At 34.8% G+C, this 123,617-nt stretch overlaps 7 protein-coding genes across 8 annotated transcripts; 3 read left to right on the forward strand and 4 right to left on the reverse strand.

Moving 5' to 3' along the window:
• Positions 1-3,028: 3,028 nt before the first annotated feature.
• Positions 3,029-12,164, forward strand: LOC117334581 (G kinase-anchoring protein 1-like). Its single transcript, XM_033894275.1, has 9 exons — positions 3,029-3,278; positions 5,809-5,964; positions 6,522-6,599; positions 7,359-7,506; positions 7,897-8,045; positions 8,579-8,680; positions 9,368-9,431; positions 9,909-10,057; positions 10,902-12,164. The coding sequence occupies exons 1-9, from the start codon at positions 3,111-3,113 to the stop codon at positions 10,923-10,925; spliced, it is 1,038 nt and encodes a 345-aa protein (XP_033750166.1). The 5' UTR covers positions 3,029-3,110; the 3' UTR covers positions 10,926-12,164.
• A 10,276-nt stretch (positions 12,165-22,440) lies between these two features.
• LOC117335100 lies at positions 22,441-24,233 on the forward strand. Its single transcript, XM_033895021.1, has 4 exons — positions 22,441-22,595; positions 22,821-23,540; positions 23,779-23,848; positions 24,078-24,233. Exons 1-4 carry the CDS (start codon positions 22,535-22,537, stop codon positions 24,079-24,081), a joined length of 855 nt encoding a protein of 284 aa, XP_033750912.1. The 5' UTR covers positions 22,441-22,534; the 3' UTR covers positions 24,082-24,233.
• Positions 24,234-28,808: 4,575 nt separating this feature from the next.
• On the reverse strand, positions 28,809-39,367 carry LOC117333983 (cysteine-rich, acidic integral membrane protein-like). Its single transcript, XM_033893404.1, has 8 exons — positions 39,355-39,367; positions 38,058-38,873; positions 37,284-37,937; positions 36,571-37,109; positions 34,696-34,705; positions 34,217-34,498; positions 32,294-32,362; positions 28,809-28,954 (listed from the first exon to the last, which is right to left on the reverse strand). Exons 1-8 carry the CDS (start codon positions 39,365-39,367, stop codon positions 28,809-28,811), a joined length of 2,529 nt encoding a protein of 842 aa, XP_033749295.1.
• Positions 39,368-66,597: 27,230 nt separating this feature from the next.
• Positions 66,598-71,096, reverse strand: LOC117333984 (very long-chain acyl-CoA synthetase-like). Its single transcript, XM_033893405.1, has 6 exons — positions 70,980-71,096; positions 70,031-70,222; positions 69,365-69,476; positions 67,927-68,122; positions 67,385-67,482; positions 66,598-66,908 (listed from the first exon to the last, which is right to left on the reverse strand). Exons 1-6 carry the CDS (start codon positions 71,094-71,096, stop codon positions 66,598-66,600), a joined length of 1,026 nt encoding a protein of 341 aa, XP_033749296.1.
• A 2,555-nt stretch (positions 71,097-73,651) lies between these two features.
• LOC117333986 (long-chain fatty acid transport protein 6-like) lies at positions 73,652-76,233 on the reverse strand. Its single transcript, XM_033893406.1, has 2 exons — positions 75,861-76,233; positions 73,652-73,794 (listed from the first exon to the last, which is right to left on the reverse strand). Exons 1-2 carry the CDS (start codon positions 76,228-76,230, stop codon positions 73,652-73,654), a joined length of 513 nt encoding a protein of 170 aa, XP_033749297.1. The 5' UTR covers positions 76,231-76,233.
• Positions 76,234-82,529: 6,296 nt separating this feature from the next.
• On the forward strand, positions 82,530-91,495 carry LOC117333987 (very long-chain acyl-CoA synthetase-like). The gene is made up of 9 exons (XM_033893407.1): positions 82,530-82,899; positions 84,191-84,301; positions 86,079-86,237; positions 86,921-87,045; positions 87,703-87,894; positions 88,544-88,655; positions 89,410-89,605; positions 90,585-90,682; positions 91,185-91,495. Exons 1-9 carry the CDS (start codon positions 82,530-82,532, stop codon positions 91,493-91,495), a joined length of 1,674 nt encoding a protein of 557 aa, XP_033749298.1.
• Positions 91,496-102,841: 11,346 nt separating this feature from the next.
• On the reverse strand, positions 102,842-114,460 carry LOC117334151 (very long-chain acyl-CoA synthetase-like). 2 transcript variants are annotated; one of them, XM_033893620.1, is made up of 11 exons: positions 113,002-114,460; positions 112,441-112,820; positions 110,911-111,021; positions 110,306-110,524; positions 108,102-108,260; positions 107,231-107,355; positions 106,789-106,980; positions 106,145-106,256; positions 105,507-105,702; positions 104,850-104,947; positions 102,842-104,538 (listed from the first exon to the last, which is right to left on the reverse strand). In XM_033893620.1, exons 2-11 carry the CDS (start codon positions 112,808-112,810, stop codon positions 104,228-104,230), a joined length of 1,893 nt encoding a protein of 630 aa, XP_033749511.1. In that variant the 5' UTR covers positions 112,811-112,820; positions 113,002-114,460; the 3' UTR covers positions 102,842-104,227. The 2 variants fall into 2 exon arrangements, with proteins under 2 accessions (XP_033749511.1, XP_033749512.1); XM_033893621.1 differs by having other exon boundaries at positions 112,441-114,460.
• Between the last annotated feature and the right edge of the window lie 9,157 nt (positions 114,461-123,617).

Here is a 123,617-nt window from a genome sequence, read left to right on the forward strand (position 1 = left end):
CAGAGACATATATACATGTATATATGTCTCTGTTACATGTAACAAACTTTCCTAAATACATTGCAGCGTTAATTAGTTATAACTAAGTTTTTCACTTATAACCTTCTGGCATACAGACTTATTACATTATTGTTTAGAAAGTGGGTCTAAAAAGTCATAAGTTCACTGGCTACCTTATGACTTTCAGTTTTAATAGTAGTAATTTAAAAGTAAATTCATCTCAAGTGCTCTGATGACTATTTGGTTTTAAACATAGTTCATGATTTTAAGCACAAAATATGTGTTGATTTTTGGTTGAATGAAGCACAACGAGTTTTTATGCTAAAACAATGGCACAAGGGTCATTTTTTCACATTTTTTTTTCAGAAATTGACAGTAAAATTAATTTGGTATTGAAAAATTGTCATCAAAACATATCATTTGATTAAAACAAATGTTCCAAGAGTCAAATGATTAACTAAAAGCTTATCTTACTCTTATTAAACTAGTAATTTTATCCACGTCGTTATATTCATCAACAAAAATCCTCTATGAACTACAAAATGAGTCACTATAAGTTAGCTACAATGTTAAAATCCAAATATATAACTTAAAATAAATATGAAAAATCTTCCTAAATCTTCCAAATTTTAAAATTAAATGAAACAAGTGTACTTGGGACCTTATGGAATTATGAATTAGACCATAATTTCCAATGCTACAAAGTTTCAGGTGCACTTTTAACTTTCCGGCTTTATTGTATCTAGCCTATATAGGCCTACTCTGCACTTATGACCGTATGTGATTGGGTCGTAATTATTTTTCTAATTAAGACAGAGTTCCAATAGTTTGACAGGATTAAGAGATGCCAATTTTTGACAAAAAAAAATGAAAAAAATGAATTTAGACAAAAAAAAGTGCACTTAGGACCTTCGGCTGTAACCCCTCGATTTATGTTATGGAGATTGATTCAAACATATTTTATTGTCAAAAAAGTACAAAGGGATTGGGCACAAGTTTTTGCAACTTATCAACGCCCTTTCCCAAAAAAAAAAAATACAAAATTACAATATTTGACAAAATAAAGACTAAAGGTCACCAATTCAATATTTTTGTAATATCTTTGTAACATTGCTCTCCGATTTGTCAAAAGGCATGAAGTACAGAACAACAAATATCATGCATTTTAAAATCTATAACTTGTTTTTATAAACTTGTGCACATTTCTGAATATGATTAAATTAGTGTCTACAGGCAGATGAACATTTCCACATAGGAGTAACTGTAAGTTTAGAGCTGCATCGATATCTACATTTCGAAGACTAAGAAAAAGTAATTTGCCTCTGTATATCATAATTTGGACACTCAAAGAAAAAATGAAAGGCATTTTGTTATGGAGATATAAAGACGGAGTATACGCTAATAAAATGCGAAATTTGTTATGTTAAGTTTTAAACCTGTACAGTAAAGCGTATATTTGAGTGACGAAAAACAGCACAATAAAAAAACACGTCAGAAAGACTTTGTAGTCTGAACCCTCAAAACCCAGTATATTCTCAAAACAGCTATTGTGATATTTTTTATAAATAAACAATTTAACAAAACTAATCCTCATAATAACAGGGTGCGTAAATATTTCACAAAAAAGCACACATTTCGAACTCGCAATCCCGATGGCTAAAATAAATTGTCGGGACACCTTAAGCACTCGCCCACCGCGCCCCCGGTACATCAGAGGCCTATAATACATGTAATACATCTTAAAGGTAGAGAATACATGACTAGAATTATTTATCCTCTATGTCGACAATTCTGTTCCACAAATAGTGCAATTCTAACATCAACAGATATAATTATCCTCCATGAATACGAAATTATGATTATGGATATTAGAACCAAAAGCACACAAAAAAAATGTTTATCGATATTTATTAATGGTGACGGAGAGGATGGGACTTTTCCCCCTTGCCATATATTTCCCACCCAAATAACCTAAAATACTAGCTACACACATGTATTGATGGCAATCCCATATACTCATTCACGCTCTTCTATACATCATGTCAGTATGTGAAAAGAGAATAAAATGAATTTGAATTTAACATTAAAATGACCATTAAACCAGAGACGTATAAACTGGGCGCTTGACGGAGGGAATCCTTGCGACATCAGGTAGACCAGGTAACTCACATTGGAAGAGCATCCGGCTAGTGTTCGGTTGTCCTGGGTTCGAACCCCGGTCTGGCCGTGCATCAATTTTCCCTCTCTTAAGCTTGTTACATAAAATCAAATCGGTCGCCGCATTTATTTTTATCGTGAGATTTGTAACTGAGTTGAGAACGAGGCTACAACAACACCTGCAAACATGCATGGTCGTTATTTACATAAAAATCGGTGAAGTTGACAACGTTCGGGGAATACAGAAAAAGCTAACCAGCAATCCAATAGACGTCCGACAAAATAGGAATTCTAGTCTATTCCTTAATTTTTATTCTCTTGTAAAGTTTCAACGAATCAATTCTTCTTAAGAAATCCTGGCCCTGGGTTTGGCCGATTCCAACCCCATTTACGTTTCTTTTTGACAGAATCAGTCTGCGTTTTGGCAGGCAAATGCTTTCGGCGTTCCGACATCGTTGTTGTTGACTGATAACCGCCCGTTATGAGATAAATTTGCATAGAAAGTTGGTCCGTCGGACCCAGTTATTATTTTTGAGAATTCCCCCTATTCTTTCATAAATATACATTTTCCTCCAGTTTTTGATTCGCAATAATTTGTTTGGTATATATTAAATCTGAAATCTGTAAAGAAAATAAAATGTAAACATTTATGCATATTTCTATGGGAGTATATTATGGGGTTTTAATGGATGACCAAGGATATGTGTAGTATTGATTCGAATAATATAGATAATTTTTTTTTAACAAAGACATACACGTGAGATTGTAAAACTTAAAAAAAGCATTTATTTGAAAAAATAGATTGTTGCTTTAATGCGTGTCAAATTGACGTGCAAGACCCTTTAAATGATAACTCAAAATTCTTCAGGTTATTATTTTCCGGAATCGGTTTTCCACTTCAAATTTAGTCTGAACTTTGCACATGGTTTGGGAAGAAATATAAAATTCAAAACATGACAGCTAATATAAAAGTGGCTCAATCAAGATTTGCGTTGTTAAAGGTAGAAGACGACGATGACGATGAGGGAGAAACAAAAACATCACAGGGAGGGAAAAACAACCAACAACAATCAAAGAACAAGAACAAGAAAAGAAAAAAGAAGACAACACAAGATGATGAGGTTGTTTGGCCTATGATTATAGTGATGATGCTACATGTACACCATGTGACTATATGATATTCTTTAATATGTTATGTATGTTTATTCTGATCCGTCATGTGTAAAGTACCCTTTTGTTTTTCATGTATGTATTAGATTGAGCAGACATTTCTAGCTTGAAATTTGTTACAATCTGCTGACTTTTGATATATACGTAGGAAGCTAGATTCAGCATGCATTGTAACGTTACCCTTTTGAATACTGTGTAACGTTGGATTCTGTTACATATTCTTCGATATTATACATTTTCAAGATTCAGCCTACCTTTTTAAATACACGTACAATGGAACGCTTTGGATTAAACTGTTAGATGTACATGTTCTCAGGTTTTGTACCTTCTGTACATGTACTTTATTTACTTGAATTACTGTACAGTATCGGTTTTATTTCTGCAAGTTCTGCATCAGTTATATTCTCCACATTTTCTTATAATAATGACTGACACTATTTCATTTGATGTTCATTAGCTATTGATTTGACACCAATTTTTGATTTTTTTCAAAATCCAGAATTGATTGTTTTATTTTAAAATGAGAGAGAATCATAAACAATATTTTTTAATCAAAATGTTAAAATTCCTTAAAATAGTTAGTCTGGAACATGTAGTTTTGAATTCATCAGGGGATTTGAAATTTGCTGTTTTCTAGTAACTTGATCATTAACCTGAACAAGACTGGCTCATGAAATTTCACCCAAACAAATGCAACATCATTTCCACCTCAAACAAACGCACCAAAACAACATATAACTACTAACTACACGACCACACACTGCAACAAGTCGACGCCAGCAAATACTTAGGACTCACATTACAGAAAAACCTCAAATGGGATACACACATCAATAATATCACTGCAAACGCCAACAGATCACTGGGCTTCCTAAAACGCAACCTGAAAATAAACTCACAACATATAAAAGAACATGCATACAAAGCCCTAGTGAGACCCAAACTAGAATACTGCTCTTCCATATGGGACCCGCACAACACAAACCAAATCAATCAAATAGAAAAAATTCAACGCAGAGCAGCACGATACGTACAAAACAGATACCACAACACAAGTTCAGTACAAGACATGATGGACAAACTCAACTGGCCTACACTTCAAACACGTAGACTCAAGACCAGACTCATACTTTTATACAAAATCATTCACCATCATGTCGCAATAGACCCACACGGCATCATGCACCCAGCTGACCCTAGGACAAGGCAAACACACCCCTACACATTCAGACACCTATCTGCCACCAATGACACATATAAATACTCCTTTTTCCCACACACAATAACACAATGGAACCTCCTCCCGGTGGCAGCAGTACAATGCACTACACTAGAGATCTTCAAGGCACATATACACAATGCAGCCCTTGATGATCTCAAACACACACCATAAACACACCACCAAATGCTTTTATCTTATAGTTTCCACTAAAAAAAATTTTAAAAAAAAACCTCTCACTGTACCCAAATCCCTGCACCTTTTCTTTTAAGAGCATTGGCAACGCCTCCCATTAGCCGTAATCGTCATTTTTTGACGGAGGCCGAATGACAAAAGAAGAACCTGGTTGAAAAATATCATGTGTTATATCCTGATCAATATGGATCACGAGTCACTACAGTTACTAATAGGACAAGATATACAAAAGTATATTATAACAATCTTAATATCATCAATTTACTATGTCATTATAAGCATCAACTGATGCATTAATCATTTGTGAACTGCTGCGGTGACCGAGTGGTTAAGGTGTACCAACACATTATCACTAGCCCTCCAGCTCTGGGTTGTGAGTTGAAAACCTAGGCAGTTGTGAATTGCCAGGTACTGACCATGGGTCAGTGGTTTTTCTCTGGGTACTCCGGCTTTCCTCCACCTCCCAAACCTGGTATGTCCTTAAACGACCCTGGCTGTTAATAAGACTTTAATCAAAACAAATTAAACCAAACAAAAGTGAACTGTTATTATAATATACATGCATAGTTACATCAAAAAGCCTACATATTATATCAAATGTCCAATATGACTATAGCTCAATTATTGCTACTGTTTGAGTCCTTTCGTGGATAATATTGCTATAGGCAACTTTATATATTGCATCAATTTGATTAATAAGTCTGTATATATATAATTAATCTAGAACAGTATATTATGCAAGTGTGAGTTATTTCCCTTGCTTTATAAATTTATGTATTTTTACAGTTATATCAAATTGTCTCGTATGTTTATGTTGTTGTTGTTCTAAGGTAAACAACATAAATACTTTATGACATCACATTAACTGCGGTGTTTGAAATTATTGTCATCACATTGGGTACTATATTCTACCAAACAATCAAATGTATTAACTGATAACAACTTTCTCGACCCTAATTGTTTCTAGAAATACACTGTTTATCTTTACAATTTTAACAACTTCAAAACGTTATTTTCAAATGTTCAGAAAGCACCTAAAACTTAGTCATTAATTTTTATTTCACCAGTTAAAGAACATGGCGTTTGGCCTGAGTGGATCTGGAAATAGCAGACCACAGTCGTCCCAGAGCACTACTAACAGTGTCAAAAGCAGCAAGGGAGGCAAGAAAAATAAGGAGATCAAACCAGAACAATGGGAGGAATGGAAAAAAGTGGATGACCAAGTAAGTAAAACAACTGGACAGCTGGAATAAGTTTTGAGGTGGACATCATGTCACAAATTACTTGATTTTTTTTTCTGTATGTGATAGTATACTATAGATAGACGTAAGGAGACTAGAGAACTGAAAGGTTGATATGTAATAATATATTCTGAATAGAGAACTTACAGGTTGATATATATTCTGAATTATACCTGAGGGCTGAGGCACTAAATATTTTTCAAGTGCTCCTAAGTCTTCAACATTAATGGAATAAACATGAAAGTCTGTGTGTTTATTTCTGACCTCAAGTACTGTCTGAAGAGTTTGACAGTTGTACTAGTGCCCGTTTGTCGAAAATGTTGTCAAGAACCTCTTTAATTGATTAGGAAGCTTCGTCTGCATGACACCTTTACTGTTTATGCAGGAAGCAATATTGTTTTTATCTATCATGTGACCCGATTTCAGCCAATCAAATTGCCAAAAATCAAGAAAAATACTTTACAAACTCTATATAGTATGGCACACTCTTTCCTAGATTAAAATCTCTGATGATTTTTTTCATTGTGTTTGTCATGTAGCTAACAGCAGGGTTTTATGAAAAAGATTTACAACAGGCCTTACTTCTCAGCAAGATGGAATTCGAACAAAATAAAACTGTGAGTAAAACATGAAACAGAATAATGAAACACTTTGTCGATAAAAGCTCTTTGATTCTATGGTGATGGTGCCTTAAAAACTTTAAAATCAAAAAGCTAGAAGTTCTTGAATTAATATGTGAAAATTAATATAAAGGTGCTACATCACTGACAGTGTGTTCACTGCTTCTCTCATAAAATGGCATCCCCAGTACACTGCTTCTCTCATAAAATGGCATCCCCAGTATAGAAATATATCTAATCAACACTGTCTTGACGGCAAGCACGGCAGCAAGTGAATATCTATAATAACAGCTCATCCTGATAACAATTACTTAAAAGACCTACATATAGAGGCAATGTACAAAAGCATTTCTTCGGGAAGTAATTAATTATCAGTCCAATATAAATTTAAAAGACAGGAGAATTTCAAACTTTTGGAAGGTGGTTATAGTGTTAAATATTTCAGTTTGGTTTTGTGTAAGATAATAAACATTCAATTCCTGTTTTCTATCAGTCATACATGTACTTACCTGTACTCATTGTAGGAGATTTAGCATCTTTAAGCATTTAAACACTTATCTGATCAGAAAATTCCCCGATAAGCTATACATGTGTATATGTCTAGGTCTGTTATCACATTACCTGGTAAACTCATTAATAATATTAAATTTGCAGTTTTATGATAATCTGATACAGAATATTCGATGCATATTGGGCGGGAGTTAAACAGCTTATAGTTCTGTATTTTTGTTAGAAGTTATTACTGTTCATACACAGCATAAAGGTGATTCCAAAGCAGTGGGTAAAAGTACTGATCAACCACCAGAAGGAAAGGATGGGAAGAAGAAATCAAAGAAAGACAAGCCCTTAACAATGAGTCTAGATGAGTTCAACTCTAGTAGCCAGGCAAAGACATTCGCTGATGGTACAGTACACAAATCATAATAGTCAGTATTAAATCAACATGAAACTCCCTAGTCCTATAGTCATAGGATTTTAATGGGACTCACAGAACTTCTGGAAAAACTTCAATTCAAAATTGTGGGACTCATTTTTTAGGCAATTGAAAGTAACACTAAAAGTAAACTTGTGAAAGTAAATTATAAAATCATTGAGTGTCAATAGTAATCTTGGTAGAAGGGAGACAACTCATACATTTTGTAATATTTGTTTTCTCCATTTTAGTATACGTACTGAAAGGTGATAATTTCTGATACTATTCACAAGAAAGAGGCTTCAATTATAATGCCTTGCTCGATAACAATGGCACTTTCTGTGTGAAATATAAACAGTATATATTTTTCTTCATATTCAGAATTAGAAGACCTTCCCAATTTATCTCCGGCCTGTCATAAAGTGGAAACACCGGATGCTGCACCATCAAATGTCAAGTTTTTTGACACAGTAGATGATGATGTTCATAGAATTTTACAGAAAGAAAAAATGCAAGAAGAATATCAAAAGGTTTGTTACTAGATTGAATATATCATAAACTTCATACCATTTATAGTTTTGATGTGCTGTTAAACAAAAAAAATTCTTTGAAACCTCTACTCAGCGAGTTTAAACTGCTAGCTGTTAAGGAGAAACAAATGAGGACATTCACTGTATTATTAAATTCAAATGGAGATTTATTAGGTCACCTGAGACAAAGTCTTAAGTGACTTAGTCTAACTGCCTTTTGTCCGTCGTCTGTTGTCCATCGTACTTGGTGTGCCCTGTAAACAATTTATATTTTTGACTTCTCCTCAAACTACTGAAATAAAGACAGTGAAAATGATATTACTAATTCAATATATTTTCTTTTATTTGGTATACCATGTTACATATTTAAATGTGTATGGATGACTTCATAAAGCTAATGAAGATATAGTATTTTTATAATTTAACATAGGGATAATTCCTTGTAATTTGTAGTTGAATACATGTACTGGTAATTTAGTACATGGATTTATTGTTTTTAACAAAATCATAATGTTGTTGTATGTTTTTTTCAGCAATATGCAGTAGAAAGTGTGATGTCCAACAAATACAAAAGTGAACTAAGTAAAAAAGATAAAGAAATAGAATTTTTGAGAGCAACAGCAGAAAAACTAGAGGTAAGTTATATTGGCCAAACTATTTTTCATTTTAGATATTGTTTATTGCCATAAATGTGAACAATAAGGAATAAGAATTGGACACAAGGTTTGCTAACACATTCTGAATGTCTGATTTGAAATTACAATTAGTCAGTCGTGATCATGAATAAACCCGAGTCAGAAAGTGTTTCCTGGTTTGATTAAAGGAAGTTGTGTACAGTCTACCCTTGTTATATCGCCACATTTCGTCCGTGTCAATTATGGCGGTATAACGAGGGTGGCGTTAGTATCGAATCATGGAAATTACAACAGTAAAAGATTCGAGTGGCGATAGGTCGAGGGTACATTGTATCTAGGACAGTTTAGAAAAGAAATAAGCCTCACATCCTATACAGCCTTTTTCTCCAGGTCCTCTTAGACTTACATGTAGATTGTTGCATTTTGTTGCATTATATTTGAGGAGGAGGGATGCTTGCAGTTTCTAATTAAAAATTCCAGTATTGATCAAATTTATTTAATATGCAATTTATAAGATTTTATTGTGTTCTCACTGCATGATAGATTCTGCATTCCAGGTACTTTACCGTAGAATATGGCTCAAAAACATATGTTTATACATTTATGAACAGCTTTATCTATTGATAGCAAGATGATGACAATTTTCACTCAGTTATATAATTCATTTTGTATATATCTGTGTTGTAGACTGAACTTAAGCAAGTAAAGAAGAGAAACAAGCAGTTATGTGTGATATTAGCTCAGGGAGAAAGTAAGTATAGACTACTGTTAATGTACTTTATATTCGATGAACTCAAAATTTAGTGCAAAACAAAATTAAAACAGGTTTGAAATGATGAAATGCAACAACAATGTAGAAAAACAACAATTATCACAATCACAATTGGGCAGAAATGCTTCCAATGCAAAAATTAATAAAAACAGATTACAACAAAAATACTATACCTCTTGTTAATGTCAGCTCATCTTTGACCATTTGTCATGTAATTCCTCTAGGGTCAGAAGAGTAGGCAAATATGATAAAAGGGTATAAAACAACTACTTCAGATCTTTAGTACAAGGCATAGAATTATGGATTTCTGAAGAAAAGGCTTCAAAATTTGGTTCAATAAAGGTCAGAAGCCAGAGGGTCAGTAGTGTTAACACTGATTGCATTATCAGAGTAGTGAATGACTAGAATTGACCGTCAGGTTTGTTTCTCTGATTTCACATTGTGTTGTGTCCACAGTGAAAGACAAGGCAGAGGTACTGATGCAGGTGAACCAGTTAGGAGAGGTAAGGGACGAGCTGACAGAACAGGTCACAAGTCTTACCGCCGAGCTGGAGAAGGAGAGGTCCAAGGTGCATGCACTCAAAGCTGATATTGAAAAACAAAAGGTTTGTACATCAAGTATGATATTGTCATATATTAATAGTCCAAGGATTTTTTTTTAAATTTTGCAAAACATTGCAATATCTTAGTTTCACAGACAATGGCAGAGTGATTCAGGTGTCTCTACAATGTGCCACAAGCTCTCCACCTCTGGGTCGCAAGTTCGAAACCCACATGGGACAGAGTACCTGGTACTGACTATTGGCTGGTGGTTTCTTTCTGGGTATGCCGTCTTTCCTCCACCTCTAAAACCTGGCACATCCTTATACCCTTGGCTGTTAATACATACTGTATGATGTTAAACCAGACATTAACAATCCACTTTCTAAAGTACAAAAGAACCACAATAAGATCGGTCATAATGACAAAAGGCAGAAGGGGTACTGTTCTACTGTAAAACACTAGCTCTCCTCCCAGATGACATATTTTGAGAAATATCTTAGATTTTGTCTCCACCCAGGAAATGTGGCATGTTTGGAATTCCTGTGTACTTCTCTACATATTTTACATGCAAAATGTTCCCCATACTGTTATAGAATATAGTAATGGCTACAAGTTGTATATGACAGTAGGAGTGATTCATGGGATTCGGACATCTGAGTTCTGGACTCGTGCTCTTCAAGGGACTCACTCATGGGGGTACCCACTGCAATATTTCTTAGTATTGACACTAGGTTTTGAAAACTGTGTTTAGTTATGGACACGCCTAGAAAAAAAAATCCTAAAAAAATTACTGAGTAGATGGTACCATTCTGTTAGTGTTATAACCCGGCCTGAACAATCTTAACGAAATAATGAATATTTCCACTCAGGATTGATCAAACATGCATATTCTTTCTTATTTTTCAGGGTGGAAAGCATACTGGTAAATGAAGTCTCCTTGCTAAGAGAAGCATTCTTGGGTGCTGAAGTTGGTAAATGTGCAGTGCCTGTTGTTCTTAAAAGTCTATCAACAACAAGAGGAAGTCTGAAGTGGATTCTGTTTCATGACAGCCCTGCATTGAAGGATACATTTAACGTCATAGTGCCTGTGTACTACATTGTATGATTGTGTCTGAACAAACCAGAAAACAAGTTACCACGGATAGAATGCTCTTGAAATAGTTCATGTGAAAGATATTTCCGTATATGAGTCTAAAATTTAGTTATAGTGTTTCAGTTCTTGTACTAGAAATTTCCACAGAATAGAGTTTTATGTGTACAACATTAGTCTGAATATATTATCAGAAAGGTGAGGTACTGAATGGAATCAAGACCTCTGAAACAGTCAATGTTTAGGTCATATCTGGGATTCCAAACTAAGGATATTATAGTTCAATAATTTTAATAAGGAACTGTTATTCATTAAAAGTTACTTCTAATGAAGAACCTTTGTATATTACAGTCTTTGAGAAGATGAAAGTGATCTTAGTTTATTCACGGTGCCAAGTTTTATAATAGAAGATAAAAGCATATTGATTCCAGACAACTCTCACCAAGATTGTTATAAACTGGTATTTGCTGGAACAGATGTTCATTGTGGGATCAATTTTATTTTGATATTTTTCAATATTGTACTGAATTTGTTTCCGTCTCTTAATTCTGGTTATAGTACAGTTTCTGTAACTTTGAATTTTCATATCAGTGATTCAGTTTTGGTAGCCATGATTTTAAATTGTTAAGTTTATAAGTTGGTTCGATAAACCACTGCATTTCCTAAAACTGATTTATCTTAACCCGTTAAAAGTGCTTGAACTATATATATTTTAGTTGTTTTTCTGGTCACAGAATCTGCCCAATAATTTGCAGACACTAAAGATTATTGGTAAGATATGAATGTCATACATTCCTGTTTTGCAGTAGCAATTGAAGAGTGAACAAAAGTGGAAACATAAATAGTATTACAGCAAATCGTCTATGTATAACTGCGACTTCCTCTCCTGTATCATACATTGTCAAGATCAGGCCTATAAGTCCTTTTCTTGAAACTTAAAAAATACATTAAACTACATTTCATTAACATTTCATTGGAGAAAAGGTTAGTGGATGATATCTTAAAGCCAAAAGGTTTTGTAGGTTTAAATCTTGTTTAAGGAAAAGTCATAAATAAAAAAATTATGTTTTTTGAATTCATAATGCCTGCTTTAATTTTTTTTTCATGAAAATATGATTTTCAGCTGGCCGGGACGAAGTCCAGGAGAGCTATTGTTATACCCAGCATTGGTGCCCATACAGTTTGGTTGAACTTTTTATTAAACAGTGTTTTGTCCTGCTAAATAAGGACACAGCTTAAGTGTTTGACATTTGTGTTCCTTGTCACAAGACCTTCCCAGTGGTACTATATTTGGGGACCTGCTGACCTTGACTGTGACCTTTGACCTACATTTAAAAAAAAAACTTAAATCATAGCCAAGGTATGTTAACCATATGAAATAGGGCTTTCATATTTGACGTGTGTTCCTTGTGACAAGACCTTTCTATTGGTACGACATTTGTGGACCTGTGGACCTTGACTCATTCCAGAATTTCAACCCACTCCACTAGCTATGTCGTCCTCTGATAGCTCTTGTTATAAGATTTTTACACAATTTGTTCAGAGTTGCCTATTTCTTCAACATGTCTGTGTCACTTGTATCAAATGTTAATCTAGCTCCCTAAATTGCTCTTTTGAAACTAGGATATGCTAAAATACACATAGACTCCTACATATGTTCTGGTTCCTGTGATAAACAAGCGAAATTCTATGGTTACATATTTTCTTTCTCGGCCACTTCATGGTCGCAGCATTAAGTACCAATGTTACCCTTGGCCGTTATTCTGACATGGTTTTGTTTCTGTTTATTTACTCTTTGATGGGATATGTACATACTGTCAAAACTATTTAATTTATCCACCAGTGTAATTTAAGCATCATAAAAATCTCTACAAAATGGCTGAAAATAGAAATCTTTCAACATGATATACCACTATATAATGTATATACACATTGTAATTGTTATTTGGTATTTGATAAAAGGCAGGTCAAGTTCTGATTTGGGTTTCCATAGTTTTAATGTAGCAATTCTAATCAAGATTTGGAGAGCCATGTCCAACTCCAACTCCAACTCCAGTAGGAGTTTTTGAAAATCACAAAAAAAAGTATATGTAAATTGTAGTATCTCTTATTTACAATACAAAGTTCCAGTCCTACTTTTGTGTCACTCTGTACTTGTTCAGAAAAGTCACGAGTACAGCTCTTCAAGCGAATACTACATCTTCTTGATTACCAATACGGACATTCCTGTTGATCTGACACAGCTAGTTAGAAGAACATTCGTCCTGTATCTAAAATATGAAAATAGGGATTTCATCTGGGAAGACAACCACATCCAATAACGATACTTACATTTATATATGGTATTTCTAAATTTATGTAATATCTGGGAATAAGAAACTATTAAGTTAATTGGAATTAAATCAATTTGGTCCACAATCCATAAGAAAATGACAGCGTAAAATGGAGAATAAAAACGTGATACGTCTGTATTTCTCGTTCCCGATGTCAAAACCACTACATGACGCTATTTAGCCGGAGTTTCCTCTGGCCCTGTCACCATGTCTGGTGTAGGGGCCCCATACACCAGACATGGTGACAGGGCCAGAGAAAACTCGGGCTAGACACCATTGTGGTTTTGCCTTCAGACAAGCTATACCCTAATACTCGTCTGCAAACACCATAACATTACATGGAGCTAAGCTTGCTTGATAACCAATACGCTATCTATGTATACTTTTTAGCCCACCATCATCAGATGGTGGGCTATTCAAATCGCCCTGCGTCCGTGGTCCGTCGTCCGTCCGTCCGTCCGTAAACAATTCTTGTTATCGCTAATCCTCAGAAAGTACTGAAGGGATCTTTCTCAAATTTCATATGTAGGTTCCCCTTGGTGCCTAGTTATGCATATTCCATTTTGGGACCGATCGGAAAACAACATGGCCGACAGGCAGCCATCTTGGATTTTGACCATTGAAGTTTGGTTATCGCTATTTCTGAGAAAGTACTGAAGGGATCTTTCTCAAATTTCATATGTAGGTTCCCCTTGGTGCGTAGTTATGCATATTGCATTTTGGGACCGATCGGAAAACAACATGGCCGACAGGCAGCCATCTTGGATTTTGACCATTGAAGTTTGGTATCGCTATTTCTGAGAAAGTACCAAAGGGATCTTTCTCAAATTTCATATGTAGGTTCCCCTTGGTGCCTAGTTATGCATATTGCATTTTGGGCCCGATTGGAAAACAACATGGCCGACAGGCAGCCATCTTGGATTTTGACCATTGAAGTTTGTTATCGCTATATCTGAGAAAGTACTGAAGGGATCTTTCTCAAATTTCATATGTAGGTTCCTCTTGGTGCCTTGTTATGCATATAGCATTTTTGGACCGATCGGAAAACAAGATGGCCGTCAGGCAGCCATCTTGGATTTTGACAATTGAAGTTTGTTATCGCTATTTCTGAGAAAGTACTGAAGGGATCGTTTTCAAATTTCATAAGTATGTTCCCCTTGGTGCCTAGTAATGCATATAGCATTTTGGGACTGATCGGAAAACAACATGGCCGAAAGGCAGCCATCTTGGATTTTGACCATTGAAGTTTGTTATCGCTATTTCTGAGAAAGTACTGAAGGGATCTTTCTCCAATTTCATATGTAGGTTCCCCTTGGTGCTTAGTTATGCATATTGCATTTTGAGACCAATCAGAAAACAACATGGCCGACAGGCAGCCATCTTGGATTTTGACAATTGAAGTTTGTTATCGATAATTCTCAGAAAGCACTGAAGGGATCTTCCTGAAATTTCATATGTATGTTCCCCTTGGTGCCTAGTTATGCATGTTGTATTTTGAGACTAATCAGGAAACAACATGGCCGACAGGCAGCCATCTTGGATTTCGAAAATTGAAACTGGTTATTGCTATTTCTAAGAAACTAATGAAGGGATCTTCCTGAAATTTCATATGTAGGTTCCCCCAGGTGCCTAGTTATGCATATTGTATTTTGAGACCAATCGGAAAACAACATGGCCGATAGCCAGCCATCTTGGATTTTGACAATTGAAGTTTGTTATCGCTATTTCTCAGAAAGTACTGAAGGAATCTTTCTCAAATTCCATATATAGGTTCCCCTTGGTGCCTTAATCTTAAATTTTATATATAGGTTTCCCTTGTTTGAAAAGTACTAGAGGTTTCTTCTGAATTTACACAGATTAGTAAGACTTAGAAGAAGAGAAAAGTAGAGAAAAGATCAATCTGACATGGAACCTATGAAGAACATTCAATGGTGGGCGCCAAGATCCCTCTGGGATCTCTTGTTTTAAGGAGGAAATACTAACCGGTCAATGATACGGATAATATACCTGTCATATTCATATTGGATTACTAAACTTCATAACATCTTTACAAAATTTCCTAACTTTTATTTAAAGTTCTCGCTGCCAATTAAAATAATATTTAAACAATCCAACACAAGTATATAACGAAGCTTTGATTATAATCCATAACCGATAAGACGAGGGTAAAATCAAAACATTAAGATTTGCATGGCGAACCTTGAAATGGTACAAGGGAGAATAAAACCAGGTGTTCCAGAAGGGCAAGTGCATTCTGCTTCATCTACGCCACGCGCCATGTAATCTTATCAGGGATGTAGTTGTATTCTGATACTCTATAATCAAGATGAGACAATTGTGGAATTGAAACACACCAAAAAAAAATTGGATTTCTACAAAAGAAACGGGTCAATTTGATGTGGTCCCTGACCTGATTCTCCCTTATATGGGTCTCTATGTTAATCACCTGATTCTCCCTATATGGGTCTCTATGTTAATGACCTGATTCTCCCTATATGGGTCTCCACGTTAATGACCTGATTCTCCCTATACGGGTCTCCATGTTAATGACCTGATTCTCCCTATACAGGTCTCCATGTTAATGACCTGATTCTCCCTATATGGGTCCCATGTTAATGACCTGATTCTCCCTATATGGGTCCTATGTTAATGACCTGATTCTCCCTATATGGGTCCCATGTTAATGACTTGATTCTCCCTATACAGGTCTCCAGGTTAATGACCTGATTCTCCCTATACAGGTCTCCATGTTAATGACCTGATTCTCCCTATATGGGTCTCCATGTTAATGACCTGATTCTCCCTATATGGGTCTCTATGTTAATGACCTGATTCTCCCGATACAGGTCTCCATGTTAATGACCTGATTCTCCCTATATGGGTCCCATGTTAATGACCTGATTCTCCCTATATGGGTCCCTTGTTAATGACTTGATTCTCCCTATACAGGTCTCCATGTTAATGACCTGATTCTCCCTATACAGGTCTCCATGTTAATGACCTGATTCTCCCTATATGGGTCTCCATGTTAATGACCTGATTCTCCCTATATGGGTCCTATGTTAATGACCTGATTCTCCCTATATGGGTCTCCATGTTAATGACCTGATTCTCCCTATATGGGTCTCCATGTTAATGACCTGATTCTCCCTATACAGGTCTCCATGTTAATGACCTGATTCTCCCTATAGGGTTTTCATGTTAATGACCTGATTCTCCCTATACAGGTCTCCATGTTAATGACCTGATTCTCCCTATATGGGTCTCCATGTTAATGACCTGATTCTCCCTATATGGGTCTCCATGTTAATGACCTGATTCTCCCTATATGGGTCTCCATGTTAATGACCTGATTCTCCCTATACAGGTCTCTATGTTAATGACCTGATTCTCCCTATATGGGTCCTATGTTAATGACCTGATTCTCCCTATATGGGTCCCATGTTAATGATCTGATTCTCCCTATACAGGTCTCCATGTTAATGACCTGATTCTCCCTATATGGGTCCCATGTTAATGACCTGATTCTCCCTATATGGGTCCTATGTTAATGACCTGATTCTCCCTATACAGGTCTCTATGTTAATGACCTAATTCTCCCTATATGGGTCTCTATGTTAATGACCTGATTCTCCCTATACAGGTCTCTATGTTAATGACCTGATTCTCCCTATATCGGTCTCCATGGTAATGACCTGATTCTCCCTATACAGGTCTCCATGTTAATGACCTGATTCTCCCTATACAGGTCTCCATGTTAATGACCTGATTCTCCCTATATGGGTCCTATGTTAATGACCTGATTCTCCCTATATGGGTCTCCATGTTAATGACCTGATTCTCCCTATATGGGTCTCCATGTTAATGACCTGATTCTCCCTATATGGGTCTCCATGTTAATGACCTGATTCTCCCTATATGGGTCTCTATGTTAATGACCTGATTCTCCCTATATGGGTCTCCATGTTAATGACCTGATTCTCCCTATATGGGTCTCCATGTTAATGACCTGATTCTCCCTATATGGGTCTCCATGTTAATGACCTGATTCTCCCTATATGGGTCTCTATGTTAATGACGTGATTCTCCTTATAAAGGTCTCCATGTTAATGACCTGATTCTCCCTATATGGGTCTCCATGTTAATGACCTGATTCTCCCTATACGGGTCTCTATGTTAATGACCTGATTCTCCCTATATAGGTCTCTATGTTAATGACATGATTGTCCCTATATGGGTCTCCATGTTAATGACCTGATTCTCCCTATATGGGTTTCTATGTTAATGACCTGATTCTCCCTATATGGGTCTCTATGTTAATGACCTGATTCTCCCTATATGGGTCTCTATGTTTATGACCTGATTCTCCCTATATAGGTCTCTATGTTAATGACATGATTCTCCCTATATGGGTCTCCATGTTAATGACCTGATTCTTCCTATATGGGTCTCTATGTTAATGACCTGATTCTCCCTATATGGGTCTCCGTGTTAATGACCTGATTCTCCCTATATGGGTCTCCATGTTAATGACCTGATTCTCCCTATATGGGTCTCCATGTTAATGACCTGATTCTCCCTATATGGGTCTCTATGTTAATGACGTGATTCTCCCTATATGGGTCTCTATGTCAATCGAGACTTCCGGTTGTCCACGTGTTTATCGATTAAGAGTTTCCTCAGTACTCTCCGTTTTGATATGACATCTATGTAATTCCCATACATTGAACATTAACTTTGAAACATTAATATTTTAGGTTAAACATAAAGCGATAACTAAGTTGTCCTAATTAAGATCCATTTTAAAGTCGAATGTCAATTATATACCCATCTCCGCTACTATGGTATCAATTTCAAAAAGAGCATAAACTGCTTAAAAGCATTTGTTATCGATCTTTGTGTATGGATGATTAAAATTGTTTCTAAGCACCGATGGTGAAAATTCCATTTCCTACTCTTCTGTCCTCGATTCTGGACGATTTTTTGCGGAGTTTCTCCAGTTTGTTAGGCAAGCCGCCAGAAAATAACTTAATATGTTTTGTGAAATGTTTAATCATTCGAATAGTGGTGTATGTGTGCATTGCTCAGTTTGGGCGTGTAGCTGTAGTTAATGTACTACTTTAGCTGAGTATATTTACAGTGATCTGTCTGAAAGTCCCGACGTTTGCCGTCCTCTGAAGAGTGCCATCGACCCAGAATCTTAGTTATCAAATATTAAAAAAAAAAAAAAAAAAAAAAAGATTAAATGAGGGAATTAAGGCACCTTCCTAGACATATTGTAATATTTTCTCAGATTGCCCCCACTTTTTGTCTCGATCCCAACACTTTTGACCTTAGAATCACTGACGTATCCATGAAACTTACATGTTGGTTAAACATTTCCCCTGAAGTTGGTATTGATAGGTATCCTTTACGAGAAGGAGTGGACCCGTCATCAATAAATTATGTTGAAATGAATCGTTATACATCGACCACATGCACCGTATCTAAACACAGTAGGAACAAACAACTCATTGATAGTTCTGAAATATCATTTTAAAGATAACTTAGTAATATGGGCATGTTTTCGATTAATTACATTTGTGTAACCATTTTCGAGGTCAGGTAACAATTCATTTATATAGGATTCATCAAACAAATGATAAATTACTGCGAACGCTTTTAATTTCTATTGGTTCGATATTTTTATGTATATATCTAGTGTAATATCCCGATAAATATATGGACCTTACAAATTAAGATAATTGAGTAACATATCTTTTTTATAACTTCATTTCATTTGCCTCGAACATGTGGTAAATTTCTAACTGGTTTCGTTGTATAAATCCTTAGACTTGCTACTCAGAAGACACAGATGAATGGCACCATCAATAAGAATTTAGTGACAGATACCTTCTAGGACCCGTTAGTGATGTTAGAGACATCATACAGATGTTTCGTCCTTCTAGGACCCGTCAGTGATGTTAGAGACATCATACAGATGTTTCGTCCTTCTAGGACCCGTCAGTGATGTTAGAGACATCATACAGATGTTTCGTCCTTCTAGGACCCGTCAGTGATGTTAGGGACATCATACAGCCGATTTGCCCTTCTAGGACCCGTCAGTGATGTTAGGGACACCATACAGCTGTTTGTACTTCTAGGACTCGTCAGTAATATTAGGGACATCATTCAGCCGATTTGTCTTTCTAGGACTTGTCAGTAATATTAGGGACATCATTCAGCCGATTTGTCTTTCTAGGACTTGTCAGTAATATTAGGGACATCATTCAGCCGATTTGTCTTTCTAGGACTTGTCAGTGATACTAGTGACATCATTCAGCCGATTTGTCCTTCAATGAGTTGATTGTGATACTAGGGACATCATACAATTGATTTGTTTTTCTTTATCCTCCATTACAGGAGTGGTCCCTTAATCCAAGATAGACGTTTTGCAGCGCTAGTCATATGATACCATTGACAAATATGAAAATTAAGTTTTCAAACAAACTTCCTTATAACGATCAGGAATGTTGTCGAACAAAAACTAGACATAGCAGAGACCGGATTTGAGCATGCTAATTTTGAATTTTCTTCATCAAAATGAATCCCACATGTCTAGGTATACTATGGCAGATGTCGACCCAACATTAACCTTTTCTATATTTTTATCACATATGTATATCGGTATATAATATTCATTTTTTTAAAATCCGTTTTAAAATAAATTTTACAGGGTGTTGCCCAGCAACGTAATGCCTCTTTGATATAATGTTATACACAATAGTATGCTCTTCAAGATCAATCGACCTACATGATAAACATTTACAAACAGACTACGTGCAATGTATAGAAATACTCTTTTCTGAAATTACATCGTTTCAACATTACATATGTGTGTTTTTCCTTTCGGACTTACTTCCCTTTATTTTTATGCTCAAATGAATATATACCTAGTTATTATACATGTAACCCAATTACTCATAAAATGAAAGGATTAGAAAGACATGTGAAAAATAATATGCGAATTTCAAACATCAATTTGTAATATATATATAAAGTATTTTGTAAAAATATTGAAATGATACATGTATGTTTTAAAACATACACGTTATCATAAGTACTATTGTATGGTTAAATATACTATCCTGTATTGAGCGAACGTTTCACCATTCTGTACAAAATTATACATTGTATTATGCTGTTATAATTTTTGTTGACCTCTTGTCGCACATAATAGTGTGTCTGAGTGCTAATAAAGATCTCTCCATCGGCTTATATAGTCTGTACATATAATTATAAGTTTTTGATAATTAATGGCTACTCAGGAAGCTCATAGGCTACACTGGGAGCTCAATTTCTTTTCTCACCACCTCCCGTACAATCAACCTTCTAAGGTGTATTTGTTTTCTGTTGTAGATTTATGTTTGGAAATGTTTAATAAAACGGTCATATATATATTCAATTCAAATTTGGTGTTTGCTGTTTACCTTAAGTTGTACAAGTCTAACAAGCTTGCCATGGTACGAATAGGAATCATTTATAATATATAAATTATCGACATCATAGTGTACAACAAACGTTGCGATCGTTGAATTTCCTCCCTCAATCTCCAGTATTTTCACACAATCTGATTTGCATGTCACAGGTCGGTAATACTGTTATCTACCGTCCCTCTATGCCGATCCTACTCTACCAGTGTTTGAGTAACGTATAAAAAGATGTTATAGTTTTATTAACATGACCTTTGACATACATTTCCTATTAGCTGTGGATGTGTTTCCTTGTGTTGGACTTGTAATTACGCAGCCCTACTACCTGTAATTGTTTCTATATGTAAAACTGTTGACCACAAAACCATCCTCTCTGATCTGTGTCATATCACAATACCTGTAATGATTTATTTTTTTTTTTTTTTTTTCGCCGAGAGAATTTTTTAATTCATTTTCAATAATAGGTTTAATCAATAAAGTAATATCCAGGGCAATTTAGGATGGCAAACCAGTCTTTAGTATGACAGTGTTTGACGTCACTTTTCAGGTTACACTGTCTCTGTAAAAGTGATATATGGACTAGATAAGTATTGTATGGCACATGTACTTGTGTATCACACTGTTCGGTACCTAAGACTACAATGTACCTGACAGGTAGCGTCACATGTGTGTATATCAAAAATTACACGCCTGACAGTTACATTTGATCATAGAAAGAAATAGATATGTTTAGTCAGCTTTTTTTTGTTATTGTTTTGTTTTGTGTGTTTTTTTTAAATTTATTTTCTCATGTAATTTGTTGTTGTTTTTATTATCATTCTTTTTTAATAAATGAAATGTGATTTCGAGTTTAATGATAACTCCACCTATTACATATGCAATGATTTTGAGTAATCAAAAAAATTTGCTTTTTCACCGTAAGTATATACACTGTTTGTCACTAAAATGCATACTATGAAACCCGCGGCATAGACATATAACTTGAATCAATAAAAATAACAACACCGCCCTTAACAATAATTGGTGGTAACGCCGAAAATCCGTCTATTTCTTAGGAATGCAAGTATTTTTGCACTTAAAATTTAAAAGATGAAAAACAGCTCCAACTTCTGAGGGTAGTAATATCGTACGAGTAAATATAAAAAGCTGTTTATATTGCATAAAATATTCAACAGCCTATTATTGTTTTCAATCGATCAAAATTACTCTTTAATTAGAATGTAGCGTTTTTAAGAAATTTTGTACCATTATGTTATATATAAATGCAAATTTCTTGCAGACAAGCTTCATCAAACTTCTACATAATATACACTTTTACATCATTTGTCTATCAAAGTATACGATATGTGGTTTTTATGAGCCACTAGGTAATCCATTTATATGATATGACGTCAAAGACTGCCTGTCAGAGAGTAACAAGCGTTGGTTATGATAAAGGGCTGGGGTTTCCTTGGTGTTAAAAAGTAGTTCTCCTTTACGTCAGCGCGGTAGACAGGCGATAAAACATTATCAATCATGGTGATTCTAATTGTTGCATATAATTTCCTCGTGAGTATGTTACTATATATACTGGGGTTATCCTTGTTGTATTCGACATTCGCTAGGGACTGTAACACGTGAACACTAGTGGTACTCTAGAGAGCCATGGTTTATATCAAAGTGCTAGTATATCTAGCTGTGGTGATCACACTAACTGCATCACAACGTAAGTAATCATAACATTATTTCATAGTTTCAGATAAAAAAAATAATTTAACAGATCTTTAGTGGTTTATTTCTCTATCCTGGTATTGTTTTCCTATTTTAAATACAACATACTGTCATTCTTTAGTATAAATATACTTTATGAATCTTAAGCATTTTTCTGTGTAACACTACAAGTACAACCAAATATTAGATAATATACCGGTGTGTTTCTTTCTTTCTGTAGCATCGTACGGTCGCAGACGCTCTACCAAATATGTACCACCAAAACGTACTTATAATCCAGTAAAAGCAGTTGTGAAAAAGACTGTACACCCAAAGAAAACCAGCATACTACCTATTCATGGAGCCGGAGGTACATTACTTCCGGAAGTTCTGCCATCAGGAGGTGGTTTCTTCCCTAGCGACACTTTAGATCCTGTATTAGACAGAATTGGCGGAATCGATCGTCCACTAGGCCTCCTCGGGAATAGAGACGGACTGTTGCCCCGAAGAGGAAATATTGGTCGGAGCAACAGAGGGATGCTGCCTAATGACCGTTTAGGTCCCAGAGATGGTAACCTCTGGATTGACGAAACCCTAGATCGGAATACATTCCCGTCCTCTAGGGACATTGTCGGTCGTCAGGGTGGTGCCATTCCATGGGATGGCAGTCGGTCATCGTTCGATCCTATTGGACTCCAAGAGGCTATCCCGAGGATTAGCCGTCCATCGAGGTCACGACGGATTGGTGGTAGGTCAGCTGGTCTACCGGACTTCCTCGACGAGCGACCAGGTGCTCGGGGTAGAATTGCCAGAGACCGAAGCGACAGATTTGTAGATGGTTTTGTGGATCCTGAATTACCCGAAGGACCTCGGGGCCTGACAGACCTCAACCCCACTCAGACAAACATTCTCAGGAGAAGGTTAGGCCTACGGACTATGTCGGGTAGACGTTCAGACAGAGGTGAGGTTTTTTTATTTTATTTTTCTTCATTCTGTGAACTAAAGTGCGTTTTCTCCGGGTACTCTGGTTTCCTTCATAATAAGACATCTCTTGTGTTTCTATCAAAGCCAGTCAGAGTGATTAATATACTGTATGTCAAAATGTCCAATAGATTTATTTGAAATTATGTAGAGTATGTATGTAGATGTAAAATGAATGAAATCGATGGTATTTAATCTTGCTTCTTTCCTGGTTGTAGGGTTTCCGTCTGAAGGACGACGACTATCACGTAGACGTGATAGCGAATTTCTCCGACAACAGCAAGCTTGGTAAGTTACGTTGCAATGTTACTCATTTGTACCAAAAAAGTTAAATATCATTTAAGCATTAGATTCAATTATATATTTGATGTTTCCGAAGTGTTTTCTGTATGTTATTCTTGGTGACAGATTTCCCCCCTTTTCTTTCTGGTTTCAAGTACTAATTAGTCAGTATTACTAATTGACAATATTATGTCAACTCAGTATTTGTTTACTCATTTCGCCATTTCTATTCCAGGTAAACAATGATACCGGTGGTGTAATTATCGTCGACGCAAAGGATAGTGATCCGAAAATGAATTCCATAAATATTTGGTCTTTATTTAAGTGAATTATGTTATATTTATTATATCAATTTTATTTTTACAACATTAAATGTTTCTAATGTACTCAATGTTGTCATAGTTATATGTTTTTCAATGAAGGGTTAAAGTGATGTCATGCAATTTAAGAAAATGGATTATTCGATATCATAATATCACTACATTCAACAAAAATGGAAGCAATTTACCAAAGATATGAATGAATGTATCACATACCACTGATACTCTAAAACACTGTCTCCGTCAAGAATCATGATTTTTGTCGAGGATGTTTTCTATCAAAAACATCTATCGGTCTAGATATCATACATCGGTGGTCACCTTTGAATTATCTCTGTTAAACTCTCATTACTTGACCACGCTCTCGATCAATGCATTTCTTCTGATATGTTAACTTGTTATGCACAGAACGGGCTCTTCATTAGCAACATATTTCTGATAATTAAACTATCGATTCATGGATATATTCTATAAAAGCAAATTACCCGTTAAAGGGATATAAACTGAACGAGATGGTATACCACTGCTGTCTAAATCCTCATTCACGTAGCATTATCACGAAACTTGTGATAGTAAGAAATAAAAAGAAAAGAAAGAAAACTATATTAACATGTTCATCATACGCAAGAATCTCTAGTGTCAAGTGTTACCACCGCTGGAGGTGAATTTACTGAAGTTGTAAAAGGTATAGAAGTATCTAAATGTCAAGGATAAGGTAAATGATAGCTGATATATCATCATAATATATAAAAACTAAAAATGAAATGGTAATTCTTCAAATTATGTAAATTAATGATAGACTATTCATTCTATGGCGCCTCGGGAGACTTATAATCCGCAAACAGAGACATGTGCACAGTCATGGTATCTCAGCTGAAAATATAATATGTATAACTATGTCAGGGAGATTGATATGCCGTGAAATGATGATGGTTACCGATCTACTGTTATAGATGAGGTAACGACCAATTACTTAAATAGACCATTTAAAGGAGGAATAATATATTATATATAATTAGAGGTTAACTCGCGGATCTTAAGTTTAGCTGTAATATTTCTTGAAACTTGAAAAAGTCTTCCTAATAAACTGGATGGTCAAGATTTCAATGGTATTGGACTGCTCTCCAGAATACAATTTCTATTGAGAATGTGTGTCGATGGGTTGGCTCGAAGGTGTTAACTTTCTCTTTCTGGTCTGATTCTGGCTGATTAAGACTTGTATGGTAGTAGAGTAGCTTGGTCTGATTCGGGGAGATTAAGACTTGAATGGTAGTATAGTAGCTTGGTCTGATTCGAGGGGATTAAGACTTGTATGGTAGCAGAATAGCTTGGTCTGATTCGGGGTGATTAAGACTTGTATGGTAGTAGAGTAGTTAGGGTTTATTCGGGATGATTAATACTTGTATGGTAGTATAGTAGTTTGGTCTGATTCGGGGTCATTAAGACTTGTATGGTAGTAGAGTAGTTAGGGTTTATTCGGGGTGATTAAGACTTGTATGGTAGTAGAGTAGCTTGGTCTGATTCGGGGTCATTAAGACTTGTATGGTAGTATAGTAGTTAGGGTTTATTCGGGGTGATTGAGACTTGTATGGTAGTGGATTAGCTTGGTCTGATTCGGGGTGATTAAGACTTGTATGGTAGTAGAGTAGCTTGGTCTGATTCGGGGTCATTAAGACTTGTATGGTAGTAGAGCAGTTAGGTCTTATTCGGGATCATTAAGACTTGTATGGTAGTAGAGTAGTTTGGTATAATTCGGGTTGATTAAGACACTTGTATGGTAGTAGAGCAGTTAGGTCTTATTCGGGGTCATTAAGACTTCTATGGTAGTAGAGTATTAAGACTAATAGTCTTGTATGGTAGAAGAGTAGCTTGGTATGATTTGGGGTGATTAAGACTTGTATGGTAGTAGGGTAGTTTGGTCTGATTCGGGGTGATTAAGACTAATAGTCTTGTATGGTAGAAGAGTAGCTTGGTATGATTTGGGGTGATTAAGACTTGTATTGTAGAAGAGTAGCTAGGTCTGATTCGGGGTGATTAAGACTTGTATGGTAGTAGAATAGCTAGGTCTGATTCCGGGTCATTAAGACGTGTAGAGTAGTTTGGTCTGATTCGGGGTGATTAAGTCTTTTGTGGTAGTATAGTAGTTGGGGTTTATTCGGGGTGATTAAGACTTGTATGGTAGTAGATTAGCTTGGTCTGATTCGGGGTCATTAAGACTTGTATGATAGCAGAATAGCTAGGTCTGATTCGGGGTGATTAAGACTTGTGTGGTAGTATAGTAGTTAGGGTTTATTCGGGTTTATTAAGACTTGTGTGGTAGCAGACTAGCTAGGTCTGTGTTTTCTAGCTTACGCCCTACTATACATCAAAGACAGTCCTGATAGTGATCCATCTGTCTTTGGGTTATGCTACATGATGGGCGAATTTTCCGGTTACAATATCAAAAATGCTATGAAGCATTCCGCGCAGAAGTTGCTGTATAAAAAGCAGAGAATTGTGACCAATTGTTGTCTTTTTTTGTATCGTCTCCATCTCGCATATATTTTTCACATTACGACCAAATATAATGTGGCTGTGACGAATGTTTGACAAAACGACCCAACGGAACTATGTTATTACTTGGCACGGGGTCTGATACTTAAACTAGAGACTTTTGGGCATCATTGTCCAAGGCTCAAGTCGAGCACTTTGCAATGTATACGCGCACGTACTTGTTAATTCCTTTACGAAGTTCCGTTATAGAACTCGGGTTATATAATCTGGCAATGGGTTTCTGTCGTACCAGGCTATCTTGGATATTTGTCGTCATTGAAGCATGATCATTTTACTCAGCAACGTTGTGTGTTTAACGAGTAAATTTGTATCATATTGAATAGAACATTATTAATAGTTTCGTTGCATAACCACTCTATCATATGACTTTTAACGGAATTCTAAAGAATCAAACTCGATGGTGATCACGATATTACATTTTCATACTTAAATTTCTTTAGCTTTTAGGTGTAAAATATTTCACAAAAAAGTAAAATATTACACAAAAAATAAAATATGACATAAAAACTGTTTAGTATTGATACAAAGCTTCACATACCCGTACAACACTTAGAGATATCAAAAATAGTTGAACGAAGATAACTCGTGAATTTCTGTAAGAGTACATGTATTAAGATTTGCGACCAATTCACCCATTTTCTAAAACCTGGCACGTCCTTAAATGACCCTGGCTGTTAATAGGACGTTAAACAAAAACAAACAAACAATCACCCATTTTCCAAAATGTTTCTGTATTGGAAACGCCCACTGAGAGGCCGAAAGTCTGTAATAGTGGACGATACTAATGTATTAGAATAGTGATCGCCAATCCGAACCTAATTCTTGTTAAGATTGATATTAAATTGCTTTATTGTGACGCTATAACAGTATAGATGATAAAACGGACTCTCAAGTATCTTGGAACTAATTTCCTGAATTCGGTACGAAAAGGGTACCTATGACGTTATGTAATTAAAAAGACTAGCTACCGTTATAGAATACCAACAAATGCGTCACTGGGAAATGTATACAAAACAATTCTCTTCTCTTCCATTCTATTTTATTTTCTCGAATGTAAAATGAAGGAGAAATCACAATATTCTAATAATGATGTATTAAAATAATTTAATGGAATAAAATATACAAACAAAATATTCCTTATACTACACACTTCAAATCGCAATTCTGCCGTCCTGGTAGTAATCAGAAGCTCGAGCCAGTGCTGATGGCGGCAGGTGTTGGATTGTGATGGAGGCCCGTCATTTGCATTCACTGTGTTGGTGTTCTGACTAAATGCCATTCCTGTGGATCGTAAAAAAAATATGCATCTGTAGAATGATATATGAACAAAATCAATCGAAAAGACATTGTATCTATTTCATAATCGTTATAAATAGATGTTTATGCATGTTGATACGAATGAGATGCGAGTATATATCTGAATCTATTGTCTACTTTATTTATCTATTTGCTTCATTTTCATTGTTGTTTTCGTTGCTCTTGTCGTCATCGTCGTTTGGAAGCGTTGTGCTATACTATTTAGATATCGGCAGGACTAGGACGTTAATCTTCTCATCTTAAGCAGAGGAATGCGTATGCTGTGTTAAATGTTTCTTTACGTTAATTTTTTTATCCCGATACAGGTTAAAAATGTCGCAAGCAAGTACCTTCAGAATCATATAAATTTGTATATATATTGCATTTTCCAAACGACCTAAAATAGTTTCTGGTAAAACTAGGTAAAGAAATTGTTCAAAAAAATGTTTAAGAACTAATACTATCTACACAACTTTTAATATAGAAGTATATCAGTATTACATTACAAGCTTCAGACCTTTACTAAATGCTTTTTAAGGAATGATAACCCTGGACCTCCATGTAAATTTACACATTTACTAGATGTTAAGTGATGCTATGAAGTAGCAATTGTTTAAGGCTAAAAATAAGACAATGCATTGATGTCTTTTGATAGAAAAGTATTTTGATATTTCATAAAATTCTGAGCTTTATCTCACTTATATGGATAAGTTATACCTGTTCCTGGCCATTGTCCCATATTGTTTCCAAAATTCATTTGGTTCCATGGATTCCATTGGTTTCCTTGGCTCCATTGATTACCATTGTTCCCTTGGTTCCACGGGTTCCAGGAGTTCATAGAATTCATTGAATTCATCGAATTCCAAGGTCCTTGTTGCTGAAATCCGTTGTTCCACTGTTGCTGCCAAGGCCCTGCTAAAGAAACGCATCATGAAGATTGCTTCTCAAACAGGCGAGGACAAAATATCTTATCAATCAAATATCACGTGTTACATAAATTATCACGAGCTACATCAGAAATCACGTATTATATCAATTATCACGTGTCAAATCAAATATCACGTGTTATATGAAATAGCACGTGTGAAATGAAATATCACGTTTTACATCAAATATTACTTGTCCCATTATTTATAAAAAAAAAACCAACAACAGCAATTTAAGAACACTTGCATGTTTTGAAGCATAGGATGAATCGGTACTATAAAAGCAAGCATGATAATTCAATTATTTTACTGTTTTGATTAAAGCAAATATTAGCCGACATTAGCAGAAAAATATGTATTGTAATATCAAATAGAGACGGAATTTGTTTCTAAAAAAAGTATGATATAATGCTAGACTAATGTTTTATCTATAAGTTTAATGAAAATAAAGCAATATACCTTAAGACATGTTAAAACGGAATAAGGAAATCCAAAAGGAAATGATTCATTACACGAACAGTAACTACACATATATAACGATATAACTGATATTAGAAACTCGTAAATAAAAAAACTACATGTATATAAGATGACGTAGAATAGTGCATTTAATATGATAAAGAAACATCAATTTATCGAACTGTATCATTCAACATACATCAACTTAAATATTAAGAAATGTGTATATTTATTCGGTACAAACAAAGCAGAAATAGATTCATATATATATATTTAACGTTTGCTGCGGTGGTATTTCATTAACATACAAAAAGAAGAGTCAACAGACTTACTTTTAACATATTATGAACACAGGGACGAGAGCATGTCTTGTTCCGGATATATTGAAAAGCGATATATTCGTCAATATACGTAAGTCAAAGACAACATTTTATAATTACTTACCACCCTGGAAATTCTGGAAATTGTTCCATCCAGATGATTGCCATGGATTTCTATTTCCTCCTTTTCAAACAGAAATTTTACAAAATCATTCAAATAGCTGTTACTCATTTGATTTTTGATTGTGAAACAAGCAAAGTAGGACCTTAGTACAATACACTATAAGTAAAAAGTTGGAAATAAACATGATACAATGTGTTTTTAACATTAAAATATAACTATTAAAATACATAGTTAGAGACACGGATATAGACAGGAGACTGTTGAATACTGACCATTAAATCCCATAAAATTGTTCCAGCCACCATTATTATTTTGTGGAAATCCCCCCTGTCGAAAGTTTCCACCGAATTGTTGACCTTAAGGAGAAAACAAATAATAAGTTTTGTAAATATACATGGTATTGAATAAGAAATATCAAATATTCCAAAAAACAACAACAACCAATTACAGAGAACTAAAGTACCACTTTGTAACAGGTAGCTTCTCAAGTCTCCAACAATATTACATTTCACTATACCATTGTCTCGTATCAAATCAAAACTTGTTAGGACTCCTGTATTACTGCAGCTTTATTTGTAAGTTTCAGAGACGGATTCAGGGTCCTTATTGGTAAAGGAAAAGGTCGGGGTCCTTGTTAATAAAGGAGACGGTCAGGGTCCTTGTTCATAAAGGAGAAGGTCAGGGTTCTTGTTAGTAAAGGAGAAGGTCAGGGTCCTTGATGATAAAGGAGACGGTCAGGGTCCTTCTTGATAAAGGAGAAGGTCAGGGTCCTTGTTGATAAAGGAGACGGTCAGGGTCCTTGATGATAAAGGAGACGGTCAGGGTCCTTGTTGATAAAGGAGAAGGTCAGGGTCCTTGATGATGAAGAAGAAGGTCAGGGTCCTTGTTGATAAAGGAGAAGGTCAGGGTCCTTGTTGATAAAGAAGAAGGTCAGGGTCCTTGTTAATAAAGAAGAAGGTCAGGGTCCTTGTTAATAAAAAAGGTAAGGGTCCTTGTTAATAAAGGAGAAGGTCAGAGTCCTTGTTGATAAAGGAGAAGGTCAGGGTCCTTGTTAATAAAAAAGAAGGTCAGGGTCCTTGTTAATAAAGAAGAAGGTCAGGGTCCTTGTTAATAAAGAAGAAGGTCAGGGTCCTTGTTGATAAAGGAGAAGGTCAGGGTCTTTGTTAATAATAAAAAAAGGTCAGGGCCCTTGTTGATAGAGAAGAAGTCAGGGTCCTTGTTAATAAAGGAGAAGGTCGAGGGGTCCATGCTACTAAAGGAGGTCGGGGGTCCTTGTTCATAAAGGAGGAAGGTTGCTTCAGAGCTTGTTTTATTATTTTTATAAACTTATATATGTCTGTGTATCACTATGTATTTTTATAAACTTATATATGTCTGTGTATCACTATGTATTTTTATAAACTTATATATGTCTGTGTATCACTATGTATTAAAATGCATAAGCTTATACATTTAATAACTTAGATGTGTGTTGCTAAGCTGTTTTATTACTTTGAAGTAAATTATACTCGTTTTGAATTTGACAGAAATATGAAGAATAGATGCATGAAAGGTCGAACGAGATGGATGATACATGTAGAAACATCTAACATTAGATATCAAGCTGAATATGCTATCCAAGATACTATAGATCATATATTATATTATGTACTTACTGAAAGGTCCATTGTTGTTATTATTCCACTGTTGCTGGCTCCATGGGTTGAAATTACTTTGCTGGAAGTTACCTGAATTAAGTATTGACAGGAATGCAAAGACATTACATGGACATGTCACAACAAGCTTTGTTTTTTGTTGTAATCATATTATTATTTCGCTCCCGATTTCAGCTATATTAGCTTCATTGTAGTTACGAAGGTTTTTAATTGAAGTGGAAATCTCAGATTCGGTGTGGAGCGTGCATATATGATATTTTGATTTCATAAGTAAAAATGCCAAAATTATAATAAGTAGTTGAAGGACCTGAACGAGGAATAAAACATGAACAAATATTTACCGCTGTTGGGCCCTTGGCTGCTGGATTGTTGCCACCACTGGAATCCTTGGCCGCCTGGGAAAATAACACTTTATTTTACTATTTAAATGCTGGTAAAATAGTCTATTGAAACAATTGAAATTGTTAGTATAGATTCGTAACAATTCTGTAAGTCCGTCGTTAAGGCGTTCGGCATGGCAACGTTTGCAAAGTATATAAGAATATACATGTAGCTGTCACAAATGCTATAGAATATACTATATGAATGTATATTTTCTTTATTTTCTCGATTATTATATATTAATTTTATATTATTTTGATTTCAACATTTAGTTTCAACATTACATTATACATATGTATGCTTTCGTCATAACACCTATCATTTAGTGCGTTCGTTGTAGTGTTAGTAACACATTGCTACATTATATTATTAATAAAGATAATACCGATATTTATAATTCATAATTGATCTACTTACCTCCATTTGGACCACCTTGAGAAAAGCCTGAATTTTGCTGCCAGGGTTGCATACCCTGAAACTGGTTACCTATAAACAGGATGGTTTGGAACTTTAATTTTGGGATGTAATTAACGAAACATAATGCATCTTACGCGAGTCTCATATTGATACTCTTTGCTAGGTACTCTATATAAAATCATCAGAAATCTCGATTTCTCCATATATGGACGTTATTTTTGATATTTCTGTACTTATTCGCGAGCTAATAATATCAAACTTCATATAGTGTTAAATCTCTTTACTGTAACATTTGTCATACTTACCAGAATGCTGAATGCCTTATATGATACATACTAATTATAAATTACACTATAGTAGCGTTGCTAAGCAGTGTTATTAAAATCAATATATATTCATACTGGATATAAACTATATCAGTCACGTGCATAAAATAATTGATATTTACAATCCGTATTACCACATCATTATTAATGAGAGATAGAGAAACTGTCTCAGATATACTCCTGAATATAGACATACACGGTTCACAAAGACTTCAGTCTGACATTGCGCAGTAAAACATCGGCTATGTTAGACATGCAGTACAGATGACTACTGATCGTGTAGAGTGTGCGACACGCATAAATATGAAGTGCTTATATGTATTATTTAAAATGAGCGTGTTATTTACTCAAATAGATGCTTCATTTTAAATTAAGAAAACAATGTAAACATTTTTATCATTGTCGTAAGTTCTGTGAAGTCATTGATAACTGGCGGGAGTTGATTTGTTATTCGGAGCAACTGTGGGTGGTGTTACTACCAAAAAATTCCATGATACAAATGTAAAAATATATATCATTTTAACAAGACGTCACAAAGTAATGTTTGAAAAACAAATGAGAGAACATGACTTTGCTTTAGGATGAATTTTAATGTGCATGACTGGATGAAAATCGTCAACTCAACTGAACATTGAGCTGTTTTTAGTTGCTATCATTATCGCTTCCATATGGTATTCACAGTGGAATGCCAACGGAACGGATTTCAATGCTACAGTAATAGGATATATAACGATATTTCCTTTACGTTAACTGATGTGAAAATACAAAGATATTGAGATATATATATATATATATATAACAATCAGCAACGTTAGTAAACGTGTATCATTATGTTATAACACAATTTTCTTATATTTATAGGTGTTAATAGAAACATTCCTACTTGATAAGTAAGAATAAGTAAAGTATTATAATAATACTAATGAATACTACATAATATTGTAATATAAGTGGTTATTATATATTAAGAATGTAGTAAGGATACAGTGTTAAAATAACAATTGAACACAAATTGATATATTGTTACAAACATTAGTGGATGTATTGTTACAATAATATAAATTTAATGTATACATTGTTATACTGATATATACAGGAGTGAATGTACCTATATTAAACCAGGAACTGGATGTAGGACCCATCTGCCAAGATGGATACCATTGTGGCCAACCTGTGGAAATGCCAAATTCGTTAGGTAGACAGATTTTTTTTTCTATTTTACTGTTTGTGCGTTGTTGTGTTGTGAAATACCCGAAAAACACATTTTAGTTCTTGATCAACATCAATCTATGCAGCCATAAAGACGAAGCATCGACTGATAATATTGCTGTTTGTAAAAGTTATTTTCAAGGATACAAAAATCGCGAAAAAATAAATTCTGGAACTGATAGCTATTATTTATTTCACAATTAGCTAAAAGCAAGATCACGGGATTAACCATTGAAAAATAGAAAACAGTTATAAGACAAAAGTTCAGCAATGCATCAACAATATAATGCGTTCTTTATCAAGGATCTATTTTATCAACCGTTCCGCCAGCAAAACAATGAAAAAGTTAATACTTTATGGACGATACATAGTAAATAACAGTTCGTACCTCCATTAGGTCCCCCTTGGAAGTTAAAATTTGTCCCACCACTTTGCAATCCCTGCCATGGTCCTCCTTGGCTTCCATCTTGGAAGAAACCATTTTGTTGACCATTAAATTGTCCTCCTTGATTACTATCCAATTGGAAATTTGTGCCCTGCCATTGTTGGGCCCCGTTAGGTCCACTCATTGACCATCCATTCGGAGATCCCCAGCCTTGCTGCTGACTACTAAATTGTCCATTTCCTGCTTGGAAGTTTGATTGGTCACTATTACTGCTTTGGGACAGGACTGGAAATATTGTAACATAAATACAATACATACAGCTTCCATGGCTTAAACATTCTTTATGAACTTATTTTTTCTTGTAGTTTGCTCTAAGCTGTAAATCCTAAAGTAGTTATTATCTATGATTATTACTTTATTTACAGGTGGCCCAATACCTGTAACAATGTATTATGCAAATGATAGGTAGTCCTGTAACTTACGCCTGCCTCTCTAAGAGATCTCAAGGCTTGTATACATTTTTATCAAATCCTTTGGGTGTTATTAAATTGTAATACCTAAAATTATTTTCTACTTCTGTGATACAATGTATTTGGCAAAAAATTAATGCGCGATGAAAATATTCTTAACTCATTAAAAATAAAAGAACAAAGCAAAAAAACAACAACAAAAAACAAAAACAAAAACAAAAAAAGAAAAAGAAAAGAGAAAAAAAAAGATTCTATGCAATATATTTGAAATAAAATTTACGTAGGATGCTATTTATAATTGAAAGGGATGGTATATACGTTTGAATTGATTAAGAGCAGCATGTGACATTTTTATCTTAATAATCTTAAATATGATAGGAATTTTAATACATATATTTATTCTTCTCTCACATCAAAAGTTTTTTTAAATCTTATCACTGTACCACATAGAATAGTTTACTTATATATACCGACCTTGTCCTAAACATGCTAGGCAGAGTAATGGAATGGCAACGTGTGTCTTCATGGTGATCTGGTTCTCAAGCTAATGCTCCGGACCTTATCATCGCCCTAAATACCTTCTAGATCCATAGTATTTGCTCCCGTGCATACTAATGTGTAAATTCGGAAATGTATAACAATTCAACATGAAGTTAATTGTTGTGTGTTTTATGAACAATTAAAAAAAAACCATTTTAACATTTACTGAAAAGGTGTCATATCGTTCCTAAATTTAACTAAAAAACACAATCTAATTACCTTTTGCGTCCAAAAAATACATTAATTCTGAAGTTCAAAGGTGTGTTTATACTGTAAAATATATTTATATAGTTGACATTTGCTATGATCGACATAATGATATTAGGTTACGACCTTTCGAAAAAGAAATCACTTTGAACGTAAGATATACGGTAAAACAGTATAATATAATACTTTTGGCGACTAACATCATTCAAATGAGTAGGTCATTACCTAAAGGCTACTACGCACAGCTACCATGTCATGCTAATAAATATTACCCATGGTATTCACACTGAAACATATACATGTAATACGTCAGGCCACCTAATGAGCAGCATGTCACAAGGTTAAACGAGGTCGCTATACATCATAGTGTTTACCGACGAACAAGTTCAGTAATGACGATAATTGGTTAAGAGAAATCTACCTATTCCTTTATCAGAATTTGAGGTTTCTTGTTCTAATTTCTACAGACGGTTCCTGTTATATTGTCGAGTGTATATAATTAATTTATTTTTCAAATATTTCGTACATAACCTTGACATCGTGTGGATATGTTGTCAATATCTCGTAAATTACCTTGACATCGTGTGAATATGTTGTCAATATCTCCTACATAACCTTAACATCGTGTGAATATGTTGTCAATATCTCGTAAATTGCCTTGACATCGTGTGAATATGTTGTCAATATCTCGTACATAACCTTAACATCGTGTGAATATGTTGTCAATATCTCGTAAATTGACTTGACATCGTGTAAATATGTTGTCAATATCTCGTAAATTACCTTGACATCGTGTGAATATGTTGTCAATATCTCGTACATTGCTATATAACTTTGTCCATATCTTCTTAATTGCTTCGATAGGGTGTGCCTATTGTCTTGATGTCGTGTACTTAAATATATCTTACATTATCAATATATCTTACATTGTCAATATGTCTTACATTGTCAATATCTCTAACATTGCCAAAATGTCTTACGTTGTCAACATTTCTTACATTGTCAATATCTCTAACATTGTCAACATCTCTTATATTATCAATATCTCTAAAATTTTAGATATTTCTTACATTGTCAATATCTCTAACATTTTCAAAATGTCTTACGTTGTCAATATCTAACATTATAAACATGCCTTACATTGTCAAAGTCTTTATCATTATCAATATATCTCTTTTCAACATTGTCAATATCTGCAACATTGTCATCATCTCTAACATTGTCATCATCTGTAACATTGTCATCATCTCTAAGATTGACATCATCTCTAACATTGTCATCATCTCTAACATTGTCATCATCTCTAACATTGACATCATCTGTAACATTGTCATCATCTCTAACATTGTCAACATCTGTAACATTGTCATCATCTCTAACATTGTCATCATCTGTAACATTGTCATAATCTCTAACATTGACATCATCTGTAACATTGTCATCATCTCTAACATTGTCATCATCTGTAATATTGACATCATCTGTAACATAGTCATCATCTCTAACATTGTCATCATCTGTAATATTGACATCATCTGTAACATTGTCATCATCTCTAACATTGTCATCATCTGTAATATTGACATCATCTGTAACATAGTCATCATCTCTAACATTGTCATCATCTGTAATATTGACATCATCTCTAACATTGACATCATCTGTAACATTGTCATCATCTGTAATATTGACATCATCTGTAACATTGTCATCATCTCTAACATTGTCATAATCTCTAACAATGACATCATCTGTAACATTGTCATCATCTCTAACATTGTGATCATCTGTAACAGTGTCATCATCTCTAACATTGTCATCATCTGTAACATTGTCATCATCTCTAACATTGCCATCATCTCTAACATTGCCATCATCTCTAACATTGTCATCATCTCTAACATTGTCAACATCTGTAACATTGCCATCATCTCTAACATTGACATCATCTGTAACATTGTCATCATCTCTAACATTGTCAACATCTGTAACATTGCCATCATCTCTAACATTGACATCATCTGTAACATTGTCATCATCTGTAACATTGACATCATCTCTAACATTGTCATAATCTCTAACATTGGCATCATCACTAACATTGTCATCATCTCTAACATTGCCATCATCTCTAACATTGCCATCATCTCTAACATTGACATCATCTCTAACATTGTCATCATCTGTAACATTGTCATCATCTCTAACATTGCCATCATCTCTTACATTGACATCATCTCTAGCATTGCCATCATCTCTAACATTGCCATCATCTGTAACATTGTCATCATCTGTAACATTGTCATCATCTCTAACATTGTCATCATCTCTAACATTGTCATCATCTGTGACATTGTCATCATCTCTAACATTGCCATCATCTGTAACATTGTCATCATCTCTAACATTGTCAACATCTGTAACATTGTCATCATCTCTAATATTGACATCATCTGTAACATTGTCATCATCTCTAATATTGACATCATCTCTAACATTGACATCATCTGTAACATTGTCATCATTTGTAACATTGTCATCATCTGTAACATTGTCATCATCTGTAATATTGTCATCATCTGTAACATTGACATCATCTGTAACATTGTCATCATCTCTAACATTGCCATCATCTGTAACATTGTCATCATCTCTAACATTGTCAACATCTGTAACATTGCCATCATCTCTAACATTGACATCATCTCTAACATTGTCATCATCTGTAACATTGTCATCATCTCTAACATTGTCATCATCTCTAACATTGCCATCATCTCTAACATTGTCATCATCTCTAACATTGTCAACATCTGTAACATTGCCATCATCTCTAACATTGACATCATCTGTAACATTGTCATCATCTCTAACATTGTCAACATCTGTAACATTGCCATCATCTCTAACATTGACATCATCTGTAACATTGTCATCATCTGTAACATTGACATCATCTCTAACATTGTCATAATCTCTAACATTGGCATCATCACTAACATTGTCATCATCTCCAACATTGCCATCATCTCTAACATTGCCATCATCTCTAACATTGACATCATCTCTAACATTGTCATCATCTGTAACATTGTCATCATCTCTAACATTGCCATCATCTCTTACATTGACATCATCTCTAACATTGCCATCATCTGTAACATTGCCATCATCTGTAACATTGTCATCATCTGTAACATTGTCACCATCTCTAACATTGTCATCATCTCTAACATTGTCATCATCTGTGACATTGTCATCATCTCTAACATTGCCATCATCTGTAACATTGTCATCATCTCTAACATTGTCAACATCTGTAACATTGTCATCATCTCTAATATTGACATCATCTGTAACATTGTCATCATCTCTAAGATTGACATCATCTGTAACATTGTCATCATCTCTAATATTGACATCATCTCTAACATTGACATCATCTGTAACATTGTCATCATTTGTAACATTGTCATCATCTGTAACATTGTCATCATCTGTAATATTGTCATCATCTGTAACATTGTCATCATCTCTAACATTGTCATCATCTCTAACATTGCCATCATCTCTAACATTGTCATCATCTCTAACATTGTCATCATCTCTAACATTGTCATCATCTGTAACATTGTTTGAGTCTTTCACATTGCCTTCGTAATGTGTATTGTCAATCTATCTTACATTGCCAATATTTTATTTATTGTCAATATCTTTAACCTCGCCAATATATCGTTCATTGACAATATATATTACATTGTCGATATCTCTTACGTTGTCAATATGTCATACATGTACATTATTTTCGTATTCTTTTAGATATGTTGTCAACATCTCTCACAGATGATGTCTTCTTATCGTGCATTGTATAATTTCCCATGTTATTTATGTATTTGTACCTCGTATGGAGTCTTCTTACCTTACCCTCATAACACATGTCATGACGATAATGCCAGGACTGTGCACGGGTGTCGTTTAGACTATGTTAGCAATATGCTTGGTGTCTTCCCATCATATACTTATACTGTTTACATCAATTCATAGGATGTCTTATTTTTACTATCAAGGGGCATCTAAACAGCAAGTCAAGTCAAAACAGTGGAATTTTTAAGCCTTTAAATTCCTACTATAGTGCAGTTTGACAGAAGCAACTTGTTTAACTTTTAGTATTTATCATGGCAAACCATGAGTCTTTCTGTTGACATGTAATTTGTTAATCTGTTTCTAGATCGCAACAAAACATGCAAAATATGCATAAACACTGTTTTAATTTTGACCTTGAAATGGAAATGGCGGCTATGAATGATATCACTCAAATATGGCATATAAGGAGGTATTTCAAACAAAAAATGTTCTTATTAGATACTATAAACAACTCTAGACATAGCAGGAAGACTACGTTTAGAAAAAAAGTGTTCACCATTGATTTTGTGGTAAAATATGCATATTTCTGAAAAAGGCCCCAAACTCACCAATTAAACATTTTGATTTTAAAAGGTCCTTCTTACTTTGATCAGATGTCTTAAAAGTATGATATAGGAGCATTTTTATTGATTGAAATGCCTCCCTTTATGCCATATTTGTATAATATTATTTACAGCCGCCTTTTGCATTTCGAGGCCAAAACAAAATAAGTGATTATACGTGCATAAAGTCTATTATTGTCTGGTGTAGGTTCCATTAATTAAATATCCTATTGTCATTATCATGTGTGGTTCCTATTGTCATTATCATATGTGGTTCCTATTGTCATTATCATATGTGGTTCCTATTGTCATTATCATATGTGGTTCCTATTGTCATTATTGTGTGGTTCCTATTGTCATTATCATGTGTGTTTCCTATTGTCATTATCATGTGTGGTTCCTATTGTCATTATCATATGTGGTTCCTATTGTCATTATCATATGTGGTTCCTATTGTCATTATTGTGTGGTTCCTATTGTCATTATCATGTGTGGTTCCTATTGTCATTATCATATGTGGTTCCTATTGTCATTATCATATGTGGTTCCTATTGTCATTATCATATGTGGTTCCTATTGTCATTATCATATGTTGTTCCTATTGTCATTATCATATGTGGTTCCTATTGTCATTATTGTGTGGTTCCTATTGTCATTATCATGTGTTGTTCCTATTGTCATTATCATGTGTGGCTCCTATTGTCATTATTGTGTGGTTCCTATTGTCATTATCATATGTGGTTCCTATTGTCATTATCATGTGTGGTTCCTATTGTCATTATCATGTGTGGTTCCTATTGTCATTATCATGTGTAGTTCTATTGTCATTATCATGTGTGGTTCCTATTGTCATTATCATGTGTAGTTCTATTGTCATTATCATATGTGGTTCCTATTGTCATTATCATATGTGGTTCCTATTGTCATTATCATGTGTGGCTCCTATTGTCATTATCATGTGTGGCTCCTATTGTCATTATCATGTGTGGTTCCTATTGTCATTATCATGTGTGGTTCCTATTGTCATTATCATGTGTAGTTCTATTGTCAGTATCATGTGTGGTTCCTATTGTCATTATCATATGTGGTTCCTATTGTCATTATCATATGTGGTTCCTATTGTCATTATCATGTGTGGCTCCTATTGTCATTATCATATGTGGTTCCTATTGTCATTATCATGTGTGGCTCCTATTGTCATTATCATGTGTGGCTCCTATTGTCATTATCATGTGTGGCTCCTATTGTCATTATCATATGTGGTTCCTATTGTCATTATCATATGTGGTTCCTATTGTCATAATCCCATGTGGTTCCTATTGTCATTATCATTTGTGGTTCCTTTTGTCACTATCATGTGTGCTTCCTATTGTCATTATCATATGTGGCTCCTATTGTCAGTATCATGTGTGGTTCCTATTGTCACTATCATGTGTGGCTCCTATTGTCATTATCATATGTGGTTCTATTGTCACTATCATGTGTGGTTCCTATTGTCATTATTGAGTGTGGTTCCTATTGTCATTATCATGTGTTGTTCCTATTGTCATTATCATGTGTGGTTCCTATTGTCATTATCATGTGTGGTTCCTATTGTCATTATCATGTGTGGTTCCTATTGTCATTATCATGTGTGGTTCCTATTGTCATTATCATGTGTGGTTCCTATTGTCAGTATCATGTGTGGTTCCTATTGTCATTATCATGTGTGGTTCCTATTGTCATTATCATGTGTGGTTCCTATTGTCATTATCATGTGTGGTTCCTATTGTCAGTATCATGTGTTGTTCCTATTGTCATTATCAAGTGTTGTTCCTATTGTCATTATCATATGTGGTTCCTATTGTCATTATCATATGTGGTTCCTATTGTCAGTATCATGTGTGGTTCGTATTATCGTTATCATGTGTTGTTCCTATTGTCATTATCATGTGTGGTTCCTATTGTCATTATCATGTGTGGTTCCTATTGTCAGTATCATGTGTGGTTCGTATTGTCATTATCATGTGTGGTTCCTATTGTCATTATCATGTGTGGTTCCTATTGTCATTATCATATATGCTTCCTATTGTCATTATCATGTGTGGTTCCTATTGTCACTATCATGTGTTGTTCCTATTGTCACTATCATATGTGGTTCCTATTGTCATTATCATGTGTTGTTCCTATTGTCATTATCATATGTGGTTCCTATTGTCATTATCATGTGTGGTTCCTATTGTCACTATCATGTGTTGTTCCTATTGTCATTATCATATGTGGTTCCTATTGTCATTATCATGTGTTGTTCCTATTGTCATTATCATATGTGGTTCCTATTGTCATTATCATATGTGGTTCCTATTGTCATTATCATATGTGGTTCCTATTGTCATTATTGTGTGGTTCCTATTGTCATTATCATGTGTGTTTCCTATTGTCATTATCATGTGTGGTTCCTATTGTCATTATCATGTGTGGTTCCTATTGTCATTGTCATGTGTGGTTCCTATTGTCATTATCATGTGTTGTTCCTATTGTCATTATCATATGTGGTTCCTATTGTCAGTATCATATGTGATTCCTATTGTCATTATTGAGTGTGGTTCCTATTGTCATTATCATGTGTGGTTCCTATTGTCAGTATCATGTGTGTTTCCTATTGTCATTATCATTTGTGGTTCCTATTGTCATTATCATGTGTGGTTCCTATTGTCATTGTCATGTGTGGTTCCTATTGTCACTATCATGTGTGGTTCCTATTGTCATTATCATTTATTATCCCTTTTGTTATTATCATGTGTGCCTCTATTGTCATTTTTGTGTGTGGTTCCTATTGTCATTATTGTGTGTGGTTCCTATTGTCATTATTGTGTGTGGTTCCTATTGTCATTATTGTGTGTGGTTCCTATTGTAATTATTGTGTGTGGTTCCTATTGTCTTTATTGTGTGTGATTCCTATTGTCATTATTGTGTGTGGTTCCTATTGTCATTATTGTGTGGTTCCTATTGTCATTATCATATGTGTTTCCTATTGTCATTATCATTTGTGGTTCCTATTGTCATTATCATGTGTGGTTCCTATTGTCATTGTCATGTGTGGTTCCTATTGTCAGTATCATGTGTGGGTCCTATTGTCATTATCATATGTGGTCCCTTTTGTTATTATCATGTGTGCCTCTTTTGTCATTATTGTGTGTGGTTCCTATTGTCTTTATTGTGTGTGATTCCTATTGTCATTATTGTGTGTGGTTCCTATTGTCATTATTGTGTGTGGTTCCTATTGTCATTGTTACTTTTGATTTATGGATTCCATCTCACCTTTTTCACTTGACTCATTTAAAATTCTGTTGATTCGATTTATTTATTTAATTTTTAAATGTTCTGCTGTTCGTTTTTTCGTTTGTCATTATCACTTACAATATAAGGTTTCATGTGCACGTTTGATTCTTTATAATGTTATCGTATATGAATGTAAAGGAACCGGGAAAATTCTTCCTTTTGTTTCTTTGCGTGTTTCCCTTTTTACTTTCTGACCTTTATATTCTCGCATGAATTCAGAGACATAACTTTGTTGTAGGATTAAATCAGAAACGTTTATCATCTATAACGACCTGTCGACTACTTTTGTCGTATTGAATAGTACAACCACCAACTTAACAAATGCGTCATTTCTTGGTGAAGCAAACGAATGGTACATGTGTTCCCCGGTTACATGATTCGTAAAGTGCGACTTATTCTTTTTTTTTAATTTTTTTTTTCTATTATTATTTTTACCTCTCTTCAGTGATTTCATTGACACTGCCTCACCAATGATCTGTTGTTGGGCGTTATTGGTACTGTGGTGGCACTATAAAACGGTCCGACAGTCGTCCCGTAACTTATTGAAACTACGCACAACATTACCAAACTACCAAGCTAGGCAAGGTGAAGCAATCTGCGGATCGTAAACACAGAAACGGAACAAAAGTTACATGGGAACACAGGATGATGATTATATATAAATGTTCACGATGTGACGATAGATTATTTAGGTAGGTACGAGGTTTGGATGACTGCACCGTCACGGTCATCAGGTTAATGATTAGTGAAGCAATTAAAGACTCATTTTAGAGGTGTCAAATTATAAGATAAAAACCTTTATAGAACCATTAGATCTTTCCAGTCACACTGAACAATGAGGACGTAGCTTTCGAAATCACGGTACAATATGGCAAATTTTTCTGCGCGCATTATTTCAAATCTCAATTATAGTTATATAAAAGTCAATAGACATGTTATTTCCAACTTAGGATTAATCTGCTACAGCGCTCCATGCATACAACCCATAACTAGTTGTGAAATACGAAACTCTCATGAATAATAACACGACAAAGTCCATTAATCTGTTCTAACTATGTTTATTGTAATCTTACTTAAACGTAAACAAATTACATTGAAATAATGATGTCATTCATTATTCATGATCACGCATAGACGGTGTTGTATTGGTCATGGCCTCAGTAATATCCAAGAAGATCTGAAACGTAAACAGGCAATTTATTATCAGACAAACATCAATCATACCGACGTGTTATTGTGATACTGCTGCCCCGATATAATAGGTAATATATACTGCTGTACGTGAAGTAATAGGTAATATTTATATTTCCACTTAATTCAGACTCAATGAACCTACCACAGTTATCTCGTGTCATTTTTCAATGAACTATATCAAGTCCGGCGTAGGAATACATTTGTTGAACTTGGACTATATTTTTCAATTCCTTTTCAAAAATGATCATACTTATATGAAATAAACTCCATTAAAAATAATATTTGTTTTAATTCGTTATCAAGTTTGTTCATGAAAGAAATCCTGAAAGTAATAACCATATGTAGACGAAGAGTGATGACGTACATTTCGGCAAGTTCCGTGGTGGACTTGCACTTTGAACTTTATTCAATCCTTAAATATATACTTCTGTCCCCGATATAATAGGTAATATATACTGCTGTCCCCGATATAATAGGTTATATATACTGCTGCCCCCGATATAATAGGTAATATATACTGCTGTCCCCGATATAATAGGTTATATATACTGCTGTCCCCGCTATAATACGTAATATATACTGCTGTCCCCGATATAATAGGTAATATATACTGCTGTCCCCGATATAATAGGTTATATATACTGCTGTCCCCGATATAATAGGTTATACATACTGCTGTCCCCGATATAATAGGTAATATATACTGCTGTCCCCGATATAATAGGTTATATTTACTGCTGTCCCCGCTATAATACGTAATATATACTGCTGTCCCCGATATAATAGGTAATATATACTGCTGTCCCCGATATAATAGGTTATATATACTGCTGTCCCCGATATAATAGGTTATACATACTGCTGTCCCCGATATAATAGGTAATATATACTGCTGTCCCCGCTATAATAGGTAATATATACTGCTGTCCCCGATATAATAGGTAATATATACTGCTGTACTTGATATATAATAGGTAATTACGAGGTTTGGATGACTGCACCGTCACGGTCATCAGGTTAATGATTAGTGAAGCAATTAAAGACTCATTTGTGAGGTGTCAAATTATAAGATAAAAACCTTTATAGAACCATTAGATCTCTCCAGTCACACTGAACAATGAGGACGTAGCTTTCGAAATCACGGTACAATATGGCAAATTTTTCTGCGCGCATTATTTCAAATCTCAATTATAGTTATATAAAAGTCAATAGACATGTTATTTCCAACTTAGGATTAATCTGCTACAGCGCTCCATGCATACAACCCATAACTAGTTGTGAAATACGAAACTCTCATGAATAATAACACGACAAAGTCCATTAATCTGTTCTAACTATGTTTATTGTAATCTTACTTAAACGTAAACAAATTACATTGAAATAATGATGTCATTCATTATTCATGATCACGCATAGACGGTGTTGTATTGGTCATGGCCTCAGTAATATCCAAGAAGATCTGAAACGTAAACAGGCAATTTATTATCGGACAAACATCAATCATACCGACGTGTTATTGTGATACTGCTGCCCCGATATAATAGGTAATATATACTGCTGTACTTGATGTTATAGGTAATATTTATATTTCCACTTAATTCAGACTCAATGAACCTACCACAGTTAACTTGAGTCATTTTTCAATGAACTATATCAAGTCCGGCGTAGGAATACATTTGTTGAGCTTGGACTATATTTTTCAATTCCTTTTCAAAAATGATAATATTTATATGAAATAAATTCCATTAAAAATAATATTTGTTTTAATTCGTTATCAAATTTGTTCATGAAAGAAATCCTGAAAGTAATAACCATATGTAGACGAAGAGTGATGACGTACATTTCGGCAAGTTCCGTGGTGCACTTTGAACTTTATTCAATCCTTAAATATATACTGCTGTCTCCGATATAATAGGTAATATATACTGTTGCCCCCGATATAATAGGTAATATATACTGCTGCCCCCGATATAATAGGTAATATATACTGCTGCCCCCGATATAATAGGTAATATATAGTGCTGTCCCCGATACAATAGGTAATATATACTGCTGCCCCCGATATAATAGGTAATATATCATGCTGCCACTTATATAATAGGTAATATATACTGCTGTCCCCGATATAATAGGTAACATATACTGCTGTCCCCGATATAATAGGTAATATATACTGCTGCCCCCGATATAATAGGTAATATATACTGCTGTACTTGATATAATAGGTTATATATATTGCTGTCCTCGATGTAATAGGTTATATATTCTGCTGCCCCCGATATAATAGGTAATATATTCTGCTTCCCCCGATATAATAGGTTATATATACTGCTGGACTTGATATAATAGGTAATATATACTGCTGCCCCCGATATAATAGGTTATATATACTGCTGCCCCCCGATATAATAGGTAATATATACTGCTGTCCCCGATATAATAGGTAATATATACTGCTGCCACTGATATAATAGGTAATATATACTGCTGCCCCCGATATAATAGGTAATATATACTGCTGCCCCCGATATAATAGGTAATATATACTGCTGTCCCCGATATAATAGGTAATATATACTGCTGTCCCCGATATAATAGGTAATATATACTGCTGCCACTGATATAATAGGTAATACCTGGTATATACTGCTGTCCCCGATATAATAGGTAATATATACTGCTGTCCCCGATATGATAGGTAATATATACTGCTGCCACTGATAAAATAGGTAATATATACTGCTGTCCCCGATATAATAGGTAATATATACTGCTGTCCCCGATGTAAAAGGTTATATATACTGTTGTCCCCGATATAATAGGTAATATATACTGCTGCCACTGATACAATAGGTAATCTATACTGCTGTCCCCGATATAATAGGTAATATATACTGCTGTCCCCGATATAATAGGTTATATATACTGCTGTCCCCGATATTATAGGTAATATATACTGTTGTCCCCGATATAATAGGTTATATATACTGCTGTCCCCGATATAATAGGTAATACCTGGTATATACTGCTGCCCCCGATATAATAGGTAATATATACTGCTGCCCCCGATATAATAGGTAATATATAGTGCTGTCCCCGATACAATAGGTAATATATACTGCTGCCCCCGAAATAATAGGTAATATATCATGCTGCCACTTATATAATAGGTAATATATACTGCTGTCCCCGATATAATAGGTAACATATACTGCTGTCCCCGATTTAATAGGTAATATATACTGCTGCCCCCGATATAATAGGTAATATATACTGCTGTACTTGATATAATAGGTTATATATATTGCTGTCCTCGATGTAATAGGTTATATATTCTTCTGCCCCCGATATAATAGGTAATATATTCTGCTGCCCCCGATATAATAGGTTATATATACTGCTGGACTTGATATAATAGGTAATATATACTGCTGTCCCCGATATAATAGGTAATATATACTGCTGCCACTGATATAATAGGTAATATATACTGCTGCCCCCGATATAATAGGTAATATATACTGCTGCCCCCGATATAATAGGTAATATATACTGCTGTCCCCGATATAATAGGTAATATATACTGCTGTCCCCGATATAATAGGTAATATATACTGCTGCCACTGATATAATAGGTAATACCTGGTATATACTGCTGTCCCCGATATAATAGGTAATATATACTGCTGTCCCCGATATAATAGGTTATATATACTGTTGTCCCCGATATAATAGGTAATATATACTGCTGCCACTGATAAAATAGGTAATATATACTGCTGTCCCCGATATAATAGGTAATATATACTGCTGTCCCCGATATAAAAGGTTATATATACTGTTGTCCCCGATATAATAGGTAATATATACTGCTGCCACTGATACAATAGGTAATATATACTGCTGTCCCCGATATAATAGGTAATATATACTGCTGTCCCCGATATAATAGGTTATATATACTGCTGTCCCCGATATTATAGGTAATATATACTGTTGTCCCTGATATAATAGGTTATATATACTGCTGTCCCCGATATAATAGGTAATACCTGGTATATACTGCTGTCCCCGATATAATAGGTAATATATACTGCTGTCCCCGATATAATAGGTTATATATACTGCTGTCCCCGATATAATAGGTAATATATACTGCTGGCCCCGATATAATAGGTTATATATACTGCTGTCCTCGATATAATAGGTAATATATACTGCTGTCCCCGATATAATAGGTAATATATACTGCTTTCCCCGATATAATAGGTAATATATACTGCTGTCACTGATATAATAGGTAATACATGTACCTGGTATATACTGCTGTCCCCGATATAATAGGTAATATATACTGCTGGCCCCGATATAATAGGTAATATATACCGCTATCCCCGATATAATAGGTAATATATACTGCTGTCCCCGATATAATAGGTAATATATACTGCTGTCCCCGATATAATAGGTAATACCTGGTATATACTGCTGTCCCCGATATAATAGGTAATATATACTGCTGTCCCCGATATAATAGGTAATATATACTGCTGTCCCCGATATAATAGGTTATATATACTGCTGTCCCCGATATAATAGGTTATATTTACTGCTGTCCTCGAAATAATAGGTAATATATACTGCTGTCCTCGATATAATAGGTAATATATACTGCTGTCCCCGATATAATAGGTAATATATACTGCTGTCCCCGATATAATAGGTAATATATACTGCTGTCCCCGATATAATAGGTAATATATACTGCTGTCCCCGATATAATACGTTATATATACTGCTGTCCCTGATATAATATGTTATATATACTGCTGTCCCTGATATGATAGGTTATATATACTGCTGCCCCCGATATAATAGGTAATATATATTGCTGTCCCCGATATAATAGGTTATATATACTGCTGTCCCCGATATAATACGTTATATATACTGCTGTCCCTGATATAATAGGTTATCTATACTGCTGTCCCTGATATGATAGGTAACATATACTGCTGCCACTGATATAATAGGTTATAGATTCTGCTGTACTTGATATGATAGGTAACATATACTGCTGTCCCCGATATAATAGGTAATATATACTGCTGTCCCCGATATAATAGGTAATATATACTGCTGTCCCCGATATAATAGGTAATATATACTGCTGTCCCCGATATAATACGTAATATATACTGCTGTACTTGATATAATAGGTTATATATATTGCTGTCCCCGATATAATAGGTAATATATATTGCTGTCCCCGATATAATAGGTAATATATACTGCTGCCCCCCGATATAATAGGTAATATATATTGCTGTCCCCGATATAATAGGTAATATATACTGCTGCCCCCGATATAATAGGTAATATATACTGCTGCCCCCGATATAGTAGGTAATATATATTGCTGTCCCCGATATAATAGGTTATATATATTGCTGTCCTCGATGTAATAGGTTATATATACTGCTGTCCCCGATATAATAGGTTATATATACTGCTGTCCCCGATATAATAGGTAATATATACTGCTGTCCCCGATATAATAGGAAATATATACTGCCGAACATATCCCTATATAATATCCCAATTTGAACATGAAAAAGCTAAATTTTGTTGTTTATGAGACCTTAAATCCTTACACTTATTTTCGTGATTTGTCTTGTTCATCTAATGAACGTGTTTTTACTGATTTACAAGAATCTAAAACCTACCAAAGAAATATAAAAACATGTTTTGTTCACGTTTCCAATAAAAATTATGATAATAAAATATGACTATTCTCCGCTGATATTCTCATTACTAAGGGTCGAGACCCAACAGAGAAAGGCAATATCTCTCATAGAGACCCGTAAATCAAAATATGCTAATGAAGTATGTTAATATCACTACCGTATCGTACGATTTGGTTCCCATCTAGTACAGTCACTGGTGGTGGTGGTGTTTCTAAAACGAGATAATGATTGACAGTTATTGTTTTACCGATCATTGCTTATACAAATTGTAGAGAAATGTTATTAAAATATGTATAATATTGACGAACCCAAGTGTATGACATTAATATAGGTAATGATCTATCACATGATGAGGTGAACAGAATAAAATCTTCTTCAATGTAGTTACTTCAACCTTTGAAAGACAGGGCATGACAGATGGATGCTGCTAAAATGTTTCGGTTTTTTTTATGTCTTATGTAATAAATTTACTAATACTTCACATTTAGGAGCATTAAGGTAGAGATGTTTTGATCTTAAATTAATCTCGCGAACACATTTCGGTACTTAAAAAGATATAATGACTTATGGATATTTGATACCATGAATATCTTGTTTATCAACAATATTAACAATCAAGCAGACATTCTAACTATTGTCATTTTGTTTTAATGGAGAAAATGATATCGAAAACAATTAAATCATGTTTTCGGTACTTACTATAACTATTCCTTTTTCTGTTATATCGTGGCGGCCATCCTCGGAATAGATACCCCAAACTTTTTTTATTGGATTCTTGATCAATGTTGTCTAGCGATCTTTTCAGACCAATTATCCGACTGTTCCAGATGGACCTTTTAAAGCTGGCTTCTATGACGTAAGCATTGGTCAGCATAAGAAACACCACTGATATCTGGAATAGAGTAGGTCATTAGGCGAATTGTTGGCGTTAGGACAGGATCGCATTACAAGCCTCAAGTGTGTCAACTAACGCAAAATAGTACGAAAACACGAGTGCCAAATAGAGGGGAAGAGGGACACTTTTTATCGATCATTAACATATATGAGGCTTGTAAATTGAAAACATTTCATGCCATCCTGTCCTCAAGTGGTACTCTTACTAGACTAAAACGAGTCACTGACATCATGATTTCAAATTGTCATGAATTTCTAAAAGAGTTACAGTATACAACCGAAGCGTAAACATTATAAAAAGAATATTCCTGCACAATAATTGGATAAAATAAAACAAACATGTTGACACTTGAATGAAATTGATTGCATATCTCATTGATTCTGTTATCTTAAACAACTTATACCTTGGAGATATCATAAGTAATTCTGAAATATAGAAGAAATAAAATACACATCGCTTGTTAAAAATAAAACGTAGAGTAATTTTATTATTAAATAGCTGATACATAACTTATACATTTACAAAATTACTGTGATATTTGATATTTAGATGATGAAACGATAAAACACATATCTCTATGAATCCGGTGTCGGGACACTTTAACCACTCGGCCACCGCGGCCCTCAAAAGTATTAGCAGAATGATGAATAAAAAAGGTATCCCATAGCTATTGTCTTTTCTTTTACGAATATTGAGTAAAATAAAAAGCCAAATAGATGTTTAAACATAGAAGGAGATGTCTGGTCTGGGGTGGGAAATAGATATGTACTGGTTAACGTTTAAACTTGTGTCTGTAGCTAACACTATGTTATGACGTAAGAATAGAAGATGTACTAGGTATGGTTTTATGTTACCATTAGGTTCCGAACTCTTCAAACCAAGTCTATACATTCGTTTAATGAATTAAATTAAGCATTAATCTACCTTGTTTGGAAAGGTATTTTCCTATAATTCTTACAGCAGTCCGCGATATTCAATTTGTCTGCAATACTGTGAGAATTATAGGACAATATCATTCCAAAGAAGACAGTTTAATACTTCCGTTTTAAATTGAAGTTTCTCTTATATCAAACCAGTAACAGTTATTGAATTCCCAAGTCAAATTTCGCGCTGTCAATAGGACCTGTTCTTGTAACGTCACGACTACAGACGACCGTTCTCGACAAAAATATATAGCTCGTGGAGATAAACACAAAATCATCAATTCAATTCCAACATTTTATACAAGATACTTCCATCGTTAGAATATTTACTCGACATATAACAGAACTAAATAAGTTGTTGAAAGTTACATTGAACAACAGTGTTTTTTAATACGGTAGCACTATTTTTCGTGAGACAAAACATATACTTAATATAGAGACACCAGGAAAAACGACGTGCATGTATAGTGGTGACGTAATGAGCATTATTCTTTATATCACTTCACCAATGGACATTATATGAGAATTGTGGTCTAATAACTTCCTTTTTTTTGTTTTTGTTTTTTTTGTTAGTAAGGTCTTATCACAATATAGAGCACATGGAATATATAATTATAAACTCCTTATATTAAGCACACTTAATATTGTTGATGAATTATGTTTACAAATCCATGGAAACCTATACATTATTGATACCTCCTTAGAGAGTGATAATTGACAGCTACACTATCGGGTAAGTCCTTGAATGTGTTGGTACTAATGGTCTACAAAAACTTATCGACACAGAAAAAGTTCTGCGAAGAGTCTCTCCCTACTTAAACAGTGACTTCAGCGGTACTGTCACCACCCGGAGTATATAGATACACATGGGGCAAATAATTAGTATTATTGATCACTACATATCGTCTTCAGTGGGAAGAGGAAGTGCTCCTCGCGCCGTGTAATGTTAAAGAGACTTACATCCCCGTGTTTAATACTTTTAACATTTTGCGTAGTGAGATCAAAAGAACCAGTCAGAATTTAGATTCTGTGAATACATCTGTTTATTTATCTATTTATTTATCTATTTTTGTTGATTAATAAATTAATCATCAATAAACAATGGGAAGGGATAAGGGACGAAAAATAAAATAAAAAAATACCAAATAAAATTTAAAAAAAAAAGACAGTTATTTTGTAAATAAATCTTCCTAGTAGTATGATTCATTTGTTTGCTGAAATAGTTTTGTTTAAGCATAATCATGCGTGGAATTGTGAGCCACGTTTGGTTGGATCGCCCGTTTCTGTTTTTCTTTGGGGACAATTTCGATATGTGACCACTTACTTTGATAATGAAGATATTATGGACTACGTATACATTTTTGTTCGATGCTTAATTCGAACTTTACTTTAACATTATGGTATGGCCGGATCATAACCAAACTATCCTGAATTTTATTGCAACGTTTCTTATTTCCCAAATCAACGACATTTTAAGGTTTACAGTTGATAGCAATTTTCGTGATTGCTTTTTAAGCTGAGTGCTGCAATGCGAAATCAAAATGGAGCTTCACGTAATGTTGATGGGAAATGTATGGACGTGCTTCAATGTTTGCCATTACGATCGCATTGAGGAATAATCTAATACAAGTTTTTTTTCTGTTCGTCATTGTGCTTTATACACCTATCCGTTGTTCTCTTTAGGAAGTGTCCTTTTTTCATATACTAGGCAATGATTATCAAAGTAGGTGTTAGCAGGACAAGAAACATGACAGTTTCTAAATTCCGGTCCTAACGCCGTTGTATATTTTGGTTTCCTGTACGTCTAGTGTTAGAATCGCTACAATCGTTTTATTCTGTTTCATTATAACGTTTAAAAACTAATACAAGTTATAATTCTATATATGATACATTCCAAAACTTCCTCTGTCTAAAGAATATAATTATAAACCATACATTGAATAGGATACAGTCGAATAAAATATACATACATACATACATACATACATACATACATACATACATACATACATACATACATACATACATACATACATACATACATACATACATACATACATACATACAACATACGTACGTACATACATACATACATACATACATACATACATACATACATACATACATACATACAACATACGTACGTACATACATACATACATACATACATACATACATACATACATACATACATACATACATACATACATACATACATACATACATACATACAACATACGTACGTACATACATACATACATACATACATACATACAACATACATACATACATACATACATACATACATCGTACATACATACATACATACATACATACATACATACATACATACATACATACATACATACATACATACATACATACATACATACATACATACATACATACATAGATAACATACATACATACATACATACATACATACATACATACATACATACATACATACGTACGTACGTACGTACGTACGTACGTACATACGTACATACATACATACATACATACATACATACATACATACACACACACACACGTACGTACGTACGTACGTACGTACGTACGTACGTACATACATACATACATACATACATACATACATACATACATACATACATTTTAAAGTAAAGGTTAAAGGTAAATGAAATTCCACTTTATTATTTGATATTTGATTCAATTAAACTGCAGCATACACAGGGAATGGCTTCAGTATATAAAGTAGTTATTTTCGGTGATAAAATGCATAAATGTCAAGTTCGCATTATTCTGGTTTGAATCCCCCTCCCCTCTCCCTTTACCCTGACACTCCTGTTAAAAGAACAATTCCATTATTCAATTAAATGAAATAGGAAATTTTATGGTTATTGGTGATAGCACAAAGCGTCACGCTTGGTGTTTTCCAGGAAGTTTTAACGTCCCTACTCACCATCAACCCTCATTAACAGTAATAAACTAATGTTAGGAAAGTCAATTACAGATACTGGAATGTTCATCAAGTTAAATTACAGGTTTCAGATAGAAAGGGCGATACATTTGCTGCTGGTATTGTTTCTAGTTTTAAAGTAATTTGATATTCTATAGGCTTACCGTTATATGTTAACGACTCATATATATTGATACATTGATAACATGAACATGCGTCATCATCGTTGAGGAAAATGACATTTTAGAATATCATTAAGAATCTAAAGAAACATATCTCATTTCGGCCTCATACATTTTATATTTTCCTTTATAAAACAGAAATACCTGAAAAGGCGCCAGCACTGTCCCATTGTTCATATTTCGTATGTTATTCACAGTTTTTTTTTCGGTTTTCGGTCTTATATTTATTGTTTAGAACAAAAATCCTGAAAGAAATACGTTTCTTCAGAACATAAAGAAGATCATATGGATATAAGTCCTGATTGTCCTCAACATCAGAATTAGCCCTGCCTATCTCTATCTACAGAAATTACATAATGATATACCTACTGATAGATACATATACTTTTTGTTATCATAGATCATGACACAATCTAAATATAAATACAAATAAACCGAATAATTCCAGTATTTACCTTGGTTTATATTTGTTTCCATGATGATACATAGTTCTTTAACTTACAATTAGGGTAAAATTCTGTGTTTTTCGTAATGATGGTCTTCGGCCGAACTGACCAGGGGGTTTTGATACATGGGTATATTTTAAATGTGTGCGTTGGAACACTTCCGCTAAACGACCACAGGTGATAAAACACATTTGTTACAAGACCAAACTTTGGCTTGCTAAGGATTTCCCATTACTGCATGTGATAACTGTAAGCTATACGATATATAGCACGATGCAATAGTGTTGGCATCTTAGACATTACAAATTGCTAATATCGGAGTATAAAGTGACGAAACTACGCTACATGACGCCTGTTTCAATATCGGTGAAGCGAATATTGCGAAGAGGTGCATTAGTCACTGGTTAACGAGAGTGCAGCAATATTGAATACTAGATTCACTTCGGTCTATTGCAATAAATTGTTTGCAAAAAAAAAAATTTATGTCGAAAATAACGACGGACCAACGGAAACAGAAAAATGTGAAAAGGAAATTTTATCCACTCCATGCTAGATATTTTATCAATTCTTAGTGATGTCTTTTTTGTCCTTTTTTTCCCCAGGGTAGCAAACATACTTTCTAAAATACGCTTTGATGTAGGGTTTACAAAAAGTTTTTGAGTGCATTCCAAGATAAGGGAAACGTGAATACTCATGTATTTATATTTTGTATACATCATTCAATAAGGTTTGGATACACGGTCAAATACAACCTTTCCAAGCGCAGAACGATTCAAATACGGTATATATACTCAAAATACTAGTTAATCAAAAGTGACGATGCCATTTGATTAAAAAGTATCTCATAAGTGTCATTTTTCTAATTTCTGATTTTATTGCGATGAAATATAGCAAGTATAATGTTTTCAAATAATTCTTTATGCACTTGGAAAAGTAATATTTAATTCAGATATTTTGCAGACAGTTCCATGTCAAGATGGGAACGGCAGCAACTGACGTTATAATCGAATATGAAATGTATCAGGTCGTCTACGTGCCTTTCGATTCTATGTTACAGTGACCATTAGAGGGAAATTGCATAACAAGCAGATACACTGTATCGAAATCAATATTCATTTGGTTTAACTGGCGTTTACTTTACAGATATCACTTAATAGTGCGGATGTTTACTAATCTTAAGTATACATGGGTTATTGGGATGAAAACGTTGATGTAAGTGTAAGGTTGAACACACATACATTTGATTTATAATGTTAACTTTGATCGGGTATTTTTCAAATTTGTGGAAGCATGGTTTTTTCCCCGAAGCTAACTTTAAAAACCAATTCCTGCTAATTTGATAAGCCCATCGAAGTATCTATTATGAAAAATATAGAAAAATAACTCTCATGCAAAACGCCAATCTAGGAATTTTTCCTCAAATATCTTCATTATATAAAACTTATTTATTTATCTTTCATAATATAACCGTTGCATTTTGGTTATTTTAAATGATATCAATTGAATTACAAAAAGACAGTCATGCTTTTAATTTTGGTTACAAATATTTCACAACTTTCAATGTTACTGATTTAAAATGTTTGATTAGATTTGTCTATATTAGACAAATATACTAATATATCTAATGCATACCAATCATTAACACCTTTAATAAACAACCATAGGTGACATTAAGTCGGATAATTCACTTTTCGAAACGACTAAAGGTAGAATATAATTTGACCAGTTAAGTTTTTTTTGCAAGCTTGAAAAGAGAAGTAATGAAAATATATTCATGTTAAAGTGTGGTCAGGTAGAAGTATATAGCCTTACCTTAAGAGCAGCATTTTTCGTACCCATGTCTTTAAAGTATCTTCTTGTTTGTTAACTAAAATCGAATTCCTTTGGGGATAACACCCAGCTTTAGACTTCCCGTGCAGCTGGTGCGTCTTTGGAAAGTTCTTGGAGTCCGGTTACTCCACTAGCTGTTGCTGTCTGTTGGCAGTCCCATAGTGTCAGTGGACTAGCCAGTAATACGTCTGTGTTGGGGTGATTGATCGGGGACCACACATATATATATAATGTCGATACGGATACATTATGCATGGTGCATGTGGCATTGGACAACTTATATCGTCTATAAATTCATCATAGAATTATTATATTATAGTTAGTGAACAAAATTCACCAGAAACAACGAAATGTTCTCAATATAATTAATATAATCAATCAACGCATCCCCCTGGGTATACTGGTTCATACGCCTGTCTCCTACCAGTCAGATTTGAAATGCTAAGGGAGTTCAACTTGCCGTTTAATGATCACCTTTACAGCAGGAATCACAGTATTTTGACATCTAGCACAATCAAAATGCACTTAGCTTATATTTCCAAAGAATGCCTGATGAAGATGTGGTCATATTACGTGGGGAGATCGAAAATAGTTCACGCTCTACATATACCGAGAACGGGATATATCAGGCGAATCTCACATAACGTCAAATCAACACGTAACATACGCAATACTTGTCATACGATACAATCGCATCTTGTCGTAAAAGACAAATATCACTTCACCATAAAATTATTTCTTACGTATGAATCGGACACAAAGGCTAGTTATGCCTGTATTCTCTTTTGTTATTTAGATATTTCATATGTACTGTTATGATATACCTTCCAACAGCATGTACATAGAGGATATTGAATGGTTTCCCGTTTAATAAAACATCTATTTCACCAGTATGACATAATATCGATATTTTCACGAGTGCGAAGCACGAGTGAAAAATATCGAAATATTCTGTAAATGGGAAACCATTCAATTTTCTTTTTATTGTATTTTATATGCGGGAATCATGACGTCATCTCTTTGTGACGTTACTCCACGTCAACTTGACGGCGCCATTTTGAAAGGACTGATCAACGCAATATTTAAGCGTTTTCTGCTGTTATAGGAGAATCTATTCATGGAATAGCTAATGTCAAGTTAGTATTTTGTCAAAAATAGTCTGAATGTGTCAGAAAAACAGCAAAATAACCTTTTCATTTATCTTCGCTTCGATCGGAAAAATCAGCAAGTCTCAATGTGGTGAATACAAAGGTTCGCTCTGATTGGTCAAAAACGAAAAACTTATATTTTCACTGCAAAACTTATATTTTCACTGCAAAATCTTATAATTTCACTGCTCATCGCTGCAGTGAAAAAAATAAGTTTTATTAGTTTGATAAATTTCTATATTTCTCTGACAAAAATGCAATAAATGATTCTAACCAATGGTTACATTGAATTGAAAAGTTCTTACAATTGCAAAGGCTTTGGGGGCGTATTATCCATTTACAATGTAAACGCACAGTGGGGCATACGTGGTCAATTTAGGAATTAAATACAATTGTCGTTTCAAAAAACTTAAAAGCATGCTTAATATCAAAAGTTTTATACCACAATGCCAGAAATAAACTACATCGATGCACTTGCATTAAATTTCTATGGAGCGGCTTTCGATTCGGAACAATTGCGTTAACTCCAACGCAAAGTCATTGTCAATGTTGAACGGACGTTATTCGAGTTCCATTCTATTCGTATGTTTATGTAATTTGTAAAATAATTGCAATACTTGTACGCCTACACCAAATAAAAAGAGGATATAAAATAGTCTTTTGCATGATGCTGCATTGCAGGACTAATGCTAGCATAGCCGTACACTAATAGCAATGGTATTTGACAAATTTGATCTAAATGCTTCTACCTTGCTTTTCACAACAGTAACGTAACAGATTCGCTAGTGTATTATCTGATTGTGAACATCTGCTTGGCAAATGGGTCTCGTTGAAGCTTTTATCCAAGGCAGCAGATTCCTTTCATTAATTAAGCAAAATCACATTTATGTCAATACGATGTGCTCTCTGAATTGATTGATGGATTCAATCCTCAGCTTTGGCAGTGAACCTAAAGACAGGTTCAATATATTTCGAGAGAGAGCACTGTTGAACTTTTTCCATGGTAGATGTTGATGTTATCATTTTTCTGATTCGTTTTATTCCCGACATCCAAGCTAAATGCGTGTATGACTTGCCCAAACAACCAACAACATGAATACGCAATATACATTATAGGGTGTTACAAATATATTATATATATAATTTACCTGATACATCAACGGAACTATGTTCTTCGCGAAACCTCACAGGTGGGTTTTCAGGTTGATGTACTACAAAAAAAAATTGTTAAAAGGTACATGTATGACTTTGCACTTTGCCGAAATGTTCTGAACAATGTATTTTTTTTACTCTGAGAAAAAAACCCGTCTCTGCTAGACTGAACAGAGGTAATAATTGTTCTAGAGATTAAGTGGCATTATGGTTTCCCCACCTGCTGCATTTGACAAATCAGTGCAAGTGACCAGGTCTATAATAATTGCTGATTACAGTGGTCGGAGCTCGGCGTAAAATTACGACAATTTCTTTTTAAAGGCTAGGTAGACGTTGGATATCTAGCTCATATTATATATCGATCAGACATGTTTCACGCGCTCACGCATTGACAACTGAATGTCATAAGCCAAAACAAAAAACAAAAACAACAACAAATTTAAAAAAAAATCAAAAACACTTGTTTAGTTGTATATTAGGTATCCTCCGGTAAAATCACCTTATCACAGACCGGCCGCAGCAGACTCCAGACACCCCCTCCCGTAATTAGTCAATCAAGACCTAAGTTATGTAATTCTATATTAGTCAATAATGATCACATAAATGATGTATTTGACTATAGTGGCCGTTAGACTTTGTACCATTCATACTCTAGGCATGAGGGTGATCGATATATTCATTCAATCGTACTGTATTATATCACAGTGGAGTCTGTCCAATCCGGATCTTGATCTAAACCGGTCGGATAATTTAAAGTCCCAAAACTTCTTTCTTTATCCATAGTTATCTAATCCGGCTTATTTTGTAGTTCGACCCTATTTCCGATGTACAATATACAGCGATGGCCTTTGGGGCGTATGTAAGTACTTCATACCGTACGTACCAATATATCTACAAGCTGATTATCAATTGACCCTGCAAGGTGGACACGGTCAACCAAACACCGGACATCCTTTAACGCATAATAGATGACGCTGTCTAGTCAATTAAAACGCTTTACGTAATTAGGTATTATGCTTTATGCGAGCGAGATTTCCTCTCGCGAGGGCTCCACGATGGCGGGATACCCTGATGAGGAAGTAGATAGAGGAGGATAGTTAAAATCTCAATCTAAAGTGATTCTTCTGAATGAGAAGATACTGTTTACAATGTCTGATCAGTTTATGCTGCTACGGAAACAAATAAGAAGCGAAAAATGAAAATGAGATGAACTGGAAAACAAAGGCGCAACGTTTTTGAACTTATCGATAAAATGTTGGCAGGTATCTACTTCATCTGGATGAATTGAAAAAGGATAAAAGGGGATTCAATCATGAAGAGGAAGTTTTACTCAAAACACAATCATAGTCGTTTTCAATCAAATGTCGTGAGTGCCTTATTGGTCCTTATAAGGATGTGATAACGACGGAATATGATAACTCTGCTAAGTTTAACATTTTAAAATATTTGGTACATATTTTGAATTACGAAATAAGCAGTTTGTACAAGATAAAATGAAATCCAGTTTGAAGATTTGTTTCTATGTATTATGGTACAACTATTATAATTATATTGTATAAGTAATGATACTCAACCAGAATATTTATAGTCTGGAGCTCTCAACAAACCGGCCAAGTTATGTAGACCCGATAGAGTCGACCGAGTCTTAGGTCACAGTTAAGTGGTAGTTTAGTCATATGTATTGAAATGTATTGCTGTTGTATTCATTAACTTCCCATTAATAGCTATAGCCATTTAATGACGGTAATAATATTACTATTCTATATTAGGTTTGGTATTATTTAACGTCCTATCAACAGCTATAGTCATTTAATGACGGTAAAAATATTATTATGCTATATTAGGTTTGGCATTTTTTTAGTCCTACCACTAGCTATAGTGATTTAATGACAGTAATAATATTGTTTTGATATATTAGGTTCGGTATTATTTTGAGTCCTGTCAACAGCTATATATCACTAATATATATATACATATTTAGGTAGATCGTTTCAACCGAAAACAGAAAAAGAAATTTCCCGAGATTCCATTAACCAAAGCCATCAGTTGCATTAAACAAGGATAATAAATTGAAGCCAATTTCCTTTTATTCCTATTGCTAAGAATTTAATAATGCTTATGTAGATATCAATATACACTTTAAATTGTGTTCAGCTGAATATTTCAAACATTTATTGGTTTAGTCTATGTCAATCCATTGCTAGACAGGCTTGAGGATACAAAATATATTATGACAGCGAACAGTACAAAACAGCTCAGATGGATAAGTCAAATTCAAAATTCACTAAACATGATTTTATTTGTCACATAATCAACAGAAATTGCAAGGAAGGGGCAAACAACAAAATGTCTATAAACTGTAAGGAGTATATAGTAATATTCAATCAGCAACAATGATTCCCGTGGATCATAAGATATTATATTGAAGTAGGAAGTAAAAAGTGCCCCACACATTAGTCCATAACTATATTGATACAAGACGTACACAAATCAACGTTCAGTTTTCAATTATAAGGTAGAGTACTATAATGTAGAACGTATAAATGTGTCGACTTGTCGCCATAACTCTATCATCCCACAACAGCAGTGACAACGAAAGCAGGATTTTATGGTTTCCGTGTACGATATTGCTCTCTTCTGATTATGAGACGACGTGCGTGATTGGTGTGTGACGTAGAACGGAGGGAAACATATTGACGTCTCTGATTGGTCAATTATGTATAAAACTTAACAGCAGTACATCTTAACATTGCCCAGTCATCGTCAAGAATGACAGGCCCACGTACGTGTTTATCATAGCAATTACATTGCGTAAATGCAAAAGTGGTAAGTGATTGCGAGAAATATACGAATAATAAAAGAATGACGTAATACTCTGCACTCGGCTTTTATGTCCGTATCAGATTGGGGAGAAAGTGAAAAGGTGAAAAGCCTCTAATGTCTCTTTTATTGTCTATGATGATAAAATCATAGTTAAATATGTATAAATGTAAATGTACGTGCGTAGGTGGTCGAGTGAGTAGGTAAGTAGACACTTTGTTGGCCATAGTGTTTATGCATTTTAATGTTCGTTATAACTTATTGTACATGTCGTTGATTAATAAAGCGTAGCTTTTAGGATAAATATGTTCTGAGTATGCGTTAAGTACCATGACAGGTTACACATTTGTTCGCATACTGTAAGCCAAAGTGGTTACATTACAGAAGATACATGTAAAAGAGTGCTTTGTGATCCTGCATATCATAATTAAGTTAAGTTCAATTTGGTTTTGAAACGCCAAAAGAATAATTGAATTAGATATAGGGCTGAAATAGAATTAATTTCAAGATTTGTGAATCAGTTAAAATGTAGGTTCATTTGACGTACTGCCTTTTGTTAATATCAGTTTGTTAGTAAATGTACCATTGTACTCAATGAGACCCATACCTGCCAAGCGTAAAAATACGTCTTTGACATATCTGTTTCAAGCTAGTTTTAACTTTATGAGTGAAAGCTTTTCCGCCGCCATAATTTTGATAGACATATTGACATTCCGATAGCTTTCTCTGTTCGTTCCATTCCACGTTTTATAGTGTCTGTCCCAATCGGTGTTTGATAAAACAACAAAGATAACAATATAATATATAAAAACATAGATTTTCATGGGAACTCCTGAATTAGTACATGGTTAATAAGACCTGGCATTCCGGAATGGTAAGGCAACCTCAAGGAATGTCAACAAACACGTCTGACGTCATACCGCACGACGGGAAAAAAATCAAAATGAGATCGTAATGTAGACCATAAAACCTTCGTATCGTCAGTATCTCGAAACCTCACAGTAAGAACTCGGGTGGTGACAATGGAACCACCTCTCACATCATCATTCTCAGCCACAGCAGATAATAGTTTCTGTATCCCTTGGCTGGATATTGAGTACATGTATGCAGCATTTTATGAAACTCAAAAGTACACAAGTAAAAGACATACTTATTTTGATATTATTGCGTGTATTCAAACAAACGGGAATGTAACCTCGCCATATAGAGGATTTAGACAAAGTCTCTTACTACAAGGCCAATCCAATTACGGAAGGTCCCTTACCGATTGACTGCATATGTATCCCCAGTGTCCATTGCAGATATCTTACTGCGTTAAAATCTTTACTAATATTGGCACCAAACCAGAATATACACCCTTAGACAGGTTATGTGAAAGCTATAAAACCATGCCAAATTGATTGAATCATTATAATTGCACTTCATCTTCAAACTTTTAATATTTTTATGTCCTATTGGATTTTCCAAATTAATTTCTTTTTCTCGATTTCCACAGGCTTTGCCAGCATTATCATTGATGAGTCCTATGGTATGAAATAGCCATATATGGTTCAATCTTATGTTCATTATATTTGGCATATATAATGTTCTTTACTAATTTCATATTTAAGATACTATTCATGTTTTTGGTTCTATTATAAATACATTTTAAACAAACGCTATGATTTCAAAAGAAAGCAATGGCTGTCATGATGGTTTGCACTTAAATAATCAGTGAGTTTTAGAATCAAGACTGTGGGTGGTTAAAGATAAAATCCTCAATACTTGAAACTGGAATTGATGACTGTCATCTTTATGATCATCCACTTGCAAATATTTCCACCAAGACGCTTCGAGCTCCTTCAATAAAATTCACCTCCGGGGCGGTGAAACAACTTTACTTCGGAGACATACTGCGTCTCTGTCAGGCCATAAATCAAAAAAAAATATGGGACACCCTGCATGCTGCTTTTTGATTAGGGCTAATTTCCGGGTCAGCATAAAGTACTCGTGCATGGGTTTGGTTTTGGTCGATCATAAAACTATTCAGTTTAAAACTCAGTTTTCTGAAGCAAGTGATGATTTTCCTAAATGAGAGCGAGAGTTTACGATTATTTGTTTTCTGGTGTTGGAATATTTCAGCTCCAAGTGTGTTTTTTTGGCCGACAAGGCTATTCATCCTATGTTAGCTAAGCCGTATTCAACCCTAAAAGCTATGCAGTAACTTTGGGGTGCACTTTTACCACGTGAACTATTGTGGACCATTCTCCCAGGACGCACCTTCCGAACACGGCTAATTAATGTCAAACTTACCGTTAACAAATTTCATCATCCGTTAAGAGATTCAATGCTGACATTAGGTGAAACTTTATATTGCGGTTGAATTATATAAGTCATTCACTGTTGTTTTTGTAGTTAGTGGTAACTTAAAGAGTACCAATGCTGACAAGGGACAATTTACTTATAGGCCATCTAAATTTGATTGGGATTCCACGTGAATGGCAGACGAGTATAAAGACACTTGACATGATTTGAATCGGGGTACATAACATTATCATAATACTGTTTATGTGAGGTGATGGTAGGCAAACCACTATTAATATAGTATGGTAGTAAGATAACTTTATACCTAGTATGGTAGGAAAATCACTTTATACATATTATGGTAGGAAATCACACTATACAAAGTATGATAGCAAAATCATTGTATACCTAGTATGATAGGAAAATCACACTATACATTTTATGGTAGGAAAATCATTTTATACACAGTATGGTAGAAACATCCATGTTTCTTTCTATATATATATTGCATTTGTTTAGATTACGTTTAGGATTGTAATATCACTGGTGAGTCGTCGAAGAACTTACATATACTGCTCCATTATTTATACCATCACTTATGTTACAAAATGTGTATCCACAAGTAATATTGCCAATTTTTTTATATGTCAATTGCAATTTCTATAATTCAATCTTAGATATCCTTGTATTCGAATCAATGTTCAGTTTCTCATTTGCGCAAATCATTAACATTGACTTATTTCAACGGTAATCACCGGAAGTTATAACACAGGAAGTTAGATAGTGTAAGGCCAAAATTAATTAAACTGCATCATTCATCTGTTCCGTCCAAAGAGAGGACTTGTCGGAAATGTTAATGGCCTGAAGTGTTGATATCTAGCAGGCGACTAAAATATGACGCACGAAATATCAAAATCTAGAATGGGCGCTGTAATGGCCCCATAATTCAAAAAATGAACGATTGTCAATATTTGACTTTAACAGAACATTAACACGAAGTAACTTGAACACGCGAAAGAATGTGTGACACATAAAGACTACGGTAAACCTCGAGGAGTACACACACGTTCAAAATTCGTAGTTAGCAGAAAATGATAACTCCATCTGCCTGTGTGTATGGTTGTACTGCATGTCTACAGCAAATAACGGACGATGACGCTAGTAACTCATATTCAGTCAATAGCTACATACATGGAAGAGTATTATGAGATGGTACATGTAGTTTAAAACAACAAAACAAAATTTTGCATAATGTTATTAATTTGAAAAAAAAAAATGGTTTGTTTATATATTATGTTTAATATTTGCTGTTCGGAACAAAGAATGAAAGCATAAGAAATATTTCTGTGTATAGGTTACAGTCTTAAAGGTAAACTTATGCTCATCATGAGTATTTTTACAAGATTACATTATAATCAAACATATAAGCAATCAAAAATTGCTGGCTATATTTTTTCCAGTTTCATGTCTAATCTGAAATCAGCCCCTCGTTTTCGTTCTTGTCATAATTATACATTTTGTATATCATGAGAAGCAAAACAAGCAAGGCAACAAGTCCCTTGATATGCAGAACGGACTCAAACTAAGATTTTCTTACCCTGTGCAACCATTTTGTCAAATCGCATTATTTTCCTCATGTTAATTAATGAGAATTGTTACAAAAAGAATACTCCTCATCCTAATCCGTAATTCGATATTTCCAGCGAATATTTCCTTGATATATATATTATTACAATCATCACTGAAAGACATTTCCCAAATCAATAATTCAAGCATTAGTTCTCCTAATAAGGCACACGTTATGTACAGTTATGTGTCTCTATAGCCTCGACTTTATGACTTGGTGGTAAGACGCAGACTCAAGAGGAGAATACGTTTTGTTTTTTACGTCAACACAGTAGACAGGGTCGCTTATGATGTCTGGATTGTAACCCTCTTTAACAAGGTCTACCTTCCTATGCTTCATTGTCTGTGTGACCTCAAAATTGGTTGGGAACCTCAGAAATAAAGGTCTGGCATAGTTTGGAAGTGAGTTAGCACATTTCCGGTAGATTTGTTGTAGTACTTCCGGTGTACTGGTTGAGTGATCTTTTAGGAGAATGGCTGCCATTCCTGCCCTTCCATCATTATCTACAATACACCGAAAGTTAGTCAACACCAACATACGAGTTGAGGTATCAATCTTGCAAAAGGATTTTTCAAAATGATCAAAAGAAATTAGAAATAAAAATTGAGATTTAGATACAGCTAACCAAACATTAGTGAAGCTGCATCATACTGTTGTTTCGCCTTGTACACACTCGTCTGCCTTGTTAGTGGCCTAAATTTTTAACATATCGTATTTCAATACAACGTCAAACACTTGTGGATGTTCTGAACAGTGTCATTATCTAAATGAAACGCGACATGAATGATACGGCACATTTCGGAGAATAAAACACTGAACAAATTATTTCAGTTTAGTGTGTCGGTATGCCGATATTAGTATGAGCACATATGCAGGCTAACCTTGCGATTAATCATCAGAGGAAAAACAAATTCTGCACAGCGCATTTCGTTATAAGAAAATAGTTAAGTATTATTGTCTTATTCGGGTAATTACCAACCTGGTACCTCGACACCGTACACGTTGACATCTTGTATAAAACTCAATGTACTCAACACCTCAGCTACCTCCCGTGTTGACACGTTCTCACTTTTCCAACTGAAATGACGGCGAAGTTGTAATGTCATTAAAGAATATTACTGTAAAAACACATTTATTTGGCGCACTAAAAGTTTAACGCAAACCTTAATTAAACGTGCCAAATGCTGTCCCAGAATAGTGATTTTTTGTAGAAAAAACAATATCTAGTTATTACAACCAGCGCGATCATGATTAAGCTAGATATTCTCAGCGCTAAAGCAAAATTACCGCCAGTTGCAATAATATTAAAGGCTACATTTATTTTATATATTGAGAATTAATTAATTATTTGTTAGGACGGAGGGTTCATCTTATCATTCAGGTCTTCACACATTCAATCATGCAATAACGGGATTTGCGGAAATATAAATCCCGAACAACACTAAAAATAATCAATTTTACTAATGTGTGTATCAATTCGTAACACAGGTACTGTATGTCTATGTACATAGTGATACTAACCGAAATGTATCCCCAAGTCTGTCCCGAAAGTACAGATAATAATCTTTGTCAACGAAAACTATGTCCCCGAAGTTGAAGTAGGCGTCGCCTTTGACGAAAACATCCCTGAGGAACTTTTTCTCATTGATAGACTTGGACCCAACATAAAATTCTGTCGTAGTTTCGGGTACAGCAGATATTATCAGGCCTTCCTCACCTGTTGATTACAAATGCCATTAATTATATATAAATCAGGTATTTCTCTTAAATAAACACGCAATTTTGGCCCGGTTGTTCAAAAGGTGAGTATCACTTGATTAGTGAAAACCGTATTTACTTTAAAACCTGCGTGCGTGCGTTCGTGTGTGAGTTTGTGCGTGCGTGCGTGTGTGTGTGTGTGTGTGTGTGTGGGTGTGTGTGGGTGTGTGCGTGCGTGTGTTCGTGCGTGCGTGCATGCGTGCCTGTGAGGGTGGGTGAAAGGTTGTGTGTGAGGGAGGGTGAGGTTGTTTGAGGGAGGGTAAGATGTTGTGTGAGGGAGGGTGAGTGGTTGTGTGAGGGAGGGTGAAAGGTTGTGTGATGGAGGATGAGAGGTTGCGTGAGGGAGAGTAAGAGGTTGTTTGAGAGGGTGAGGTTGTTTGAGGGAAGTTGGGAGGTTATGTTGGGAGGATGAGAGGTTGTGTGAGGGAGGGTGAGAGGTGTGAGGGAGGATGATAGGTTGTGTGAGGAGGTAGAGAGGTTGTGTGAGGGAGGGTTAGAGGTTGTATGAGGGATGGTGAGAGATTGTTTGAGGGAGGGTAAGAGGTTGTGTGAGGTAGGATGAGAAGTTGTGTGAGGTAGGGTCAGAGGTTGTGTGAGGGAAAGTGAGAGGTTATTTGAGAGAGGGTAAGCTGTGTGTGGGAGGTTGGAAGGGTGAGAGGTTGTGTGAGGGAGTGTGAGAGGTTGTGTGAGGGAGGTAAGAGGTTGTGTGAGGGAGGGTGAAAGGTTGTGTAAGGGAGGGTAAAATGTTGTTTGAGGGAGGATGAGCACTTGTGTGAGAGAGGGTGAGAGGTTGTGTGAGGGGGGTAAGAGGTTGTGTGATGGAGGATGAGAGGTTGTGTGAGGGAGGGTAAAAGGTTGTGTGATGGAGGGTGAGAGGTTGTGTGAGGTCGTGTGTTATGTGTGGGTATTCCTTGAAATAGATAGCTGGGAAGGGACTTAAGAGTGTTAAAGAACTTTCATAAAATGTTGTCATGATAGATTTACCAGAAATGATTTTATCGTGATTGTATAATTGTTGTTAAATTGTGATTAGCCTAATAACCTTTTGAACAAATTGGCCTTGGTCAACATTTTTATGCAAATTACAAACAGATATAATTGATCAACGATTGCGAAAACAGGCATGTGTGACAGTAACATTGTGGTCATTGCCTGACGACAGAGGTCATATTGAATATCTAGAAAGACGTGTATAATAGACCTGCGCCGCAGTCGATGCATAATCCGTCCTTTCCTCTGATTGGCTCCTCTTTGACCCTATCATAGCGTATCACACGTATTTGTACACTCAGTTTGTATTTGGAAGCAAGGCGCTATAAAAGAAATCGTGCATAATTATTGATTACAAATATCAGAATGCTGTTAGAAAGTCATGTTATCAATACATGATATCAAACCTTATTTAAATAACAGCGTATTTGATTGAATTAAGTTCATCACATGCAGTGACAATAAATCATCATGTCATACGATCGTGAGTCTCTGTTCGGTTCGCCCCATTTGGGAACACTCGTCAATGTCATTAGTTATCGGTCTTTGGCCATGAAATTTGCGATCTTACTTTTCAAGTGAAAGGAAATGGAGCGCATGTTTCTATTTAGTTAATAAGCAAAGTATTCATTTCATTGTATACGCCTCGGGTGAGTAAATATACATGCCTTCTCAAAGTTAGGACAAATGTATTCTGTAGAATTTGATATAATTAAGATAATTATAAATATAATATTAAGATATGCCAGTATATCTTCCTCTTGCTTGTTAAGTGCATATTCCAAAAAGTATATCTAAGCAGAACATATGGCAAAAACCAGAACAGAAAACACCTATAGTGTGATAGCTAAGGAGTACGTTAATGTAAACATCTAACCATTAGCGGGGATATTCTTCCGACGGCCCCGACTTTGTTGGTGAGGTTCAGAGTGAGTGATGTCCCTTCTGTAGCCCCAAAATGTTCTACGATCATCGGGATTTTGAATCTGTCCTGGAATTTCTTCCATATATCCAATCGAAGACCGTTACCCATCGCAATTCGGATGTTGTGGACGCCATCAAGTGGTGACTTCAGTGAAATATATAATGGAAGAAGTATTATACAGACCAAATAAAGATGACCCCTTTTCAAAGTTAATTATATATGACGATGACTAAAGTGCAGTGTAAAACGGGCGAACCAGTAAACAGAAAGGCAAAACAAGATATTCCGAAAGTATGATGTTTAAAGTGTACCTTGAATGATTTATGTTACTGTTACTAGTTCTTAGATAATGTTGTGAATTTTAGGATCGTGAAGAAATTGTGTGAAAATGTTGTATCGTTTTCAAGATACATGTATGCGCGATTTCATGGAATGTCAATGTACACATGTATGCAAATAGTGACCTATCGCGCTGTGACGTCACAAGTGTGTTATATATAAACTATTTTCACAAATTCGCCAAAATATTTCTATTGAGTCTATTCTTAGGTAACACAAATCAACTTCAGTGATTGTAAATTACCAGTATTCATACCAAAACAACAGAAAGCAGTGTTTTTAAGTGGGGTTGGACCTTCTCTCGCCATACTGGCTCTAGGCGACTCTCACACTTGTCACGTCACGACCCGCGACGAACAGCCCTAACAGCCCTTATGTTGATTGGCTATTGACATACAGGTAAAAATATATCGCGGGACAAAGATTCAGTTGTTGATAGCTTCTAATGTTCGAGGTGAACTTTCAAATCTTTGGAACCATGCAGTCAAGCAGGTATTGTGTAAGAAAATGAATTGTGGATCGCATCTTGATTTAAACATCTTTAAAAAACGCCAGTACTCACTTCCGGAACTTTAAGAATATACCTAAAGAGTTCTCCAATATAATGTACGACTGTGACCTTGTACTTCCGGCAGTCATCCCAGTAATGGCGGGCGGAAAACTTTCGACGGAATGCCATAGTACAACCTAATTAAAAAGTAAGTCGAAACAGCAATTATATAAATTAGAAAATATCCAAGATAAAGCCACAATATTTAAACTTGAATAGGTTAAAAGGTTTATAAATGTAAAACTTTTTGTATATATATCTATGTATACTAGTCAAACACATTCAAGGTATAAAATCAGTAAAATGGGTTGCGTTCAGGTGTGTTATTCAGGCACTCAACGATCGGTGATCTCTCTTGGTTGTGTTGAGAGCTCTTAATATTCTACAAAGGCCTTTTCGTACACTCTGAAGTGCCTTGCATATGAACAAGAGCAGCACCGCCAACTAATGCATCACACGACCGTCTGACCCTATCCAATATCTTTTTGCTTGATGCTTAAATATTCTTGGATATAATGTCCCAAAGATATAAAATTAAAAAAAAATTGTAAGGAATATCTATATAAAAAAGATAGAAATAATTACCAGAAGTTTATACGATATTGTCCACCAAAAACATGTCCAAAAGTAAAAAATAATAATAAGAAGAAACATAAAGCATGAATATGAATATACCATGCCAAAATTAGGACAATAATGAATGATCTGACTGACCTGTAGACTACTGAGGAAACCCTAACTTCAAATATATGGACGGATGGACGATTCATTTATGTAAGAGAGACTGCATGCACATGACCTACTTACCGACTGCAATAGTGTTGAACAGACATAACTTTGTCGCTCCACTGTGGTAAAGAGGCGTCACAGCGTACGAAACGTCGTTGGCATTGAAATCAAATGCAGCCCAAATCCTCGAAGCGGCAATTGCCTTAGCTTGGTTACATATGGCTGGTTTGGGAAGGCCTGGAGAAAAAGACATTTTCAGCAAGGTGTGTGTACATGATATAGCATGGATCCCAGGATATATTTCGTTCATACATACCATCACAAGGTCAAGTTTTATACCTGTTTACAGCGTGGTGGTTATCGGTCAAAGGTCACGCTTCCATAATAAAACAGCTGGTGAAGAATAATCATTATGAACCCCAAGAAACTCTTATTTAATTAAAATTCTAACTAAATCATTTATCTGTTACTGGTCGTTTAAAAGAATGTACATGTCCTTAATTTGACGAATATAACAGATAACTGCAATGATTAATGGGTACATCCATAGTATTTGTCGTAGTAAACTATATGCAGAAAGTGAAATTCATACTTTAACGCAGTGCTAAAATAAAACAACGTATGAATGTGTTTTTCCGTTTTGTTTAAACTAAAATTACGGAAAAAATATGTTCGTTTAAAGTTGTTGGTTTTTGCCAGTAACATATTGGATTCCCTGTAACAGTGAAATACAGAGGAGCAAAAACTAATAATAATCAGAGTGTATCATACATATCATAACTATACTGTAACATACAGATAATAAGTAAACTTTATCACACAGAAGTTGATAATTAGAATGTACCATAAAGATGATAATTGAACTATATGATACTTATAATAACTAATCTGTACGTACAGATAATAAAAATGTATCATACAAATTATAATAAAGCAGTATTCAGATGTTTTGTCCTGCTAGAACTTATCAGAAAAACAAAGAACCTAAAGTGTTGATAGACGTACCTTAAAGTAAATCAATCATATCAATACAGAAAAAAAATCAATTACAACGATATCTCATAAATAATCATTGTGAAAAGTCAATATTGTTGAAATAAAAAAACTATCACCTCGATATAAAAAATAGCTGTAAGACTATGCAGTATTTATAAAATATGTCCTTCTTTGAGGGACTTTAGTTATCTTATGTTGGCGAGGGATTGCATAGTACCTATTCCATCTCCAAACAACAAACGAGCGGTTTCTATCTCCTCATACATGTGTGTGACCAATGAGAGGTCAGTTTTATGTCTTGTTATCTACTAACACTTTTTAGGTTTAAGTCAAGAGCATACATTTCTTTTAAAGCTTTGATGAGATAAAATATAAAATATTGGATATGTTCACCTGTTGTTCCAGACGTATAAATGTAGCATACTGGTGACATCATTGTAACATGCGAGCGCAAGTTTTTGCTCACAGGAAGCGGAAGTGTCTTTTCCATTACATTATCTAACGAATGGTATCCTGGAGGAAGATCAGATGGCAAACGTCCCTGGACGTAAATTGGTATTTTGTCTGACAAGTTGTGACGTATTCCTTCTATTGATTCTAACAGTCCGTCTCCTGTGAAATGTTGAATATGGCGAAACAACGTAAACCATCACATCTGTTAACATAGATATAGATTTCTACAAGCGGAAGTATATTTTTTCTTTTAAAACGTTGAAAAAATATGAACCATCGGAGTCACAACATTTACTTTGCGCGTATGATACTGTTCTATACAAGACAGTACACATCTATTTGTTTATTTATGTTTTGTTTTTCATATTGATATAACGTTATTTCCGAAGGCAGCCGGAGCAACGTAAAACACCAGGACTTATTTGATGGCGATATATGATACATATTCTATTTGATCCCTACCTTAATGTATTAAAATAACATAGAAACTGAATATTGCACTGACGTCACACGATTGGTTTGAATACCATTCCTATACCTGAGCCAACAATGATGACTTTGGCATTACTAGCCCGTATGGAATGAAGAAGAGGCTCTGCTGTTAAGTGGTAGTTGATGAAGGCATCCACCATACCAATTTTCTGTAGACCTATTTGAATAAGAACATACATGTACCTCAATTGCGTAAGGAAATAATCAGACATCAAAACCTATTAAAGAAGAGAAATGAGGGGAAAATGTTTATTTAGATCACGAAACTCGTGTTCTAAAGGAAAGCCACTTGTCAGCTGCTATTAAAAATTACCAAAAGATAGTCATTGACAATAAAGCAGCTCTCGTGATCATGATTCAGCATATGTGGTATTACACATTTGATGTTCAGTACGTGCTCAGGAATAGTGTAACCTATCCACATATGGAAGAAATATAATTGTATTTGCCGACCCAGTAGATGCATTTCTAAGATTGCCGATTAAAGTAGTATGTTTCAATGTAACGCTATTATTTTGACTGAAGTTTATATATGCAAATACATGTTATTGGACAATTTTAACAATACATTACGTCCTTGTTTTATTCACGATCACGTGGAGGTACATTGTAGCTATGTAGGGATAATGAAATACTATTACTCTTTTTAGAAACAGGATAATAGTTTTACTATTGGGATTTTTTCTTACGTTTCATATCATTTGGTACAAATGTATACAGCATTGGACTTCATTTCGATTTTGTTCGATGGACCCGAAAAGTGATATTGACTAAGACTTTGTCTTTCTTTTTGTATATTCTCTAGGTCTCTATAACCACATTATTCACCTCATCAGAGTTTATATCTGATCAATATTCAAAATAAAGCCGGAAAATAGGAAGCTATATCGACACTAATTGATAAAGTTGAGCTTTTATATACATATGTTATAGATATACGTTATAGATAACAATTGTTTATCACCCGTATATGTGCAGGTACACGTATTGTTGTGTTCTTACCTACACGATATCGTGTGGTGACAGGTATCGACACAATCAGGACAAAGGGGGGATACCAGCATGCAAAAGAAGCCGTAATTCTATCAAAACGAGTGCAAATTATCAACAGAATATACATTTCCATGGTAACCATTTATTAAGTACAGTGAGAATAAAACCAGGTGTCCCAGGATGGTGGGTGTCTTCTTCATAGACGACTTGCCTTGTGAATTTTGATTAGGCTTTAACCACGCCCCCAAAAGGCTAATCAGGGTGGTGCCTATGGAAAAACTATATCAACAACAGGAAAAAAAACTCCCCGTTGAGATAATGATGTCGACTTAGATCGGCTTAGAGAAAGTGCTCTTTAACTGCCTACACTGTACAACGTTACTCAGCTTTTGCAATTAGGATACATTCTGAAATACTGTATCTTCTGACGTGAATCAACATGTTCAACAGAGGATTGCATTCTGAATAATATCTTTTTTTTTCAATTTATTTTTAGGATTCATTGTAGACATAATTCAACTTTCAATGAATTAGGTTAAATTCTGAAAGTGAATAGATAGTAAATGAAAACTGATACAGTTCAACACAATTCATATCATGTTTCCAGTTGTTGTTAACACATAGAATGAACAGTTTACGACAATATCAGCCTGCTGGTATGGCGGACGAATTATACCTGAAATTCCGATTTTAAGATTCGTAAGACATGACTAATCGATATAATTTCTTTTCTTTAATAACAACCACTCCTTCCAATGTCTCCCTTACCACTGCCCCATTGCCATCCTTGTGGGAAAGGCTTCCGATTTTGTCTCCTGGCCTATAGTTTAGGTTATGCCCCTTGAGGAAGGTCATTATGGGTTCTGCCCCTAGTTGCGACCAATGTTTTAAAACTGACACTTGCGACTCTCTGTTTGGCGATTACTTTTAAAGTTGATGGCAATGACTGGTTCGCCAATTGACAGTGTGATGTGACCAGTTCTACTGTTTCGATGTGTGGTATATTGCGATTGCTTGTAAAAAAACGTCCACCAGAGCCGCATTATCCTTCTACATCGTCCTTTAAAGACCATCTTGTGATCATGTGATGTAAAACGTTTGAATATTGTATGACATATATAGAAATTATTAAGATTAAAATCTACAATGGAAAAGTAATATCCTATGAACCAAGATGAACGAAAGTTCACCAAATGGGTAAATATTTTTACATATAAAATACATACATACCAAGAAGCGTCCAGACAAAGGATGGTTCATTCTGTATCATAGCTGCCACGGTGTCACCAGGTGTTAGGTTCAGAGAAAGGACAATATTTGCAATCTTATCTGCCATGGCGTTAACTAGTTCATAGCTATACTCTTTGTCCTCGAAATACAGAAACACCTTTTTGGGGTGCTGCTTTGCATGTTTTTCGAACCTATCAATAAGGTACACTTCATTAATTAGGTCTTGATTAGTTCTATCACTAATTTTCTTTGTCCCTAACATGGTGGTAAAATCGTCCCTGATCCATGGAAACAGAGTACGCCATACTGCAATGGCGCCCCCTACAGTTCCTGCAGCACCATAAAGAACTTCCTGTCGGCTAGGAGGCATTGTCACACCACTATCAGAAAGACAAAATACAACTGCATGAAATAAATACCAACAAATGAATAATACATCAAATTGTTGGATTTTATGATAAAACGGACGTAAAGTGTTATTCATTCATCTTATTCATTGTACAATTATAATATACTGATATTTAAACACTTTGATATTTGAATATGGTTTATTACAGAAATAGTACATCTACTTGTGCAATGAAACATACCTGTGATATGGTCCTTGTACGTCAACCTTATGAGGCCGTGTTAAACAGCGACCCCTGAATAATTCCCGATTGACCTTGGCCTCAAGTAAGAGTCACATCAAGTCGAATATTGGGTCACCATATAGGAGTATATGTGCATACATAACAAAGTAACAATGTACACCTCTACCACGTTATTTTATCCCAATATTACATATAACAATGTAGACTACTAATACCAGTTATATCCGATTATTACTCATAACAGTTTAGACCACAAACACCTTACTTTATCACATTATTACATACAACAATAAAAATCACTAACACCTTATTATATCCGATTATTACCTATTACAATGTAGACCACTAACATCTTATCACATTTCATTATTACATATAACAATGTAGACCACTAACACCATATTATATCCCATTATTACTTATAACAATGTGGATAACTATAACATTATTATATCACAATATTATATATAACAATGAAGACCACTAACACCTTATTACATTCTTTTATTACATATAACAATGTAGACCACTTACACCTTATTATATTCTATTATTACATATAACAATGTAGACCACTTACACTTTATTATATTCTATTATTACATATAACAATGTAGACCACTTACACCTTATTACATTCCATTATTACATATAACAATGTAGACTACTTACACCTTATTACATTCCATTATTACATATAACAATGTAGACCACTTACACCTTATTACATTCCATTATTCATATATAACAATGTAGACCACTTACACCTTATTACATTCCATTATTCATATATAACAATGTAGACCACTTACACCTTATTACATTCCATTATTACATATAACCGCGTAGACCTCTAACAACTTATCACATTCTATTATTACATATAACCGTGTAGACTTCTAACACCTTATTATATTCTATTATTACATATAACAATGTAGACCACTTACACCTTTTTTATTCTATTATTACATATAACAATGTAGACCACTTACACCTTATTACATTCCATCATTACATATAACAATGTAGACTACTAACACCTTATTACATTCCATCATTACATATAACAATGTAGACTACTAACACCTTATTACATTCCATTATTACATATAACAATGTAGACTACTTACACCTTATTACATTCCATTATTATATATAACAATGTAGACCACTTACACCTTATTACATTCCATTATTACATATAACCGTGTAGACTTCTAACACCTTATTACATTCCATTATTACATATAACAATGTAGACCACTTACACCTTTTTTATTCCATTATTACATATAACAATGTAGACTACTTACACCTTATTATATTCTATTATTACATATAACAATGTAGACTACTAACACCTTATTATATCATATTATTTTAATAATACAATAGAATATAATAGGAATCCTTTAAAAAATCTTAATCAAAATCCAACCCCAATTTCTCGGATATGAGACGTTTTCCTCCCACTCCTGCAGATCGCCTCTGTTAACTGCATGTTTACCGAACTCTTTTAAATGCTGATGAAACGAATGTACATATTTACTGCTTAAAAATGCAAACACTTACTACTACCATTGAATGACTTAAAGTTTCTCTTAATGTCAGTATTATTTCTTAACGGATGATTTATTTTGTTAGGGTTAACTGTGACATTAATTAGCCGTGTTCAGTGAGTGCGGATTTGGAGAATCGGACAAGATAGTTTTCATCAGTATTGTTGTCATTTGGTTGCATTCGGAACTCGTGGGCAAAGATATATAACTTTTACTGACTTTGAAGAGTGTTTAGGAATGTTAAGTGAATGAATTGTAGAAGACCTGACGATTTACTCCCTCGATAATTAAATCAAATCGATAACACCGTTATATAAATGACGTATATTTGAATGCATTGACAATACAAACTCCTTATTCGAAATAACCATTGAAATATTTTATCAATACATAGATGTATATACGATTTCTTTTCAGCGACTTGCTTCCAAATATAATCTGAGTGCACAGATACGTGTGATATGTTTAATAGGATCAAAGAGGAATCAATCAGAGGGAATGACGGATTCTGCGATTACTGCAGCGCAGATCTGTTAATGGTCAAGGATAATCGGCTCTTTTGTCAGTCAATACTCAATGTAACAGCCACATACCCTGTTTTTGATGCGAGTGCGTGTTTACTTGAAATTAAGAAGTATTGGTTATAGTATAGAAAAAATACATTTAGAATATAGTTTATTGTCAATGTTAAACATGAATGAATTAAAAAAAATGAACACAAGGTTTATTCCGGAATATCACAAAGAGAAGAACATACTGCAGCCTCCCAAAGCACATGTACGCACTCACCACACGCACGCATATATATATATATACAGCCAATCATTGGTCTACCTTTAAAACCGAAGAAGTCCGACTGGGACAAACACAAGGTACATGTTTTAGCCTCTTGAATTTTACACCTTTAAAGTATACACCATAGACACTTTATTTTGGTTTATACATTAGGACACATTTCAGTTAGTACCAGTCTATGAAAAAGGTAGCACTTGAGTTTAACTTGTGACATAGATAAGTATTATTTATTTAAAAATATAGATATATCTATATATTGCACTGTATCGTGGAATGTGTCAATTACATATAACTATTTCACATCACAGTTTGAAACGTAAGAACGTGTCCACGCGTGTGATAGCCGAGTCGTTGAGTACATCGAGCTCTATACAAGATGTAAACGTATACAATGTAGAAGTGCTGGGTTAGTAAAACATAACGAATATCAACCTACAAGAGTAAAAGGAATTCAAACTTCAAATTTATATAACTAGAAGAGTTTATATATTGTCACGGAAGATACAAGGATGATCAGACGAGGTGTTGGAAGGAAGTTTAATTAAATCCCAAATCCGATAGCAAACCTAAAATATCTCAGCATTGATAATTACTTATAACAATTATATGTAATTACAATCCTTGGTTACCTTTTGTAAGTTAAGCACCTGAAAAGAAGAGAGTTTAAACCAAATTTCATGTTCTAATCGCAAAGTGTGGCCACAAAAAAACAACGTATTATCCTCATTCTAACACGTTTACTGTTAAATATATTTAGAAACGTTCTTTAACATCGCTACAAATATGCTTTAAAATACTCGGTGACCTCCGCTAGTGACGTTTCGTACTGTAGCGCACAGTCCAGTTAGAAAAAAGCTTTCAAAGTCGGTCGTTTGGCCACGCCCATATTGACGAGAGTACGATCTGTATGTTGACGAGGCGGTGGATTTTGATTGTTGCGAAAGTTCTCTTACCGAAGATTTAACGACATATTTGGATTAAACTCTACTGTATTGATAGCGATAAGTGCGTTTCGACAAAATCAGTGTTGGTGTGTTTCTATAGACCGAATCGTAATGTGACGTTTTGTGCACTTGTTTCGTATTTCATTTTGATTTCGTTTGGCTAGATGCCTACACACGGACGGAATGAACTCTACTTTCTGTTAATGTGTCTCCATTACAATGCTTCAGTGACGATTCATTACTGTGATATGAAATTCGCTATCACAGCCGAACTTGATTAGTAGAAACGGGGCGTAGGTTAAGTGCGATGGGCGGGGCTTAACACGATTGATCATGTTTCCATCGCAGATTACAACATGTTCCGTATACAATCAAAGCACTCGATCCAAACTAAAAGTGTTAGAATAAAGAATTAAAATAAATTTGGGTTACTGATTATCAAAAAATATATACATTCAGGGAATAATATATGACTAACTTCTCGACATGAAACTGAAAATATGATAAATGAAAAGAATAAGGTACAACTTTAGTGATATTTTCGCTTTATCAAACTTCCATATGACATGCAAAGTGCTTTGCCATTATATATACATATGCCATATATTATATATTCCTTGGACAGCATCTAAGTCGACTGTTAGGACTAATCAGATGCCCTGGTTTCTACGTATGTATTTCTGTTGTGGGAGGAGACAAAAGAGCTACTTTAATTCTAGATACGTTGAATTAATGTGAAGACTATTTACTTGGCCTACTGTACCTGTTGATTGCATCTTTGAATTCAGGAGCTTTACTTTGCTGATCAAATTTGGATTTTGACACATATGATTTTGGCACATTTCAAACGTAGTAAATGCGAAAGATTTTGAAAACTTTATAGTACAAAACGTGTAATAAATTCATATTAAGTTTTGCATTCATTTTATTAAGCAATTGCTATGTTGATGAATATTTATTTACCAATGATATTGAAAGAAACTTGTATGTCTTTACTCTACATGCTAAACTTGAATATAAAATAAAGTGACATATTTTTGTAAAAACAATCGTCCCAGGACAACGAAAACTGATATCTTAGATAAGTAATAAATGATGAACTTTTACTTCACAACAATCTACCTTTAACGTCGTTCGCCATTCTTTGGTTATGTGTGTTTATGTTTTCCAATACGGTACATCATTGGTGTATTACAAAAACTTCGTTAATAATATAACAATATAAGAGTTACTAGCGAATATTTTAGTTTGGAGATTTCTGTTGAAATCATCAAACAATACTAGTTCTTCAGTATACTGATATGACTAACCCCAGCTAGCCCGTGACACCTTTTCGATACATGCGTTTTACATAACTTGTCACAATCTGCATTACATTCATACATACATATATAGTATACATGTATAAAATTATAATTGTTAAGCAGCCCATTTCATTCATATATACCTTTTATATTAGTGCCATCAATTTCGAACACTGATAACGTATATATACCAACAGCTGTTTGCAATAAAAAGAGGAAAATACACATATTGTAAATATTTGTGTGTATAATAATCACAATTCAGTAGGGGAGGCAGTTTATTTATACACAGAGTAACATATCTAATGGTAAATTTGGTTGTAGACCTCCGTGACTATATGGAATGTATTCCCTGTTTGCAATCATTGATATGCCTGCAGGTAAGTAGCATATGAAACTCGTTCAATAATTCTATAGCACGTAGAGTGTAAGAGTTTCTTGATCAAATCACGTATAACATTAAATAACCGGTTGTGTGATAATTAGTGTTCTCATTATTTAACAAATGAATTAATGTATTAAACACATATGGATATCTGTCCAAATAATAATTATATAATTCAGGTTTTCTCAACCGAGAATATCGTTCAATTAATAATTGTTCGTTTATTGTAAATAGTTCATAGAACCCTCTGTTTAACTGAAGCTTATTTATTTCACCATGCGTTAGTCCCCGAGGCTTGCTGTAACCTGTCCCAGCACACAATAACTAACCCAGTCTCCTCAACTCAATATGGAAAAATCTGATCAGTGACACTTTCCCTAATATTATATGTGTAATAAAAGAACAGTTTTATTGTACAGATGAATAGACTGTTTAAGCATTTGTCAGCAGTAAATATGTACTTTCGTTTCATCAGCATTTAAAACAGCTCGGTAAACATGCAGTTAGCACATGCGATCTGCACGAATGGGAGGAAAACGTCTCATATCCGAGATATTGGGATTGGATTTTGATTCCTATTATATCCCATTGTATTATTAAAATAATGTGATATAGAAAAATGTAATAAGGTGATAGTAGTCTGCATTGTTATATATAATAATTTGATATCATAAGGTTTGTGGTCTATATTGTTATGTGTAATAATCGGATATAATAAGGTGTTAGTGCTCTCCATTGTTACTGTATGCACATATACTCCTATATTGTGACCCAATATTTATCATCGACTTGATGTGACTCTTACTTGAGGCCAAGGTCAATCGGGAGTTATACAAGGGTTGTTGTTTAAGAAGGCCTCACAAGGTTGACGTACAAGGACCATAACACAGGTATGTTTCATTGCACAAGTAGATATACTATTTCTGTAATAAAACATTTACAAATATAAAGTGTTTAAATATCAGTATATTACAATTGTACCATGTATAAGATGAATTCACCAAACCCCACAATTAGATGTTTTATTCGTTTTGTGATATTCATTCATGCAGTTGTATTTTTGTTCTTTCTGATAGTGGTGTGACAATGCCTCCTAGCCGACAGGAAGTTCTTTATGGTGGTGCGGGAACTGTAGGGGGCGCCATTGCAGTATGGCGTACACTGTTTCCATGGATCAGGGACGATTTTACCACCATGTTAGGGACAAAGAAAATTAGTGATAGAATGAATCAAGACCTAATTAATGAAGTGTACCTTATTGATAGGTTCGAGCAACATGCAAAGCAGCACCCCAAAAAGGTGTTTCTGTATTTCGAGGACAAAGAGTATAGCTATGAACTAGTTAACGCTATGGCAGATAAGATTGCAAATATAGTCCTTTCTTTGAACCTAACACCTGGTGACACCGTGGCAGCTATGATACAGAATGAACCATCCTTTGTCTGGACGCTTCTTGGTATGTATAATTTTATATGTGAATATATTTACACATTAGGTGAACTTTCGTTCATCTTGGTTTACAGAATATTACTTTTCCATTGCAGAATTTATTGATAACAATTTCTATATCTGTCATAAAACATTTACACTTTTTGCATCACATCATCTCAAAGTGGTCTTTAAGGTCGACGTAGAAGGATAATGTGGCTCTGGTGGAATTTTTTTACAAACATTCGCACTGTTATACCACACAGCGAAGCAGTAGAAACTGTTCACATCATACTGTCAATTGGCGAACTAGTCATTGCCATCTACTTAAAAACTACTGGCCAAACAGAGAGTCACAAGTGTCAGTTTTAAAACCTTGTACTTGATAAATGGTTACCATGGAAATGTATATTCTGTTGATAATCTGCCCTCGTTTTGATAGAATTACGGCTTCTTTTGCATGCTGGTATTCCCCCTTTGTCCTGATGTGTCGATACCTGTCACCACACGATATCGCGTAGGTAAGAACACAACAATTCGTGTACCTCATAATAAAGGAGTGATAAACAATTTTTATTTATAGCGTATATTTATAACATATGTATATCTTTTTATTTTGAATATTGAGGTGAATAATGTGGTTATAGAGACCTAGAAAATATACCAAAAGAAAGACAAAGTCTTAGTCAATATCACTTTTCAGGTGCATCGAACAAAATTGAAATGAAGTCCAATGCTGAATAGATTTGTACCAAATGATATGAAACGTAAGAAAACATCCCAATAGTAAAAATATTAACATGTTTCTAAAGAATGCAATAGTATTTCATTATCCCAATATAGCTACAATGCATCTCCGTGTGATCGTAAATAAAACAAGGACATAATATATTGGTTTTCCAATAACACGTTTTTGCATATATAAACTTCAGTCAAAACTTTAATCGGCAATCTTAGAAATGCATCTGCTGGGTCGGCGAATAAAATTAAATTTCTTTCATATGTGGATTGGTTACAATGTTCCTGAGCACGTACTGAACATCAAATGTGTATACCACATATGCCGAATCATGATCACGAGAGCTGCTTTATTTTCAATGACTATCTTTTGGTATTTATTAATAGCAGCTGACAAGTGACTTTCCTTTAGAACAAGAGTTTCCTGATATAAATAAACGCTTTTCTGAACTTTTCTCTTATCTTTCAGAGCACGTGCTTTTGAGGTCAACTATCAGTTATATCCCTCATTTCTCTTATTTAATAGGTTTTAAAGTCTGATAATTTCCGTGTACAATTGAGGTATGTTCTTATTCAAACAGGTCTACAGAAAATTGGTATGGTGGATGCCTTCATCAACTACCACTTAACAGCAGAGCCTCTTCTTCACTCAATCCGGGCTAGTAATGCCAAAGTCATCATTGTTGGCTCAGGTATATGAATGGTGTTCAAAACAATCGTGTTACGTCAGTGCAATATTCAGTTTCTATGTTCTATTTTAATACATAAAGGTAGTAATACAATAGAATATGTATCATATATCGCTATCAAATAAGTCCTGATGTTTTACGTTGCTCCTGGTGCCTACGGAAATAACGTTATATCAATATGAAAAACAAAACATAGATAAATGTGTACTGTCTTGTATAAATAGTATCATAAGCGCAAAATAAATGTTGTAACTCCGATGGTTCATATTTTCTAACGCTTGTAGAAATCTATATCTATATTGACAGATGTGATGGTTTACGTTGTTTCTCCATATTCAACATTTCACAGGAGACGGACTGTTAGAATCTATTGAAGAAATACGTCACAACTTGTCTGACAAAATACCAATTTACGTCCAAGGACGTTTGCCATCTGATCTTCCTCCAGGATACCATTCGCTAGATAATGTAATGGATAAGACACTTCCGCTTCCTCTGAGCAAAACCTTACGCTCTCATGTTACAATGATGTCACCAGTATGTTACATTTACACGTCTGGAACAACAGGTAAACGTGTCCAATATTTCATATTTTATCTGATTAAAGAAATATATGCTTTGGACTTAAAAAGTGTTAGTACATAGCAAGACATAAAACTGACTTCTCATTGATTACACATATGTATGAATAGATAGAAACCGCTCGTCCGCGCATCATCATGAACGTGAATCTGTTGTGACGTTACCACTCTTCGGCGGAAAAATAATCAGTCGAATATTGAAATTAGCAAACTACTTTGTAAGTTTGACGTGTTAAAATATTGCCTTCTTTTGAGGGCCAATAGCGTTGTCTAGAGATTGAATAGGTTCTATGCCATCCCTTTCCAACATTAGATAACTGAAGTCCCTCAAAGAAGGACATATTCTATAAATATTGCATAGTCTTATAGCTATTTATAGCTAGATGGTAGTATTTTTATATTTTATATCAACAATATTGACTTTTCATAATGATTATTTATCATGAGATATCGTTGTAATTGTTTGTTTGTTTGTTGTTTTTTTGTTGTATTTATATGATTGATTTAATTTAAGGTACGTCTATCAACACTTAAAGTTCTTTGTTTTTCTGATGAGTCCTAGCAGCAAAAAACATCTGTAGAATACTGCTTGATTATAATTTGTATGATACACTTTTATTATCTGTACGTACAGTTTAATAGTTGTAATTATCATACATTTCAATTATCATCTTTATGGTACATTTTGATTATCAACTTCTGTGTGATAAAGTTTACTTATTATCTGTAAGTTACAGTATAGTTATGATATGTATGATTCACTCTGATTATTATTAGTTTAAACGAAACAGAAAAACACATTCATACTTTGTTTTAATTTAGCACTGCGTTAAGTCATGAATTATACTTTCTGTATATAGTTTACTACGACAAATACCCGGGTACTATGTACTATGTACCCATTAATCATTGCAGTTAACTGTTATATTCGTCAAATTAAGGACATGTACATTCTTTTAAACGACCATTAACAGATAAACGATTTAGTTAGAATTTTAATTGAATAAGAGTTTCTTGGGGTTCATAATAATTATTCTACACCAGCTGTTTTATTATGGAAGCGTGACCTTTGACCGATAACCACTACGCTGTAAACAGTTGTAAAACTTGACCATGTGATGGTATGTATGAACGAAATATGTCCTCGGATCCATGCTATATTATGTACACACACCTTTCTGAAATTTATTTTTTTCTAGGCCTTCCCAAACCAGCCATATGTAACCAAGCTAATGCAATTGCGGTATCGAGGATTTGGGCTGCATTTGATTTCAATGCCAACGACGTTTCGTACGCTGTGACGCCTCTTTACCACAGTGGAGCGACAAAGTTATGTCTGTTCAACACCATTGCAGTCGGTAAGTAGGTCATGTGCAGTCTCTCTTACATAATGAGCCGTCCATATATTTAATGTTAGGGTTTCTTCATTGGTCTACAGGTCAGTCAGATCATTCATTATTGCCCTAATTTTGGCATAGTATGTTCATATTCAGCTTTATTTTTCTTCTTATTATTGTTTTTAGCTTTTGGACATGTTTTAGGTGGACAATATCATATTAACTGTTTTTTGCTTCATTTGGACATTAAATCCAAGAATACTTTATATATCAAACAAACATTATTGGATAAGGGTCGGATGGTTATATCAAGCATCCGTTGGAGTGCTCCTCTTGTTCATATGCAAGGCACTTCGGAGTGTCCCAACAGGTCTTTGTAGAACATTAGACTTCTTGTTACCCAATGTTCAACGACGGCTTACCGAAGGGTGCATTTTGCTTTTATTTAACATGATCATATGACGTCATGTGACATCATGTGACAACTCAACCAGGAGAGATCATCGGTTGTTGAAAGTCCATCTGACCGCAACCGATTTAATTTTTGATACCGTAAATGTGTTTGGTACTAGTATACATAGATATTTATACAAAAAGGTGTTACGAATCTATACCTATTACCTTGCTCTACCTTTAAGTTTTTGGTAATGTTTTGGATATTATCTAATTGTCATAATTGCTGTCTCGACCTAATTGTTAATTAGGTTGTACTATGGCATTCCGTCGCAAGTTTTCTGCCCGCTATTACTGGGATGACTGCCGGAAGTACAAAGTCACAGTTGTATATTATATTGGAGAACTCTTTAGGTATATTCTTAAAGTTCCGGAGGTAAGTACCATCGATTTTTTAAGATGTTTAAATCAAGATGAGAATCACAATTATTTTTTCTTACACAATACCTGGTTGTCACCATGGTTCCAAACATTTGAATGTTCACCTTGAACTTTAGAAGCTAAGCTATCAAAAACTTTGTCCCGCGATATAAGTCGTCAAAACGGGCTATGTTTACCTGTATGTCAATAGACAATCACATTAGGGCTATCCGTCGCGGGTCGTGACGTGACAAGTGTGAGAGTCGCCTAAAGCCATTATGGCGAGAGAAGGTCCAACCCCACTTAAAAACACTGCTTTCTGTTGTTTTGGTATGAAGACTAGAAATTTACAATCAATGAAGTTGATGTGTGTTACCTAAGAATAAACTTGCTAGAAATATTTTAGCAAATTCGTGAAAATAGTTTATGTATAGCACACCTGTGACGTCACACCGCGATAGGTCGCTATTTTCATGCATGTGTACATTGACATTCCATGAAATTGCGCATATAGAAATCATACAAGGTACACTTTAAACATCAGAATTTCGGAATGTCTTGTTTTGCCTATCTGTTTACCGGTTCGCCAGTTTTACACTCTACTTTAACTTTATAAATGGATCATCTCTATTTGATCTGTATAACACTTCCTCCATTATATATTTCACTGAAGTCACCACTTGATGGCGTCCACAACATCCGAATTGCAATGGGTAACGGTCTTCGATTGGATATATGGAAGAAATTTCAGGACAGATTCAAAATCCCGATGATCGTAGAACATTTTGGGGCTACAGAAGGGACATCACTCACCATGAACCTCACCAACAAAGTCGGGGCCGTCGGAAGAATATCCCCGCTAATGGTTAGATGTTTACATTAACGTACTCCTTAGCTATCACACTATAGGTGTTTTCTAAAAAAAAAAAAGGAAAACAAATTGCAACTAATCAGCATTTGGTTAACGTTGGAGGTTATTTATTTATATCTCATAATGAACGATAGAGAGTTTTCTGTTACCAATGATCTAAATCCACGTTTATAAAATTAAAAACAAAATACACATTTAGGTTCATTTAGAAAATATTGACGATTTTGCTAGCATTAAGGTAAAGTAAAACGATTTGGCTTTAAAGAAAATCAAGTGTTAGGAGATGCAACTGAACCTACATAATACATTTGTACTCTCCATAGGTGTATAAAATGACATGAATTCACTGTACTTTGTTTAGTACCTAAACAGAAACATGCGCTCCATTTCATTTCACTTGAAAAGTAAAATCGAAAAATTCATGGCCAAAGATCGATAACTCCTATTGACATTGACGAGTGCTAACCGAACTGAGACTCACGATCGTATGACACGATGATTTATTGTCACTTAATGTGATGAACTTAATTCAATCAAATACGCTGTTAATTTAAATGAGGTTTGATATCATGTATTGATAACATGACTTTCTAACAGCATTCTGATATTTGTAATCAATAATTATGCACGATTTCTTTTATAGCGACTTGCTTCCAAATACAAACTGAGTGTACAAATACGTGTGATACGTTATGATAGGGTCAAAGAGGAGCCAATCAGAGGAAAGGACGGATTCTGCATCAACTGCGGCGCAGGTCTGTTATACACATATTTATAGAAGTTCAATATGACCGAAGAATACTTTCTTTGTTGCCAGGCAATGTTACTGTCACACATACCTGTTTTCGCAATCGTTGATCAATTATATATGTTTGTAATTTCCATAAAAAATGACGACCAAGGCCAATATGTTCAAAAGATAATTAGGCTAATCACAGTTTAACAACAGTTTTACAATCGTGATAAAATCATTTCTGGTGAAACTATCTTGACAAAATTTTATGAAAGTTCTGTAACACTCTTTGTCCTCTTCCCAGCTATCTATTTCAAGAAAGACACACACATAAAACACAACATCACACCATCTCTCACACAACCTCTCACCATCCCTCACACAACCTCTCACCATCCCTCACATAATCTCTCACTCTTCCTCACGCAACCTCTCGACCTCCTCACACAACATCTCACCCTCCCTCACATAACCTCTCAGCCTCCCTCAAACAACCTCACCCTCTCAAACAACCGCTTACTCTCCCTCACAGAACCTTTCACCCTCTCTCAAACAATCTCGCACCCTTCCTCACACAACCTCTCACCCTCACTCACATGCACGTCCGCACGCACGAACGCATGCCCGCGCACACACGAACGAACACATGTTTTAAAGTAAAGACGGTTTTCACTAATCAAGTGATAATCACCTTTTGAACAAATGGGCCAAGAGTGTGTGTTTATTTAAGAGAAATACCTGATTTATATATAATTATTGGCATCTGTAATCAACAGGCGAGGAAGGCCTAGTTATATCCGCTGTACCCGAAACTACGACAGAATTTTATGTTGGGTCCAAGTCTATCAATGAGAAAAAGTTCCTCAGGGATGTGTTCGTCAAAGGCGACGCCTATTTCAACTTCGGGGACATAGTTTTCGTTGACAATGATTATTATCTGTACTTCCGGGACAGACTTGGGGATACATTTCGGTAAGTATCACTACGTACATAGACATACTGTACCTGTGTTACGAATTGATACATAAATTAGTAAAATTGATTATTGTTAGTGTTGTTCGGGATTGATATTTCCGCAAATCCCGTTATTGCATGATTGAATGTGTGATGAACCAAATGATAAGATGAACCCTCCGTCCTAACAAACAATTAATTCATTCTCAATATATAAAATAAATGTGGCCTTTAATATTATTGCAACTGGCGGTAATTTTGTTTTAGCGCTGAAAATATCCAGCTTAATTATGATCGCGCTGATTGTAATAACTACCGTATATCGTTTTTTTTTAGCGTATGCCAAATTTCGCGTTTTCTGTACAAAATGACACGTTTTATTTTTAGCGTATTTCATTTTTAGCGTTTTCACAACGTGTAATTCAAATTTTAGCGTACATATGTTTCATATACAACAAAAACGAAGAAGTACAGTAATAATAATTCATATACACGTTTGTTTGCTTCAGCAAACACAGGTCTGTCCCTGACCGGATTTTCTTTGTCCTTCCCTGTAACGGTTACAAATCGTAGCATGGCCATGTTTCACTTGGCACTCTCGTTATGATTTCAAATAGATCTATACAAAGGACAAAACATACGGTCAACTGTGAGTACATTTTTATTGAATAAAACAGTTCAGTCGAGTCACGGCCAATTAAGCACACCTGTATACGGCATGTGTAAACAGATGATCGGTTCATGAGAACACCCCTACAAGGGAGCTAAGTCTTACTGTAAAATGTGACCAATTTTAGCGATATCTTATAATTCGCGACAGAGTCTGGTCGCGAAAATAGCGAAATTAGACACTCGCTAAAAAAAACCGATATACGGTATATATTGTTTTTCTACAAAAATCGTTTAATAAGGGTTTGTGCTAAACTTTGAGTGCACCAAAATGAATGTGTTTACAGTAATATGTTTCAATGACATTACAACTTCGTCGTCATTTCAGTTGGAAAAGTGAGAACGTTTCAACACGGGAGGTAGCTGAGGTGTTGAGTACACTGAGCTTTATACAAGATGTCAACGTGTACGGTGTAGAGGTACCAGGTAAGTAATTACTCGAATAAGATCATAATACTTAACTTTTTTTTTAGTTCGTATAACAACATGCGTTGTGCAGAATTTGCTTTTCCTATAGTGATTAGTCGTAAGATTTTCCTGCATATGTGCTCATACTGATATCGGCATACCGACAAACTAAACTGAAATACTATCATATAAGTCCATCTCGTTTAGTGTTTTATTCCCCGATATTTGCCTTAACATGCATGTCGAGTTTTAATCGATTTAGATAATTACATTGTTCCAAATATGTACACGTGTTTGAAATCGAATACGATATGTCGCCACTTAAGGCCACTAAAATTGCAGACGAGTGTAAGCAGGACGAAGCAACAGTATGATGCAGCTTACATGGATGTTTGGCTAACTGTATCCAGCTTTCATTTTTTACTTTACTTCTATTTTTTGTATATGTTGAAAATTCTTTATGCAAGATTGCTACCCAAACTCGTATTTTGGTGTTGACTAACATTTCGGTGTATTGTAGATAATGATGGAAGAGCAGGAATGGCAGCCATCCTCCTTAAAGATCACTCAACCATAACACCGGAGGTACTACAACAAATCTACCGGAAATGCGCTAAATCACTTCCAAAGTATGCTAGGCCTATATTTCTGCGGTTCCAAACCACTTTTGAGGTCACACAAACAATGAAGCATAGGAAGGTAGACCTTGTTAAAGAGGGTTACAATCCAGACATCATAGGCGAACCTGTCTATTGTGTTGACGTAAAAAACAAAACATATTCTCCTCTTGAGTCTGCGTCATTCCACCAAGTCATAAAATCGAGGCTGTAGAGATACTTCTCCTACTGTAAATAACCGTTCACGCTAACTTATGCTTGAAATATTGTTTGGGTAATGTCTTTCAGTGAAGATAGTAACGGAAGATACTGAGCAAATATTCGCTGAAGATATCAAATTGCCGATGAGGTTGAGGAGTGTTCTTTTTTGTAGCACAATTTTAATTAACAAACATAAGCAAAGTAATAAGGTTTGATAAAGTGGTCGCGCGGGATAAAAACATCTTAATTTGTATCCGTTCTACATATCAAGGTTACCGGCTACCATGTTTGTTTTACTTCTCTCAATATATATGGTATGTTTGATTTAAATGTAATATTCTAAAAAATACTTTGCTTATACTTTCATTCTTTTTTCCCAAACAGCAAATATCAGATATGATATATAACCAAACAATTTCTTTCAAATTAATGACATCTTCGGATAGAAGACACTCTGAACAAAAAAAAAAAAAAAAAAAAGATAACATCTATTCACTACTAATGTCTTTTAATTGGTTCTAAACTTACAAGTAAATGACAAATAATTGCCAAACACTTCAACCACGTGACAGCTAAAGAGTTGGAGGGAACTGGAAACAGGATATTCCCCAGATTAAAAAACTGATACTATAATGTGATGTAAAATGATATAGCCATTTCAAAATAAGCAGAGTAATATATTGTCCACCAGGAAAGAACTTTGCATGTCGTTGTCGAAGTCTTGACGAAATGGAGAACGTGTCTGCAAATATATATAAAAAAAAATAAAAACCAAAAAGAGGAAAGATCTTAAAATAGGGAGGGAGGGTGGGGTTTTACTTATCTCGGTAGCTTTTCCAAATATGTCTACCGGATATACTGTGCGAAGGGGAATTACTCCAAGATTAGGAGAGGTAACTTGGTACACTGCAAAGCAAAGCAATGAATAGAGAAATACCGCATGTTGTCGTATAATTCCCGTGCAAACTAGAAAAAAGAATTTAATAAACATATATCAAACTAGCCCCCAAATTAATAAGCTAGTCTTCAATTGATCAATGAAATTATATTTAAGAAATAATTTCTATTATGTTTAAATATTTGTTTTGTTGTTTTGAGCAAGATGAAACATCTCATAATACTCTTATGTAGCTATTGATCGAATAGGAGTAAGTAGGGTCAAACATCTGCTAGCTATGAAACATTAACATGTAAATATCTCCTGTATTCTAGTGATCAACTGAGATATTGAACATTGATTCTAAGACAAGGATATCAAAGACTTAATTATGGAAATTCTGGCAAATGATATATGGATAAATGGCAACAGTACCTGTAGATATAAATGTAACATGTGCAGTTGGTGCTGAATAAAGAATGGATGTATATACGTTCTTTGTCAATTCCTTAGTGATATTACAGTCTGAACGTTATCTAATTAAAGAAACAACTTATATAGAAGGAATCATGGATTCTTCGCAATATCTTAATATCTACAGTTAAATAGATAGCATCCGACAATTGTGTAATTCATCATACGTATGTTATAGTGATTGTCCTACCATGTTATATTTATAATGGTTTTTCAACCATATTGTGTTGATGGTGATTTTCCTACCATACTATTCTTATAGTGATTTTCCTACCATACTATGTATTTTGTGTTTTTCGTACCATACTATGTTTATAGTGATTTTCCTACCATACTATGTATGTTGTGATTTTCGTACCATACTATGTATATTGTGATTTTCCTACCATACTATGTATATTGTGATTTTCCTACCATATATGTTTATAGTGATTTTCTTCCATAATATGTTTACAGTAATTTTTTAACTGTGTTTGTAGTGATTTTCCTACCATATTACATCAATAATGACATTCTTCCCATGCTATGTTTACAGTGATTTTCCTACCATATATGTTTATATTGATTTTCTTCCATAATATGCTTACAGTAATTTTGAGCTGTGTTTGTAGTGGTTTTCCTACCATACTTTGTTTTAGTGATTGTCCTACCATACTGTGTTTTTAGTGATTTTCCCACCATATTACATCAATAATGACATTCTTCCCATGCTATGTTTACAGTGATTTTCCTGCCATACTGTGTTTTAGTGATTTTCGTACCATGCTTTAACACGCTCGTGTTGCATATTGATATTCACTCCTACTATGCATCGAGTCATTCATTTACAGTATACAAAACGTTTAGAACACAGTGTAAAATGTATACAAACAGTGCAAAATCATTATGTTAGCGATCGCCAATACTGACTGATAATTACTACTAAAGTTTCGAAATATGTCACTCCAAATAAACAGTATTAGGATGACGTCTTTGTACCTCGATTCAAACCTAAATATTGTCAAGCGTCATATATACAACCTCCATTCACGTGGACTCACAACTCATTTCGCTGACCTACATACATGTATAAGTAAATTGTCCCTTGCCCGCATTGGTACTCTATACGCTACCACTTACTACAATTGCACCGCAACTTAAAGTTTCTTTTAATTCCAGCATTATTTCTTAACGGATGATTTATCCGTGTTCTGTAAGCGCGGATTTGGGGACTCGGACAAGATAGTTTTTATCAGTATTGTTGTCATTTGGTTGCATTCGGAACTCGTGGGCAAAGATCAATAACTCTTACTGACTTTGAAGAGTGTTTAGGAATGGTAAGTGAATGAATTGTTGAAGACATGATGATTTACTACCTCGATAATTAAATCAAATCGATAACACCGTTATATAAATGACGTATATTTGCATGCATTGACAATACAAACTCCTTATTCGAAATAACCATTGAAATATTTGATCAATACATAGATGTATATACGATTTCTTTTCAGCGACTTGCTTCCAAATATAATCTGAGTGCACAGATATGTGTGATATGTTTAATAGGATCAAAGAGGAACCAATCAGAGGGAACGACGGATTCTGCAATTACTGCAGCGCAGATCTCTTAATGGTCAAGGATAATCGGCTCTTTTGTTCAGTCAATACTCAATGTTACAGTCACATGCTCTGCTTTGCAGTTGGTCAATAACATTTTTGTTTTGAAAAACGAAAAGATAGAAAAAGAAAGAAACAAACAAACAATTGTTGATGCGATTGCGTGTTTATACTTGAAATGACGTAATATTGGTAATAGTATAGAAAAAATAAATAGATTTAGAAAATAGTTTATCATCAATGTTAGAAATGAGTGAATTCAAAAAGAATGAATACAAGGTTTATTCCGGAATATCACAAAGAGAAGAACATACCGCAGCCTCCCAAAACACACGTACGCTCTCACCACACGCATGCATATCAAACGCGCGGGAGGCCGTCCTTAAATTACCTTAGCTATTGATAGGACGTAAAACAAATAAAACCAGAATAAAACCAAATGCTATTCTAGCATATCATAATAAAAACAACTGGTATCTGTTGATATAATAATACTGTAAACCTGGTAATATCCGCAGGGAATTTAATTTTGTAATAATCGTGGACATTAAAAATAGCGCAAAGACAAAAACCCAGCAAATGTTTATATTACAGGCAATGGTTGTGCCACTTTTAATACCCATGAAATAAGTCCGACTGGGACAAACAAGGAGTATTAGCCTCGTGAAATTTAACACCTTTAAAGTATACACTATAGACACTATATTTTGGGATAACACACTCGGACACATTTCAGTTAGTACCAGTTTATGAAAACATCTAGGAAGCACTTGAGTTTAAATTGTGACATAGATAAGTAATATTTATTTTGAAAAATGTGTTTTTCTAGATTTGTATTTCGGCAAAATATATATTGCACTGTATCGTGGAAAGTGTCAATAGAATATAACTAGTTCACAGCACAGTTTGAAACGTGAGAACGTTCAGCACATTTAGCTTTATACAAGATGTAAACGTATACAATATGTATACAATAAATACAGAATATCAACCTACAAGCGTAAACGGAATTCAAACTCAAAATTTATATAACCAGTCGGATATATAGATTTTCATGGAAACTCTCGAGAATGTACAAGGATGATCAGACGAGGTGTTTGGGTAGGAAGTTTAATTAAATCTCAAATCAGATAGCAAACCTAATTTATTTCAGTAATGAAAATTACTTATATTATAGCAATTAAATGTAATTATAATCCTGGTTACCTTTTGTACTACTAACACCTTATTATACCCCATTATTACATGACAATGAAGACTATTAACACCTTATTATATCCGAGTATTACATATAACAATGAAACATTTGTAAGTTTAGTACCTGAAAAGTAGAGAGTTTAAACCAAATTTCATGTTCTAATCGCCAGTGTAGCTACAAAACACAACGTACTATCCCCATTCTAACACGTTTGCTGTTATACTGGCCAATCAGAAAGAAGCTTTCAAAGTCGGTCGTTTGGTCACGCCCATATTGACGAGAGTACGATCTGTATGTTGACGAAGCGGTGTATTTTGATTGTTGCGAAAGTTCTCTTACCGAAGATTTAACGACAAATTTGGATTTACTCTACTGTATGGATAGCGATAAGTGCGTTTCGATTCGACAAAATCAGTTTTGGTGTGTTTCTATAGACCCAATCGTAATGTAAAGTTGTGTGCACTTGTTCTGTATTTCATTTTGATTTTGTTTGGCTAGATGCCTACACACGGACGGAATGAACGTTCAAATTAATAACCGACGATAAGAACAATGTTTTACTATTAAGCTATATTTATTTAACACATTGCATTTCATTTGGTACTCTACTTTCTGTTTATGTGTCTCCATTATAATGCTTCAGTGACGATCCATTACGGTGATATGAAATTTCGCTATAAGATGCGAACTTGACGTGATATTGTTTTGAATAGAAACGACGCGTAGCTTAATTGCGATGGGCGGGGCTTAACACGATTGATCATGTTTCCACCGCAGATTAGAACATGTTCCGTATCCAATCAATGCACTCGTTGTAAACGAAAAGTGTCAGAAGAAAGAATTGAAATAAATTTGGGTAACTGATTATCAAACAAAATTTCTTTTAACCTTAAATTTTACGCACTAAACAAATCGTATGCCATCTCCGCAAAAATTATCATTTCAACATCCCATGATAATTTTGATAATTTATGTAGTACACAATAAGTTATTTACGCAAATCAGGATATATTATTTATGGCAAAACATGAATCACCAGGCCCGGCCAGGATTTTCAAAAGGGTGGGAGGGTGGGGGGTCCAGTAATTTAGTAATAATGCGAGCGCCGTAGGCGCGAGACAATTTTTTTTTGCTTTTTTTTTTTTTTTTTTTACGAAGGGTCTGAGGGGCCGCGCCCTGATAGGGGGTTCAAGGGGGTCTATGCCCTCCGCGGAAAATGAAATATAGCACATTTCTAATAATTCGGGATCAGGCGCGGATCCAGGAGTTTTCGAAAGGGAGATCAAGTAATTAAGTGATCATGCGAGCGCCGTAGGCGCGAAGCGATTTATTTCCCTTTTTGCGAGAGGTCTGGGAGCCGCCAAGCGGGTACCAGGGTTATGAAGCCCCCCTGTGGATCTGCAATCGAAAGGGGTGCAGTAATTTCATGATAAAGCGAGCGCCGTAGGCGCGATGCGATTTTTTTGTTGTTGTATTTCCTCGTACCTGTTGGTAATTAGTATCACTCGATTCACGTTAAAATCGCGCATTCTTATTCATGTTGTGTTTCTGTCTTGTTCTCATTATGAACTCCATTAACTTCACAAATTATCATCAACTTATTGAATCTATGTGATGAAGTATTTCGTATTAAGATATACATATTGACTTACCAGGCTAGTGCAGACGACCGACACACAGGTCTGAGGATTGATATACTAGTATAAAAGTCGGAATGTTCCGGATGTATAAGATAAAGTTTTTATCGTTGCCTTCAAGAAAACATTATCGGTTCGAAAAATATACAGATATTTATCGAAATGAATAGTTAAATTCGTGTTTTCTCCCCTTTTTTTATATTTTGTATGTCAAAAAGTGGGGGGGGGGGGGGGGGGGCAAAAAGATATGTTTGCCCCCCACTGTAAAAAATGGGGGGCAAAAATTGATATCTTACATGAGCAACAATCTATCTTTAACGTCGTTCGCCATTCTTTGAGTTTGTTAACAAAATAATGATATCAGTGGAAGGGACGTTTTAAGGGGAAGGTGTTTAACTTTGAAGAAAAGGTCTTTAAAGTTCTTCAAAATCAACATTCCATTAATTAAACTTCTAAAGAAAGTCACAATACGACTGCAAGTTTTGAAAGAAAAATAAAGCCGAATTATTCGTAGGTCATCTAAATTCCTCTGTGAAAGAATTTTCTTGTATCTGAATAACAAGTTCAACACTGATATAAACCTCTGTAAAGAGTAGGTATTTGTAACGATGTGATCAGTGATATGATTATCGAGTTTATATTTTCATATACGGTACATCATTGGTGTATTACAAAAACTGAAGAATATAACAATATAAGAGTTACTAGCGAATATTTTAGTTTGGAGAATTTCTGTTGAAATCATCAAACAATACTAGTTCTTCAGTATACTGATATGACTAAACCCAACTAGCCCGTGACACCTTTTCGATACTTGCGTTTCACATAACTTGTCACAATCTGCATTACATTCATACATACATATATATTATACATGTATAAAATTACAATTGTTCAGCATCTCATTTCATTCATTGATACCTTTTCGATTAGTGCCATTAATTTCAAACACTGATAACGTATATATGCCAACAACTGTTTGCAATAAAAACAGGAAAATACACATATTGTGAATATTTGTGTGTATAATAATCACAATTCAGTAGGGGAGGCAGTTTATTTATACACAGAGTAACATATCTAATGGTATATTTGGTTGTAGACATCCATGACTATATGCAATGTATTCCCTGTTTATAAGCATGGGATATGCCTGCAGGTAAGTAGCATATGAAGCTCGTTCAATAATTATATAGCACATAGAGTGGTAGATTTTCTTGATCAAATAACGTATAACATTAAATAACCGGTTGTGGGATAATTAGTGTTAGTGTATTAGTGTTCTCAATATTTAACAAATGAATTAATGTATTAAACACATATGGATATCTGTCCAAATGATAATTATATAATTCAGGTTTTCTCAACCGAGAATATCGTTCAATTAATAATTACTCGTTTATTATAAATAGTTCATAGAACCCTTTGTTTAACTGAAGCTTTATTTATTCCACCATGCGTTTGTCCTCGAGGCTTGTTGTAACCTGTCCAAGCATACAATAATAAAAATTATTCCTAGAATATAATTTAATTGATCATAATGAAGACTGCTTGTTAATTTCTTCATTGGTAAGTTGTTGTTAGGTAGCAATATAGTTTGATTTATCCTGTACGGTTACTTTCCTTGGTTTTGTAGTTTATTTCCATATTTGCAATTAGAGTTATCGCCCTTTGCAGTTCCTGATATTTGGTAGCCATTGCTAGCGTGTGAGACAAATGTCCGATTAATTTCCTTCGGGACAGCTACCAACCATTATTATCAACCAACCTTGAACGCTGCTGTATTCATTGTCATTGATTGAGGATTATCATAAAGTATGAGAGGAAGAGGCCAGAGGCGCTCGGCCAGGCAGTCAAGCAGCCCCTACGCTAGGATAGGGAGCATGTAATACTGTAAATCCATCCCTTGAGCCCTCTAAGTCTACAATATCGAGCTGTGTTAGTCAGTTTGACCCTTACAATAGTAGACTTGGATATGTGGACCGATGCGTTTATCGTGTTCATGTCAATATACACATCAGTTCATCCAGGAGATGTATCTGGCATGTTAAAGCACATGCATACAGTAAGGTTAGGGGCAAATAGGGTTGGAGGTCTTGGATGGAGGAGTTATGATGAGCAGTTCCGCTTAAAAAGGGCCCAAAACCATGCTATTCCTTGGAATACAGTGGACCAGGAGCTGTTCTTTTATGGTAAATGGGCATTTTCCCTGGCCTGAAGCATGGATAGGTTCACCAATCATTCGGGACATCACCTTTCTGGAACTTATTCCTATTGTCATGGCAATTCTTATTTTGGGCTCTGAACTTGAAAAAAAAAAAATCATTTTGAATACAGATAATGAAGGCCTAGTGGCAATTTTGAACAAGAAAACTTCAAAATCGTGTAAAGTCATGGGTTTCATTCGCCCATTTATACTGAGGTGTATGTTGAACAATATTCAGTTTAGGGCAGTTCATATTGATGAGAAGTTAAATTGTATTGCTGATGCTATCTCTCGGCAGCAATGGGACCGCTTCCGCAGATTGGCACCTCTCGCAGAGCTGGTACCATCAGAAATTCCGGCTTCATTCCTAGAGTTGATATCCAACACGAAATTAACCGGCTCCTGAGAGCTTCCATTTCATCAAACTCTAGAAAAGTGTATGGGACTGGAATAGTTCGTTTCGAACAGTTTTGTAAAACTTACCTCTCAAGCTGTTCTTGGCCACCAACCCAACAGAGTGTAATGGAGTTTATCGCGTAGTTGTCGTCACAAGGTATTGCTCCATCTACTGCAAGGGCTTATATTTCTGGTATAGGTTTCAAATGTAAAATGAGTGGAGTTGTGGATGTGACTCAATTTTTCATTATCAAAAAAATGCTTCTTGGTATGGCAAGATTAGATGATAGATGTGATTCCCGCCTACCCATTACTCCAGAGCTCCTCACCAAGATTATCTACAGTCTACCTTATGTTTGTATTTCACCTTATGAAGCAAATATGTTTGCGGCCCTTTTTCAGTAGCATTTTTTGCATTTTTGCGTGTTGGGGAATTTGTAGCAGCTAAGCAGGGGGAGTATGGACATGCGTTATTGGTGCATAATGTCTCAGTTTCTACAATAGAGCGCCTTGTTCAGCTAAAGCTTCCTCATTCAAAAACAGATCAGTGTGGATCTGGGGTTGTCATAACACTACAGGAGAACAAGGAAACCGTTTGCCCATTTAGGTTAGTTAAGAATTTTATAGCCTCCCGTGGCCATGCCCCTGGAGTGTTTTTCTGTCACTGTAACAATGTTCCGGTGACTCGCTATCAGTTTTCAGCAGTTTTGAAAAAGGCTTTGAATGTAATTGACATTCATTCAAATGGCTAAAAGTCTCACTCCTTTAGGGTGGGGGCAGCTACCGTCGCTTCGTTGAAGGGTTTCTCTGATGAAAAATTTAAGGAAATTGGTCGTTGGGAGTCAAGAGCATAAAAAAATACATATGAATTTCAACTGTATCCTTATTGAAGATCAATTGAATTCATTTGTAGTCAGAATACCAGGTTTTTCCCCAACAAGGTAGCAAAGAAAAGAATTTCATATGCACGGTAGCTTTCTGTTCATCATTCAAAAATTGGCTCAATTGCAGTAACTTATTGTAAGCTTAAGTCTTCTCAGAGTGCCTCAAAAGAATTTGGATAGTTGGTTCATCCATTATAAGAAGAGCTTTCTGCCATGCACGGGCCTCCAAGGAAGGATCACGCCTTGACCTGGGTCGTTATGGTGGCCCCATCTTATGGCATGCCAAAGGAGGTTTAAGGTGGAACGGTGTTATCCGCCATATTAAACTTTTACTCCCCAATGGGAATCCTCCAGACATTTTAGTCATCCATTGTGGAGGCAATGATGTGGGTCAAGTGAATTCAGGATCATTGAGGTATAAAATGCTGTCAGATTTGGAAACCTTACAAACTATGTTCCCAAACACGAGAATTGTGTGGTCAGCAATTTTACCGCGTTTACGGGGGGGGAGGGGTCTTGCTTTTACGTGACTGTTTTTTTACTTTGGTGTGGTGTATTTGCTGAAATCTTGCCAAATCGCCCATAATCTTGCTTGGGTCGGCTCCTTAATCTTGATATACTGCAATTGGAATGCAGTATTTTTGTACATTGGCGTACATTATTTCTGCCGGGCACTTGGCCCCCCCCCCCCCCCCCCCCCCCCCCCCCCCCCCCACCCCCCCCCCCCCCCCCCCCCCCATCCTTTCAGTTTTTGCTGAATATATTTTTGAATTTTTGCGTCACGGTTGCACCGATTTTGTGGTGTTCTTTGTTTACTTGCTATTCAGTTTCTGCTGAATATTTTGTTTTTGAAAATTGGTCACTTTTTAACACCAAATTTTTTATTGTTTAAAACAGCAAAATTTAACAAACCAGGCTTTTCTCTCGCACTCTGTTGTGGCGGTGGCCAGCACTCGCATTCTGCTTGTGTTGCCATTTGGCTGAGTTTCTCCTGCACAACAGATTGCTGCTACATGTTTTTTGAACTTTGATTTAAAATTTGATTTCAAAAGATATCAAATAGTATTGGTTAGTATCTGCTATGATTTTGGGGGTGAATTTTCTGCTCCCAGTTTCCTCCCCAACTTCATTAGCTAGCGTGGTTTAAGTCATTGGCCATCATTTGCCACATAATCATAACAGTTAGCAAAAAATAAACCCAACATAAAATGTTTAATTTTTGTTTGTTATTTGTTTGAGTTGTCTTCTATTTGATAACTAACCAAGTCTCCTCAACTCAATAAGGAAAAATCTTATCGGTGAAATTTTCCCTAATATTATATGTGTTATATGTGTTATGACGCTTGACAATATTTAGGTTTGAATCGAGGTACAAAGACGTCATCATAATACTGTTTATTTGGGGTGACACATTTCGAAACTTCAGTAGCAATTATCACTCAGTATTGGCGATCGCTAACATAATGATTTTGCACTGTTTGTATACATTTTACACTGTGTTCTAAACGTTTTGTATGTTGTAAATTAATTTAGATTTGACTGACTCGATGCATTGTAGGAGCGAATATCAAAATGCAACACGAGCGATGTTAAAACAAGGTAGGAAAATCACTGTAAACATAGCAAGGGAAGAAAGTCATTATTGATGTAATATGGTAGGAAAATCACTAAAAACACGGTATGGTAGGAAAATCTCTAAAACAAAGTATGGTAGGAAAGCCACTACAAACACAGCTCAAAATTACTGTAAACATATTATGGAAGAAAATCAATATCAACATATATGGTAGGAAAATCACAATATACATACAGTGTAGTATGGTAGGAAAATCACACTATACATAGTATGGTAGGAAAATCACCATAAACACAATATGGTTGAAAAACCATTATAAATATAACATGGTAGGACAATCACTATAACAAAAGGTAACTACATACGTATGAGGATTTACACAATTGTCGGATGTTATCTATTTAACTGTAGATATTATGACATTGCGAAGAATCCATGATTCCTTCTATATAAGTTGTTTCTTTAGATAACGTTCAGACTGTAATATCACTAAAGAATCGACAAAGAACGTATATACATCCATTCTTTATTCAGCATCAACTGTATATGTTACATTTATATCTACAGGTACTGTTGCCATTTATTCATATATCATTTGCCAGAATTTCCATAATTAAGTCTTTGATATCCTTGTCTAAGAATTAATAATCAGTATCTCAGTTGATCACTAGAATACAGGAGATACTTACATGTTAATGTTTCATAGCTAGCAGATAAGGAAAACGTCTGTGTATATCGTTGTTCTGCATGTTTGACCCTACTTACTCCTATTCGATCAATAGCCACATAAGAGTATTATGAGATGTTCAAAACAACAAAACAAATATTTAAACATAATAGAAATTATTTCTTAAATATAATTTCATTGATCAATTGAAGACCAGCTTATTAATTTGGGGGCTAGTTTGATATATATTTATTAAATTCTTTTTTCTAGTTTGCACGGGAATTATACGACAACATGCGGTATTTCTCTATTCATTGCTTTGCTTTGCAGTGTACCAAGTTACCTCTCCTAATCTTGGAGTAATTCCCCTTCTCACAGTATATCCGGTAGACATATTTGGAAAAGCTACCGAGATAGGTAAAACCCAACCCTCCCTCCCTATTTTAAAATCTTTCCTGTTTTTGGTTTTTATTTTTTTTATATTTGCAGACACGTTCTCCATTTCGTCAAGACTTCGACAACGACATGCAAAGTTCTTTTCTGGTAGACAACAGATTACTCTGCTTATTTTGAAAAGGCTATATCATTTTACATCACATTATAGTATCAGTTTTTGAATCTGGGGAATATCCTGTTTCCAGTTCCCTCCAACTCTTTAGCTGTCACGTGGTTGACGTGTTTGGCAATCATTCGTCATTTACTTGTAAGTTAAGACCAATTAAAAGACATTAGTAGTGAATAGATGTTATCTTTGATTTTTTTTGTTTTTGTTTTTTTGTTCAGAATATCTTCTATCAGAAGATGTCATTAATTTGAAAGAAATTGTTTGGTTATATCTCATATCTAATATTTGCTGTTTGGAAAAAAAGAATGAAAGTATAAGCAAAGTATTTTTTAGAATATTACATTTAAATCAAACATACCATATATATTGAGAGAAGTAAAACAAACATGGAAGCCGGTAACCATGATATGTAGAACGGATACAAATTAAGATGTTTTTATCCTGCGTGGCCACTTTATCAAACCTAATTACTTTGCTTATGTTTGTTAATGGAAATTGTGCTACAAAAAAAAAAAAAAAACACTCCTCAACCTCATCGGCAATTTGATATCTTCAGCGAATATTTGCTCAGTATCTTCCGTTACTATCTTCACTGAAAGACATTACCCAAACAATATTTCAAGCATAAGTTAGCGTGAACGGTTATTTACAGTAAGAGAAGAATGTCTACAGCCTCGATTTTATGACTTGGTGGTAAGACGCAGACTCAAGAGGAGAATATGTTTTGTTTTTTACGTCAACACAGTAGACAGGGTCGCTTAAGATGTCTGGGTTGTAACCCTCTTTAACAAGGTCTACCTTCCTATGCTTCATTGTCTGTGTGACCTCAAAATTGGTTTGGAACCTCAGAAATATAGGTCTAGCATACTTTGGAAGTGATTTAGCACATTTCCGGTAGATTTGTTGTAGTACTTCCGGTGTTATGGTTGAGTGATCTTTAAGGAGGATGGCTGCCATTCCTGCTCTTCCATCATTATCTACAATACACCAAATGTTAGTCAACACCAAAATACGAGTTGGGGTACCAATCTTGCAAAAGGAATTTTCAAAATACACAAAAAGAAGTAAAGTAAAAAATGAAAGCTGGATACAGTTAGCCAAACATCCATGAAGCTGCATCATACTGTCGCTTCGTCCTGCTTACACTCGTCTGCAATTGTAGTGGCCTTAAGTGTCAACATATCGTATTCAATTTCAAACACTCGCGCAAATTCCACACAGCGCATGTCGTTAAAAGAACTTAACATAGTTTAGTATTATTTTCTTTTTCGAGTGAGTAATTACTAACCTGGTACCTCTACACCGTACACGTTGACATCTTGTATAAAACTCAATGTACTCAACACCTCAGCTACCTCCCGTGTTGACACGTTCTCGCTTTTCCAACTGAAATGACGGCAAAGTTGTAATGTTATTGAAGCATATAACTGTAAACACATTTATTTGGCGCACTCAAAGTTTAGCACAAACCTTAATTAAACCTGATAAGTGCGATGATAAATTGCCTGCCCCACAATAGTGAATTTTGTATAAACAATTTACTCGTAGTGATTACAATCAGGGAAGTCACGATTAATCGGGATGCTTTCAACGCTGAAGTAACATTACCGCCAGTTGCAGTAATATCAAAGGCTACATTTATTTTATATATGAGAATAAATATATATTTGTTAGGACGGAACTATTTCTACACGAAAATGTTTTTCATTGAGGTCTTCACACCTTTAATAATGCAATTACGTGATTTGCGGACACATACATTCCCGAAAAAACTCACTTTAACAAATTTTACTAATTTATGTAACAATTTGAATAAAGTTACAGCATTGCTGTTTACGTAATAGTACAAAGCGAAGTGTATCCCCAAGTCTGTCCCGAAAGTACGTAGTGATACTAACCAAAATGTATCCAAAATGCTGTCCCGAAAGTACGTAGTGATACTTACCGAAATGTATCCCCAAGTCTGTCCCGGAAGTACAGATAATAATCTTTGTCGACAAAAACTATGTCTCCGAAGTTGAAGTAGGCGTCGCCTTTGACGAAAACATCCCTGAGGAACTTTTTCTCGTTGATAGACTTGGACCCCACATAAAATTCTGTCGTAGTATCGGGTACAGCGGATATTATCAGGCCTTCTTCGCCTGTTGATTATAGACATTTCTATATCAAACATTTCACTTAAATTAAATTCGCACTCTTGGTCCAGTTGTTCAAAATGTGATTAACTTAATTGCTTGATTAGTGAGAACCTCATTTCTCCTTTACTTCAAAACCTGTGTCTGTGTATTTCTTATAATAAACAGACTGGAATTGACTGAAGACTGCCACATAATTTCATAAAATGTTTTCAAGTTAGTGTTACCAGAAATGGTTTCATCATAATTTTGAAATTGTTGTTAAACTTTTATGAACCTATTCACCTTTTGAACAAATCAGTCTTGGTCAACATTGTTATGTAAATTACTTATAAATATACTTCATAAACGATTGTGAAAACGGGCATGTGTGACAGTAACAATGCCTGACAACAAAGAAAGTATTCTTCGGTCATATTGAACTTCTGTAAATATGTGTATAATAGACCTGCGCCACAGTCGATGCAGAATCCGTCCTTTCCTCTGATTGGCTCCTCTTTGATCCTATCAAAACGTATCACACGTACTTGTACACTCAGTTTGTATTTGGAAGCAAGTCGCTATAAAAGAAATTGACAGAAGTATTGATTACAAATATCAAAATGCTGGTCGAAAACAATGTTATCACTACATATATGTAATATCAAACCTAATTCAAATAACAGTGTATTGGATTGAATTAAGTTCATCACATGCAGTGACAATAAATCATCATGTCATCCGTTTGCGAGTCCCCCCGATCGATTCGCTCCCGTTTGGGTACACTAGTTAAAGTCATTAAGAGTTATCTGTCTTTTGCCAATGATTTTTCACATTTCAAGTTTAGAGGAAATGGAGTGCATGCTTCTAATTAAGTAATTAACAATTCATCGACCTTACTTTATACGTCTCAGATGAGTAAATATGCATGTCTCCTCCAAGTAAGGACAAATGTATGCTGTGCAAGTAAATATGATGTTTGCCCTCTATTCAAGTGACTCTGATAACATTTGTTTTTGCAAAAAGGGGGGGGGGGGGGGGGGGGGGGGGGGATGGTAAACATGAATTTTAGATATCCCTGCATAGTTTAGAACAGAAAGCCCTGTATCTAACCATTAGTGGGGAAATTCTTCCGATGGCCCCAACTTTGTTGGTGAGGTTGATGGTTAGTGATGTCCCTTCTGTAGCTCCAAAATGTTCAACGATCACCGGAATTTTGAATCTGTCCTGAAATTTCTTCCATATATCCAATCGAAGACCGTTTCCCATCGCAATGCGGATGTTGTGAACGCCATCTAGCGGTGACTACATCGAAATAAAGATGTACTTGACTGACCAGATATATGCAATAACTGTATAAATATAATTAAACATTGCAAGGGAATAAATCCAGCTGATCAGCAGACAAAAGGACAAAACAAGACATTCCGAAATTCGTATGTTTAACTCATTCTAATATGAACTGACACTCCTTTGAAACAATACAGCCAAACGGATCTATTGATAGAAAATTGACTGTGAATTTTATTTCGATTTAAATATTGATGGTACTTACCTCCGGAACTTTAAGAATATACCGAAAGAGTTCTCCAATATAATGTACGACTGTGACCTTGTACTTCCGGCAGTCATCCCAGTAATGGCGGGCGGAAAACTTCCGACGAAGAACCATACTACAACCTAATTGACAAATAACGTATAGTTGACTTAGTAATGACAACAATAAGATAATAAACAAAACCAATCCTAATATCGAATCTAGAATAGAATAACATTAACCTAGGTTGCGTTCAGGTGTGTTATTGTTGAACACACAACGACCGGTGACCTCTCCTGGTTAATTTGTCACGTGTAAACGTTTAATAACAATTAAATACAGAAACGTCGGATGCAAAACAACCTTTTGTAAGCATCCATTTAACATTGGATAACAAGAAGCTTTCATGGTCTACATAATCCTTTTGGTATACTCCGAAGTGCTTTTATTGAATATTTCTACTATCTAAATAATAGAAACAGCGCAAACGGATGCATGATACACCTGTTTGGCCCTACTAAATGATCTTTTAGTTATATATATATATAATTACCAGAAATTAAATCGATTAATCCCAAGCAAATCCAAAGAAATATTTTTCCAAAAATAAATCCAAATTGTCCTTTTTAGACGACCCTTACATTGACATCCATGCCAAAAAGGTAGTACCATTCCACATGGTTTTACTGAAATTTAGACTATTTAACCGCAGCATCAAAATACTTTTGCAGTATATATTTTAAAACGAATTAACTTATTAAGAGTTTGAAAGGTGGTTCAGTTGGGCAAGATAGACTGTGCTAAACCTGTGTTGATTGTTTAACATTAGGTTTTCTATTTTTTAATTTTTTTTTTTTATATATATAATTATGTAAGAAGTGTTACATACCGACTGCAATGGTGTTGAATAGACATAACGTTGTCGCTCCACTGTGGTAAAGAGGCGTCACGGCGTACGAAACGTCGTTGGCATTAAAATCAAAAGACGCCCAAATCTTTGAAGAGCCAATTGCCTTTGCTTGGTTACATATAGCTGGTTTGGGAAGGCCTGAAGAAAAACTTCATTGCATATACCGCAATTTAACAAAGTATGTGCTTAGTTGAGGGATACAATGATTATTGTGTCTGTGCGTCGGTCCGTAATAAGCTTGTGTACATGATATAGCATGGATCCCAGGACATATTTCGTTCATACATACCATCACAAGGTCAAGTTTTACACCTGTTTACAGCGTGGTGGTTATCGGTCAAAGGTCACACTTGATCACTTCCATAATAAAACAACTGGTGTAGAAAAGATCTCACGAACACCAAGAAACATTTATTTCATTACCATTTTAACTCGGTCGTTTGACTGTTAATGTTCCTTTTACTGCAACAATCAATTGATACACAATTTTATTCGTAGTAAACTATATACAGAAAATGCTATCAACAATGATACCATAATTTAGCTACCACTGTGTGTGATTTTAAACTAAAATTGCAGGAAGAATGTGTTCGTTTAAAGTAGTTTGTTTTTGCATGTGATACACATTGGATTCATTAAAAGAGTGAGAAACAGTGAACAATTAAACATACAGATAATAATAAAACTGTATCCTGCATATAATAATTAAACTGTATCAGCAAAAATATGAACATTTACTTCTTAGTTCATTGGATAATTTATTCAAAATTTGGCAACTAGATATAATGAAACGATTTGTATAAAACTTAGTCCACATAATGACAAGTACTGTTTGATCCCTCAGAATAATCACCATGGTTTACCTTAGACAAAATTGAATCCATATGGATATCTAAGATGACCGTGCGGCACATTTTTGTGATTTACATATTTTATTCATTAAATTATCACTGTAACCTCCAAATACAGTACAACAATAAATAAGATGTTGAAATACACAGGAATTAATATTTATCAGTCTACCACTTAATACCAGGTACTGCTTGGTCTCTCTGAGAAATCCGAGACCATGCTTAACCTTAGATAAATTTGAATCCATATGGTTTCTACGTGTTGAATGTTCTCGCCATTAAAATTTCAATTCAGTTTATCATTATCAAGTTCACAACGCTTCTGTTTTGAAGTTAAAACCATACATTTAGTTTTTTCTACGTTAATAATCATTTAATTATTTAATACACCACTTTTCAACATAACTTAAAGTCGTCTTGGATCATGATACAGACTTAAGTTCCCATGATCTATTTCCTTAGGCCAGGAATCAACACTATTCAAGAGGGCTGTTTCACACAGGAGTAGTTTACACGGGAACCTTAAAGGAGATCGTGTTTTGTTTTGTTTTTAAATCAAAGAAAGAACTATGAACATGTTTCTCCAATATTTTGGAGGGTACAGGTAGGACTGAAGGGCCTGTAACTGGACAGCTCTGAAACCTTCCCATCCTTGTGTAAATGTACATTTGCGAGCTTCCAATAACTTGGAAATGTACTATTTTGAATATTCATGATCAGGATGTATGTGAGCGTTGGAGCAATTTTTGAACCAGCTAATTTCAGAAGCTTTGAGCTATTTTCATCTAGGCCGATTGCCTTACACTCATCAAGAGAATATCAGTACCGAAATGTAAAGTCAACTGTAATGTTGGGAATACCAAAAATAGCAACTGGGGACAGCTTTCGTTTTTGAAACCTAGACAGGCGCCGATGGTACTATCCCATCTCGACTATCGGACTACAGTGCCTTCAAAAGGAGGCAACATTTTTAGTACTTCACATTGACACCTTAGTTAACCAATTTAGATTTTCAAATTTAAATTAAATATTTCACTACCGGATAGTGGTGGCGTCACAATAGGTTCAATTTCAATCTCGAGCTGGATTTGATAGCGCCCTGATGAGCCTCAAACATGTATATAACTAATGGGAATTCACGGTCATATTGTCATATTGTGTAATACAACTTCATTTCTTCTAAAACTGAGCGGTTACTATCTGTTCATACATGTGTGTAACCAATGGGAGGTCAGTTTTATGTCTTGTTATGTACTAACACGTTTTAGGTTTAAGTCAAAAGCATCTATTTCTTCTAAAGCTTTAATCAGATAAGATATTGGACATGTTTACCTGTTGTGCCAGACGTATAAATGTAACATACTGGTGACATCATTGTAACATGAGAGCGCAAGTTTTTGCTCACAGGAAGCGGAAGTGTCTTTTCCATTACATTATCTAACGAATGGTATCCTGGAGGAAGCACATATGGCAAACGTCCCTGGACGTAAATTGGGATATTGTCTGACAAGTTGTGGCGTATTTCCTCAATAGATTCAAACAGACCGTCCCCTGTGAAATGTTAAATATGGACAAACAACGTAAAACATCACATACATATGTTGCTGTAAAAGTACTTTTCTTCAAGGGGAAAACGTTAGATATAAATGAGAAAATATGAAGTATCAGAATCACAACATTTATTTTGTGAGTTTGTTTTTGTTTTATACAGGACAATATTAATTTTTCTTATTTTTTTTTTTATAGTTTGTCGTTTTTTCATATTGATATAAGGTTACTTCAGAAATCAGTTGGAGCAACGTAAAACACCAGGACTTATTTGATAATGATATGCAATGCATATTCTATTGTATTACTACGTTTATGTATTAAAATAGAACATAGAAATTGAATATTACACTGACGTCAAACGATTGGTTTGAACACCATTCCTGTACCTGAGCCAACAATGATGACCTTGGCATTACTAGTCCGGATGGAGTGAAGAAGAGGCTCTGCTGTTAAGTGGTAGTTGATGAAGGCATCCACCATACCAATTTTCTGCAGACCTGTTAAGATACATGCATGTTAACATACATGTAGTTATTAATACATAGAGTAACACTTTGAAAAAATAGGGAGACATGGCTTGGTATTGATAGTGGTAGCGTAATTGCATAGGGAAAAGATCAGACATCAAATCCGATAGGATATGATAAACGAAGGATATAATTTAGAATAGTCTTAGTAACATGTGTTCTGTACGACGAGAGTAAGTCCAGAAACTGGCTAGTAAAATCCGGAATCTGTTGACCGAGAGGAGACAAACTTATCAGCTGCTCTTTAAAATCATAATGATAGGATAGTTATTGAAAGTATGTTCTGTTAAATCTGTTCATGACATTTTCCGAGTGAAACTGAGTTTTGTAAATAAATGTTATTGGGAAACTTTACCAATAAACTATGTCCTAATTATGTCACGTGTGTTATGATAATGACTTTGTATTGCAATGTTTAGAAACATTAAATATATCTATGCAACATAGAATTTCATTTCGACTTTGTTAGGGGGAGCTGAAAAGTGATATTGACCAAGATTTTGTCTTTCTATTTGGATATCTCTTAGATTGTGCAATCTTAATACTCACCTCATCAGAATGAATATCTGATAAATATTCAAATTAAATTGGGAAAATACAAGAATATGTTTACATTAACTGATAAAGTTGTGGCATTCTATACATATGTTATAGATATACGTTACAGATAACAATTGATCATCACTCGTATATGTGCAGGTACACGAATTGTTGTGTTCTTACCTACACGTGTGGTGACAGGTATCGACACAATCAGAACAAAGGGGGAATACTGGCATGTAAAAGAAGCCATAATTCTTACTGAATTTCTATCAAAACGAGGACAGACTATCAATAAAATATAGATTTTCATGGTAACTATTAAATAAGTACAGGGTTATGACCGCTGGCCTTTAGTTGAGTGTTCGCCAGTGAGGAGGGTTATGTTTTTCACCCCCTGGCCTTTAGATGAATGTTCGCCCCTTTGGTGGAAGGATGTTGGTTCTGTCCGCTGGCCTTAAGTTTAGCGTTCGCCACATGTGTGGAAGGATGCGGGCTCTGTCCCCTGATTGCGACCAAGTTAATAAAACTGGTACTTGCTACGCTGCTTGGCGCCAGCTTTAAAGTTGATGGCAAGGACTGCCTCAACCATCGTCAGTACAATGTGGTATGTTTCTACTGTTTCTAGGTGTCGCATTTCAGTGCGATTTGCACTATAAAAACGGCCACCACAGTTCCATTATCCGTTAGCATCGACCTAAGAGACCCCTTTGAGATAATGTGTAAATGTTTAATTAAGATATAGAAATTATAAGTAAGAATAAAATTTGAATGGAACTGTCGTAAGAGCCAAGATGAATGAAATTTCATGAGTAAATGAGTAAATATATTCACATATAAAATACATACCAAGAAGCGTCCAGACAAAGGATGGTTCATTCTGTATCATAGCTGCCACGGTGTCTCCAGGTGTTAGGTTCAGAGAAAGGACTATATTTGCAATTTTATCTGCCATGGCGTTAACTATTTCATAGCTATACTCTCTGTCCTCGAAATAGAGAAACACCTTTTTGGGGTGCTGCTTTACATGTTCTTCGAACCTATCAATAAGGTACACCTCATTAGCTAAGTCAGGATTCATCTTGTCACCTATTTTCTTGGTCCCTAACATGGTGGTAAAATCGTCCCCGATCCATGGGAACAGAGTACGCCATACTGCAATGGCGCCCCCTACAGTTCCCGCAGCACCATAAAGAACTTCCTGTCGGCTAGGAGGCATTGTCACACCACTATCAGAAAGAACAGATACACCTGCACGTAATATATATTATCACAGGAATGATACAAAAAATTGTGGATTTATGGTAAAACGGATGTACACTGTTATTGATTCACCTTACAAAGAGCACGATTACAATACACTGATATTTAAACACTAAATTGTATATCTATTTGTGCAATGAGACATACCTGTGATGTGGTCCTTGTACGCCAGCCACGGTATTATCTTATAACGCCGTGTTTAACAGCGATCCTTTTATAACACCCGATTGACCTTGGCCTCCAGTAAGACCTATATCAAGTTGAAGTGTTGCTAGATATTGGGCCAGTATATAGGACTATATGTGTATACAGAAATAGTAACAATGCACAGCACTAGCACTGTATGCTATGCATTTATTGCATGCGCATGTTTGTTAATGTTGCTCTTCAATATGTTACTCATTAATGTATTAATGTAACATATACATTGTTGTACATTGTAGCAGCTTGTACATTCTGATGACGTAACAATGTTTACAGGTCCCGCTTTGTGTCTGCACTGCCTGACACGATGGATTCATTATGTATTTCTTTTTTTTTTTTTTTTTGGTTAGTTTTTTATGTTCAAATTCATCAGATATGATAGAATAACCTCAATCAATCAATGTAGTCTTTTGTGCCGGTCATGTTACCAACCGCGAGAACACGAGGACCGAAAAAAACATGATAAGGCCAATGGACACCGAACATTGAAATCCGGCTGTTAACACACACAGAACTGACGAAGGAATTATTAAATGAAATGTTCATTTAAGACCAAAATTACGTTTGTTCTGCACAGTTATGAATGCAACATTAACCAACATGCGTAAAAAACACTAAAATGTGAATAATGTCAAAATTCTTAATTATATCATAACCTGGTATCTCGGACGTGATGCCGTTTTCCTTCAACGCATTGCAGATTGCAGACTTTTTAAATGTTGATGAAATGAAAGTTCATATGTACTGCTGACAAAAATGCTTAAACCGTCCATTCATCTGTCCACAAACACTGTTGTTATATGAAACAAATAATATTAGGGAATATTTCACTGATAAGATTTATTTTATATTGAGTTGAATAGAATGAGATTAGTTATACTCTTACCCTGGACAGGGGAATCCACAGTTTGACCGGTCTGATATTTTCTTATCTTACCCTAAGGTTGAGACAGGCTACACGTGCTCTTTGCGCGTTCTCAATAATTTCGACATCGCAGCAACAATACAATGACGTCGCGTCGACAATTAAGTCGCGTCACGTTAGCCTTGCCTTTCATTGATGTAACGGCAATATTATATACATACGAGTGTAAACAGGGTCAGAGACAAATGATAATTTCTTCCCTAGGAAATGGGACAGGGGAATATCTACCCTCGGGGCAAAAGTCTGCCAATTAAGCCTCATGTTTGGTAACTTTAGAATTTCACCCTCGGGATGAGATCCCCGTCTTACTTCCGAGTGGGTGAAAGATTATAGTATTCTTTTCTGGGACACAAGGCGGAATACTAGGGTGCATGTATATAGGACATTAGAACAAGATCTTTCACAAAAGACCCTTAGTAATAACGAGTTAAATCTAATCTGGTATGAAGTATAGTTAGAACTGAGACACCTACCTTCTACATCCCCTACAGATGAATGCAATAGTCCCGTTGACATGGTTACAAGGATAATTTTAGTAAAATTATTTAAGGGATTGCCTTTAAATTTCCAGGGATCGTACAAAAGAGATGCCATTAACAGTTTTATCACAAATTGGGAGTTAGATAAAGTAGGGCCTTAACTGAATCATGCTACGTCATACAACTGTTTCCTCCTTCTAGGACTCGTCAGTGATGTTAGTGACACCATACAGCTGTGTGTCCTTCTAGGACTCGTCAGTGATATCAGGGTCATCATATAGCTGTTTGTCCTGCTAGGACTCGTCAGTGATATCAGGGTCATCATATAGCTGTTTGTCCTTCTAGGTCTCGTCAGTGATGTCAGGGACATCATACAGATGTTTCGTCCTTCTAGGACTCGTCAGTAATATCAAGGACATTACAGCTGTTTTCTCTTCTAGGAATCGGGGTTCAACAGCCACGTAATTCTATAAGAATTACGTACTTTTGCAGTGTATATGTTTACATCTTGTATAAAGTTCAATGTGCTCAACACCCCCGCTTCCTCTCGCTTTTCCACCTGTATTGTCAAAGAATTCTGTGAAATTGATTGTTAAATATCAAAACGACACAATTGCTCCACCATTAGTATATCTTAATGATAAATGTATCAGTATGTTAAAAGAAATCAGTGTTATAACGTCCAATGGTGCATTATTGCAAAACAAAACAAAAACGTATTGGCACTAAGCTCTTAGAACATTCCATCATGCATAACATTATGTTTGGCCCAAATACAAATCCAGAGCAACACTTATTTCAAATAAATATTACTCATTTATGCAAAAAAAAAAATGAACATACTTGCTGTCTTGGTGTTTAAGTAAACTGGTACTAACCGAAATGTACCCCTGAGTCTGTCGTGGAAATGCATGGAAATACATATACATGTACTAATCTTTGGCGACAAAAACTATGTCTCCGAAATTGAAGTAGGCGTCGACTTTGACAAAAACGTCCCTAATAGATATTTTCTCATTGGTAGACTTGGACCCCACATAAAATTCTGTTGTAGTTTCGGTACAACATATATGATGAGGCCTTCCTTGCCTGTTGATTTAACCACCATTTCTATACTACATAAGGATAAATGTAGAATATAATGGTTTACCCTAGTCTTGAATCTATAAAACTCCGTGGTGGTAGACAACCATTCTTTTCGTCGAACGGTACAAGCTGTCTTTATAGAATGTCGTCAATGAGGACCAATATTTTCTTCATAATTGTCTTTACCTTCGAACCTATATAATCCTAGGCTATTCACGTAATGCATTCCTGTGAGAAAGACTTGTGCTTCTCTTAGAGAAGGGATATTAAAGGCATTAAGAAAGACAAAATTATCACTCATCTTAACTGTAAGGTATGTTAAATTTCCTAGCAACGCTTCTTCCAATGTCTATTATAGCACAATTGCATTGTATTATTACGATGTATAGTATAGCACCATTGCTGTGTAGTATCCAATTGTATAGTATTTAATCACCGATGGGTATTATCCCAATATATTGTAGTACAATTGCAGTGTATTATCACAATAGGTACCAGCTTTAGTGTGTAATGTATTCCACCGGCTAATAATCAACGTGAATATTACAAACTATATACTATTATCATATTAGCAGAAACCAGTTGTTTTTATTACTATTCCAACTTACTTTGAAATAATACATTATTATTTTGTCCAATCAAAATTGTTTTTATTAACCTTTTTTCTTAACTTTTTATCTTAACCTTTTTATCTTAACCTTTTTTCTTAACTTTTTTTCTATACCAACACCAATTCTACTTCATTTGTTTGCTTGTTTTTTCTTTCCTTTTTCAAGAAAAAAATGTCATTTACAAACTGCAAAAAAGATGGTGTGACTGTAAAAATTAGCATTGACTTACAACTGTGTCAATCCTTGCCCATTAATAGATGCTGAAGTAGTTACGTAATCCGTCCTTCCCTCTGATTGGTTCCTCTTTGATCCTTTTCTAAGGTATCACATGTACTCGTGCGCTCAGATTGTATTTGGAAGCAAGTCACTGGAAGAAAAATGTGTATATATATATATATATAGAGAGAGAGAGAAAAAATAATAGTAGTCCTTGTGGAAGAAAATATATGGAAAAATAAAAAAAAAATGACTCGGACAACATGATCATTATGACGTCATGGTGCAATTGAAAATAAACAGTCTGAAGAGTCCCCTAGACGGGACGAAAACGTTAGATGTTGTCTGAGTCATTTTTTTAATTTTTCCATATATATATATATATATATATTGCTTAAATTATTTAAGGGACATTCGAAATAAAGAGTCTTTGTTGTCAACACATGTCATCAAACGTCATCTATATATAGTAGTATGTTTGATAGGATTTAGTTGATCATATGTCGATGCAGTGAATCATCGTGTCGTTGACTAGTCCAAATTCGGAAACCATCTTCAAAGTCTGTAAGAGTTATTGATCTTTGCCCACAAGTTTCGAGCGCAACCAAATGACAACATTATTGATGAAAAATATCACTTTTCGTGAGAAAATAGAGATCATGGTTTTGGAGTACGAAAAAAGTACTGCATGGTCTGTAGGAGCATATATATATATATAAATAGTTACAAGTGTATCTAGTAAAACTATTAGATTTACATAAGCCAGTTTCTAGTTGGCAGCAAAATCGTTTATTTATTTCAATGTTTCTAAATTAAGCATAGATATGTAGTTGTATTTAAAATTAGGCTTTAAACGACAGTAACCAGTCACACGGTTTTGACTAAATGACATTAAACCCAAATTAAATGTCAATATTGCCAATTTTGGCACTATTTGTAACTCGCTGAAAGTAGTCATTGGGGCGGGGAAGTACGGGTGCATTCAATATATTGCATAGTTTCGCCTTGTAATATAACGCATGTACGTACAAAATGTACATTTAAGGATGTTTGGAACGAAAATCTTATAACGGAATCGATAAGATATACGTTAATGAAACAATCTCACCATTGGAGGGGAAATTCTAGCGATGGCCTCTTTTTGTTGGTGAGGTTGATTGTGAAAGATGATGTCCCTTCAGTAGCTCCAAAATGTTCAAAATTGATATCCATATATCCAATCGAAGACCGTTTCCCATTTGAACACGAGTGTTGTGCACGCCATCAAGTGGTGACTACAGTGAAATCATTAATTCAATTGACAATACCAATATTGTTAATTTTATTCATCAAACACTTCGTGACGACTGTCAGCATACACCATAACGAAGTTTCATAGGTAACATATTTGACAAGATTTCGAGCTACTTGCGTAACCGTTGTCAATGTATTATCATCAATGGTAAAAACAACTTAAGTCTGTGTTACTGCTGAAGTTTCTCAAGGGTCGATTCAATGTCTACGAGATGAAGTCTGAAGGAGCGAGATCAGGTGAAAAAGGTGTTTTGATTTCGATTTCTAGGAAATAAAAAAAATGAGATCATCTATATGAATAATAGAAGTATATACAATACATAAATATTCATGTAGATCATATACATGTTTAAGGGCACATTCAAAACATATGGCTGCACAAGTCAGAGATCACTGATTCCTTAATATATAGACATTTAAATTTATCATAGTGAGATGTCCTTATCTAGTTACCAGTTAAACAAACCAGGTCATCAACTTCATCTCATATTCACTTTTGGTACCATTGGTGATATATTGGGTAGCACCACACCTATACATATATGCGTTAGCAAAAACCTGTAGCTTCACATTATGGAACAGAAATAGAGATATTAAATGGTGTTACCTGTCATAGTGTAGAGATATGCCATTTTAACTATAAAACTGGGATACCTCGCTTCAGTACGAAGACGTTAATGGATCTATCAAATATGATAAGTCCATATACCTGAATAAAAAGATTTTACTCAAAAAAGATTTTACTAAAAAAAAAAAAAAAATATGGTGAAAAGTGATGAACGGTGGTGGAATACAAATAAATCTATGTTATAGCAATCTAATTGAAGAATAAAATATACTTGGATAGATAATTATGTAAATTAATGATGTCGATGGGGATGTGGATAAATTACGATGAATCTAAGTAGTTCATAAATATTTAGTCGAACCTTTTGGAATGTAATATAAAATTCTGTACAGCTTCAATAATTATTTCATTTTCTTCATTTGACAAGTCTGGGTTTCCTGATAATAGAATATCAGTATTCAGATCAAAATTTAAACTAAATATAAACTGATTACGTTAATTAATAAATTTTTCACACATGAATAAAAAGTGAAAATTATCTTAAATATATCCACATGAACAGAAAGGGCTATTCGTTAGATTTCTGTTAAATAAATGTTCTTTCAAGTTACTGCAATTTAAACGAAGTCTAGTATGTAGTATTTGTAAGTTACGTGTGCCAAAATTTCTATAACATGGTGGGGTTTTAATGTCTTTATTTAGGTATTTTTTTAGGATAATCAGAGAGGGGTTGTTTCTGATGTCTGCCGATATAGAATTCCATAGTTCGATTGTTGAAGGTAAAAAGGATGTTTTATAATAATTTGATTTAGAATGAACAGTTAATAATTGATTGCCTTGTCTGGTTCTGTAATCATGCAAATCTGAATGTTGAGAAGGAACAAGCGAGCAGAGATATTCTGGTGTTATTTTGTGAAACATTTTGTGAAACTGAATAATTTTATGTTTTTTCCTTCTGATAACTTTTCCCAGCATAGATCGTTGTATAAGAGTTGTATATTTACAAGTTTAGTGGCTCTCGTTACTATTCTACCTGCCTCTATTTGAACATGTTCTAGTCTCTCAATTAAATATAGTGGTAAAGAATCCCAGACTACATTCGCATATTCTAAGATTGGTCGTATAAAAGATGTATGTAGAGTTTGTAAAGAGTGTCTGTCGAGAGAAAATTTTAATTTCCTGAGTATTCCTAGACGCTTGGAAGTTTTACCTAGAATATAATTAATGTGCTCAGTCCAGATAAAATAAGCAGAAAGATATACACCAAGATGTTTATGAGAGGTTACGTTTGATACAACTGTATTGTTCATTGATACTGTATAATTTGATAGGAAGTCTTCATTTGATAGGAAGTCTGTATATTAAAGCGAGAAATGCATTATTTCATAGGAAGTCTGTATATTAATTTGAGAAATGTATAATTGGATAGGAAGTGTGTATATTAAATGAGAAATGTATAATTTGATAGGAAGTGTGTATATTAAATGAGAAATGCATTATTTCATAGGAAGTCTGTATGTTAAGTGAGAAATGTATTATTTGATAGGAAGTCTTTATATTAAAGTGATAAATGTATTATTTGATAGGAAGTCTGAATATTAATTTAAGAAATGCATAATTTGGTAGAAAGTCTTTATATTAAATGAGAAATGTATCATTTGATAGGAACTCTGTATGTTAAATTGAGAATGTAATATACCTAGAATATAATTAATGTGCTCAGTCCAGATAAAATAAGCAGAAAGATATACACCAAGATGTTTATGAGAGGTTACGTTTGATACAACTGTATTGTTCATTGATACTGTATAATTTGATAGGAAGTCTTCATTTGATAGGAAGTCTGTATATTAAAGCGAGAAATGCATTATTTCATAGGAAGTCTGTATATTAATTTGAGAAATGTATAATTGGATAGGAAGTGTGTATATTAAATGAGAAATGTATAATTTGATAGGAAGTGTGTATATTAAATGAGAAATGCATTATTTCATAGGAAGTCTGTATGTTAAGTGAGAAATGTATTATTTGATAGGAAGTCTTTATATTAAAGTGATAAATGTATTATTTGATAGGAAGTCTGAATATTAATTTAAGAAATGCATAATTTGGTAGAAAGTCTTTATATTAAATGAGAAATGTATCATTTGATAGGAACTCTGTATGTTAAATTGAGAATGTAATATTTGATAGGAAGTTTGAATAAGCCCATATTACCATTAACGTAGTTTTCGACTCTGAGCAGCATTAAAATCTGGAAAAAAAAAGAACTTCTAAAAAAAAAGAATGTTAAGAAGAGTGTGTGTGTGAGGGGGGGGGGGGGGGGTAGTGTATTGGTAGAGGGTCCGGATATGTAAGCCCTGAGGTCATGTTTGCTCACTTGTTTGCTTGGTTTACTGTCCCGCAGTATAGCTGGCAGTATGCAGTCTAGCTGACAGTACACAGTGGGCAGTAAGCAGTGAAAGTAGTTAAAATATAGCAAGCAGTAGGCAGTAAGCAGGACGTTGTCTGGTTTTATTGATTTGTTCATAGTTTGCCCGAATTTTATCGATTTAGTTTATATAGCTTACGATTTACTGCTTTGTTTGCATTTGCCATTTGCCATGATTACTACTACAATAAATCCTATCCTACTTAATACATGTATTGCGAAATCAATGAGGTATTGTTGTATAACACAATTCAGCATCGACATTTCAGAAATCAAGATCAGGTACCATCTTCGTCTCAGCGAGACCACAACCCGTTGTTACGGAGATGGACATACTTGTAACAAATTTATGGAAAGTTTGATGGTTGCATTTGTGCGTTATTACAGTGTTCGGTGCTTGTTACTTTTTGCCTAGTGGTTCTATTGTCACTATGACCTTGTCCCCCTACCTTATAAACAACAGGCGAGACAGGCATGCTCCATGCACCTTACCTGAAGGACAGTATTAAGGGATATCAGTGTGTTATAGGCAGTTTAAACATGTCCCTAGTTGACATGTGTTCACGATTACATACGCGTATCGACTGTTTTTTACCTGATTTCTTCCGAAGCGATTACAAATAAAAAAAACTGTACAGGTGGGCGACATTGTAAAACATAGCATGTTTACCAATTTAAGAAAAGACCTTGACACGTGTTATATGATAAGGCGAGAACGCTGCATTAAATATTAGTTATCTTATTATATCATATTTTAACATATGTGTCATATTTTAACATATGTGTCGCCAGGATAAACTTGCATAAAACCACAAAGGTACAAAGGATGGGATTCGATTAGAAACATTAACAAGGGTCACCTTAAAGGCATATTAAGTTGAAAAAAATGTTTAAGTTAGCTAAAGCTAAGGTTATAACTTGAGTTAGAAACAAATCCAGGGATGAATAAACACGTCGTGTAACAAATATTGAATATGAGCAATACCAAGGGGATTAAATAAAATATAGTGAGAAAGTGTTTGTCTATCGGCTAAGAACATCAGGCCACCGATACATGGAAACAACACCTTCATAATACTCGTTTGCCAAACATTTAAGGCATGCAAGTGGAGTCCCCATGCATGTACAAACGTCAATAGCTATTAAGTTGACTCTAAGTTCATAAAAGTAGTAGCTGGATTCCTGACTCTCTATATCAGAAATTTTATCTTAGATGTCTTCAGCCAGTAAGGTCATCACTACCTAGGAACAAGGACAAATAAAGCCACGTCTGCTTGTCGACACACGCGCTGGTCATAATTTACAATCATACGGAAGTGGCTATTAGATATAAATAAGATGCATCATGAATATTAATGTCTTAATTTATTATAGTTTTATTGAAGAAATCAAATGGAGTTATTTCTTACATCATACAGATACCACAACGTAAGTTTAGGTTTCACATACATCATAGGCAGTTTAAGGGTTTATTCACAGTTCAATGATAAATAAATGTAGTTCAAAAATGCTATCTTGCATGGTCACTAAGTAAAAAGGATATAATATAAAAGATCACTGTTTTTTTTGTTTTGTTTTTTGGTTTTTTTTTTATTGTCAGTGTTAATTTACGCATTCGTTACCCTAATTCTATAGTCCTTTTACACGTACAACGAATGCAAAGGATCAATAAATAACCGTTGGTCATGTAAGGGGCTCGTTGTTCGTAAAAGATGGAAATGCATACATGTACATACCAAATATAACAGAAATCATCATTTACACTTGTATACTCCGGCTTTAATCATGAAAAGATACACATATTCTTATTTGAAGCATACACTGTCATATCTTTTACCATGTGTGCTATTTTGATTGTGCTTCGTTTGCCTCTGTTGGTGTCTCCCAGACGTCCGTCCTCTCATGATCTTGGTTGTGTCGTATATCGGTGTCTCTCTCACGCCCGGCCTCTTCTTACCTGGGATTTACTGCTGTCTCACTGCCACCTGTTCTCATACGACCTTGGTTATGTCGGTGTCTCCCTCCTGCACGGCCTCATCTAGCCTGGGTAGTATTGTTTTCTCCCTGCCACCTGTCTTCATACGACCTTGGTTGTGTCGGTTTCTCCCTCATGCCCGGCTTCATCTAGCCTGGGTTGTACTGTTAACTCCCTGCCATGTCGGTATCTCTTTGACACCCGTTCTCATATGATTTTGGTTTTTACGGGGACGTTGTTTCTAATATAATCGTCATTTTATTGAACAGATATATATAATTAATTATACAGATAATTAATATAGCATTTGGCTATAAATAAACCATCTAATATATATGGTGTAATTACATCTGAAACATTATATCTTACATTAGGTGCTGGGTCTGATTTGGCTGCTTCACATCTTCTTTTCGAGTTAGTGGTTCTGGCTGATATGAATTTACCAGGAGCTGAAGCAGTCGCCTCAGAATGTGTCAACAATGGCAGCAAAAAGAGCGAGGTAATTAACTGTGCTTGTGAGTATATGTGATTAACATCAAAGTATCACAGTGGTTTATCAAAAATATACCAAAGATGTTTTGATGAATACTCAATAGCAAAGCATATGAATATGCCATAGTTTTAGTATATATTTTAACAAGACATAAGATACTTTTTTTCAATAACATGTCATCATATGTTATAACTTAATATTATAGCATTATATCATCTTTACTTCAGGTTTAGGCCGTAATGTATGTCAAAACGACACATGCAGATACAAAACATGTAGTAAAAGGACGTGTACGAACTTTTTGAGGGATTGAAATTTTGGAAAAGTAATTATGCTAATTGTGTGTCGAGAACACAATATTTTCTATATCCAAGCAATAGATTTGGATTCTGTTTGCATAAAATGGCCGATACAGAACTACCTGAGGACATTAGACTCGCATTACAATCATTGATGAATAAGAGAATAAAAATCAACAGTCT

This window comes from Pecten maximus, chromosome 9, assembly GCF_902652985.1.
Source record: "Pecten maximus chromosome 9, xPecMax1.1, whole genome shotgun sequence".
Taxonomy (NCBI): Eukaryota; Metazoa; Mollusca; class Bivalvia; order Pectinida; family Pectinidae; genus Pecten; species Pecten maximus.

Coding starts and splice junctions, on each gene's coding strand:
- LOC117334581 (XM_033894275.1), top strand. CDS start 3,111: ATGACAGCTAATATAAAAGTGGCTCAATCAAGATTTGCGTTGTTAAAG. Junction 7,507..7,896: donor GGCAAAGACATTCGCTGATG/GTACAGTACACA, acceptor CTTCATATTCAG/AATTAGAAGACCTTCCCAAT. Junction 8,046..8,578: donor TGCAAGAAGAATATCAAAAG/GTTTGTTACTAG, acceptor TGTTTTTTTCAG/CAATATGCAGTAGAAAGTGT.
- LOC117335100 (XM_033895021.1), top strand. CDS start 22,535: ATGGTTTATATCAAAGTGCTAGTATATCTAGCTGTGGTGATCACACTA. Junction 22,596..22,820: donor CACACTAACTGCATCACAAC/GTAAGTAATCAT, acceptor TTCTTTCTGTAG/CATCGTACGGTCGCAGACGC. Junction 23,541..23,778: donor GGGTAGACGTTCAGACAGAG/GTGAGGTTTTTT, acceptor TCCTGGTTGTAG/GGTTTCCGTCTGAAGGACGA.
- LOC117333983 (XM_033893404.1), bottom strand. Junction 37,938..38,057: donor TGACAATGTTACAGATGATG/GCAATGTTAGAG, acceptor ACAATGTTACAG/ATGATGTCAATGTTAGAGAT. Junction 28,955..32,293: donor TCAAGGTGGTCCAAATGGAG/GTAAGTAGATCA, acceptor CGCCTGTTTGAG/AAGCAATCTTCATGATGCGT.
- LOC117333984 (XM_033893405.1), bottom strand. CDS start 71,096: ATGGCATTCCGTCGAAAGTTTTCCGCCCGCCATTACTGGGATGACTGC. Junction 67,483..67,926: donor AGACTTGGGGATACATTTCG/GTTAGTATCACT, acceptor CCGTCATTTCAG/TTGGAAAAGTGAGAACGTGT. Junction 66,909..67,384: donor GTACGGTGTCGAGGTACCAG/GTTGGTAATTAC, acceptor GGTGTATTGTAG/ATAATGATGGAAGGGCAGGA.
- LOC117333986 (XM_033893406.1), bottom strand. CDS start 76,230: ATGCCTCCTAGCCGACAGGAAGTTCTTTATGGTGCTGCAGGAACTGTA. Junction 73,795..75,860: donor CTTTGTCTGGACGCTTCTTG/GTATGTATGTAT, acceptor TTATTCAAATAG/GTCTACAGAAAATTGGTATG.
- LOC117333987 (XM_033893407.1), top strand. CDS start 82,530: ATGCCTCCTAGCCGACAGGAAGTTCTTTATGGTGGTGCGGGAACTGTA. Junction 87,046..87,702: donor ATATTCTTAAAGTTCCGGAG/GTAAGTACCATC, acceptor ATTTCACTGAAG/TCACCACTTGATGGCGTCCA. Junction 90,683..91,184: donor GTACGGTGTAGAGGTACCAG/GTAAGTAATTAC, acceptor GGTGTATTGTAG/ATAATGATGGAAGAGCAGGA.
- LOC117334151 (XM_033893620.1), bottom strand. CDS start 112,810: ATGCCTCCTAGCCGACAGGAAGTTCTTTATGGTGCTGCGGGAACTGTA. Junction 110,525..110,910: donor GGTCATCATTGTTGGCTCAG/GTACAGGAATGG, acceptor AACATTTCACAG/GGGACGGTCTGTTTGAATCT. Junction 106,981..107,230: donor ATATTCTTAAAGTTCCGGAG/GTAAGTACCATC, acceptor ATTTCGATGTAG/TCACCGCTAGATGGCGTTCA.